The following is a 111,211-nucleotide window of genomic DNA, read 5'->3' on the forward strand; positions in this document are numbered from 1 at the left end:
ACCATACGGCAGCCTGTATTATATTCCGACCCATAATGATGGTATCGTGCCGGTCAAAGTCAAGAAGACTAGAAATGATTTCCTCTGCGGAATGGTCCAAGGGAATTCCGTGGATGATGCCTCTGCACGAATTCAGCGGATCAGCGACGTGCGTGGCAACGTTGTAGGTAGTATTGTTAAACTGGAGGGCTTTAATCTTGTGATAAGCTTCAGTATGATGCATGTTAGGCGTGCTGATAAGAAGGGTGTTATTCACGGGATTAGGTCGAAATATATCAATACTTGATTCAGCAGTTGAGATTTTCGAGGCTTGCAGAACGGCTTGGCGAAGAGCGTGAACAGGAATCTTGGAGCAGTCAAGGCCCCCGCAAAGACGAATAATAACCTTGTAGTCGCTGGCTAATGGCGGTGGGCGAGGCGTGCGCCTGCGAGGGACTTGCGAGGTAGTTTCCTTCATCTCCAACTGGAGGGTGATGGACTTCTTGAGTGAAAGATTTCTTGAGTTTCGGGCGCATCTGTCGTGCACTACACGCCAGCTGCTGTCGGTGGCCTCTTCCGAGGAGATCTCCTCTCCATCGACCATGTATGCGTTGAGCATAGCGGGAGGGTAGGCCTAGGACGCTAGGCCTAGCAAGGGTGTCGGGGCCGAAGTCCCAATATCGGCCTGATTCCAGGGGAACGGCGCACAGTAACCAGATGATGGTGGTCCAGGGTAGTCTTGAGACACTCACGATGATCTCAAAAAATCTGGAAGTGCTTTAGAGAACTTCTGAAGCCACTAATTAGGAAAATCGCCGGAGCCCATCAGAGACGCGTCCATTCGCTCCGGCCCTCTAGCGGAAGTGAGGAATCGATTTCAAGAATTATATCTAGAAGACAGAGAGCCTGAAGAGATGTGGACTGATGTTCGTGATATAATACAAGAAGCTGCTACTAAGGTAGTTCCAAAGCAAAAGAAACGCAAGAAAGCAAACTGGTTATCTGAAGAGGCTTTGCAAATAGCTGAGGAAAGGAGGATGGCAAAAGTTATGGAGGAAAGAGAAATATACAAGGTTCTCAATGCGGATTTTCAGAAAATAGCAAGGAGAGATAAGAATGCCTTCCTGAACATAAAGTGCCAAGCAGTTGAGGACAACAGCCAATTGAGGAACACAAGAGCTCTGTATAAGACAATCAAAGATATCAAAGGAAGCTTCTGTGCTAAGCTAGGCGTGATAAAGGACAAACGAGGCAGGGACCTCACTGAAGCCTCAGAGATAAAGAAGAGGTGGCAGTAATAGACAGAAGAACTGTACAAGAAGGATACATTATGTCAGCAAATTTGGACAACCCTGCTGTGGCCACAGGATTGGAGGAGGTCAGTTTACATCCCCATTCCAAAGAAAGGCAGTGCCAAAGATTGTTCCAACTACCGCACGATCGCGCTTATTTCGCATGCTAGCAAGGTGATGATGAAAATTCTCCTAGGTAGGCTGCAGCAGTATGTGGATCAGCAGCTTCCGGACGTGCAAGCTGGGTTTCGCAAGGGCAGAGGAACTAGAGACCAGATTGCCAACCTTTGCTGGATCATGGAAAAGGCAAGAGAGTTCCAGAAACCAATCTACTTCTGCTTTATTAATTATGCCAAAGCGTTTGACTCCGTAGATCACAGTAGATTGTGGCAAGCTCTCCAAGAGAAGGGAGTTCCAATTCACCTCATCTGTCTCCTCAGGAACCTGTATTAAGAGCAAGAGGTCACAGTCAGAACGGGGCATGGTCTTACTGATTGGTTTCCGATTGAGAAAGGAGTGAGAGAAGGCTGCATACTGTGGCCCTGCCTATTTAACCTATATGCTGAGTGCATCATGAGGAAGGCCGGTCTGGACGAGTCTTCAGCTGAAGTGAAGATTGCTGGAAAACGTATCAACAACCTTAGATATGCGGATGATACCACTTTAATGGCAGAAAGTGAAGTGGAACTCAAGAAACTTCTGATGTGCGTACAAGAAGAGAGTGAGAAGTGTGGGCTTAAACTGAATATTAAAAAATACAAAGATCATGGCGTCTTGCCCTATCAAGTCCTGGAGCATCAATGGGCAAGAAGTGGAAGCTGTGACAGATTTTCTCTTCTTGGGCTCCAAGATTACCTCGGAAGGAGACTGCAGCCATGAAATTACGAGACCTCTGCTTCTGGGAAAGAGAGCCAATGCTAGCCTTGACTGCCTAGCAAAGAGCAGAGAAATTGGTCTGCCAACCAAGATCCGTATAACTCCTGCTATGGTCTTTCCAGTTGTGATGTATGGATGCGAGAGTTGGACTGTGAAGAAGGCTGACCGCCGAAGAATTGACGCGTTTGAATTGTGGTGCTGGCGGAGACTCTTGAGAGTTCCTTGGACTGCCAGAAGATCAAATCAGTCGATATTGTCGACCACAAACCCTGACTGCTCATTGGAGGGTCAAATTTTAAAGTTAAAGCTCAGCTACTTTGGTCATCTGATGAGAAGAGAAGAGTCGCTGGAGAAATATTTGATGTTGGGAAAGGTTGAGGGTCACCGGAGAAGGGGTAGGCAGCGAACGCGATGGTTAGATGGCATCTTCGAGGCACTGCAGATGAAGTTATGTGATATCAGGAAGATAGTTAGAGACCGGAAAGCGTGGCGTGATATGGTCCATAGGGTCAAGAAGAGTCGGACACGACTGAACTGAACTGAACTGATGGAATTGTTTGGAGCACGCAGGCATTAACTGGATGAATGACTGAGCGGCCCCTTTTTTTCACGCGGTTAACCGCGTGAAGAATTGGTTAAGGTTAAACGCGGGCTCATGATTCGCACACTGGTTTCTAGCTCTTTCAGCATTACTCTAACGTCACTTGGTTTTCTACCGCAAAAGTGCACGTCTATTTCTTCCAGCGAATTCTGTTTATAGTTTTAGACAGTAAAGCATTCATGAAAATTGAGGCACATTTCTTTGTATCCAAAAGGCCAAAAAGCCATAGAATCTCTACTTTGTTCATACCGCGCTTCAAATTAAGGCTAGCGCACGACATTTGACACTTTTTAGTCACTGCTAGGTCTCACAATTGAAATAGGGTTTGGAGACCGAAGCGCGAATGTGCACGTAGACCAAGTAAAGAAAGCGACGCAGCAACAAGCGCTAATAGAAACGCCGAAGCATGCCTCTGGTTGCGCCGGACGTTCCTACTGGCAGTTGTTTTACTCAAATAACAGCCAACATAACTATACAAGAGTGAGAGGAAAACCATGTTTGGAGATGCCGCGATTATTTCAGCAAAGAATCGGTTGACCGAGGCAGGTGTAAGGCAGGAACTCCTGGAGGGGTTCGGGATGCAGCTTTTTTAAATATAGGCTCGCTAAATATCGTAATCGTAATGGTATGTAGATGGAGAGTCTGCTGTGGGTCTACTGCGGCACATATACCCATGATATTATGCAAATGACAATTGCTGCAGTGCTAAGCGCATTGGGACCGATATGCTGCTTCCACATGTATCTAATATTTTAAAGCAATGATTACTCATTTATCTCTAAGGAATGCCTGAAATGAGTAGCAGAGTCACTGCCAAAAATGAAACTCCGCTGAGCATTTGTCATGTTTCGAGACATCGCTGACGCTTATGGCAACGTGCAAGGGGACTGCTTTGCCGTTCCTGGAGTATTTGCTAAGTGCACTCGGAAGTGGAGCTCCCCGGTCGGGATGCTTGTCTCATGTAAGCGCTTATGTACACTGTCGTTAGTGGCCTCGTAAACTCGTTTTCTCCGATGGCGTGTATGTCGTGACACTAGCATTATCCGCAGCAAATACGCTCTGTCATAAATTGTTTTCAGTCACGCCCTGCAAGGTATATTTTTTTTTAGGTTAATGTTCAAACCCTTGAAATATGCACCGCAGGCACATATGCTATTCGCCCGTCTCCACATTCGCAGGTAAAATGACCTAGAGCACGCTATTTGATCAAGCTTATCTGTGACAAACCGCCCAATATTTATATCCTGTGCTTTATTACCAAAAATCAAAAATGCTTCGAAAATGGTTGAAGCAATCGTCATGCCGTCACTAATTGTTAACCGCGCACTGCTGCGCGCGTTTTACACGCAATGAGTGAACCAGGGTGGTTACTGCGCAATGCTGGTAGAGTTCACTTGTTTAGTACAGCCCAGCATTAATTTGTGGGTCTGGATTTCTCAAGTTATTTCAACAGTCTTTGCGGATAAAGTACAAGTGGGGCCTATTGGCGTAAAGGGACGGGAAACAATGAATGCAGCACAGGATTCATTGCGCGTGATCATATTATGAGCAAACGCACCGGTTTTTTCGGCTGAGGCACTATGCGTCCGCGTTATACTGGACATGAAGTGACATCAAACACGACACGAGTAGTTCGTCCCTGTATATGTGCATAGCCAAACTTTCGATCCGCTCGCAAAGTGCCGTCGCTTTTCGTACCTTCTGTCCACCGTGGCCCTCGAGACTGGATACCACATCGAAGGTCATCCTATACTGGCGGCAGATGCCGACGACAGCCGTTGGCGATTTGTAGTAACAAGCACTGAAGTGATGCAAAGTTGCTGAAGCAGCAGCTTTTAATAAGGTTTTTTAATAAACGCATGTACACAATGTACATGCGTTTACATAAACTGCGTGCAACGCGGAACACGCAGGCGTTCTCATAAAGTGACTGTTAAAGTGCAGAATTAGGCTTACCGCTGCTGGTGCAAGCGATACCCTTCATCTAGAGTAACTACAGAAATTGTCTGTTAACGAACATCAAACACATCTCAACCTCTCATGCCGTCGCTTTACTGGCACTATTTCATATACGTATATGTGTCGACAGAAAATACAAAGTTTACACATAGAACGAGAGGAAGATGGCTACACGGTATGAAAGAGCCCTGAACAAAGGTAGAAGAGGGGAAGCCTCAGTTCGGAGGTCGAGCCAACGTTTCGACAAGTGGACTTGTCTTCGTCTGGGCAAAGCGATAATCATTGGCAGGGGTTTAAATAAGTTTATGCTTCCGAAGCTGGGGATGGGGAGGGTGGATGAGAAGAAAGTAGGCCGAGGAGTAGAAAAATATATATATATATTTTTTTCAATATGCATTTCTCAGCCTGGAACCCGTGATCCTTTGGCCTGAAAAAGAAATAAAACCGGCAATACCAGGAAAAATTGCAATGCGAGGTGGATGATTAGTCAGCACCTAAAGCAGGTTCGGTGCAAACACCCCTTTCTTGAAAAGAAACAGGCATTGCAAAAGTTGGAATATATCGTCAGGGGAACGATTCTCAAAAGCTTTCCGCAAAGAGAGGAGAAGGGCAAATAAACAGAATAACAGGACCGTGAACCACGCCTGCTTCGACAAAAAAAAAAAAAAAAAAAAAAAAAAAAAGTGGAAGGGCAAAAAACAACGTAAAAAATTACAAGAATGAAACGTGTTTGGAGAAACACGTGCAGCTTATGCTATTGCGGAAGGGAGATAGAGTGTACACGTGCTGTGAATAAACTGCACAATTAACGCTATGTGGGATTGTTTTCCCGACTAATTATGGTGTATAAATGAGTATACATAAACAGACACCTCTCAACCGTTCTCTGTATCAGCTAAAGAAATAAGCAGAGTCTAATCCAAGGTTGCACCTAGCTAGAAAACCGGTAGGTCACACTTGGCCGGATATTTAATTGTCTACTTCAACTAAATTACTCACAACGGCTTCAGCGACGCTACCGCTCTAAAACACTGAAAAACCAAGCTCCGTCTTGAAAAGAATGATGCGATAGCCTTGGTGGTTTCCGTCTTAGGCTATACCCTTGTGGGCCCTCGTTTGCGTACATGTAGTTTTAGAAAAGGAAGGACATATTGACTATTGCCCTTTTTTACAAGCTTTGTATGGGATGATTAATATGACAAGAGGGTTTTGTTAGCCCTAGGGTGGTAATACCAGCTTACGTGGGTGTCAGAGAAGGTTAGCATCAGGTCTAAAAAAGGCAATTTCTTGTCAGCTGGTAGCTCGTGGGTTATCCCAAGTGGATGAAAATGCCGGCTAAAAATGTTTAAAAGGGATGAATGTCCCGTCCAAGGCAAGCTAGGCTATTGTCCATAAGAATTAAAAAATCATCCACATAACGAAAGCCCTTTAAAACCTTAAAATATTGTGGATGGGTGGCAATCAACCTGTCACAGTGGGCTAAAAACAAATCGCTAAGAAGACCCTATGCAGACACCCTGCTTCTGTAAAAACACACCACTGTTCCATTCAGCATAGGTCGAAGTCAGATATACCTTTAACAGTTCCATGAACCGTGCCGCCGATACACCAACAGCATTCTGAAACGCTACAGAGCCAAAACAATCGATGCTGGACTCCACACAAGCAAGCAGTTGGTCATGAGGGGGAGAATAATACAGGTTTTTTATGTCTACAGGCATTGCCGTCACGCGCTTGGCGGAATTATTTGTTAAAAATTCTACTACATTTCAGAATCCTTTGCTATAAACGGATCATTGATTTCCGAGAGATTTAACTTTAAGGCCTCGCTGGACAGCGCCGCATTCCACTTCTCGTGTGTGCATGCTGTATAAGACAAGTTTTATGGTATTGCCGTACATATAATAATACCTTTATTTTCCATCAAGGTGATAGGGGAGGCAGGGAGAAAAAGTCGGCTTGACGAGCTCCCCCCCCCCCCCCCCCCCCGAAGAAAATACAAAGTAAAAATACATAGGCAGAGCAGTGTAGCGTCCACAGAAAACAGTAAAATAAAATAAATAGAAGTATATTTGACGAGACATCGCGTTCAATGATAGCGCATAAAAAATTGACAAGAACCAGCACCTTATTGCACATGAACAGTGAGTCGGTAACAAAGAAAAGAAAAGCGAGATCGCAGTATGATCAGGCGAAGTAAAACAACAGAAAAGGACCAATTTCTTTCCATATAGCAGTAGTAATAATAGCAGTGTCGGCAATGCAGCAGTGACAGTAATAATAATAGCAGTGTCAAACTGTCGTACACAGAAAAGAAGAAGAAAAGACAGCAAGACATTTAAAAATTGAGTTTATACACAAAAGAAAAACAATCGCAATCAATTCCAGTCACAAAGGTAGTACATCAAGATAACAACTTTGAAGGCTTCGAATAGCATATATCAAAGACAAACAGGTTCAGTCGCTGATAAAACTATTCTGACGTCATCTTTCGATGACTGTTCTAGTTAAAAATCATGCTTATGCAGTAAGTTTAACAATTTTGGAAGGCGACATTCAATCATCTGCTCACCATAATTTGTGCGGCATTGAAATTCGTTCCATATGTCTGAGTTACGAGTAGGGTAATGCAGTTCCTTTCTCTGCAGGCAAGCCAGTTCTCTCAAAAAGCTGACATTGTTACCTATTTCCTTTTTATAGGCTAAAGCTAAGTGATAAGCGTACATATCATGTATCGCCATTATGTTATGTTTCTGGAAAAGTGGAAGAGATGGATGGTCATAAGGAACGTTAGATATAATTCTTCACATTTTTTTCTGCAGTCGATGTATTTTATGCATGTTTCTTAGGGTTGTCGTTCCCCACACCAAATGACAATATTTTATGTGCGAGTGAAACAGTGCATTGTATATAAGAACTTTAACTTGAGTAGGGAAGGTGTGTTTGTTGATATTAGTCAAGCTAGCAGCACGTGACAACTTGTGTACAATGTAATGCGGAAAAGAGCTGTAGCAGATGGGGTATATCTTACTCCTGACAGGCAAGATAGGATATGTGTTAGTTCGGATGGGGCGCCTGCGAATATCCTCGGCTGTAGTCAGTTTTCTTTGTGCGTGCGTGCGGGCGTGCGTAGCATATATATATATATATATATATATATATATATATATATATATATATATATATATATATATATATATATATATATATATATATATATATATATATATATATATATATATATATTGTTGTTGTGGTTCAAAGGGCCTCTGAAATGCTACCTGCGGTAATTTTCTACTGCAAGAAAACCTGAGAGGTTGTCTTTGTGAGTATTCGCGTTAAATTTGAAAACTTTGCATGGAGCCTATATCAAGTAATTTTCGAAAAGTGCTTCTGATGATCGCTCGCAAGCAATTTGGGCGACGCATCATAGCGCAAATCTTTCTTATAATGTCAATGGGGCTTGCTACGAATGGACGCTACGAAGTTAAGCAGGTGAGACGGGACATGTTGAGACATCGTCGCGACTTTTCTTCTTTCTCGCGCGCCAGCGTGTATCGTGCTGAGGGTGGAGGGGATGATCATTATTTTTGATTCCCCATATGTTCGGTACTAATTAGGATGGATTAAAAAAATTTTGCGCTGCAGAGATGATCGATAAGATGCCTATTGCTCGTGCACATTTTCTGGTTTTAGTAAATAGCTTACTATTGGCCTATTAAGTTGGCTTTGTGGGAAATGAAGGCTCAGTATCTGTCTTCAGTCAAGGCCATTCGGACCAGTCAAGGTGAAATGCGAAGTTGCGCCTCAAATAGTAGAGTTTATGCTCTAATAAGGAGCACATGAATGTATCTTAGCTAGCATTCTGGGAAAGCAATCCTGATGGCTCAAACCTAAGATGCTAGGCGCTCACCGTGAGGAGCTAGTTACTATCGGCGTTGATAGCAAGCCTTTGTTTTAAGTGTTTGGTCACATCATTTGCTGCTTACTATTACCGGCAGGGTTGAGAGCGATTAAGCGTCGTACGCATGCGTGGTCGAGGGGTTCAAATGTGCCTCTTTTGTTCCAATAAACAGCTGGTGGTGTGCGCATGTGGCGTTTCTAGCGTTGTCGTTTTTGCGCCGACACCAGAGCGGCAGCGCGCCGAATATTCTAGGCACTATAGCGCCGACGAGGTAGCGGAGACAACGGTGGCCGCCTCAAGGTCACGCCACTGATAGGAGCGGCGCGCCCGCATAGCAACAGCGAAAAATATACAATGAATACTCTTCAAGGATACGACCCCTCAGCGATGAAATTCGGCACTGTAAACACATACCAAACGGTGCCCAAAATCTGGATTCAATACGCTGAAAGAGGAGGATCTGGAATGAAGCATACAGCTTCGTAAAACAATCGAAAGTAAACCAAAGGCCACAGTCGACAAAACCGTGTAGACAAAGACGCAACTGGAACAAGGAGCCAGTGACAGCAAAATTCTCAAGAAGCCGACGATGCCACGTTAGCCAAAACTCCCAGATCTGAAGAAAATCGAATAAAAACTCATTTTCCGCCCGAAAGCAGCAGTGGACCTTCAGGCCATGATATTAAGGGCGTTCGACTTAGAAAGAGGGATAACAACTTCTCATCTACCACCGCTTAGTGAGCAGCCTCTGCTGCGGATCGTAAAACAACGAAGGAGATGCATTCCACCTAGCGAGACTGATAAACTTGTCCTGGGAAACCAGCCAAAGCCTACATCGGCATGCCAGAAGACGTAGGAAAGGGCGTGATCCACAACATCTAATCTGAGGTGAGTGATGACTACATCCTCCAAAAACTGTCCTTGGATACCAGTGAAATACTAGTAGACAGAAGAGTGGGAAAGACCAATTCGGCCCGAATCATTTTTCTGGGTGCAAAGTGCCTTATACAGTGCAGTATGGATTGGTCGAACATCGGTGTTACATATATCGAAAAACAAAAGCGGCATGTCCCAATTGTGCAACCTTCAGGCGCAGCACGGAGGTATGCCCGAAACAAAGGGGCTGCATGCGAAAACTATGGACAACCACAGCCAGGAAAGGAGCACGAATGCACCCTTACCTGCGCCATATGCAAATGACCGCCCAGAACCTACGCAAAAGATGCAAAGAAAAAGCCTAAACAACAAGGAACCTGGAACAGAAGAAATCAAAGCAGAAAAAAAAATTAACAGTCGGAAAAAGCTGAGACAGCAGCCGATGCAGAAACGAGACTCGACATCGGAGCAACGATCGACCTCCAGACCTTCGAGCGCGATCAACCACGCCATTGGAGAGGGGCATTCCTTGAAACAAGAGAAAAGCACCCAGCCAAACACGCCAGGCCAATCTGCAGAGCAGAGGAAGCAGGTGTTTTTGGACCTGGTGCAGCAGCAATCAAACTCCAAGGTGAGCTGTACCGAGTGGCCTCCCCTCCTCCAACTCTCAGCATAATGCAGAAGTAGGAGCCTTAAAAGCCAAAATAGAGAGTTTAAGACATCACATAGCAAAAATCCTCTTCCAGCTTAACCAAAAGCAGAAACAGCGAAAATTAACCCTTAATGCCATAGGGCAACACACGGCACAGAACAATCGCCTACAACCACCGAAACCATGGCTTCGAACCCACACGCTATGGGGGAGGTATAACTCAGGAAATCAAAACTCATAAGAAACACAGGGTCAGTTCCAGCAAGTCGCCAACCAACTTCATGCAATGCAGGAGCAAATCAGACGATATACGGGAGCGGCAAACTCCGGCTCTCCCCAAAGAAATAACGGACAGGAGACGCAAAACCAAATACGCCTGCTCCTCTTCGAGACTCACGGACGATCAGTTGGACAGCGATTCAAGAAGTATTTCCGGAATAAAGTAACAGTGTGTTAATGAGGCTGCCGCGTGTTTAAACGGAAACAAGAAGCCTTGAATCTTTTACTCTCGCAGAAAGCGGACTTTCCGGAAGCTTACTCATACAAAAAGTGCTCCAAAACGTAATAACGCGCTGAAAGGATACAACACGTTACCAACGAGATTCACAAACATTCCTACTCGTCCAGAAACAATACATGGCAGTCATGCACGACCCCCTAGATGAGGAGATAGCAAATTGCTATATGATGGTCCTATCTCTCAGGAAAGGCGAGTCAGACACACATGTTCTCAGGATCTACAGCCTCCCGCGGGCTGATATTGCGGCTATGAGGAAAAATGCAGCACTGGGTCCGGACAAGATCACAGACAAGATCCTATACAACCTCAACGACGCAGATATTGTCTCCCTAGTTGAATACTTCAATGAAAAACATTGGAGAACGGGAAGGCTTCCAGAATCATGTAAAACGGCAGAAGTTCGCTTTATCCCGATGCCCAATAGGCCCCCGTCACTAGAAAACCTGAGACCAATACCGCTGATCTCGTACCTGCGAAAGTTGTTTGAAGGAGTGGTCAACATGAGACTGACGCGATATCTGGAACAACATTATATACTAGCTAATAATCAATTCGGGCTTTCGACCTCACCCTTCAACACATGATATCCTTCTTCAACTGTGTAAAGACATCCTAGAAGAGTCGAAGAAAAACCAAACTAGAGCATTCTTGGCATTGGATTTAAAAGGAGCCTTCCGTAACATTCTCCACGAAGGTATCCTAAAAAGATCTTGCAAACACCAATTGTGGAATCAGACTGTGCAACTACGTACGAGACTTCCTCAATGCCAGAAAGGCTATTATTAACCTGGGAGGAATTAAGTCGGACGCAATAACTCTAGGCACACGCGGGTACTCCCAAGGGGTGGCGCTCTCCCCCTCCTATTTAACCTGTTTAACCCCTACTATTTAGCCATCGAAAACAGACAGCTCTCGCTCCCATTCTGCATTGGACAACCCCGAGCGGAGCAGAAAGACTTGATCCACATCTGCCGTTGGAATTCAACATGAATAAAACCTAGGATTTGCGTGGCGAGCATTACAGCCCCATGCAACATGGAAGTTCCTGCACAGTGTTCGCGGCGAGCTGTAAAGTTTCTTGCAATTGATCGACTGACTCCTTGGATGTCCAGTAGAATATATCGTCCGCATATGTGGCGTGGTGAAAGTCATTGGTATGTCCATTAGCTTTTTGGCTGGTGCCACGAGCATGATTCATGATGAAGTTAGCGCAAAAAACGAGGACCAAGGTATACGCAATCGGAACGCTATTTCGGTAATAAATCTTGCATGAATAACACGGAATAATATATTCTGGGTATATATTTTGTGCTTTTTTAATAAAGTTTTAATTGCGAAATAGCGCTCACATTGTGTCTCTCCTACCTCGTTCGTAGTTTTTTTTCCCTAACTTCATCATGAATCATATTCAACTCGCCCAACTTTCCACTTTACTGCAAGCACGATGTTGAACAGGACGTGCGACAGCACTGATCCTTATGTGTACTCCTGCTGGATAAATGAAGTGTGGGCGACAAAAGAGTGTCATTCATTACTTGCGCTGTCAGCTCCGTAATTAACGTTTTTACATAATGCCGGATGCGCGTCCATCATTTGGTGGTTGCTAGCTTAGGAGGTGGGTGAAACGATTTGTGGATACCCAAAGCCAAGACGGCCCTGCAATGTATATACTTCATCTCACAAGATGTTTGCAGCACTGCGAAAGGCAGTGGGGTCCTAGTTCGTTTAGGATCACGCACACTTTAATAGGTTATTGTGCTTCTAAGCGTCTCTCGACCCTGATAACTACGATAACTGTGCTCTTACTGTCACCCCTAAACATTCGGGGGCCAATAGGAGCGTAGGACCGCAATTCCCTTTTGTAGTGTGCATGATCCTGTTTGGACCAGGTCGCCCCAGCCTTTCGCATTGTTGAAAACAGCTAGTGAGACGAAGTATAAGGAAAGAACCGGCTGAAGGGGGGAGTAACGTTCACTTTGGTCCTCTAATCGGGCCGTTACTCCGAAAGAGGAGCAACTGCGGCGAGAAGGGTTCCGTGTGCAAATTTGGAGGATTAATGGTTAGTCCTGGCTCGAAAAAAGACTAGGGAGAGGACGAACTGGAAGCCAAACTGTTCACTTGATCCCCGACCGCTGCCCTGTCGCTCTTCCCGCCTCTCTCGGTGCGCATTTCGGGTGCAGAACACGTCTTTCCGAATCGATGGACAAAACGTGCATCCTATATTTGCAGCACTGCAAAAAGGCAGAGGAACCCTGGCACATTTATGATCGTGCAAGCTACAATAGGTAATGGTGCTGAGACGCACCCCTCGCCCCTCTAATTGGCGGAGGCGACAGTGGGAGCATATCTGCCTATTATTGTGCCCTGAGGCGAGAGAGGTGCGTAGGAGCAACATTACCCATTACAGTGCGCATGATCCTGATTGGCCCAGGGCGCCCCTGCTTTTGACAATGCTTCAAACATTTCGTGAGACGAAGTATGAGCATACAAGGCGATGCAGAACAAAGGCGACGAGGGAGTGCTTTTCACTAGAAAAACCGATTCAGAGGCGAAAGTGGCATATTTTGCCCATCTGGCAATGCCTCTTTCGGCACCGCGGCATGAGCGAGCATGCAATAGACGGTCGGAATAGTCACATGACCTGCCCATTATCTACCGCGATGAGTTGTTCCGTGCTGTGTCGGGATAGGGTACCTCGATGGCCAGCGCCGCAGCCTATACCTCGGGAGAGCTCTGCCGCCTTGCTTGCGAAGCAGTTGCAGGCGCGGCTCCCTGACCACCTTGGCGCCTTTTTTTTTTTTTCACTCGACGGTTCACTTGTTTGTGTCGCCTCGCCATTTTGTTTTGCGCATTGAAGAAACGATCTCGAGACTCGGCGCATTATGGGGGTGCATCGTCTTCAGTCTCGAACTATGTCTACCTGATTGCAGTAAGCACTGCATGTTTGCTATAGTACTTGGTGAGAACTTTCTATGGCTACGTGGTGTGTTATACAAGCGTATGAGTAGTGTATTGCTTCAATCGTACGCTGATTAATGTGCGAGGCATGTATCTGTGAAGTGGCTGTCGTGCAGTCGTAACGTGAACCACATCATAAAGCTTTTTGCTGGCATTTGTCCGCGCAATGGCGTAGGCGCGAGCTTCTGGAACAGAGAATGTGGGCGTTTTCACTTGTATTTCTGAGCCGCGGCCTTCAGCCAACACCACTTGTGCACGTGGCATGAAAACTATGTCAACACCCAGACAACGCGTGTGCATTTTCAGGATGTCCCGAGGATGCCATTTTAAGGACGTTATGTTGTCCTCGGGTTCTGTTAAAAACGGCCCCGGAGTAAACGTCCCCGGAAAGAATGGCCCCGGAAAAACGTCCCCAGAAGAAAAGTTCCCGTTTGCGAAGTAGGCAAAAATGTACCTAAACGGGTCCAATTATACGTACTGTAACGTTATGCTCCGGCTTGCCTGGTGCCCGGTTTATCAGTGATGAATTTCTTTTACCATCACCGGCTTTTGCTGTTTTTATCTTACATCCTCTATGGTTTCAGTTTGACCTAGTTTGTGTTTTGATTCCACCGTAGAATTGTATTTCCACGTTCTATAAGGTGAAGATTGCGTTACCCCGTGGCCTGCTGCGATATTGTACGGTACAGCGCTTTCACCCGTCGAATCTGAAGTGGCCAAAAGGCAAAACATCAAACTGATGCGAAGCGTTCATAACAACAATATTGATGGCAGCAGCAAATTATTGGCAAAGGGCGAGTGCTCTGAATAATTCTGGGCTCAGCGGTCACAACGTTTGTTGTGTAATGTTTCATGACGTGACCAGCGCTGCAACGTCGTCATGTCACATTGTCACCGTTGAAAGGGTCGACGCCCATCACCAGAACATCTGCCAAGGTTTTACAGTGACACTTACTGCCATGGATGATTCTCGAAACTACGAGTTCCACCAGGCGATTGTATACGTTTCCTTATGAGTAATACTGCCCAGCTTAAAAAGCTTTAAATTTTAAAACTTTGTAAAAAGCTTAAAAGTGCTTAAAAAGCTGAGAGACTGGAGAACAAATTCTTTTTTTTTTTAGAAATGAATTCCACAAAAATAATTCTTGAGACAAAGTTTTGGCATGGGAACATTTTTTCCTAGGAGCCGCTTCCTCGGGGACACTTTCGTCCGGGGACGTTTTTACCTACACCCGCGTTCCTCGGGATGAACTCAAATGATCCTTAAGATCACAAAAAGGTCCAGTTGTCCGGCCTCAGCACGTCCCAAGGATATCCTCAAAATGATAACCGATGATGTTTCCAGTGCATTTTGGAGATGTCTCAGGATGTACTCAAAAGATCTTCAAAAATATCTCTCAAAGAAGTCCTCTTGGCCAGCCTCAGCACACTCCGAGAATGCCCTCAAGGCAACCAAGGAAGTTTCTTGTGAATTTTGTGGATAAACTGCTTAGGCCTGGCTGCCCACAAGGGGCGCAAGATGGCATGCTTTAGGTTCAGTAAAGCTAAGCTGAGGTTGTCTGTGATGAAATGCTAAGTGAGACCCTCGCAGCACTTATGACCATCGGCGTTTGCACAGAATGCTAACAAAAACCGAGTAAAATAAGCCACGGGGTTGCAGAGAATTTTGAACTCAAATGCAAACTATAAATAGTTCTACACAGATACAAGCCCAATGTGTTGACAATTTAACGCGATAGCTTTAAGGGCCCCGTGTCGCAGAAAAGTCGGTGTCGTCGTCGGCGGCCTCCGTCCCGCGTCGTCCGGCGTTGGCCGCGAGCGAAAAATCAGAAGTATTAATAAATAAAAACGAGTAAGAAAAATTGCCGACCTGAGGAATCGAACGTGGGCCTCTGGGGGTGCGAGACGAGCACGCTAACCACTCCGCCACGCCAGCTTTTTTTTTCTTTATTACCAATTTTTTAAGCACACAGCATACACTCTGAATACACAACAACAAAGCAAAACAAAAGGAATGCTAAAAGCACTAGGCACGTTCTGCCTAAAAGCGCTAGATTTAAAAGGGCTTTACTGAAGCCAGCATGGTCCAGTACAGGTAGCCACTCCGGAGAATTATCTTGTGCACGCAGAATTTCTCTCAGGTATACCACGCTCTCGATGAAGTAGTGTCGAGCGGAGTGTACAATGATTCGCTCATGCCTGACATCCATACTCGTTTTCCATACGCTATGCATACATAATAGCATCAGCATGTCAATCGGCACTCCTTCAGGGTCGGCGCATGGCAGATATCGGATATCGGATATCGAGTGGTATCCTAGACGGTTTGAAATGGACAAAGGCGCGTCTATTGATTGCGATGTTGTCTCAGAAATGTCCCTTAGAGAAGTGTATTGTGGCGTATAATAATAATTAGGAGCATGTAAATTACAGAATTACAGAACACGCAGTTAAGCGAGTGGCAAATTACTTTTCCGCTGTACTTCCTCTTCGCTTGGCGTGCACGTAGCGCCATCATGCGTGTGGCGCACGGAATAAGATAGACAGGGCATGGCCTCCGAGATCTTCAGCGTGCCGGCTCGGATCGGCAACGATGTTGCCGACGAAGTATACGACTACAACTTGAGGCCCGCGCGTTTCGGCAAGGCGGCTGGCAGCGCTTCTACGTACAGCCTCCCTTCTCAGTGCACGCCTCAGCCACATCGTGAGCGAAGGAACGCTTAGAATCACGTTTCAGTACAAGTAATTACCAAACAGTCATGCTTTGGACATGTTAACGAGTGTTGTATCATGTGAACTACGTCTTTGTGTCACTGAAAAGCATTACAAGCAAATGAGTAGGCGGTGCAAACGGGGCGCGATAACGCTATCGCGTTCCATTGTTAAAGGCGAAGCTTAAGCGTTCTCCAAGTTTTTTATTAATGACATATATGTTTTCCCATTTACATCTCTCCGCAGTGATGTCTTGATGCCTTGGGGAGGACCTAATCAGAATGCTCCGACTGCACGGTGGAGGCTAGAAGAATCAGAATCGATTAGAGGCTAGAAAAATCAGCTGTGACTGCTGCATAAAAAGCAATGTGCACTATTATTCAACTGCATTTGCCTAAATCATCTGTTCCTCTAGCATCACTGACTACAACACAGTTTACTTAATATGTAATGGCGCATATAGAAATATCCGGTACCCTGTAAGACTGGCTGTATACCATGGCTGAATGCATACTTCATGTTCAGTATTTACGATCAATGAGTTCCATGCAACAATATTAACCCCAAAGTTAATAGTGAACATTTATAAAAAAATATGACATACTTTACAAACAATGTATTGAATTACCCATGTTCCTGAGCATATAAGTGGCAAACGTTCTGCCCCCGAAACTAAGCAATTTAACATTCCATATGGGCTGAATTAGCCAACACACACTCCTGACAACTAGTATTGCAGCTCCATACCACAGATTTCGTGCGTGCTTTGCAGCAGCTTTGGTAAAAACTCACACTCACGCTGAACATTTGCCGTTTTCAAATGTAGCTTCTTTAGTTTTTCACCTGAGTTACGAAGCCACACTTTGATAATATTCTCAACGTCACTCTTTGTTGCTGCAGCAAAATCGTACTTTGCTGCACATAGAATATCAAGTTGCAATTGTACACATAGCAAGAAATAAAAAAGGGCACAAGTGATGAACACACACATGCATTAAGCAAGCAAGGTATGTTGAACATGATATTACAGTTGTCCTTGAATTTAACCTTGTGTTTGGCGCATGATAGCCGCCGTTGCTTATGCGACAAAAATTGCATATATCTAACTAAACTGTCCTTGACTGGTTAAATTGAAGTGGAGCAAATATATAAATATTTTAGTTGAACGTTCTGGCAGAGCTATACTGAGGAAGTCCCCGTAACATTTTATTTAATACAAAATAATACAGACCTATGCTTGACATTCACGTCTCGCAGAAAAAAAGAAAAAATCTGACATAGGTATTATTCTAGGGACTAAGGGTTTGGCGTTACGCTTATTCTAGTCAACTATAGGCGGTCAGCATTTTCTGCCCTCGTCCAAACTACGTAGTCACACGAGCTTTTTCCATTCCTCACAGCGGAAGAAAGTTCTTGCGTGGTCAGAGGCCGTGCCCTCGACGGCTCTGGCAGCACCGCTCACGGAGGAATGATGCAGCGATGAACCCGATTAGCGGAAGACTCCTTCCACGCACACTCACGCGAGGCCAGAGTTCGCACTTCTTCCCTGCGAAGTCATGTATACTTCCCGCGCAGAAAAAACTGTGCAGCATAGTGTGCACACTATAGAGTCATTTAACTATACAGCCACTTTTTCTGAGAATTTCATAATTAAATATTTTATAATTTCCTTAGTGGTCGTTTCCACTTGTAATGTCCCGGCTGATAGCGATTGATATGACACGCGGGCTCCGGTAACAAAAGCGTAGCTGGCCAACAAAGTATGATGCTGCATAGTTTATCACATGTTAAGAACGGTTTCTAACTGGCCGGAGTTTTGCCCATGACGTCCTCGGTCATTGTGACTGACCAGAGATGCCAGGAGCGGGCACCGACCAGACAAGAACATTGGAATAGCTGGTCAAATTCGACTCCAGATTGAGTCGCTGATGACAGCTGTACAACTTCCAAAACACTGCTTTGGTTTACGAAGACACTAGCGCGAGCTCGCACAGAGGCGCCCCCCCCCCCCCCCCCCTTCGTGTATATGAATGACTTGAACAGCTTGGTCCCGATACTGCCGTTTCGCCGCGCCCCCCTTTACCCCTTTACGGTGACGCAACCTTTCTTTCGTTCGTCTCGAGAACGGGATCTCGCAGCTGTGATCACAATAGCAAAGCTGTTGAAGCTGCATGTAAGGCAGGCCTTCTGTGCACAAGCGAGAATTTTAGGCGGGTGTTTTGATATGTGCGGTCATAATGTAAAACCTACAAAAAGTGAATGTAGCCTTCTACCACTAGATGCTGCACAAATCTGGGGGAGGAAGCCTGAGGGACCTACGCAAGGAGGGGGTAGAAGAAGGCTGACAGCTGCTGAAAGATGCAGATTATGAGAACATAAAGAAGGTAGGAGTGACGCCCCGCGAGCAAGTAGTAAAACACTGCCCTTCTGGGAATGCATAATGGGACTTGTGACCAATAAATGATTTTAATCGTATATGTCGCGCCAATAAATGTGGCAAGTTCGGAACCAGACGAATGTGTGACAATGCAGTAACTTGTGACGTCCGAATCAAAAAAGGATGACCTGCTGGTACCTTGATGTAAACTGAATTTTAGTGCGACCTCTTCTGTGTCGTGTCAACGCATTTATTTTACTTGCGGAATCGATGGGTGAGGGCGACACCTGTACTTAGTTTCTTGCTCTTTCTTAGCTTGATAAAGTTCCTATTTTGATGACAATCATTTCTGTGTAGTCAAAGTGCCATAATGTGTCTAAAGAGGCCAATTTAAATATGTCCTAAAGCCATTTTAACGACCCATCAATAAGTCTGCCAATGACTACGAATCTTTAAAACTAATGAATGTAGCCAAAGGCACCTCTGTAAAAAGTGGCCGAGAACAGAGACTTGATGCAAATTGTCGACGATATGATTCACAGCGAAGGAATAAAAAACAATTTGATAAAGCAAATGTAGTGCAGTTCTAGCCTCAATCTATATATAAAGTTGATATACACTGAAACACTATATCTTTACTCGGACTTACCGCTTTCCTTAAAATATCTCGGTGGGTTAAGCAAACATGCGCAGAGGTTGAGTTAATTGCGAAATGGGGACAGGCTCGAATATTTATTTCTGGTTATTATCATCAGTTTTCTCTTGTTCCAAAACTTGTTACGTTTAGTGCTGAGATTAATACATTTCTCAACTGCGCATGTTTGCTGTAGACGACTAATAGAGCTTGAGGCTAGGCATTATGGAGAGCGAAAGAACGATTGGCTGGTTTAATATAATTCCTTTTTATTCGAATCTATTCCCCTGCTATCGTCGGCCGCTTCGACTGGCTGATGCCGGCAATAAATAAAGCATGATAGCGCTTCGGCCAACAACAATTGACAGGAAGGCATATAACTGTAATAGAATCATTATGTTGTTCCATTTCTTTTCTTTTTACGGAGCCACCTGCATGTGACTGTCAGAGTTTTGCCTCATCAATCATCGAATCCGTTGCCAATGCCGTAAGCTCAAGCTGATCTCAATTTATTGGACTGCCGCCCTTGTACGCGAACGTAGCTCCCCCTTTGACCCTATAGGCGGCGATGTAATTATCTTGTCGTTGGCACGCACTTCACTGTTTACGCGAGATTCAGAGCTGCGTTTCTGGCACGTATCTTTTTGATGCCCGGCTGGCAACTGGAATGCTGGACAAATATGAGACGGGAAAACATCTGAGATATCTCCTCTTTCAAGATACGTCGAACACTATAAACGGATGCGAGGCTCTAATGCACGGGTGTGGGTAACGTCGTTCGGATAGCGCATAAAACTGCGTAGTGACCACAACTGTATTTTAAGTCAAGTGTAGTGTGTGCGAAATATAATCGTCGTGAATGTACACACGACTTTAATGTATATAATGCACGCTCGACGTTCATCCTCGCTTTCCAGCTCGCACGCATTGCGCATGCGCCAGCTTAGCCTGTCAGGCAACGCTGGTGGCTTTCACGGGAAGGTGCATGAACCGCTCATCACTTGTTCGCACGTCTGCAGGTTCCTAAAAGGAACTTGGAGCTCTGTTCACGCAACATAACCTCCGGATGTTTCTATACCGACTGCCACCCTTTATGGTGAGCTCAGGAAGAAACATATAAGGGGACGAGCTGCGCTTTCATGACATTGCCAACAATAAAATCCGAAGTCTACCAAGACCGCCTCTTCAATCTACGTCAAGTGCACCCAAACGAAGAACGCTTGAGTTACACGCGTGTCTCTGATAGTTCAGAATTTGTTCCTGAGTTTGTCGCCAGCCGCTATCCAAGTAGTCGTTGGCTGTAGCTTTTGGTTGCGCTATAGACCAAGATCCGCACTGCCTTTCCAACACATGCTTTTGTGGTACTTGGCGTGGTATGGGGGGACGGTCCTGGCTCTTGCCTGCTATGTATATCTTCTGTTCTTCGTGTATCTTCGTTTCCACTCCATCTAAATGCAGCTGCCCCGGATTGAACCTGCGACCTTGGACTCAGAAACTCAGCAGCTGCCGGAAAGGGTCAAGTGTAGGCAGCTTACTGGTTGACACCTACTTGTACTCCGGCAATCATAATCGATGGATTCTTGGCTAGTTAAGAAGCTACACACTGCAAAACTGCTCCACAAACTATCGCAAACATATATTCTCCTTCTTACGGGCTTACGCTATAGTGAACTAATGTTGTTTTCCCCTCCTTATCAGTGTCTCAGTAAAGAGCACCCATGGGAGTTGGGTGCGGATGAAAGGCACGAGTTTTTGAGAGGGAAAAAAATGTGCAGGCGGTCATACGTTGTGATACAAAAACTAATTAGCAGCATTAGCTCCATATTTCGCTTTTCGTTTTCGCCTTCACACTGTCGCTTTCTGTCGCAACTGTGATTTTCATTTCGCTATAGCTTTTTCGTTCCGCTGCAGCGCGGGTTTCTATGAATGCTTCTGGTGAATGAGGGCTTGCGAGTGGAATGGTAGGTGGTAGCCCGTAGGTGAATCTCTCACCTATGAGCCTGCTTCTCTGAAACGGGTCTGCAAAATGCTGCTCTCAGGAAAATACATATTTTCTTGTGCATGCGCGGCCGAAAATTCACTGACCGAAGAGCGTTTTAAGAAGGTTAATGAATGCTTCACATATACACGATCACCGAAAGAAAGCTGTACCACAAACGAAGCAAAAATCACGCAATTTAGTCGACGATGCGCAAATCGCGAAAACGAACTGGAGGAAAAAAGAAAGGAGGGGGGGGGGGGGGGGGAATGTGATGCACATCTGGCAAAAATTTGGCACTGACAGTGCGCAATGACCCTCTTGATGGAGGTACGAAAGTTGTGTACTGCGTGTGTTTGGAATGCATGTCCTAGCAGACCTGAACCAAATGGCCAGCGATGGGCGCTCTCAAGAACGTACGAACCGCTGTATAATAATACATATAGGGTGGACTACAAGGGTCATGTGTGGCGGAGAATGGGCGCTCTTCAGCCTGTGCTGTCGCACTAAGATCCTGGTAATTCGGAAACACAAGCCCCACGTGGGCTGATAGCGTGTGCTCTCAAGATTTTTAAAGCGACAATCTTTCTCGGCTCATGGAACGAAATCCCGTGCGCAAGAGTTGTGCGCGAGAGTTGTGCGCGGGATCTATGCATGAGATTTGTGCGCTGATGTGTCAGTTGCTAATAACAGATGCGTGAGGAGGAAAATTATGAAACGATTGATGGTGATTGGTAATAAATAAAAGGTATACGGTAGATATCGCTACAGTTAATGAATAATGATAGTGGTTAATAAAATTATCATAAAAATAGTAAAATTGTGTCAAACGAAGACTTGCAATGACCGCAATTGACTGGAAATTAGTAAAAATGCTTAGCTATGAGTGGTAATGACTACATTGATTCAGCATGACTGCGGAACGACGAATATGTCAAGCGACGACTTGTAATGTCCGCAACTGACTGGAAATGAGTATACAGGCTTAGAGTGCTAAAGAGTATGCAATGACCAGTCACGACTCAAAATGACTCAGCATGAGTGTGGAATGACCAATATGTCAAACGACGACTTGCGATGGCCGTAACTGACTGGAAATGGGTAAACATGCTTAGCTATGAGTGATAATGACTACAATGACTAGGCATGGCTCAGCATAACTGCGGAACGACCAGTATGTCAAACTTGTAATGGCCCCAACTGACAGGAAATGGGTAAACATGCTTAGCTGTGAGCGGTAATGACTACAATGACTAGGCATGGCTCAGCATGACTACGGAAATAATATTTCAAACGATGACTTGTAATGGCCGTAACATACTCGAAATGAGTAAAAGTGCTTAGCTATGAGCGGTAACGACTACAGTGAATAGGCATGATTCATCATGACTGCTAACGACTACGAAACGACCAATATGTCAAACGAGAACTTTTAATGGCCGCAACTGACTGGAAATTTGTAAACATGCTTAGCTTATGAGCGGTAATGACTACTCTGACTAGGCATAGTAGTTTAGAAGTAGTTTACGTGCCCACCTAATTTTTCCCGACCACCATCTACAGCGGCGGCGGTATCTTGGTGGAACGAGTTGCATATGTTGTGTGTGTTGTGTGTTGTGTTGGGTTTTATGGCGCATAAGCAACTAAGTCTATCATGCGCCAAGAGCAAGGTTAATGTTAAATCTATAGTTTATTTAAAAAGTTTCCTTCTTCTAGGAAACTGAGAACGGATGCTATGTTTACAAGTGCTCTTTCTCCTAAAAGCAAGGTGGGATGAAATGGGATGGTATGATTGTAAAATATAGTAAAATGTTTTCTCCGTAGTGCCTCAAGTTTTGAGCATGTAATTAGAATGTGGTTTACAGTGAGTATCTCGTCGCATTCTTCACAGGTCGGTTTGTTATGTTTCATCAGCAGAAATTTATGTGTAACACGTGTATGTCCAATACGAAGACGGCATACTATCACTTCCATAAAACGTTGTTGATGTGTGCTCGATTTCCATTCTCCTAGTACAGGCTTTATGAGACGCAACTTATTATTTTCTTGGTTGTTCCATCTGGACTGCCATTTATTCATCTGTTTATGTTTTATTAATTTCAAGCAATCACTATGTGGTATGTTTACTATCTGAATCAATTTGTTGTGGGCAAGTGCAGCACATTTGTCTGCTCTTTCATTGCCGTCAATGCCTACGTGACTAGGGACCCAACAGAACACTATGTTATGTCCTTGTGTCGTGATCATTTTTACATTATGTATTATGTCACCGATTAGAGGCATGGCAGCATTTCTGTGATTTAAAGCCATCAGTACACTCAACGAATCGGTGTAGATGACACTGTTCCCAATGTCTTCATTCACTATTTTTTCTACAGCTGTCAGGATAGCATAGGATTCAGCTGTAAAAATTGATGCGCCCTGAGGAAGCCTAATTATTTGTTCCCAGTTCTCTTCAACTACGGCACAGCCAACATAAGTAGAAGTTTTTGATCCATCTGTATAAAACTCTGTATAATTACTGTACAATTTTCTTTTATTGTGCGAAATTCTTGTATTATATGCTCTTTAGGAGTTTGGCTTTTGTTGAAGTGTGTTAGAGTGAGATCACAGACATTTGGAAAGTTGTACCAAGGGGGCAGGGGGCTGTTTTTTGGTGCAGTGTCGGGCAAGGTGTCCAGAATTTCTAGCTCATTGCAAATGTCTTCGAAACGCATTATCAGTGGCCTCGTTGCTTGTGGTTTATTTGTGAAAATTACTCGTGAGCGGCATGTTGAGACTATTGGATAGCAGAGGTGTTTTTTCTGTGACCTTATTCTAAGGACATAAGCACATGTGAGTGAAGCCCTTCTATCTTTCAGCGGAGGCTCATTCGTCTCTGCATACAGACTATCAACAGGGGATGTTTTGTAAGCGCCACAAGAAAGGCGTAAACCTAGGTTATGTACCGGGTCCAATTTCCTTAGATATGATGGTCTAGCTGACCCGTAGACTATGGACCCGTAGTCCAAGCTAGACCGCACAACAGATCGATATATATGTAGAAGACACGCCCTATCAGACCCCCAGTGTTTCCGAGAGAGAACCTTCAGTATGTTTAGAGATTTTATGGCTTTCCTCTTTAGGATGTTTATGTGAGGCAGGAATGTTAGTTTTCTGTCGAACGTTACACCCAAAAATTTATGTTCGCTCTTTACTGGCAGCTCAATCCCATTTAGGTGTAGCTTGGAATTGATCTGTATACCTCGTTTCAGCGAGAACATTACTGCCACTGTTTTCTGTGGGGAAATTTTGAACCCATTTTTAAAAGCCCATGAGTCTAGTTTATTTAGTGTTAATTGTACTTGTCTTTCACAAATTGATATGTTTGAGGATGTGCAGGCTATTTGAAGGTCGTCGACATACAGCGAGAACATAATGGATTTTGGGATTACCTTGCTAATAGAATTCATTTTTACAATAAACAAAGTTGTACTTAAAATGCACCCCTGAGGTACCCCATTTTCTTGAATGAAGTTCCTCGAAAAGGTGGTACCGAGACGTACTTGGAATGAACGACCTGATAGAAAGTCCTTCAGAACATTAAGCATCCGGCCTCGGATGCCCAAATCTGCTATATCGCGTAGGATCCCGAACCTCCAAGTCGTGTCGTATGCCTTTTCCATGTCAAAGAAAACGGCCAGGCAATTTTGTTTATGTATGAACGCTTCCCTGACAGTATTTTCAAGACGCACTAAGTGGTCGGTCGTTGCGCACCCTTTTTTAAAACCACACTGATGAACATTAAGAAGTTTATGAGATTCTAAGATGAAAGTTAGTCTGATGTTTAAAACACTTTCAAAACATTTTGCTAAACAGCTGGTCAGAGCTATGGGTCTGTAACTGCCCGCTGAGGTCGGCGGCTTTCCTGGTTTCAGAAACGGAACAATAACGGCTTGTTTCCAAGCCTCTGGGAGTTTACCCAGAGTCCAAATTTTGTTAAAGAATTTCACAAGTGCCTCTACAGAGGATTCGGACAAGTGAGCCAGCATTTCGTAATGAATTTCGTCAGGGCCAGGCGCAGTCTGCTTTCCAGCAGCAAGGACGTTCTTTACTTCTTGGAGTGTAATAAAACTATTATATGATTCATTTCTGCCACCACTTGTTGGGAGTTTTTGTTTCTCAGCTATGTTTTTGTATTTTAAGAATGTTTCTGTGTAGTGTGATGAACTTGAAACGTGTGTGAAATGTTCGCCTAGTATATTGGCCTGTTCTTCTATGCTAGTCTGAACACCAGGGGCTGTGAGGATGGGAATTGTAAACGGGGAAAAGTTTCCACTGAGTTTACGAACTTGTTCCCACACTTTCTTAGATGTCATTGAGCTATTTATTGACGTGACATACTTCTGCCAGGATTCTTTTTCAGAGTTGCGACGAATGTATCGAGCTTTAGCTTTGGCCTTTTTAAAAGCTGTAAGATTTTCGTGTGTAGGGTACCTTCGGAAAACACCCCATGCTTTATTTTGCAGCTTTTTGACCTCCTTACATTCCTGAGACCACCACGTCTTGTGTTTTTGTCGCACCACACCTAAGGACTGTGGAATGGTGAGGTGAGCGGCAGTGATAATGCAAGTTGTGAACAACTCATTTAGTTTGTCGACACTAAGGGCATCTGAGAAAACTGCTCCTAGATTCGCCTCTACTTTAAAAAGCTCCCAATCTGCTAAGTGAAGTTTCCACCGTTTCGGTTTGGTCGGCATGACTGATGGTGAGGATGATAAGCTGATTATTGCTGGCAGGTGGTCGCTACTATACGGGTTGTTCAGAACATCCCCTTTAAAATCATTAAAAAGGGAAGGTGAACTAAAAGCCAAATCTAAAAAACTCACTTTTCCTGATCTTGGTGAACAGTACGTGGGCTTACAGGAGTTCAATAAGCAAATGTCTGAACTAAGAATAAAATCCTCGATAAGCTGTCCACGTGTATCACTTTTTTCACTTCCCCACAAAGGAGAGTGTGCATTAAAATCTCCTACTACTAGGTATGGCTCTGGTAGTTGGCAAAAAAGGTTTTCTAGATCATGGAATGTTATTTTAAGACTTGGTTCAAGATAGACAGAACACACAGTAAGAGTTTTAAAGGCAATTATTGTGGCTGCTACAGCTTCTAAGGGAGTGTTTAATTTCAGTTCTTGAGCTGGAACTCCACTTTGCAATATGATGGCCGCACCACCCGAAAGCCTGCTTGCTTGCTGTCGATCTCGGCGGAAGACTTGACATTTTTTCAGTATATTAGTGTGCGTGCAACCTAAATTTGTTTCCTGTACGCACAGTGCAACTGGCGAGACTGTATCTAGAATGTCTTTTATGTCATTAATATTCTTTAGAAGTCCTCTACAGTTCCACTGTACCAGGAATGCCATCTTATTTTGTTGAAAGCTTGGAAATTAAGTTAGGTTTTTTCCAGGGCCCGTGATTCGGGCCTTGTCTGTTTTGGTTCGTTCCAAGGAGCTCCGCCGTCTCTGTGACGAAGACGGCAAAGAGCTGTCCTGGCCTATGTCCATTACCTCGTCTGAGGTGCTGGACGAACGTGCCAGAGGCACGTGTTCCTTCTTTTTAGACCTTGCCTCGTGGGCGGAGGTCTTGTGGCCCGCCGACCCTGAGGGACGCGTAGCCTGTTTTGGGGGTGGTGGAGGAGCGGGAGCTGCTTCCACCGGGGCAGGGGATGGCACTACCTCAGCCTCGTTTGAGGTCTGGGTAGGTGCCGAAGGCCGTTGTTGTGCCCCGCCCTGTCGCACCACATCGGCGAGATTTGGTTTCGCTGTGAACTGAAATGTGTTCTTGGTTTTGTTGTACTGGGTACGTGCCTCTTTGTATGTGATGTTCTTTGTTGTTTTTAGTGTTATGATCTGCTTTTCTTCTTTCCATTTTTGGCAGGATCGAGAGTATGCGGGGTGATCCCCCTCACAGTTTGCACAGCGTGGGTCTGCGGTGCAGTTATCAGAGTTGTGGTCGTTCGCAGCACATTTTGCACAAGTTCTGCGGCCACGGCAACTTTGCGAGCCATGGCCGTATTTCTGGCAGTTGAAGCATCTCCTCGGATTTGGGATGTATGGTCGGACGTTTATTTTGATGTATCCGACTTCAATTGACTCTGGGAGGGTGCAGCTATTGAAAGTCAGAACCAGATGTTTTGTAGGGATCTCCTTGTTATCCTTTCGGATTTTTATTCTGTGAACCGCGATGACGTTTTGGTCTGCTAGTCCTGCCATTTCATCTTCAGTGAGAGCAATGAAGTCTATCTCAGATATTACTCCTTTTACAATGTTCAAGGATCGGTGGGGGGTGATGACGACGGGGATGTCCCCAAGCGACACAATGTTTTTCAGGTTGGAGGACTGACACTTGGTTTGTACTTCTAGCAAGAGGTCACCATTTGCAAGTTTTGATACTTTGTATCCAGGGCCGAGGTCTTTAGTGAGACACTTTGACACTATGAAAGGGGAGATTTTTCGAGCGGGTTTTTCTAGCTCCTCGCTATGTATGACATGGAACTTTGGGAAAGTCTCTTTTGTTTTCACAAAGAAATGGCTTGTAGCATCGGTCCGCCCTCTTTTGGTTGGAGGGCGATCATTTGTTTGGGAGAAAGAATCCATGAAAGGGTTTGTGTTTTCGGTAGTTGTGCCTGCCACCCACCATGGAGCCCAACGAGGGGACGGGACAGGAACTTGCAAGAAGTCCTGTCCACGCCAGCAGTACACCGCTACTATAACCAAATATAGGCAACTCAGGGTAGCTACTCCACACAAGGTTAACCCTCGCCGCCAAGAAAAAAGGAAAAACAAGAAATGAGGAGGAGACAGGACAGTGCTGAGAAAATAGATAGGAAAGTGAAAGATGAAGTGGAGGACAGGAAAGGGCGACTGCCGATTTCCCCCGGGTGGGTCAGCCCGGGGGTACCGTCTATGGGAAGCGTGGGCCAAAGTGGTGTGTTGCCTCCGCCGAGGGGCCATAAAGGTCCAAACACTCGGCATCGGCTCAACCACCAGGATCCCCTTTTCCCCAGACACGGCGATGCCACGCACGGCTAAGCGTGGGTGCTGCGGTCCGTGGTGTCGCACAGTACACGCAAACACCTGCTTTAACACGAGTTGCATATGATCGCTCATAAAACGTAAATTTTTTCTGTAGATTAAATGCGAAAAAGCATGTACATGCTGAAGTGCTTAATTCTCTTTTAAAAGTAGAAATTGTGTAAAAATTGAATATATATATTTTCTTTGTAAATGGGGAGAATCTGTATAAATGTAGATAGATTACTGATTATTTGAGCGCGATAAAAATAATTTTGCGTCAGTTCAGTAGCGAAGTCATTTTCTACCGGCACCACCATTTCGAAATGGTTAAGCGCCTCGAATTATGACAGCGTTCTGAGTAATAAACATTATTTGTTGTACTTAAAGTCAGCATATAGACCATAACATCATAGTTTCTGTAGAGACAATGCCTTAGGCTAGCATCGATTCATCTTGCTGGAGGAGCTCACAAACCTATTGGGTGTTTGGTAGCTTATTTACGACAAGAATTTGCGAACAGCTTATAAAGGAGACCCATCTCTACTTCATTCCATCGTTCCGTGCGTGTCACATGTAAGCTACCGAATTAGCCAAGAAAATAACCACTCCAGGAATTTATTTTTCACGAATTCATTTTTTGATTTTTGAGGGAGGATGTTTGTGTGTCCTGTCATTTCGTAGTATAGCTTAGTCAGGATGCCAGTCTGTCCATGTGCTCGGCTCGAAAATATGTGCTAAGACGATGTTCATAAACAGTCAGGAGATTCTTCGAGTAATAATGGCGTGTGGTCTCTGTAGGAAATTTTAAAACGCGCCAAGTCTCAAACATGACGATATGGGGCGGGGTAGGGTGGTCGGGGGCTGTAGGGGCCCTCTTCGTTTTGAACAGGGCCCTTATCACTGTTAATCCACCCCTGAATAGGGAACTCAAAAACAAATTTACAAGAGTATACAGAAAGGTCGTTTTGTAGGTTAGATATGAGCTGTTTAATATCCTGGTGCGAAAATGTCATGGTAGAGTCATCTGCGCATAATATACTATTGCAATGCCTAAAACGGGACAGTAAATAGTTAAGTAGAGTGGAAACAATATAGGGCCTAGAAGAGAAACCCGTGGAACCCCATTGTTATTTAGAGTTTTCTTAGGAGTACTGGCATCAATACAGACAATATGATCTCGGTCACGAAGAAAGTTGCAAGAGCATTAGGGGAAGTACAGTGACACCGCATGATTTCAGTTTCAAACGCAAGATAAATTGATCGATGGAACGAAATGGTTTGCAGTAATCAAATGCTTTGCCGTCGCTTAACTAAGATCGTAGTCGGCCCGGACAACAATCCTCACTGAAGCGACAGTAGGACTTGCCTAAATGTACGGGAAAGTTTGAAAGATACGCTTTGCGATGACTGACACTCGCAAGAAGGGAACACACACGCAGGCTATCTTGAGCGTTGGCAGTCTCCAGAGCATGCCATCGTCGTAAAATGATACTTATTAATCCACTTGAGACTTGCGTGTGTGGTCTCCAGCATGTTGTATGGCTATAATTATTATCCTGGTAGGCATGGTCGACAAGCTTAACGCAGGCTTGAGGCAGGGGTCATCAACCAAGTACCGCCTGTCACAAAATAATATTGATAGCTCAGTCCACCACAAAGCCCTCGTAGTGTTGGCGCTCCCCATCATTCAATATCGTAGTAACTATGATCCTGGTCATCTTGTAATGGAAGTCCCACATCACACTGGGAAAGGCGCTCACGAGAATATGCCAACTGTGGCAAATATCATTCTGATTTCTGACAGACGTTAACCATAAGCCTCACGTGCTCCTGGGAGCTGTCGGACGTCTGCTGTCTGTGGTGAATATGACTAGAGTGAGCGTTCACTTGATCAGCCTGGATCGGGAGTGGGAACCGAAGAGTTCACTGCTATCATCACGCGGTTCTGCTGGGCTTCTGAGTGTGCGGTGGCTGGAGTTCGGTATTTCACTCCGCAGGATAACGAAGTCTGCGATTTTTGAAAACCGGTAGGTTATAAATCGCATGAATTCTTACTCCCTCGCTTCAAGTTCATTCATCTCAAAGAAAGACGCCCTTTTCACACTTGTGCATCTCTCAAATAGCAATGTCGGTGCCCTCCATCCGTTGAACGGAAAGAGCTCACTCGAGTAGCGCCCCGACAGCGCACACAATCCCGAGGTCGAAAGTTGTACGCCGCGCCGCGCGTTGACCCGCGCGCTTGATCGCCGAACAACACCGAGTGCGGCCCGCGCGTGCTCTTAGAAACCGTAATAATAACAATAACTCTCAGCTGTCCACTCTATTACTGTCCCCCACACACGCGAGGACCGCCGGTGGTGGTGGTAAAGGGCCAAAATAGCGCCACCCCCTGCCGACACAGAATCAGCGCGCTCGGCACGCGTCGCCGCGAGCTTCCCGCTGGGCGCGTCACGTGGTGCAGGCTCGCCGCGCCTCTCTCTCGGTGCTCTGCCTCTACCCGCTCGCGCTTCGCGCGTCCGCACAGTCGCGCAACAAGGCGCAGCATGGCGCATCGAGCGAGCGAGGGAACCACGGTTTCCATCTGAGGAGCCGCGAGGAACCAGCTGCCTCTGCTCTCTACGCGCTCTATCTCTCTCCCTTCCCCCGTGTGCGCGACGCCACCTCTGCGAGAAACGAGCGTTCTCGCCACGCTGCTTGCCGCCTCCTCGGTAGTCGCTCCTTGTCGACGCCATCGCTCCCCAGCCTCGCCGTTCTCGGTTGCGAGGCGGCGGCAGCCCGTGAGTGCAGCGCGCAGTCACGATGGAGAAGGGCGGCGCCGCGTCGTTGCAACCCGGCAGCAACAGCGACGACGACGCCGCCGCTCAGCAACAACAGCAGGACATTCCCATGTACTTCGTGTCGGTGAACAAGGTGCCGACGCAAGTGATCTGCTTTGGCGACCAGTGCAGCGGCCTCGTCGCGACCGATGACGCCAAGCCTGTGGTGCTGGTCATTCCAGGTGCGCTGATCCTGCATGCTCCATGCCTACTCGGGTAGCAGAAGGGAAGAGAACCGAAACCGCGCGCGAAACTTGGCGCCGCGCGGCTTTGCAGACGCGGCCGGTAGGGGCGCGTGCGGTAACTCTCTTCCTCTCTTTGGCTTCCCGATTTGCGCGCGTTGTTCCTCGTTTGTTTCTGTGAACACCGGCAGCGAGGCATCCCACGTGAGACGGAGAAGGAAGCAGGTGCCGTGCTGCGGGCCGGCAGTGGGTTTCGCACTACCCCGCTTTACGAAAGAGCGCTGACACAATTCAGGACACGTCAAATTCTCATGATGAACGTTTTGTTTTTGGCGGATGTGTATTTGTTGAAAAATGAGTAGACAAAATGCAGAATCAACGCAAGTTGTACACAGCCCGCTTTGGTTTATACTCCACCCGCCCGCTTTCCGTCTAGCTGTAGTCGACACCTCCCTGGCTACGACACCCGCAGACATGAAATGTCGTACACATGTGAGAACTAAAGTCCAAATTTGAATTCTGCAAAAACGGGAGATAAGAGAAGAACCTTTGAAACTTTTCGGTCTTGTTGGTGCGCGGATGCAAGATTTTTAAGTCTCCAAAAACATTTAAAACGTGCACGAATTCTCCGTTAGCGTCCGCAACCATTACAAGCGGTCTTGAATAGTTTCCGCATAATTCCTCAACACCGGTAAATCATCTGCAAATCAGCATATCTTACCCTAATTGTCCGCTTAAAGTTGTTTAGTGCTGCCTGTCATCCGCCGCGCGAAGCGTTATTTTCGTTTGTCAAAAGCTTGATGGTGCGCTGCTCAAAGCAATAAACTCAGCTGGGTAGAAAGAAAAAAAAAGCGTAGTTTTACTCAACAACACCATACAGGTCATTTCACTGGCTGTATTGTTCCCTGCTTTTATAGACGAACACAATGGAGAGCCAGTATTTCGTTATCGAGGCAGATTTTCTCCCTGCATGATGCCAGCATGTGGTTTATATACATCAGTTGTTGCAACGCGTTTGTCTTATTCCAGCCTTGACAGGAGACATTATTGTTATCACAAGAAACCCAGGGCCGCCTGCACACACACACACACACAAATAAAATGTCGAGTACATGAGCACGCGTAAGAGTATCTCCTCTCAACTAAAATGTCATTTGAAGCCCCCCGGCTGTGTGCAGAAGGTAAATGAGGCGGATGAAAGCGCGAAAGTGCAGCCACAGGAAAACCAATTAGCGAGAGTGCATGCCAAGCTTGCGACTAAACATGCACGCGAAATCGAATAACACAGTCCTGGCAGGCACGTCACGACAGCGAAGATTTGCGCTATAATATAGCAGTCATGCCCCTTGCCCTTATTCCTTCCTTTCTTCAGCCGAACGTTCAGCAGGAACTCCGTTTGAGAACTCTATTCATAATCTGGTTGTGCTTGCAATGGGTCTGTGCGTGATGTTTGCATTCGTTAGTTACCGTCACAGAAGTACTTCAGTGAAGCTTAACTGGTTTAATCGGTCAATATAAAAGGGAACAAAACCCTTTTCGTCCGGCGACTTGTCCCCTCCGAACTTGGCTGAATTCTCTTCTCCAGGCCTTCTGTTGTCGCTTCGCTCTTCGGCCCCTCCTCAATCGGGAGCCCTTGAGCAGAACGAGTTCTTGGAAACCCGTGGCTGCCGCTCCGATCTCCCCAACTGCGCATCCCGCTTTCCCCGTTCTGGGACGGCCGCGGGATCAGGTACCCTTCCTCTCGCCGTGTCTCCTCCGCCCGCCGCTTCCTCGCGGCTCCCTCACCAGTTTCAACTAAGTTTCAACAGCTTGGTTGGGCGGCTTCAGCGACACATGTACAGCGCTCGTTCTTCTCGCGTTCGGGACCCTTTTCGGGCGCGAAAATGTCGCCGGCGACAGGCGATTGGCGCGCCCCTTGTGATGTGCATCGCGCTCACTGGCGTTGTTAAGGTTCCGTGGGCGTTAATTACGTCGTGAAGAGATGGAAATATCAACAAACCAAGATCTCAGTGAAAAAAGCACGTATGGTATTCACGATAAGTAGCGGGAAACCTAGTGCAGGTTAAAGTGTGAAGACCTCACCAGACAAGTTTATTTTAAGGTTTCGATACACGGAAAGCCGAACATTTCTCTCAGGTCTGGGATTTTGGGACATCACTTTTAGCTGTGACCTGCAACTGTGGGTTCTTATAAGATACCTTCGTGCGCATGCTAATGGGGATTATTGCACTAAGCTGCCGATGCGGGGCAAAAATGTACTTCTATAGTGTCTCTCTGCACTCCCAACAAGTAGGTAAAGCTGCCATTACAAACCAATGGAGGGCGTTTTTGAATATAGTCGTGAAGAAGCTGAGGAATTATTATAAGATACTTTACGAACATATTGATAAAAACGGTCTAGATAAGTCTCTGATCCGCAACAAAAAATTCGCTTCTTAACATTTCGTTGTGCTCCGTAAAAATAATTCAGACTGGCAAATAAAAAAAAAATTAAGGGAGAGAAGTGGTGAGGAGAGGGCTGAAGTTCTTCAAAATTAATAACAAAAATCTAGAAACCTGCCAATGGAAGATCTGCGGATGCATTGATTGTTATGCCGGTGTTAAGTAATATGTGAAAAAAAAAAAAAAAAAGTTCCGACTCTCTCCGCCCCCCCCCCCCCCCCCTTCCAGAAAAAAAAAGATATGCAAAATTTACATTTCGGTATGTTTGAGTCAAGATTCATATTGCATATGACTGCTCGGGAATTTTCAGCTTACCGCTCGAGCTAGCCAGGTCTCTTGAACGCGTTCGTTTTCTTAATCAATGCAATTTTCGAACGTCCCTCCATGGGTTCCCAACAAAAATTAAAGAGCATAAGATGGAGATACAGCCAGGTCACGTTACCCAGGGGGTGTAAACAAGCAAAAGCACAGTGAACAAGAGTGAAATAGCTTTACGCGCCTTTTCACGTAGCTATGGCCCAAATGACCCAGGCTCACCTAGCTGAAATTAGCATAAATGGCGTGCTTTCGTCGAATAGGTCGCTAACTTTATTAGCGCTTATTTTAAGGAGTGATGACTAATAGGGACAGCGAAATCTGAGTTGTGCGCTCATATCGCATCTTCGCAATTCGTACAGAGCCTCTCTCAGATGCCTGTTGATGCAATTAATCAATGCACCATGCGAAAGAGAAATCAACTACAAAAAATCAGCCGACCTTTCAGCAAAATGAGAATAATGCCCTGTGGATTATTAATTGAAAGCGGTGCTGGAAGATAACGTATAGTAAAATCTTCAATCAAAGGTAACGTGCAGGCGCTGTCCGTATCCGTTCCCTTACATTTTAGCGCTCTCTGCTCCGTGGATTGTAACAGTAAACGAACGCGACTCGGACAGGAGCGTGAACGTATGAGACCACTACAGAGAGACGAAAATTCCTGCGCTATAAGGAATGCACTCTGTCGACATGTGCACGCATGTTGCAACCCCACTGTTGAGAGCAAAAAAAAAAAAAAAAATGTGTGTCAGCTCACATAATGCTCGTATCAGCACAAACAGAGGTACTTCACTTGTGAGATATGTGGAGCGAGGTACTTTCGTTTCTTTATTCCGTTTTTATATGCCGTGCACTAAACCCCGAGTTCACGGTTGCTACAAACCGTATGTGCCTGTCCACGCGTGGGTTCCAACAGCTGCTCCGTCGATAAAAAGATCGGCGAAAATTGCTGCACTGACAGGTGCAAATGCGCGCTGTATATCATTTTGTGGTTAGGTCTTAGCTTTTGCGCGCTGGAACAGCTGTTCTTTGCTTCAATGACGCCGGTAGCCTAGCCTAATCACAGGAAAACAAAGGAGCTAACAGCGTGGATTTATAGTAATCTTCTTTGTTTTTTTTTTTTTTTTAAATCACGCCGTTGCTTAGCGGTATAGACGCTACTGGTTATACTCGTTTTATTCAACGCAGGTGATCTTCGTTTTCACTTTCTCGTTAACTAATGCAATTCTACTTTGATAACCAGAAATGCGTCTCAGTATCTCCACCACCTGTGCAATGGAGAAGCGGTGATGAGAATGGATGATACAACGATGAGCACAGTGATGAGAACAATGGTGACATTGTTGAAAAAAAGAAAGGTGGAGGCCTTTTCGCATGCTAACTTATTCTCTCATTATAACTAAATATAGGTCATGCTGTTAAACTTTACTCAGCAGCAGCTGACATCAGCGATATGACCGACACGACATATTGCATGACAGATACCTTTGAACAGATAACATATCTTCACAGATACGAACTCGATTGAAAGAATGCATCTAGCGATCAGTTTTGGATGCTGAGAAGCCACCGTTCGCCGCACTCTAAATTATTCGCTGCTGCACTTTTTCTTTGTAGCAGCTTGTTAGATTAAAAAACATAGCTCGAGTGAGATACGTCCTTGTGGAAATCAGGAGAAATTGACTCGTGCAAGGCACGCTACTTTGGAGATGAGGCAGCCAATGCTCCGTTCTGATGACAGAGTGTATACCAAGGGGAGGGTAAAACAGCCGGGGCTGAAAGATCAGGCAACCATCAGAGATAGCGCGGTGTCGAAGCTGGCTAGTGAAGGTCGAGGCGTATTGGACTGTGGACCGGTGACGTGGATGATAAGGATTATGATGATAATAGTTACCTGTGGGTATCCTGTCCGCACGTGGTATACCCGTATCAGGCGGAACCTCGAAGCGTATCCGTGTACATGTGGTCCTCATTACGTCCCTTCGCTTTCATGAGCTCGCTTGACTTTCTGGGAGATTGCCAAGACGTCATTACAGCCTCCAGAGTCGCACTTCATTTTAAAGGACGCGTTCATATAGTATGCGCGCTCATCTTTTACACTGACCCCGCCCATGCTTTTCTATATGAAGGTGGACGTCTTTACAGCATTCGTCTTTCCTGTCTCTCATGTCCTTGGTTTGCGATGCTTGGCCTAGTGCGAACTGGCTGCGGGAGATTCAATGAGGAAGACAACAAAAGCTCGCTGTATATGTCCCGCGATGTTCCTTATTGTGATGCGTGCATAACACCCGCTAGACAACAACGCAATATGAGAGCAAGGAAGCATTTTTACGCTTTGGCGTTTTTGTCAGGAACTGACGGCAGTTACAGAGTGGCATCTAAACAAAGAGCGTCTGCTTGTAGTCGGCGCTCATTAATTTCATATTAACTACAACTCGGGTATATATTTCAGGACCTGTTTTTCGCCTGTCGCATTGTCATCGAATTCAAGAGACTTCCTAATTTCTTAATGTGGGCATTATGATTCAAGTGGGCTCAACTTTTGTCTACTCTTGCCATCAGAAGATAAACGCAATAAACACATCTACTCGATAATGTCGTAGATAAAATCAGCCTAATGCCTTCAAATATTGCTTGTATCAGGTACTTATGAGTTTTGTAAACATACGTTGACCTGCGGGACGACGGAATAGTGCCCGCGCGGCAGGCATTTCTGTGACGTTCGCAACATTCACATCTTTTCGGTAGATGCGGGCTCGAGGCGCAGCACAAAGTGACACCGCCTTGAAATCCTGTAATGACGCACTACACCTCTTACAGAAGAACGACTCATTTGCAGTTTCATTCCAAACAATAAGCATTTCGTTTTAGCCTATTTTGAGAAAGGAGAAAACCAGCTTTAAGCATGAAAGCTCTGGAGAAAAATACGCGTCCAGTGCACGAGTCACGGCTTTAATTGCCCCATGCAGATATCTTCTGTACAGCTCTTCGTTTTTTTTTTTTTGCAACAGACATTTCGCACCGTGTTATATGTTTCAACTGCGCCGTCATCTCAGAATTGTTAGTCCCGGCTGCCTCAATAAGCTTCATTCGACGCATGTCCGGCCTACTCACGGGAAGCCCCCTAGTTCTCGTTGGCGTGTACGTACGCTATCGTCTAGAGAGAGTTGAATCAATGTCCACGCATGTTGTATGTATAATAAATGTGCGAGCTTTGGCGTCACGCTTATAAGCAGCTCGGTTACTCGTGCGTAACGACGTCCGATCCTCTGACGTAGGTCGTAAAAAGTGTACATATACTTACTCGTCTGACTACATTTAGGAGTTGGCCAACTATCCTGCTATTTTTATATGCAGCTTACGTCATTGTAATCTGCCTGTCGTAGAGCACCTAAGTTAACCGTTACGTGGCGCACAGGCATCCTTCATTGCGACTACATACCAAACGCAACGCGCGGTATTTTTTTTTTTTTTAAGGCTAAACTAAAGGCTGAACTATTATTCGTTTTCTGTAAATTCCGAAAAGTGTGCATTGTATGCACATCACCTCACTGTTTGCAGTGTGGGAGCTAATTGCTCTTGTGCGCCTATTCAATACGAGTGTATGCATTGGCTCATGCCTATTCGGTGTCCTGCGCATTTGAAGCGTCATTGCTTTATTAATGGCGCAGTGTATTTCAGCTCACACTTGCACAGATGGAGAAATGAGTCGTATGAACGGCTTTGTGGATCATCATTTTGTTACGTACACCCGGAAATGTTTTTTTATGATTGCACCTAGTAGCATGATCTATAGTATTATAGTATTTTAGTCATGTCCAGTAAGGTCGGGATCGATATATTGAATTACTGTGTATATCGAATAGTCAGAACGTCTTTTGGAAATCTTATGCAAAGAACATAGCCCAGTCATCGCCGTTTATCGTCCTTACAAGCGGTGCTTCTCCCAATGGTGCCCTTCGATCACTTTCCGTTCTCCCCTTGGGCGAACTCATATTCTCGGTTCAGCATGCAGTGCTCTAGGAAACTCTTCCCTTGCCGCTCGAGACAGGAAGGCTGCGCGTCCTTGGGCACATGCTTAAAGCACTAAAGCGCTCTGAAACCTCGTCACAAAGGGAGCGTGAGATGTACTTGAGGGTGACCTTCAGTCTCTTGCGCTCACTTGTACCACAACACAAAGCTTTCTACTGCCTCTTGAGGTGTACTGGCTATCATATGGGGAAGCCAATCTCTAATTAAACCCCTTAGGCAGCGCCTGGCGTGCTTCGCTGCTGAAGGCGTCGAGGTAAACAACTGCACCTTAATTTTGTTGCGGAAGCAACATTGCGACAGCCAAAACGAGACCTCGGATTGCCGCAGCTACTCCGTGAAGAGGTGTGAAGAGGCGTAGCTACGGTCTCCTCATAAAACAAATAGTTCTGGGTTAGCTCTGGTTAACCTTAGTTGGATTGCGAAAGCAACGGCGTAAGCTTCTTTCACTGCTGCATTATTCCCTTATCAGTGTAAGGTGCTACATTATTGGGGCAACTTAAGCTCATCCTTTAAGGTTATGACGCGAGAACGTAAGCTACCAGCCCACATATAAAGTCACGCTTCAACCAAGCCGTATGGACGTGCCTGCGTGTCGTATGGGTAACGAGAATGCAAACGGTTGTGACAACCTGATTCTGATATCACCCTCCCATACGAAAGGAGCGACCCGAGTTGGCAGCTCCTGCCCGTGGCACAGGGGTAACTGAATTCAAATGCCATGGCAGGCTGATTTTTTTTATGAGGAAACCTCTTCACGGCGTAGTTGTGGCCACCCGAGGTCTCGTTTTGGCTGTCGTAGTATTGTCGCAATACCACGTTTTACTACGGTCAACCCATGCCTGTTAGTTTCGTGGCTACCTGCGGAAGCTAGTTTCGGCATTTTCTTGATATATTCGCCAGACACATAGCCGACTAGATCAACATATATCTTTCGCTTCTGAGGAGGCCGCATGATATCGGCACTTAAACGCAGCGCTCAATGAGTGCACATAGTAGCACTAAGGATATCTTCACTCTTCAGGCTTCACTGCACTCTCTATCGTGTATCAGATAGATTTACCCACTGGATAAAGATAGCGTGGAGAGCAGGGCAAGCGTATGCAACTCCGAACCACGACATGGTTTTCGAAACACGGTTTGGATGACTCTCCGTTCCATTCCAACGTCACGTTTTCTTTTCTTTCCTTACTTCTCCTCCTCGTCAGCAGAACAGAATGAGCTGGGAGACAAAACTGTACTGAGTGGCCACACATGATATTTCTGTGGTGCAAAGCTTCGAAGGGTTTCAGGCCTTGGAGCGCATTCATAGAATTGCACTTATCTGAAAACTAAATCCTAATTGGCCAGCGCTCACGAGCTGATCACTGGCGCTGTGCTCTTACGCAATTGAAGTTATTATATGTACTGGTGAGCACGAAGATTTAAAATGATAATCTATAGAAACAAATTTAACGAAAGCACTGGAAAACTTCCTCACTTATGAGCTAGCCTGCCAGGACGTGTCACTGCAGTGTGGCGGCTAGGAGCTTTTATGAAAAACAGATTTCAGCTGCAGGCATTTGACCCGCCGAGGTGTTTCCGTGGTCAAGACGATCTACTACTGAACCGGAGTACCGCAGGCGGCTGAGTTTTGATGGAGGCTCTATGAACTCACAATTAAGGAACACTACCGCCAATTCAAAACGCCGTACGCGTACCCCACCCCCATCAACATCTCAACGTTACTCAAGCACATATACTTCGTAGGATTCAAACAAACACTCTTATTAAGCCTTCCCGACAAATCCATTTTCGTCTTCGTCCAGACAGACCCTTCCTGTTCCAACTGTCCTGTATGCCAACCCTGTATGCCAATATCTAGAACACGTACTGTCCAGTCGCCCACTCCAGTCACTACATCCCCTTCCCATCAGCCCTTTCCTGGAGTGCCTGGCTGTCGTCGGCACAGATGGAAGACCAGCTTGCCTTGGTTGACCAGACGAAGGATATGTTGAATGCTTAACTTGCACTCTTAAATAAAGTCTCTCTCTCTCTCGATGGAGGCGAAACGGAGAGGCGTCCGTTTGCTGTGCGAAGTCAGTGCATAAAAATTCTGGGGTGGTGGAAATTGTTTGGTAGCTCGCCACTACGCATGACACCTCTTTCCACTTTACCTCCCATCTTCCATCTTCACTTACGGCGCGGTTCAGGTGTCAACTGAGAAAGTGGGATATATATGCACGCTTCATTTCCTCAAAATCAATTTACATTTACTGCAGACATTTAAAATACCCTATAGCTAAGGTGACGAGGGCGTGTGGCAGGGCCATTTCCCGGGAGACGAGCCAGATGTGTCACGGAAGTAACTGGTGTGAATGATTAAGTTTCCAGCACGCTTCACTACTACTCCTGTGATAAGTTCTTCAAGCCGACATTTCACATGCGGAAGTTGCTTCATCTTAGTGACACTGACATATGCATCCCAAACTGCTCCTGAAATCACGTTAAGTAGTGTCAGCTTAAACCATAACGAAAACAAGATCTGTCATTACTCATGCTTACTAATAACTAAACTTCGTCGCCGTCTATGACCCATCGCGTGCCTCCAATGTGCCTTTTGTGGGAAACGCCGTGCTTCTAGATTGCATAGCTAAATGAAAACAATTGCAGAACATTAAGAGAAGCTCATTAATCATGAAATGACTGTTCAAAACAGTTTCCGTTTCGATTTTTTTTTTCTGCCAAACTAACGGGGAGCTGTCGTGAGCGATAGCGTAATTGCGATTGGGTACAGAAAAAAAAAGTGTATTACACGTCATTCTCCGAAATGCACAATAGTGACCAATAGAACGCAACTGTATTTGGGGCATGTTTATGCAGAATCGCAAAACACAGCGTAAATATAGCTTGCTCCGCAGATATTTCCTATCTGCCGAGTAGACGCACGTAAGATAGCCGCCAAGATAAACAGATGCATTCGATGTCGCAAAGCGTGACAGCTCACACCGTTATCTAGACTTTATCTCGAAGTTACGACCGCCATCAACACGCGCTACATTGCGGTTCAAAGCTCCCTAAACGAACTCTCGCGTACTTGTCTCGCAACCTGCGCCTTGCTGTGCACACGTGGGAGAAGGGAGGTGGTGAATGGTGGCCGATCCTGGCCATGATGGGGCTGGGACAGGAAGGTCACCGCCGCTTGCAGCGGGGGCTAGCTTGTCACCGAATTTTTATCTGTTGTATGCCGTCATTGCACCCGCCACCGCTTCGGTGGTGGACGACGGCTGGTGCGGCGCGCGTCTTTCGCTTCTCTTATTTTTCTTTCTTCTATACTTTCTCTCTTCCGTACGCACGAGGCAGCGGAGGTGGCTCAGCTAGAGCCAGTAGCAAGTCCGTGCATTTTCTTTTCCTTCTTCCAACAGCCACTACAACAACAACAAAGCTGTGCACACGTGTTTATGACAAGGTTGACAGCAACACCTTAGGCAGGCTCTAATTTCTTTGAGAATGGCATTCCTAATTAGTCTTTCTTTCAATTTACGCTTATGCAATTAGAACTTCCATAATTAATAACGGTTTCATTGTCGCTGCATGACATGGAAGTTCTCTTAATTGTCTTCGTTACACAGACTCTTTGTTCGCTTCGGTATGCTTTATTCGCACGCAGTAACTCTGGCAGAGCTATAAGGGATGCCGGAGACATGGGTTCTATCCCGACCACCGGCGGCTGCGTTTCGATGGAGGCGAAACGAAGAGGCGCCCGTGTGCTACGCAATGTCAGTTGTTGTGGCTGTAGGAAGGAGGAAATGCACGGGCCTGCTACAGGCTCTGTACCTGAGCCACCTCCGCTGCCTCGTGTGGACAGAAGGGCAAATAGAGAAGAAAGAAAGAAAAAGAAGAGGGAGAGAAAGACGCGTACCGCAACAACAGCCGTCGTCCACCACCAAAGCGCTGGCGGGTGCAATGACGGCCTACAACAGATAAAAATTCGGCGGCTGGCTAGCCCCCGCCGCAAGCGGCGTGGACCTACCGCACCAGTCCCGTAGGGCCAGGAACAGCCACCCTTCTCTCCCGCAATGTCAGTGCACGTTAAATACCTCAGGTGGTCAAAATGACTCCGGGGCCATCCACTACGTCACCCCTTTCCCTCTTTCTGCTTTCACTCCCACCTTCCTCCCTTCCCTTACGGTGCGGTTCAGGTGTCCACAGAAACAAGTGTGACAGATACTGCGCCAATTTCCTCTTCTATGAACCAATTATTATCACTATTATTAAAAGTGATACAAAGACTTAATCTCGTTGCGTTCGCACAACCAATTAGCGTCCGTTCCCGCTAAGAGTTTTGTATATTTGGTTTTGACACAAAGCTAATCGGCCTTATTGGTTAAAGGGGCATTAGTTACCGAGTTAACATTGTGGAACGTGCGTCCGGGCTAGTTGGTTAGATTAATTTGATGACTTCCAGCGCTGCATTGTCCATCACACACACACACACACACACACACACACACACACACACACACACACACACACACACACACACACACACACACACACACACACACACACACACACACACACACACACACACACACACACACACACACACACACACACACACACACACACACACACACACACACACACACACACACACACACACACACACACACACACACACACACACACACACACACACACACACACACACACACACACACACACACACACACACACACACACACACACACACACACACACACACACACACACACACACACACACACACACACACACACACACACACACACACACACACACACACACACACACACACACACACACACACACACACACACACACACACACACACACACACACACACACACACACACACACACACACACACACACACACACACACACACACACACACACACACACACACACACACACGCGCGCGCGCGCGATATTACAACACTGTGGGCTCTGAAGCTTGTATAGTGCAAGGCATTGGTTTAAATCTATTGACTGAGCACCAAATTAATGCTCACCATGCGCGCCTCTTTGCTATTCCCCCCATCTCCAACACAACCCGGTAGGACTGGGAGGCGATCCTGCTCGGCTGCCACGACTTACAGGCCCAACAAGCCTTAGCCGGGCACGCCCGGGTGGCTACTACCGCCAGTGGGGTCCCAAACTAGTGACCTATAATGCTTGTGAGGACCGGCCCCTTACGGGCTTATCCAAGCATACCTCCTGTTCATCGTATGGACCAATAAACGTTTTCACCGCCATCCGCGGCAGAGATGAAACTGCATTCACTTTGCAGTTGGAATAGCTAAAATAAAGACGTGCAAGTGCTGAATTGATTACACTGATATGTTACACTGCAGAAAGTAGTGTAACATACTGCTCTTTGTTAATAACTTCTCCCTGTTTCTGCACCCAACCAAAAAGCAAACAAAGAAACGAGACGTCTGAACACGTTGCCAACAGAACCGGTAGAGAAAGTTTGGTCGTAAAGGAAGGGGGGAAAGTGTTGTTAACGCCTCCTGACATTTTGCAGTAAGGTGCAGGGGAACTGATGTAAAGCGATCGTTAGCTCCGCAAGAACAGCAGCTCTTACGTTTCCAGCTCATACAGGCGTACGCAAAGCAGCTCACATCACGTGCCCTTGGGAAATAGCTGCGCCCGCTCAAAGGCTCTTCCACCGCTACCTTGTAACACTAGAGCGAAGCGGCGCAGGGGGAAACTCGATCGCGCCTTTTGGAGCATGAATAGTCTACTTCTACGCGAGGAGAGGAATCCTGCGGCGCATTCAGCAGAGTGCACGGGCGAGCCGTTATGTGATGTGTCTGTATTAGCACGGACTAAAAACGAAAAAAAAAAAAACACACACACACACAACGATGCGAGACAGTGAATGTGTTATTGCACACTGACAACCATTGTTGTATTCTCTTATGCGTGATCGTAGGTGCCAAACTGCGCGCGTTAGTGCGTTGAACAGCACACCTGCTCCCTCAGGCCTCCACAGCTTCGAAGCAATAAGTGGATTCAAGCGGCGTAGCGGTATAGCCTTCCAGCATGGCTGCGGTAATTTCTTTTAGCCCCTCCAATGTCGACTTATTGGCCGGTATGGATACACGGTGAACGGGAAGCGGGAGTTTGTTTGATTGATTGATTGATTGATTGATTGATTGATTGATTGATTGATTGATTGATTGATTGATTGATTGATTGATTGATCACGCAGGCCTGCGGAACGGGGGCTGGAACCTTCGTGACTAAGGACAGGCGAATGTGCATTGGTTATTGGCGGCCTCAGCCGCCAGGCGGACGGCTTTTTGCTGGTCAGCGGGGACGTCGCGTCGCAGCAGGGTTACCCAGGCTTCTCTACTTTTAATGTTGTCCCTAGTGCCCGGAGACTTAGGGCATTCCCAAAGTATATGGTCGAGGGCCTCCCTCGCTTCGCAGGCTTTACATTTATCTTTCTTTTTTTTTTCATCTATCTGAGTGTGAAACAACCAGACAGGATTTGGGAAATTTTCGGCTTGCAATCGCCGCCAGGCTATGGCCTCTTTATTATTTAAGCTAGAATCCGGTGACGGCATCAGACGTTTTCCTAATATATAATTTCGATCCTTTCTTTATAGGTTTGCATACGTTCGTCCATCTCCTGGAAAGGCTCGTGCGATAGGGATTGGTTTTAACCCGTTCAATGGGGTGGTTTGAGTGCGATCCTTCATGTTGTGCCAGAAAGCGGTTTGGCGGTCTCTAGAGTGCTCTTCCAGTGGCCAAGTGATCCAAGTCGTCTACTCGCAGACCGTAGCAACCAGGGAGGGTGCTTTGTTGGTATACAGGGCTACCAAGGTTGATGAGGTGGGACTACCGTAGGAGAGAGCGGGAGCTGTGAAGAATGGGCTATATTACTGTCACTGTCGTCTACATCAGAAGTTTGAAATGAGGTGCTGTTGCGGTCTTAAATCGCGAGCTGTGACTCATTCTCCAAGTTCCGTAAACTGGAGGTTTAGGTTGACATCTTTTATAACTAGGCTCATATCATTCATTCAGCGAAAGATGCCCACTGTAGCACATCGTGCAGGCGTATGTCAAGTCGTGACTACGCTGTCCCTTGGCACGAGTGGCTTGGACACACCCACTTAAGCATGTTCTATACTTTACGTGCTAGATAAAGACACGCGGCGAACACGTGTCAGCCACTGCTCAGCTGAGCAGGATCGTACGATGCTGATAGCGAGATGCGGTGTGTTCCTGCATTCTTTTAATCCGGAATCAAGTAAGCCCCGTTTTAGAAAGCCCTTCGAGCATGGCCGTTCAGTAAACCTCGACGCTGCATCAGCATCGCGATAAGCATGCGGAGAACGCATCTACACTGGTCACTGCTGTACTGTGTTACTCTGAGTGAGCGAAAGGACTGAGATGCGCACACTCAGTTGGTTTTCGTACAGTCGGCAAGTTTAAATGTGGGACACGTCCTTGATATACCAAGATAACAACAATAAAAAGTGGGGGGGGGGGGGGGGGGGGATAAACTGTGCGAGCAGCAAAAAAATTATTTGAGTGACGCTTAGCGGTAGGCCATTTTTTATATTTCTTGCTTGTCTGCGAACAGAGATTTTGTATATTCAGAGCTTTTTTGAACAGCTCCCTGTAACGTGCTTCTTTGATCGTGCATGAAGGATAAGGCCGATATAAAAAGCACTCGACTACTCTCTTTCTCTCGAACAGCGCTTATTCCGAACTTCGGCGATGCTTGTGGCAATTGATCTTGCTTGTATTCTTTTTATTATTATTATTATTATTATTATTATTATTATTATTATTATTATTATTATTATTATTATTATTATTATTATTATTATTATTATTATTATTATTATTATTATTATTATTATTATTATTATTAAGAGGCATATAACTTGGATTGAGCGTACACCACAGAAAATCGCTTGGGAGCCCTTTCTTTTTTTTTTTTTTCGTGCAGAAGCAGCGCCGCCACGCTTTGCACGCTGTAATGTGACAGACGCAAGCGCTGTTGAGCCAGCGTAGAAAGATGAATTCGGAAAAAAAAAAAAAGAGAAAAGAAAGACGAAGCCTTAATGCGCGTCCCAGCTGCATTCAATAAAGCCGTCACATAAAAGTCTCTGAGCTGTGAAAGAGGCGCGTTCTGAATCGTTTTCCTGCCAGTCGTCAAAACGTCAGACTTCCGTCGGGGGTCGGACTGGCATTGTACAAAGTGTGCCTGTAATTCGACAATAGGAATACTTAGTAAAAGGCACCTTGTTGGAAAATAAATACCGCGTTGTTATTTAATATCATAAATGCAAAGCTGCTCTTATGATTTAGCTTTGAAGGGCCCGCTTCGAAGCGAGGTTAGCATGACGTAAAAAAAGAATGGAAGCCCACAAGGTAGGACTGTAAATACGCGTGTGCTCAGCTGCTACTTTTTAATCCGTTAGTCGTTTTACTACGTGTATAGAGCCACGTGATTTAGAACAAAATACATGTTTTTCTTATTACGGCCATAACATATAATGGAACACCATCCCAAGTCTTACTAAAGGAACCACGTTGTAGCTATTATATTTCACTAGTTGCATTTAGTTGCAGTTATAGTTCTTGCTTGGCTTAGTTGGCTGTTGCTTAATTGGTGCCTGATCCGGCCTGTGCAAATCATCTAAGACAAAAGCTATACCAAGAGCCGAGAGAGAGAGAGAGAGAGAGAGAGGGGAAAGAAGATGAAGAAGAAAAAGTAGGCAGATGTAGAACACGCGAGGAAGAAAGGATGGAAGCATGGAGAGGCGCCGTCTCGGAGAGAGAAAAAGACATGTCGGCTCTGGCCTAGTGTTTTAACTATGTCGTAACCGTAACGTATGCATCAGTCATTTTCTGGTTCCCTTCACATCTGTTGATTTTTTTTTTCTAGGTCTTGTCGTGTACGCTACGCTAGATCATGTGTAGATCGACGCTAAGCTTGAAGAAATAACGAAATAGCGATGCTGTAATTCAACTATATTATATATATATAATAATTCCACATCTCCACCTTTCCTACTACCCGCCAGTCAAAAAGGTTATACAAGGGTTCCACTGAGTAGCCGCGCTCAAGACAGCCACGGTCTTTCCTCACGTCGGCGCTATGTAAAGTGAACCTGCCGTGAAACCCTCCACGGTATCCGTGAATCGACCTCTTTTTGGAGACCAGCATTATCAGGATGAAGAGAGATACTCCGTTCCATCTCCCTATAGGAGTACAGCGGCGTAACGCCTGCGGACCTTCCTCTTATCAGCTGCTCGGGACGTGTATGTGATCGAGTCAGAGCCGCATGCCGATGGTGTGCGCTGGGCGGCAACGACTACATAGCGTCTCGTTGTCGGCCAAGGCCACGCCGCATCGCCCACGCGGGACGGCGGCGCCGGCGACTGCCGACACAAGTGGCGCACTAACGCATATACATCACGAAGCAGCCTGCGACATCTACACGGCGCTGTGTCAGACGGCGTGCACGTGCGGCCGCGGAAATCGACGCCGGCCCTCCGTCCGATACGAATCGCGAGCGTTTCCCGTTTGGCGCGCTGACGATTTCCGCCTACTTGTATAGAGCTTTACGAGCCGATCGCACACTTGGAAAACAAGTGAGGGATATATTAAAGCCTAATATGCGATGCCGGTTCGTTGGTTCAAGGACTGCGTTGACGTCGTTTTGACTGCAACAGAAGCGGCACGATTTCTATAATGCAAGCGATTGGGGTCTCTTGTGGTGGTGTCTTAGTCCCAGCAACTGACGCCTGTCTTAAAAACGCTATGGTTACGGAGTATGTTTTAGGCCTGACGTAGAGGGTTTTGTTGGAGTGAAGACGTACCAGACGTACATCAGAGCAGCCGGATGGCTACGGCGCATGGTCAGTGCAAAGGGCCGGAATAAAAAAAAAAATGGGGCCCTGGGCTGACGCTCATGCAGCCCATTCCCCGGTTTCCTTTTCTTGGTGTCCCCGGCCCACCTCCGTACTACATTATTGGAATACTTTCCAGGTTCATCTTGTGTACACCAAATTTAAAAAATAACGACATGCGATCAATGGGAATCAAGCGGCAGTAAGACTTTACAGAATACAAACGCAACCACCAACGCTCAGACACATTATCAGGTTGGAGAGATATTTCATTCCATGTCACTAGGAAAGCGGGACAAAGAGTGAGATGGAACTAGTTGTGAAATGTATACAGGGCAATGGTGGCAGCGGGGAAAAAAGAAAGGGTTTCTCCTTAATTTTCTATATTGTACCGAACGCATTTTTCGCATGTTGCCTCCGTGCCCCGCCACGGTGTCTCAGTTGTTAGCACGCTCGACTACTGAATCGGTGTACCCTGGTTCGAACCTGACAGCCGGCGGCTGCGTTTAAATGGAGGCGAAACGCAGAGGTGTGCGTATGGTGTGCGCAGTTCAGACGTTTTTTATTGCTTGTAGCGTAGCGTCATCCCTGCCCCTTAATATGGTGATGGAGTGAGCAGGGACAAAATATTTTGCCTGCTACTGCTCATGCGCTGCATGGCACCCTGTGGGTTTGTTAGAAGCATAGTGTCCCCCTCGGAGTCGCGAAAACTTATCGATTGTATACCGTCGCGCTTACTGTAAAACGCAACGTTCGCCCAAAGGTGAACACGCTGTTCACAAAGTAGGGCGAGCGCCGTCAGCATATTTGCAAGCGCGTGCAGCTAACTATGCACTTCATCATTTCATGCTGTAACATTACTCGCTGGTGCACCTCAGAACGTATTGAATGGCCGCATGTCATCGTCTCCCCTTCTTTAATTATTTATTTATTTTCCTCACCGTTGTTCTCTCTCTCTCTATAACTTACTTTCCCACGTAGGTTAGCATGCCAAAAATTTCTAAACCTGGGTAAAGTATCTTTTTTTTCCCTAAAACGTTCTCCTTCTCACTCTCTCGCCGTGTGTGTGTGTGTGTGTGTGTGTGTGTGTGTGTGTGTGTGTGTGTGTGTGTGTGTGTGTGTGTGTGTGTGTGTGTGTGTGTGTGTGTGTGTGTGTGTGTGTGTGTGTGTGTGTGTGTGTGTGTGTGTGTGTGTGTGTGTGTGTGTGTGTGCGTGCGTGCGTGCGTGCGCGGAAGCGAGCGCTCATTACTTGCTGCAGGATTTGTCATATTCAAGAAACTTTGCGCAGAATGCGACATGACACAGCAGGAGAAACACGCGCACACACATGCACTCTCCTTGTGTCTTGTCGCATTCTGCGCAAACTTCTAACTTTTCTTGAATATGTCGATCCACCAACTGACCCAGCAACCTGCACTACTAAGCAGGATTTGTGTTCGTCATTCAGTTTGCACATTGAAAGGAGCCTCAAGCGTTCTTTCGCAGTATACCGTCTTCATACATATTTACGCACACAACGCGTCTGCACGATATCAATACGGGTATCCATGTAGACTGCCGGGATTTCGCGGTGATAGAAAGCACGGAGGTGGAGGAGGAGGAGGAGGAGGAGGTAAACTTTATTTAAAGAAGAGGTCGTAGGCGCGGGGTGGGTTGACGTTCCCGTCCCCGCGGTGGGCTCCTCTTCTAGGCCGGACGCCAGGTGGCCGACCGACGATGTCGTTCGGCGACCTCTTCGGCCCGCTCCGTGACTCGGAGTTGAACCTCCGGGTCGGAGCTGAGCAGCGCGGCCTCCCACTGAGATTGGGGAGAGAGCTGCAGACTCTGTGGCAGGCATGACAGAAGTGTTCTTTCGTATCTCGCGCTTGTTGTTGTTGTGGCTGTAGGAAGAAGGAAAAGAAAATGCACGGGCCTGCTACTGGCTCTGTAGCTGAGCCACCTCCGCTGCCTCGTGCGGACAGAAGAGAAAAAAGAAGAAATAAAGAAAAAGAAGAGGGAGAGAAAGACGCGCCGCAACAACAGCCGTCGTCCACCACCAAAGCGGTGGCGGGTGCAATGACAGCCTACAACAGATAAAACTTCGTTGGCTGGCTAGCCCTCGCCGCAAGCGGCGTTGACCTACCTGCCCCAGCCCCACCAGGGGAGCACGCGAAGCGAGCGCAGTGTTGGTAAACGCGCTTAATTGCACTGCCCTGGTGCAAGGGCGGGTCTATGCAGGAAGCAACAAAGAGCGTCGTAACTGTGCGCAGCAAGTACGCGTCTTGCCATGAGCAGAAAATTTTTATCGGCTTGGTATACACGAGCTCGACGCCTACTCGTTGCACGACTGGATAATGAGAGATATACACGCATACTCCTCCGCGTGTCAGTGAGTGGGTCTCTCGCCAGAAGCGTAAACTTGCCGCTATTTTCTTGCTGACTGCAACAATCGGAAAACTTCTGGATTCTCAATCCCTCTCAGATACGTATCTGCCGTTATCTTTCTTACCTCTGCCGCTGCAACTCTCAGAGTGGTAATGCTAATCACGTGGCCCACACCTACGCGTGCGCGATAACACGAGTGGTAGGCAAACAAACAAGACAGTGGTTTAGCACAGCACGTTCCGCAAATGGTGTTACCATTATGCGGCGCTATGTTATGCTGTTTTCTTGTGTTATTTCTTTTTCCGAAACCGATATACAAGGGATATGTTGTGACTTCCGGTGTCCGCTATGCCGCGATAGAGAGAGAGGGAGAAATAACAATTAATAGAATGCGAATTATTTATCTTTGCTGCTGAATCGAGCACTAATATTGCAGTTAAGTACCGAATCCGGTAGTACAGGAGGGCGGTGAATCGAATATTGATGCGATTGTTCGCTGCTCGCGCTTGCAAATGTATCATTTCGTTTCATTTATTATTCTTTTGAATGCCCAAGGGAATTCGCGCAAAACGAATGCAGCCACGCAGAAAGAGAGAGAGGGGGAAAGAGTAAAGTTCAATGGAAGGCGAAGTAGAAGAACAAAGCGCTTGCGGTGATAGTACATATTTAAACTTGCAGATGTCGAGAGACAGTTCTGGTGCCAACTTCGATGATAACACGCAACACGAAGCCAGTATACTAATTCTATGACCATCGCGTAAAACGCGCAGCAAACTTTTCTTTCGCTACTGATGACGACAGACTGCGAACTAACGCCAAATCCTGCTTGATGAGAGCAACGCGAATTTGAGCATGTGGCTTCGGGGACCGCGAGCACGTCGTCACGGCTTCCTAAACATTGCTGAACCCTGTTGCGTCGCCCAGTCTTGAACAGTGCTGCACGCCGTGGTGCTCATCCCTCATTTTTGTTCAGATCTGTCTCAGGAGCATGCCATGCGTCGTGTCTTATTCGAGTTTTGTGCCAGTTCCTCGAAAAATATCCGAAAACCTACATGAATCTAATAGTGTATAGTTGAAGGTACAGTATTAGATTCATTAAGAAAATGAAACAAGGATATTCGATTCAACTATTGGAAAATATAAAATATTCGCACACACTTAGGTACCATATTTCAGCGTTTTAGTCTCTGCCAGATAAAATCAGCCCCCAGCTCGCATCCGCCGTTGGCGGCTGGTGGCGTGTACTCGGAATGCTAAAGCTCTCTGATATTTCTGGATTCGTCGGCGTTCTTTTCCGATTTCGACTGTCTGTATATAAAAGCAGTTGCGACGCCAAAAAAAAAAAAAAAAGAAAAGAAACCTGTGCGGTGACCACGTCGCCGTTGTAGCCGCAGCGTCTCAACAAGCATTGTTTTGTCTGACGGTGACGCTTCGGCCGCGCAGGTGCGTTGGGGGGTCTGCGTGCGGCTACCGAGAGCATTTCGTTATGGAACATCGATATTGTGCGGTTCGCTTCCCGAGCTGAATGTTCTCACCTAGCCGAGCAGAGTTACCTAAGTATCGCTGATTTGCTGCTATCAGCGTTGCTGCGGGAATTGTTAAACTGAGCCACATTTCGCGCCGCGTATTTACGGCATGAGATAAATAAATAATTGGTTCACAGGAATGGAAAGGCGCAGTATCTGTCACACTTGTTTCTGTGGACACCTGAACCGAGCCGTAAGGGAAGGGAGGAAGATGGGAGTGAAAGTGGATAGAGTTCTATGTACTTCGATGGAGGCGAAACGAAGTGGCGTCAATGTGCTGTGCGATGTCAACACACGTTAAAGATCCCCAGGTGGTCAAAATTACTCCGAAGCCCTCCACTACGGCATGAGATTGTCGAACACCAGTTTTCGTTAGCTCCGGTGTTCAGCGTTGTTGCAAGATGCACTAGGACTGCAGTGGCTAGAATGAAACCAGCCAAGGGCGTTTTGTTTTTGTTTTGCTTCGTTTGCATGCTCTGTTCTTGTTCTTTTTTTTCGTTGGCATATATGATATTTCCACTTGTCAATAGAATACCGCGTTTCTTTCACTGTCTTCTAAAACACTTGAAACAGCGCATGGGGTGAAATAAACAGTGAAAGCGTAGTGCGCGCTAGCTATATGTTCTTTCTTCCTCTCTTTCGCCCTCTGCCCTGGTTTAAACACGATGCATCACAACGGACTCGCCCATCTTTCTATACGTGTGTCAACGTCCTTGTTCAACATACTACATTAAATGATATGCATAATTTCGCATTTGTCCTCTTCGATACATGGCACCTCGTCGGCAAGGTAAACGCCCTCCTAAAAGGCACTTACCGTATCAATTTATAATTTCCTTCATTTTACACTAAAGGGCGAAGGTCATCGTTCCGATATCTAGGCACTGCCATGATCGCCTGACTCAAGCTTTAAGTTTTTATTTTATTTTATTTTATTTGCCGACAACACGTATATGTCAAGATACAGTAGCGAAAAAAATGAATGTAATTAATTTGTTTATTTATACCCTGCCCATTTTTACTTGCAAGCTCTTCTCTCTCTCTCTCTCTTTTTTTTTTTTTTTTTTTTTTTTTTTTTTTTGCTGCTGAGACGAAAAGCTTTTATTGGCAGCTGGGCCAGCATTATGCACAGCTGACAATCAATTAAAAGTCGAGTTCTCCACGTCCGAGCTTTCCAAACGTCGGCGACCTAATTTGCAGTGTGAATTTGTTTCTGTAGCTGCTGGCTTGGTTTTGTTTACGAGGTTTAACATCCCAAAGCGACTCAAGCTATGTGAGACGCTGTAGTGGAGGGCTCCGGAAATTTCGACCACCCGGGGTTTCTTTAATGTGCACTGACATCGCACAGCACACGGGCGCCTGGATTTTCGCCTCCGTCGAAAAGCGGCCGCCGCAGTCGGGATCTGCAATTATCAACTCTCTTTTTTGTTCCTCAATGCGTGCACGGCATCCACTTCTGTTCTTCACCACCGTAGCACATTTACTTAGCTCGGAAAATCGTTCACGAGATCTCTTGCTTTGGATAGCCCTCTGCTCTCTATTTGCTCCAGTGTTCCAATACTAGCCGTCTACCCGAATAGCCTCCGGATGTATGCCGACCGTCTTCCCGGGTCGCTCCGACGTAAAGCCCCCCTCCGCTCCACTTATAAAGGGGCCGGCCGATTCTTTTTCTTTTTAATTAACGAACACTCGTGACAAGTGGTTTCGAGGTCAAGGCGATGTGACGTAACAACGCGGCCGCCCCACGTGACCCTACCCGCCATGCTTTCGCTTCCACAGCAAGGCCACGCCTAGCGGCAGACGTGGAAACGTCTGTGCGGTGCCACGGCCGGTTCTTTCGCGCGTACCTACTAGTGCGGTGAATGGATATAGGTGCCTCGGAGAACAGCAACCTTACAGATGGAGTAAAGAAACTATAAATGCCGCTGCACAAACGTAAAGCACAGAGAAGCGTACGCCATGTAGGAAAGAAACAGGTCCTCTGGCTACTTCCTCAGTATTGGCTGTGTGGTTCGCTTTCTCCCGCTCTGTCTCGGCAACGCTTGCGCGCCGGGTCAAGGCCGCGCATTTAGCGGCTGAAGGGACAAGCAACCAGAGAGAACGTACAAGAAACGCGCCGCACTATCGGCTGCATGTGGTTGTTTTTCTTCTATTCTCTAATAATTTATATTTCTGTCGAAATATGGCTGCACTATTGCTTCCCGTTAATCAGCCCCTCAAATTGAAAAAAAAAAAAAAAAAAAAACCTTACCCTGTGATTTCATTAGTGTCAGTGGTTTCACATGTATGCCATAACAAGCCTCTCATTTCGCTATCCTGGTATGTTCGGTGGCTTCTTTAACATGTTTCATGATCTGTTAAGAGAACCGTGGAAGGACGTATGTCTTTCGAGCACACTCTCGGAGTGAGTGGTTACTCATCAAATGCTACGTTTATGCAATGAAAGCCAGAAGGTATATCAATATGGTCTGAAGAAATTTAATGCTCCTTAATGTTTCAAAGCTTTAGAACCCCCCTCTCCTATAGAAAGGGAAGAAGGAATGAGAATTAAAGCTGGCTAAATAGAATCAATCTTACAATCTTACTTGAAATAGAAAATATTCAATGCCGGTAGGATGGAGAAGCCTTAAATTTTACTTTAATACGCTTGACCGACGGGTGCTTTACTTGAAATGGCACACCGCAAGGAAGGCAGCGGTATCCATAATATTCCACGAGAATCTAAAGGAGCCATAGCAAGACCTTTTTCTTTTTTATTTTTTCATAAAGACATATAAACTGCGATAAATGTTCTAAGAGCAGGAGTAAATTTTCAAGGAAGGCTCGTGGAAATACTGACACTGGTTAGTTTTGTTCAACATTCAAAAATAAGCCGCGCGAGTAGTCTGCGCGTAAACCTTTCAAACCTGCACGTTGGTAAGCAGTAGCAATGGCCGACGGTCGTTTTTTCGGCCGCTGCACAAAAAACGTGCACCACCAATCATGGGACAGGCAGGATATGGTTATGGCACTGTAGCCCGCTAAGGCGTTCTCTGCACCAGAGTAAAGAATAATTAAGCATTTAATGTCTTCAGTATATACACTTCAGGGTGACGATACAAATGAGGAACTTTAGCTGGATCGCAGCTTCAAGATTGTTCATAACGGTGACAACCATACGCGGAATTAGAGCTGCAGATCGTTGGACACGGCACCGTTTTAGGGGCGGATAATCCTCATCGCGTTATTCTGGAACAGCTCATTCAATTGGCGAGTTGTTCTCTTGCCAAGCATTCGAATTAATTCTTCGTACGGACTGTAAAACGGGCCACAAAACCATAAATGCGAAAACCTGAGATGCATTGCACGGCAAGAGAGCGACGCATGTGATACATCGTCACGCGGGAAATGGCGAGAGATGGCGACACTGTAGCGCCCAACAATAATGGCGACATTGTTCAGGAAAAAACAAAAAACAAACAAACAAAAACAAAAGAGAAATAACGAAAGTAAGATTAAGGCAAATATTTCAAGAGGCAGTGAGCTGCATTTGCCGAAGCCTGCATCAATCACTTTTCTTTGTTCCGCTCCTGAAGCGGAGAGGCAGTAAATATTAATCTGAAGCCGCCTACAGCTGTATATAACGTACGGCTCACAATTATTTTTTAATTCAGTGAATGTGTACAAAAAATGAAGTATTATGGATAACATGTTCATATATCGCGAAAAATCGCTGAAATTTTGCGATAGCCGTGGGCGCGTGTAGTGTGTGTAAACGTTCTCCGGACGCCGTCGGGTGTATGCACGCGTTAGCGTCGCAGCCACTTCGGCGTGGTGCAAGCGACCGGACGTGCGTTTCTCGTAAACAGATATTGTTTTGCTGCGTCTTCGTCCGTGCAGCTCACACACATTGCTCCATCGCCCATTTGTTTCCCCTTCCTGCATGCCTGCCGCTCAAGAGAAAATCTGAATAGCAAATACCCGCACTGCCATGCGTGCGGGTTTAACGGTGGTCATAGCTCGCTCTATTGCTCTGCCGTATGTTAATATTTTTTTAGGGGAAAGGAGGGGGGGTAACCTTATTTAACGCTGTTTGATTGTGTCATACCACTTCCTACCCATTTTCCTTAGCGCATTTTGCCTTTTCTTTTGTTGAGTTATTTCAGGGCAGCAAACAAGATTTAAAAGGATGCAACCAGGATCTGCCCCTGAATTTCCTCTTTGAGCCGCATAATGGAGTCTGCCCTTGTGTGCCTTCCCCTCTACTTTTTCTCTCTCCCTCAGTGTATTATACACGGTAGCGGAAAGACACAAGGACGACGGGGCATCCTTCCGTATCACACGCAATGCTCGCGCTTAACAAAGGACGCTTGCGAAACTGCGTCTAAAAAAGCTTTTCACATCACTCTTTTCACATGCTCCTTGGAGTAGAACAAAGGGAAGAAGCATTGGAGTGGAATTGCTTTGTTGGCCCGAATTTAGCTTTTCCTATAGTATGCAAAGACATTCAGCTCCTGTCGACATGAAACTGTTGCCAAGCCTTAACTTTTTTGTGCTTCTTCAAAGCTGCGAATTGTTAAAAAAAAAAAAAAAATAAGCGAAGTGCCGCTCAGACTCGATGACAATGAATTATTTGTTTCTATTCCGTTTATTATAACATTTGTAAAACGTAAGTAATTATTGGATGCGAGGTACAATATTTCGCTGTACGCCAGGTAGGTATTTGGTAGCTAGATTTAAACTTCCGCGCAATCTGAGTTTCAGCGGTTTAACGTTGACCTTAATGCCACAAGTAAATTTAAGGTAATTTAAGGCAAATAAATACTCCAATGTAATCCCTGCTTCATCGTAGCTTAATTCACCTCAACTCTTAACCGAAATTACAGCCTGCATTGCAGCGACTGAATAAACAGTTTTGATGTCTGAAGCGATCTCAAATCTGTTTGTGACGTCACAGCTGCCTTTACACTCCTGAAATCGAAACCTCGCGGAAGAAATTCGATTTTAAATTATTTACCGCGCGTATGAGAATTCCGCGTTGTGCCACTTGTTTAGCATATTCCATATAAAAGAAAAATCTCGCAACGAAAGATCTGCTGTTTCATGCCCTTTTATATAGTTTTAAAGGTGCTCTTGCACCTCCTACTGAAGCAGCAATTTTTTGCTGTATTTACTACTGCTCGAAAGCTGGGAGTTAGACCGCAATTAAGCGTCAGAGATGAGCTCCCAAAACAGCAGGAAAGCTGCTTAAGCTAGCCACTACACAGGCTCCAAGGTCAGGCCACTTTGCAGTCGTAAAGACTGCTTGCATAATACGTCCTAAAGTTAATTGCAAGCAATAGAGACGAGATGAAAGATAATACACCACAATAAGCGTATATGCACCGAAACACGCACGAGGAATATTAAATAAATAAATAGCACGTAGCGAGATTATTGTTCTCTTGTTCAGATATATTATGACTTTTTTGTCAAATGTAGGTAAACAAGCATTGCGCGTATGTGCGTGTAGAACAAAGAAAGTAGGCAGTTTTAAGGCGAACGCCTTTATAGCCTTTACAGGTGTGCGCAGAAAGTGTCCCTCCGCAGAGGGTGTCACACCGTTCCTTTCGAAGAATGACGTTATTTATGAGTACAAAAATGGGTGTATGAGGTAGAGGGCAAAAAAAAAAAAAATCTCTATGTGCAAATTTTCGTTGATGCAGAGTAATTGATGTGGAGCAATTAATTAGAGCTACATAAGTCAGTTGGACGTCGATATAGTGTGCAGGCGTTAAAACAGCCACATACGTCGGAAGTAGTCTTCTCATTAAAACTTAGTCTTCTCAATTTCAATACTTTTGTTTTGTCGTCGCAAGTATTTCATCACGCACTCAGGCATCCTGCCATTGTGTATTAGAAAACTTTAACTATCACAGCGGCCATTCTGGACTCCCAACAGCCTTTTGTTAAAAGGGAATGACAATATATTTTCATTCCGCTTGGGTAGAGGAAAACAGACCGCCTTCCGATCTGCACCTTCTTCGGCTATGGGCGGCTCGTCGCATGGCGGAATTGGCGTTTATTAGAGAACTAACATTTCAACGCCGAGTCACACTATACAGGCTAACAGCAGCGGCACGCCGACGTGAGAAGCGCCTTTCTCGTCAGCGATGGCAGGACTGGTGCACATCTCTAAACGCAACGCCTACTACTCGATCAATATGGCGCTCATTTCGGTCTATAGAAATCGGCAGACGTTCAAATGACCTCGCAGGCAATGCCTGTCTAGCATCTGGACAGACTCCACGCCAGTTTGCATCAGTGGTGGTCAGGAATTTATTTCCGGATTTCGACCACATTCCACCTCCGTTCATCAGCCCGAATAATCTCCCGTCAGAAGCGGGCTCACCTCCAAGCAAAGAAGACCTTCAAGGTATTGAAAAACATTTCACAATGGCCGAAGTTATTGCAGCTATTGACCAAACGAAACCGCGCAAAGCTCCGGGGCCGGATTGCCTGACATACGAAGTGTGTTTAAAAATATTGAACAACCAGCTCTAGAGTGGCTGATTGAGGTCTTGAATACAATTTGGACCTCTGGAGATGTCCCGACCCCTTGGAAACATGCTGAGGTGGTGCGAATTCCTAAGCCCGGGAAGCCTCCCACTAAGTTAAGCAACATTCGCCCAATAGCGCTTTCGTCCACACTTTGCAAGCTATCTAGAAGGCATGTTAGCTATGCGCCTGTCATGGTGGCTTGAAAGATACAACTGGTACCATCCAGCTCAGGTTGGCTTTCGCCCTCATTTGGGCACTGAAGATGGGTTGGAACACCTTTCAAGTATAGTACTATTAGGAGTAAGATCCCGCAAAATCCGGGCCATTTTAACAATGGAAATCCACTAGCCACTCAGCGATTCTAGCCATTTTACGCTAGCTACGTTTCCCACCCAGAGTATGTAACTTTGTAAGATCATTCTTAGAAGACCGTTCTATTTCCATACGGATCGGTAAAGAACGTGTTGGACACTTCAGCGTAAAGAGGGGTGTGCCTCAAGGATCCATGCTGGCACCAATACTATTTAACATGGCGCTCCTACCTTTGGTCTGGCAACTAGCAACCATTCCGGACATATTTTATCTTATGTATGCAGACGACATCAGAGCATGGTCACTACACACGGATCTAAGCCGCCAAGATTTATGCCTTCAGACAGCTCTTGACAAGACTACTGAGTGGTGCACGAAAATTGCACTAGCCCTCCCAGTAGAAAAGACAAACTTTATGTCTATCACACACCGATGGGAGAAGACGCAGGCTTTTACAAGCACCATTACGGCTGTCATTGAACGGGCATCTGCTCATTACCACTTCGTTGATGCGAGTCCTTGGTGTCGAACTGGACATTCTTGGTTCAGCAGCGCCATGGGTTCGATCTGCACGACAGAAGGCCGCTAGTACACTGCACCTATTTCGGCGCATTGCCCAAAAAACAGGCGGCGCTTGCAGCTACATGGCTCGAACGTTAGTATTACAGCCTCGGCTTGTCTATCATGCCCAATTTCAACGTCTCATATTAAGAGATTGCGACCGCTTGGAAGCAGTCAATAGAGAGGCAATGCGAGCCATCACTGGCCTCCCTCGCCTGACATCCATTCCCACCCTCCAAGCGGAGGCCCAGCTGAACACCATTGATGAGCGCGTCGAGCAGCGTCGTGCAGCGCGCTACCTGAAGCGTGAAGCTATTCCTGCAGCGTCTGCATTAGCGCATTATTTTGATTCTTCTTGTACGCTGCTTGAAACAACGCCTTCGGAACCTCCATGGAATCGGCCACAGATGACAAACAACCGTCCACTACGAGAAAAGCGCCGAGTTGAACATTCGGTGCAAGAAGCGGAGCACGATCATTACACAGACACTACCGGGGCACTTCAAGCTTATGTAAACGCAAGCACTGACTATGAGATTTTGCATACTACCCTCATTTGTCCATTGCTTCCTGAAATATGCCAAACATGTTCATATAGAACAGAAGCAACGCACCTTCCTTCTCTAATAGCAGAGCTCGTTGCCATTCGCGACGGTTTGTCTGCATTAGCAGACAGCGTATATGCTGCACCCCCGACCATTTTGATCTTACATACATAATCCAGCCAAGTAGTCCGACCATTACAGAGTATAGCTAATACCTTCGACATCGTCAACGATATCTGCAATATTGTGCAAACATTTCCTTGCCCTGTGCGTGTGGTGTGGGCTCCCCACACTACGCTCAGTCTCACAGGAACTGATGATGCGTCCTGCTCCCAGTAAGTGACATATCCTCATGCCTACGTTAAAGTTATCCGCAGGAGATGCCGTAGCGCCTGCGAAAGAATGTCTTCGTCGCTCTACGCGTGCTTTAATTCCACCGTGTGGATCAAACCTTCCCGGCGGTTTAACTCGCCGTGAGGAGGTGGCGCTGAGAAGAATCCGCGTGGGTGCTGCGTTAACGCCTGCTATAAAATCTTCCTGGACCATCCAGACTGCTCCCCTGAACTGCACTTTCTGCTCAGCCCCTGCTACGAAGGCCACACTGGACCACTTCCTGACAACTTGTCCTAGTCTTCGCGTGACCCGCAAGGCACACCTTAGAAGCCACTCTTACCACCAGACCGCCTGACACATGGGTATGGACACATGGCCCACGCCACCGAGAGCTGTTGGCATTCATTGGGGCCACAGGCTTGTATCAATATATTTAAACCCTTATGCCGAAGGACAAACTTGCGCAATAAAAAAAAAGAATGACAATATATCAAGAAAGCATATCATCGGAGCCCGTGCTCTGGCTTTTCGCTTTTCGTATTCATACACGTAATAAAATATGCTGCGGATGACAAGTATTAGGAATTTTAAAATCATCACCTAACTGAAAGAGCCGCTTTAGAAAACGTTCAATGCAGATCCGGCTCGCACTGCATCATATTTGAACGCGGACGGACTATAAACACATTTTTCAGTAAAATTCGTCTTACACCCTATGCTGAAGTGCTCAGGTCCAAATGTCTGATTTCAACCGAAAACGAAGGGCAACTTGTGCCTGCTCCAGAATGGCGATCAATGATCGCGGCAGGACCTTTTGCGCCTCCTAGAAGTTGGGCGCCTTCGAAAGCGCCTCGCTTCCGCGAGCGACCAGCTATACTGGTGCCTGCCTTTCGAAACGAACATCGAGGAAAGAGAGAAAGCTAGAGCCTGACAAACTTTATCCTTTAATATGGCATCCGCCACGACGCTTCTTGACAACTCGCACATATCGCACGGCAGACCGAAGTGGATGACGCTACGAGTGTATATATGGCTGTGCACGCTCTCTCCACGCTGCTTCCATCGTTATGTACACTGAACGAGGAAAGGATTGGAAGGGCTATTGAAAGAGACCGGTTCAGTCCAGCTCTCTTCATTCACTCATGCTGTTCAATGCCGCGCTTCAGAGGGCCTGTTGCAGTAAGTGATGACACTCTCGGTCAAAAGGTTGTCAGCTAATGTGAGGACGGTTGAGGCTAATGCATTAGTCGCGGAAGAAAACATACTGGATATGGTGTATTCGCTATAACGTGCCGTACGCGTGACACTAGATGCTGGTTGAGAGAGAGAGAGAGAGAGAGAGAGAGAGAGAGAGAGAGAGAGAGAGAGAGAGAGAGAGAGAGAGAGGGGGGGGGGGGGGTGCAAAAGGTCCTGAGGCTCTAAAGAGAGAGTAGGTGCACCCGTTTCGCCTAGAATAAACGCCTTCTACAAGCCGTGACGGAAGGAATGCAGGATTTAGCTATTATCATGTAGAAGAACTGCAGTTTCGGCTAGTTGGTGTTGCTTCATAATGGTGGTTTAACAGCGCAAAACTGACGCAGACCAAGAAAGAGACGGGACACACGAACCATTCGTGTGTCTCGTCTCTTTCATGGCCTGTGTCAGTTCTGCGCTGTTAAACTCCCATTATGAAGCTATTATCCGTAAACACCACTAAAAGCCACTTAGCGATCGTTTTCGAAAGTGCGTCTGCAGAGTTGCCACAGCTCTTTCGTTGCTGCAAGGATACCCGACGTCCGCGGCTGCGATTCTTTGTTTCTAGACCAAATGCAGTGCAAAATTCTATCTCTTTTTCAGTGTTTCGGATAGCAATTTCATGCACAGCAACACCGCTGTGATTCCATCACCGCAGCACAGCGAGGAAGACGAGGATGTAGATGTGATGTGGGCGATTTCGCGGCGGAGCGTAATACCGCTCTCACACGGGCACTTCAGATCGTGATCTAGAAGATTGAAATTGAGCTCGATGCTCATCCGACATTGCTACACTGCGAATTTAATCGCGATCACCCAAGATCCTGCGCTACCGCCTCAGCCGCGGTCGAGCTGTCGTTTCCATCCTCGTTCGCAGACATTAAGCAACTGTACCAAGTTACCAACTAAATGTAAGGATTACTCAAGAGACTTATTTTAAAACATACAATTTAAAAATAATCAACGTTTTCTTTATATTTGTGTGATTTGAACTGCAAAGCTATTATGTTCAAACTCTCAACACCACGTGCGTGGTTTGGCAGTAGTAAACAAAGTAAAAAAAAACGTGCGGGCTCGACTACGTTTGCCACGTTTGCCCCTTTTCAAGCTTCTGCCGAATATTCTGCTGTGGTGCGCAGACTGAAAGGTGCCCTTTCTGTGTTGACGAGAAAACATTGATGACGCCTGCAGCCATCTGGAAGAAAATAATGCACACGCGTGCCACATGCCTCCTACAAACAAACGCTAAATAGCCAGCTGCAATGCTGAGCCAAGCCTCACTGTGGGTATGCTTCATCCGCTGATCAATTACTTGAGCAGCGGAACGTTTTCAATTCTTTTTTTTTCTTTTTCATTTAAGCATGCCTCTGCATTACGCAGCTGCCTCGACTCATATGCTACCTTTCGCGCCGCTCGCCGCTACCCATCGCGCCAGCACCGCGCCAGATCGCTTCACCGGCGTCGCTAAGGGTCCCGTGTCGCACAAAATCTGCCGTCGTAGTGGCCGTGAGTGAAAAATCCCGGTGGAACAATAAAATTCAGGAACAGGTCAAAATGGCCATCTCTATTCATCTTGACCTAACCGATCCACTTTCGTGGTCTATGCAAGGGCCCTGCGTCCCTCTTGAAATCCGGAAGTTTAGGGTATAACTGCATGAATTGAATCATGAACTTCCGGATTTCAAGAGGGACGCAGGGCCCTTGCATAGACCACGAAAGTCGATCGGTTAGATCAAGATGAATAGAGATGGCCCTGTACAGAGAATGCGCAATGCGAATGGGACGCGACAGCGTTTTTGTAGCGTAATTAGGCGTGTCCCATGTTTTCTCTTCAAATTCGCGGCTGTACCAAACAGTGATGGTGGTGAGCGCGGAATTATAGCCGTTTCAACATACAAGATCGTGTTCCGGTGACCCGTTTCACAGCCTGCACAGTCGTAAATAGCTGAAACGCGATAAAACGAACGCTTATTGTCTTCGGCAAATTCTGCGCCTCGTAAAGCATAAGCGCTTCGTTACACGATCAAAATATTGACAGTGTACTCGCAGCAATTAAGCACCCTGAACGCCATTAAATGCATGTACCACTCGCTTCATCTAGTGTCATTAAGTATTGTATCTCACGCTTGAAACATTAAGCGCCGTAAAGTATGCGGAACTGCACAACAGAAGCTAGATATTACAGGGTTACTGAGTAACCAACGCATTTCGCTGCCGAAACGCGAATGGTAGAGAAGGCAAACCCATGACGAGGCGCCGATCGTTCTTCAAATACTTTAAATATAGCTACATGCTGCGGATGCGCGCAGTTTTTTCTCCTACTGTCTAATCATTTATACCTACAGTTACATTATTATTTAATATTGGTCAACAAAAAAATCTCTTATGCTCTCATTTGTGCTGTGTCTCTTGGCTCACTTAGTATGTATGACTAACACGCGTTTAGCCATGACTGCCAGCAAACGCCGATTTTTTTCATGATATCTTTCGCACAATCTGCATTACATGAACACTAAAGTAATTATAACCACGAGCTTCGCTGCGTGCCGATCCTATAGGGACTCTCAATGCCCTACGGCGAGATACATATGCAGCCATGAGGCGAGTGAGTCATCGCGTGCGTATGCCTTTCGTGAAGGACGAAGGACAATGCAGCGACCGAACGCTCATTGTTCAAGACGATATCAGTATTTCGAAAGGACGTAAAAAAAAAAAAAAGGACACCAGCCGGCGCCTGAAAAATGATCAACGTGAAAACTGATCTACTCAACCGGCTCTCCTCTTGAGCCGCATTTAGAGGCGCGACTGCAAGCCCCCTAGCGGCCACTCTGTGGAGCACATGCGGGAGAGCACGGCCGGTCTAGGGGAGGTGGCGGCGCCTTTCGAGTCCGGCCGTGGAAAAAAGCTTTCTAGCCGCTTATCATGACACGGCACCTGGTCTGTCGATCATTTATCTGAGGTCCCTGGCTACGATTATATATATATATATATATATATATATATATATATATATATATATATATATATATATATATATATACGGCGCGTTCACGCGTGACGTGCGTGCTGCAGAGGAGTGTGGCGGCTCGCAGCTGCGAAATACAGGTGATTGCCCCGCGACACTTCGTTTGTTTTATTATTATTGTACAGAACTTTTATTTCTTTACTTCCTAATGCTGCTGCCTGATGCTTCCGACCTAACTGGGGTGGACGAAAGCATACGAAAAAATACTAACGTAACACCAACGAGACGCTAAAAAAAATTACTGTTTATAGCTCTCACGGATAGCCATGAAGGTTGCTTCATACACCAGATAAAGAGACCGTAGAAAAATTGCGAGAAAACGTTGAAGGGATTTCCGCTTAGCCCGTTTGGCTGGTAAGCTACAAACGCTTGCGCGGGCTGTTGCGTGAAAGCAGTTAGCAATATTTCGAAATCGGTGTTGTGAATTTTCCTTTGTTAGGCATGTAAATATCGCCGCCAGCAGACACCGGGGAAAAAAATAAAGCAAGGAAGGCTAGCTGGCAAGCTGACGCAAACAGTATTGGCACTTTAACTGTCTTTGTAAAGTATCATAAAAAAATAACCTAAAATCTAATAGTTGGCTTTAGAACTGTCAGGTGCCACACTAATTCCTCGTTAGAGGTTTGTAGCTTGCCGTTAAGGATATATGCAGAACAGTTTTTAAAATGCAGAAAATACGACACTCTCTGTTCTTCGTGTGCAGAAAATAAGGACCAACAGTCCGAAGCTCGCATGCGGAAGCATACGTCACTTGGAAGCGTCCATGCAGTAAAGGAAAAAGCTTTTCTTTGATTTTCTTTAATCTGATGATTTGAACTTTCTTATACAAAAGCAAATTTGAAGTGCTGACGACACAGTCATTTTATTTATAAGCACAAAGGACAGGACAAACAGAATGAATATCACCTAATCTTGCGTCAAGCACGGTTCGGGTCAAAAATAATTGCAGTACAAATATCTCATTGGTCAATACCATAAAGAAAGTGGTATTCCCCTATGCTTTCCTTGGTTTCAAGTGAGTGTTGGATTCTTTCATATATGTACGTTATATACCGAGCCCCTCATTTCCGCCCCCTTGTCTGCGTAACAGTAAAGAGTACATCACACTTTGGCACCGGCCTTGACGTGACTTTTCTTCGGTTATTTGGAGGTAAAGGCATCTTGCCCTCTTCGAAATAACTTCATCAAAGCCCATAATCATACCTGCAATCCGCTACCTGGAAACATGCAGCGTCTCAGCCACCAAGGCAGAACAACGCGGGTCAAGGCGTCCCCGCGAGCCATTTCACCACCGGGAGCACGTTTGGCTCCCGCAGAGAGCACAACTTACGCGCAGCCTTGGTCGCTTTAATAAGCGAGAGCGCGCGTTGTGCCAGTGAGTTTCTTAGCCCGAAGGCGCTGCGTTGAACCGCCAATCGCGGAGCTGTTAAGTAACGTAATGGTCAACAAAACAGAGGAGACACCGCATTGGTTTACGACTCCCTTTTTACGATCACCCGCGCGCTGACTGGGACATCCGGGACTGTATATCTAAGCCTCATTTCGCCATTCTGAAGGGTATGGACCACGGATGATAAGCTGAAAGTGAGAAGCCAAGAGCCACTGGTCCAGGCGCGGATTTGCATTGTGTGCACCTCGACCAGCTGCTTGCACAACAGCCGAAGCAATGGCCATTGGGCTGAAATGAAGGAAAAGCCTGAAGTGGAGGGACGGATACTACTGAACTGGCAGGGGATATCTTTATGGCGGTGGCAATAAAAGGGTATAAAGACGTTATCCGGTGCACTGGAGAGTATAACGTACAGGTCATAAGCTCGCTGTGTTCTTTTTGATTCCAGTTTATTAGGGAATACGCAGACTCCCTTACGTGATTCGCCAGATTCATCGAGTTTGATGAAAGTTGATGGACCTACTGGGCCACTTTTGTTACACAGTGTGTTATCAGAGATTAGTAAGGTATACGGTATTGCCCAAGTGGTGAAGTCAAATCAATCAATTTAATCGGTAGGACAATCAATCAACACAAGGTGTGCCACATCACATACGTGAGCCTAGAACTCTTGACAGATGGCACTATATGTCGCCTAATCGATCCACCGATAAAAGAAAACTGCATGACGCACGAAAACCTAGACTTTTTTTTTTCTTACTTCATGCTGGTATATTTGCCAACAAAAAAAGGCGGTCAACTTTCGAGCTTGAGGGGTTTTCAGTGAAAGCATGTTTACTCGGAAGAATTTGAAAACCGACAATCAACAAAAAACAGGAAATTTTTAAATCAAAAAGAAAACTTTTTGAGCTATATTTCAAATCCAGTGGGCCTCTCTATTTGAGGGCCTACATTTAAGTGCTTGTGGATGTTGCAAATGGCCGCGGCGATGCTGAATGTTTGCTCAGTGTATACAAACGGATGTCTATGCGTGTGATGAACTAGTTGCGATAACAACAAATATCGTGGAATTGAGAATATTTGCTTCAACGAGCTGCCATTTCTTGGCAGGTTATGAAAGTAATGAGCGCAAATAGAGGATTTCACACCTTTTAATTATAGAACTCCCAAGACATAAAAAGAAACTAAACTATATGAAAGCCCCACTGAAGAACAACGTGCGCTACTTTGGAAAGCAGCCCGAAAACACCAGTTATTGCTGGGATCGTTGTTCAACAACCCGCTTTCATTCTTTCGCTGTCAAGCAAAAGACATGCCCTTGCACGACTAAAGCTTTTATGGAAAAATAGCGAAAGGGCAGTTCGGTCTTTATAGCTGCTGTTTATTCTTTAGGCAGAGGCAAAGTTTCTTGTAATCTATATACAGCCCAGTTCCGGTGAAAAACCAGCAAAGCTGTTTAAAACAGCGCCGTATTGAAATATTGGAACTATTTGTGCAATCCGCCCTGCAGAGTGATTTTGATGCTAGAAAAAAAGAAAAAAGAAGGGGGCGGGAGAGGGGGGACTAGGCAAACGTGGCTTTCGAGAGTAAAATGTCCTGTAAAGGCCAGTGTGGCGGAGATAGCCCTTACGCGGAACTTATTTTCGAGTCAGGAGTGTGCGCCCGTATGTTTGCTATTCATATGAAACGCGAGATGTCCATTGTTCCGTGCGAGCGTAGTTCGGCATACGGGCTAGACGAAACAATCGGTTGGCCTTGAAACGCTTGCACAACATTTCCGCATCACAACAGACAACATCGCCGATACAGATGCGCTTCCTGTCCATTGTTTCACCTGCATGCGAATAGCGAGCCAAGTGGAGTTTTCGCTTTCTTTCGAAATCATCGCTCGAGTGTGTGTTTTGCATATGTTAATCAATCACTGTAGGTTTATCGATATGCATAGACGTGGACGTATCGTGTCTTCTACGGAGAAGAGCATACACACTTCGCATGGCTTTCATTGTACTCTCTGATAACACATTGTCAGATGGGAAAGGAATATAGGGAACAGTTTTGGCAGTTGCCAGTAGGGCAAAGGATGTATAGGACCTCGTGTTTAATGGGTACGACGCGAGAATTAATACTGCACCTAAAATCAATATAAAAGCTGAGGAGATAGTGTTCGCGCATTTGTCGCGGATTCTGCCTGTCACTAAAAATGTAGAATAAAAATGTGCAGGGCTATTGAGCATTGCAGTTATGCTATCACAGTTGAGCTCCTTCCCATTATTTTCTTACTGTGTCATGGGTTCAGAAGCTGTCAAAATGGGAGAGCTTTAAATGGCTTCCGGTCTTGCGTGGATTTACTTGCGGATTCATCGTTCGTGTATGCTGCCATCTTTTCTCTCTTAATCAATAATGCCTTAATGTGTGTCGCTCTTGTCTCGCACGTACTCTTTAGCACGTACAGTTATAAGCGAACTACCAAATTATGATACAATACCACCGGACATAGATATAAAGCTCCGCTTTATAACAAAGCAATACAGGTGCACATGCGTAGCCAAGGAGTATAGATTGCCTGCATTGCGATGCAATGGTTGCGAATTCGATTTCCATCCCACACTGCCATCTGAAAGGAGCTGCCCGATCTGACAGCCCCTGCCAACTCGGTCAACTAATATGGTCGAGTGACGTCCCGCAACCTGCCGACCAATGAGTGCCTGTCAACTGCTAACTATATAAGCCCTGCCAAAGCAGTGACAGTGGTTCTTCGCTCGCAACGATTACAACGACGGATTTTGTGGCGAACTTGATTGTGGTCAGGGGAAAAGAAGAAATACATTACGTTGCTCGGTGTTTTTCAGATTAGTACTATATTCGCAGCAAGGGCCTGTATACTTAATGCTAGAGGAGATCAATGAGCCGATTGACGTTGCTATACGTTTCATATATGAAACGTAGCAACGATGCCTAAATCTATAGATTCTGGCGTCGACAGAATTTTCCGCTTGGGGTGTTTCCTACTTCGTTCGTTTACCGCACAGTAGATCAATGGATCCGTTGATTGATAAAATATAAGGCTGGCCGCGTATAATAACCGTCACCCGGTGGCTGGGCAACGGCACTAGATATTAACTAACGTAACAAACGTCAATGATAATTTAAGTTGGTGGTTGATTTCTAGCGTCGTTTCTAGTGACTTGTGGCATAGTTGTGAGATGCCGGTTGCAAGAGTTCTTCTTTTTCTCTGAAAAGTGGCCACGTCATGCACGTAGCCAGACTTTTTTTTTTTTTTCATTTAGGGAGGACCCCAAGGTAATTTCCTGTACTGAGCACAACAGTGGCAGATGGCCATCAAAGACTTGCGGCTAATACGATTAAGCCGCGCTGAAACCCTTTTACCTGCCACCTGCTAGTATGTAGGTTGAGAGGATTACCTACGACGTCATGAGAATCGGTCTAGGCCATTGGCTGCAGGAGGAGAGAGGAGGGGGGGAGGTCTTAGAGGAAAGAAAATGCCGTAATCTTGAGTTGAAAACCTCTTCAAGGGAGGGTGCGGGGGGGCTCGGTGCCTCCCTTGGGTGCTTACTTGGGTCACGTGTTCAAATCTGCGCAGGTTCCTTGCTTTTGAACCAACATGCGCAGGGACGAAAGTCCGCGAAGACTGCGACAATTAAAGCACAGTGCGGTTTAACATTCAGATAATTATGCTGCGGCGATGACGTAGTGATGGAGCGGCCAGAAATGCAACGGCCAGTGAAAACCCGCTCACGGTTATTAAGTGTTCAATTTATTATGTGCTGGTCGTGGTACGTAATTTCGCGCTCCATGCCAATCAATGAGGATTTTCTTGTACGCCAAACCGCCGGACAACGCCGCTGTGTTTCTGCTGCAGGCGCGGCATAACAGAATCATGACACTCTATAGTCAACATCTATACACCTGTCTAGTAGTAATCTGGCGAATAATGACATCTATAGTCGAAATAAAGAAGTAATGACCATGAGCAAGACATAGTGCAAAAAAAAAGGGTATCCGGTAGTCGCTAAAGGGTATACCAAATTGGATACCAGGGGAAGGAAAGCAAAGCAGGCGGCGTCAAAAAGTTAGTTGGGTGGAAGAGGTTAAGAAGACTACGGGGGTCATGTGGATGCAGCTAGCACCGGAGCGGGTAAATTGGAGGAACATAGAAGAGGCCCTGCAGTGGGTTTAGCCCAACTGATGATAATGATGAATATTCTTCCAACGCCGACGCAATTTCTCTCCCGTGTTGAGTTCGAGACTAACGCAAATAAAGTGCCATGTCGGCATCCCTTCAGGACAATCACTGTAGTCTCGGCACTTAAAAAACGCTGTGCGCGATATTCGCGAAGCCACTCGAAAGCGCCTCTTGTTCGCGATAAACGTGAATTCTGGGCTCTCTCAGAGTGAAGTGAAAAGAGAGTCCAAATATCACGCACTGATACTGAAACAATGTTATCTTCACGTCGGTGGCGACTGCCGGGAAGCCTGCAGCCCGGCGCTATCTCAGTAAACTAAAGCCATTGTTGCGTGGTAGGGGATGGCAACACACCTTGAAGGGGCCCTTAAAACACACCATCAACGTGCTACGTAGATCCACTCACCACGTAGGTCATACGATGATGACCATATGGGATATTTATAGCTGCTCTCTACTCACGAGAAAGAACCTGCAATCTCGTCACGAGGATATATAGATCGCTTTTTCCTCCAATCGCGCTTTGAATTCCAGTCATATATCTTCGTGATTACACTTTAGCTTCGTTTAATTCCTAACTGCCATGAAAGACAGGTGATTTCTGTATAAGACGCATACCGCATCGTCCTGGGCACCAGGTGAAGGGGCCCAAGCCAGTGTGGAGACTAAATATTAGAGTAGTAATGAAAGACTCATCTCGGCCACGTGTATCTATAGTCATTAAAAATTAAAAAGCTAAACGAGAAGCTAAAAAATTGTTTAGTCAAACTACACAGCATGCTATGTGAAAGTGTTTTTGCCATGTACTGTTTTGTATGATGTACCTTTAGTTTATTATTGTTTATTTTGGCGTGGAGCACGCGCCCGTCGATTGCCGTGGCCCGCCTACAAGCGCTCCTGCGCTTTTGCGGGCACGAAAATGTACTCTGTATTGATGAATGGTAATAAAATTATGTATGTACTCTGTATTGATGAATGGTAATAAAATTATGCATGCATGCATGTATGTATGTATGTATGTATGTATGTATGTATGTATGTATGTATGTATGTATGTATGTATGTATGTATGTATGTATGTATGTATGTATGTATGTATGTATGTATGTATGTATGTATGTATGTATGTATGTATGTATGTATGTATGTATGTATGTATGTATGTATGTATGTATGTATGTATGTATGTATGTATGTATGTATGTATGTATGTATGTATGTATGTATGTATGTATGCATGTATGCATGCATGCATGCATGCATGCATGCATGTATGTATGTATGTATGTATGTATGCATGCATGCATGCATGTATGCATGCATGCATGTATGCATGCATGTATGTATGTATGTATGTATGTATGTATGTATGTATGTATGTATGTACGTATGCATGCATGTATGTTTGGTCTGTGGGGTTTAACGTCCCAAAGCAACTCAGGCTATGAGAGACGCCGTAGTGAAGGACTCCGGAAATTTCGACCACCTGAGGTTCTTTAACGTGCACTGACATCGCACAGCATACGGGCGCCTTGCTTTTCGCCTCCAACGAAAAGCGGCCGCCGAGGCCGGGATTCGATCCCGCATCCTTGGGAACAGTACTCGAGCACCGTAACCACTGCGCCACCCCGGCGGGGTAATGTATGTATGTATGTATGTATGTATGTATGTATGTATGTATGTATGTATGTATGTATGTATGTATCTATGTATGTATGTATGTATGTATGTATGTATGTATGTATGTATGTATGTATGTATGTATGTATGTATGTATGTATGTATGTATGTATGTATGTATGTATGTATGTATGTATGTTGGTTGGTTTGGTTGGTTTGTGGGGTTTAACGTCCCAAAGCAACTCAGGCTATGAGAGACGCCGTAGTGGAGGACTCCGGAAATTTCGACCACCTGGGGTTCTTTAACGTGCACTGACATCGCACAGCACACGGGCGCCTTGCTTTTCGCCTCCATCGAAAAGTGGCCGCCGAGGCCGGGATTCGATCCCGCGTCCTTGGGAACAGTAGTCGAGCGCCGTAACCACTGCGCCACCCCGGCGGGTTGTATGTATGTATGTATGTATGTATGTATGTATGCATGTATGCATGTATGCATGTATGCATGTATGCATGTATGCATGTATGCATGTATGCATGTATGCATGTATGCATGTATGCATGTATGCATGTATGCATGCATGCATGTATGCATGCATGTATGCATGCATGTATGCATGCATGTATGCATGCATGTATGCATGTATGCATGCATGCATGTATGTATGTATGTATGTATGTATGTATGTATGTATGTATGTATGTATGTATGTATGTATGTATGTATGTATGTATGTATGTATGTACGTACGTACGTACGTACGTACGTATGTATGTATGTATGCGCCACTATAGCGTTAGATAGAGCTGGCATAGTCGCAGAAAGAATAAGCTAAGGAGAGAATGCACGCGGCCGACACGGGGCAAAGCTAGACCGCTATACAGGCGATGCCAAGATGGCGCCAATATATCCCAAGTACTTGCAGTAATTTTTTGCTGATAATATTCCATAAGAGATGTACTTTAAATAAATTACGTAGCCTGAGACTGGTATAGCAGTTTGTCAACTCAGACAGCAATGGAATTAAGCGAAGGCGAACACTTGATAGCAACTGCAGACCTTGACCGCTAAGTATAGTCGTCAGCACGCGTGTGTCTAGACCACCACTCTAACGGCGTGTATTGAAGTGCGCGCACGGCGCCTGCGATAATGCTTGGTTTTGAGCTGCGTATATGCAAAGCCTGCAACTCAGCACGCGCCGCCGCACCGATAGTAAAAACCGGCGCAGAAAGAGAGGGACATGGACTAAGCAAACACTAACTCTCCTTTAAGGGCCGGACGTGGCTTTACGAACTTTGCTACGGCTAAATCATAACCAAATGTGGCTATGAATTACCAACTAGATCGATCAGTCACCCCTTATATGCTGATAGGACTACCTTCAGAAAAAGCTTTACTGGTCTGCAAGGTGCAACTGGACTTTTACTTCAAAATAATTTCTTGACTCATCGGTGGCGTGGGTCAACGGTAATCACATGACGTCATCAGATTCGATAGATAGTTACTGATAAGATATTGATAGTTGATGAGGGTATTGTGGCAGTGATAGGTAATGATATGGTGATGATAATGAAATAAGATGTATGGGACTGACAAATGTAAAGTAAAATAAGTGAAGCAAGTGAGTAAGAAAAGGAAAGATAAGATTTAAAAATGAAAAGATAACAAAATATAGCTGATAAGTAAGTAAAGTAAGCAAGCAAGCAAGTAAAGTAACAGCAAAGTTGAAGACGTCGGAAAAGCGACGAAATGCAGAACGAGCGCTTAACGGCATCAGGCACGGAACTCGCAATGATTTCGCATTTCCGCATGTAAAGAACCTCAAGCGCACCCCTGTAACTTTTTTTTTTTCGTGCAGGAGCCTGGATGCGCTGCATTCGCTTCACCATTCTGCCAGCGTATTATGAGGGAAGACATTCATATAACGCAGTTTAAATAAAGTTCCAGAGGTGTACGTCGTTGAATACTTGTAATTCGATGCACGTTTGAGTGATTTTGTAATATAATCGATTACTTTTTTCAAACAAACGTTTCGAGTAATTCAATTATTTCTTTTTTGGTAATTCATTACCAGTTATCAATTACTTCGGTGCAGAAACGGTTGCAGGTGCGAAGCGTCTGTGACGATAGCTTCTGCTGGTATCGGTTCCAATTCTTCGATTTAATGCCAAATGGTCGTCTAGTAAAGAATGACGTCAGGATTCAGGACCTCCAGTATCGTTTGACCGAAGAGTTCAACCTGCCTTTCTATGCTTCCGCACGAGAAGACACCTTTGATGTTACAAACAAAACACGCCTTCACCATTTTTTTTTTTTCAGGTTTCTGGCGACTCTACCTACAGTGCCTTTTCACAGCACTTCCGTTTTTAGGGCTTAGCTTTTCAAAGCAACTTAGGCTACGAAAGACGTTGAAGTGAAGGGCTCCAAAAATTTCGTCCGCCTTGGATTTGTTAATGTGCACTGATATCGCAAATTACACAGCCACAGGTACCTGCTTTTTGCCTCCATCGAAAAAGTGGCCGCCGTGACCGAGAATCGATCTCGCGCCCTTGGGATCAGTAGTCGAGCACCTATACCCACATAGCCACTGCTGTGGGCCATATCGGACGTAGAAACTGTCATGCAAACACTGCGGAACTACGAGCAAATGTGCACGGTGTTCGCACGGTATAATAGCGCCCTGCACTCTAGGGCTTATTTGTTGGTGAGTGTACAGTGTAGTGGACGATGTCTTCGCGATGAAAGATTGAAAAATCAGTGACAGCTTTGAAAAACAACTTCTGTTGAAAATTTGTGTAAAAAATACAACAACGCTGCACCAGTTCAGTGCAATTTGAATGAGACTGCGTTTTGTGGGACTAAAGGTCGGCGGAATATTGTGATTGATTACTGTTTTGTAAATATTAGGTACTTTCCAGTTTCAGTACAGTGTACAGGTTTGAAATAAGCCAATACATATGTCCACGTGTTCTGTGAGCTATTTTGTTTCTTTTCTGAACAAGAAAATTCATCGCAGTGATCCCGCTTACATCCAATCCCTCACGCTGTTCAGCTTATTCAATGACGTCAACACATCGTGAGACAACGTTCCTATGGTTCAGCTCTCATTGACGATATCGGCCTGTCGACCTCTCTTCCGGGAGCAAACGCGGTGCATTTAGAACAATAACAGGCTAGCAGAACGGCGACGAATGCTTGGGGGACACCTTGGACTTCGAGAAAAACCATGAAAAGACTTCGCTATGGTCATATTCCTAAGCAATAAATTTGCAGGTGTAGTCTTTGGGAGTACTTAAACTTTCTGATTGGACTATAATTTACAAATAACTTCGTAAAGTGACGTAATTTGACGTAAAGTCGGCAATCTGAACGAGCCTTCTCGTTGAGCACCTCCAAGTTGTCGGGCGACGGGATGAATTCGCGACCTGTTTACTTTGTTTTCTTGCGCTTTGGCTTGAGTTGAGGGGGAAAAGAGGAGGGTCATTTTTGATCGCGGACAGCTTGGGGAACACTTATTAATAACGCATTAATGACGCTAGCTTGATTTCTTTCCTTTTTTTTTTCTTTTTTGCTGAGCGGTGTCGAGTGATTGCTCTTCCCCTTGTATGGCCTTGCTTTTTGACATTGTACGACATTGTTGCTCTTTGTATGACCTTAAAAAATATCCTTTCATAGTTCATTTAAAAGCAGGGCGCAATGCTTTAAAGGGTCACTGCGGAATTGCTTGGGGCTCCTTTGACGCACCAGGTGTGAGGCTCGATTCCGCCACTCGAATACCCGTTTTTGTTATTTTAAGCGACCTCACTACGAGTCACGTAATGACCACGTCACGACCCCTCTCGTCCAATCAGCGTTTTTCAGTCACGCCGACGTCAGGTTTTCCGCTGAACATGACCTTTAACGCTAACGCGTAAAAAGTTACTTCTGGTTCAGATTTGGTGCACTCAAAAACGTTATCTTTGCATTCAGACAAGTTATCTCCGCTTTTGTTCCGCGGCCAAGCGCTACTTTCTCCGATGATGGCAGCTTAGAAGCGGCAGGTCGGAAAGGTCGGTGGCACTCGCATCAGTGTGGACAAGCTTGTCCAGATGCAAATGGTCTCAAACCAGACGTTATCGGCAATGTCGAGCGTGTTGCCCAATGAGCACCATTCGAACGCTCTTGCAGGCGTGTTGACGATCTGTACTTCAAGGATGCGCCTGTGTGGTGGTCTGTAGAAACACTGGCGGACTAGACGTAGGAGAAAAAAGTCAATTGCTTTTGGAAGACCGGATAGCTTGGTAAAGAAGAAAAACGAACACTCACGAAAATAATAAAAAGAAAAAGGTAAAATATTGGCGTATCTGGGCCCGTACGGGTCCCTTTGTTCACAATGAAAGCGGATGGACGAAGAACTGACTAGTAGCCTAAAGTTCTTGAGTACTCAGCTGAGTTGCTTTCGAGCTAGAGGAATGCAGCTTAGCGCGAAAATAAAATGAGGTCCGAAAATCATGAACTTTGGGAGGAGGAAGAGGAGAAAGGCATGAGGGTTGATTGGATCAACCCTTCAGGGGCTGGTCCTCACAAGTACTAGGTGGAGTCCCTATAGTATTGTACCCCAGTGGCGTCGGCCGCTGCCCGGGCGCGCTTTACAAAAGCCTTTTGGGCCTGTAGGCCAGAGCAGCCAAGCAGGGTAGCCTCCCAGTCGTCCCGGGTGAGGTTGGGGTTAGGGGAGATAGGATTGCATGGGCGGGCCCTCACCATGTGGTAGATGTCTGAAGACTTCTCCGCACAGTGCGGACAGCTGCCCGAGAAAGAAGGGTCAAAGTGTTTTATAGCTGCCGGGCACATAAGTATTAGTGTGAAGATAGAGCAGAAGCCGCTCCTCCGCCTTTGAGAGGCTTTTACATGGACGATGATAAAGACTATGGCCATAATGGTAGTGAAGAACGATATCTTTGAAAGAGTAGGCAGGAGTGAATTGTAATTCTTGATTGTCGGGGTCGAAAGGGAGCGTTTTCCGGAGTTCGTGCCTGTTACATCTTGATGACGTCACTTGTTGCAATACTTGCTTTGCCTACCAGTGCGTTCCCAACTAATACACTAACACAACGGATAACAACTAATACAGCAGACAACAGCAATAGTAGCACAACTGAGTAAGATACAAAATAGTGTATCCGCCTCGCCACATACAGCGAAGACATGCACAAGCGTTGAAGAGTGACCGACGAAATGAACTTTTCAGGCAATCCTGGATCCATCGAGTTCTACACGGAGTTCATGCGGGAGATCTACGAAGGTCTCAAGGGCAAGGTCATCGTGTGGGGTGTGTCACACGCCGGCCACGTCGCTCCGCCGAAACCTATGCAGATCCCCAACGTTGAAGGTCGGTGTGGCTTCTAGTAAAATGTAGTGATGAACAACTGCCTGGCAATCCTTCTACTGGTTATCATACGAGTATATATGAGACAATAACGGCTCATGCAAACGATGCCTTTAAGTCCTGGTGTAACGTATAGGTGTACAGTGCAGGTCATTTCGTTTCAGTGATTTCTGCATGCATGGTTTGTGAGCATACTTGAACCGTGCTCAGTAGACGAGTATATCCAGAGAGAGATCACGCTGGCCAGTGCAGACCTATGAGGATGTTCCGAAGCGTCTCAGGCTGTGAGAGACGCAGTATAGTACCGGGCTCTCGATTAATTTAGATCACCTGGAGATCTATAACATGCCGTGACATCGCACAGCACACGGGTGCATCTCGCGTTTCGCCTCCATCGAAACGCAGTCGCTACGGCCGGGATTGAACCCGGGTCCTCCGCTCACTAGCCGAGTGCTCTAACTATTGAGCAACCACCGCAGAGGGTGCCACTGCAGGCGTTCTGACACGTCGTTATCTTGTACCTTTAGTTTGTAGCACGAATAGGACATCATACAGACGAAAACGGTACGCAATGTTCTAGGCGTCAATGAGCCAGCGCTGTATACGCTTTTTGTGTACCCACGTTTTCTGCCTGGTGTCCCCTTTTACTCTGTAATCTGTAGTTAAGGAAATTACGCACTCAGTGCGCTATTATAGATAAGACGGTGAAACTGGCATGTAGGATTTACGATTGTCGGATGTTTCTACTGCAGCATCGCAGTCGAATAGCCGAGCGGCCTGCGCACAGTGACGATTCTTGAGGTATTCCAATAATTTCAGAGATATCAAGGACATTGCATTTTGCTGATGAATCGTACAATGGAGGTCAAGTATTATCCATTAATCGAACTTTTGTAAAATTATTGTATACATGATAACTATCCAAGTTTCGAATTGGAGTTTGTAGTGGAGTTTGATTAAACAATGCACTTGCGAGGTTTTCAATGGCATTATTGGGCCAGGCCATATTAGTAAGGTGATCAGTGAACGCTCAGTGTGCGGCCTGTCTGATTTAAAATTGTCCCGGCAGTTATCACATTCACCTAGATCTAGATCCCTAAAAACTTCGTGCATATAACCTCCACCTGTCTGACTGTGATCCCCGTAAGATTGAGACGTGTAAGTTCCGGGATGCAAGAAATTTGTAAGCACCACACTTTCGAGTTCAGACACTGGAACCATGCATAGTGGTCTCTGTTCATGTCAGCTTACGGCATACAGAACGGTTCTGTGACAGCTTATTTCGTCTCCGTTTTCCACGCAGATCACCCGACGCTGTACTCATGCGAGGGCCAGATCGGCCACAAGCTCTCCTTCATCAAACAATACATTCCAAGCGGTGCTCCCCTTATCCTGGTGGGCCACTCCATCGGGTGCCACATGGTGCTGGAGATCCTCAAGAGGGCACCCGAACTTAACGTTAGTATCGAAAAGAGTACATATTGAGACATATGTACTGTTTGATGAGATAATCACACTATGATCATTCCTCAGCTCATGCACATACTTGGCTTAAATCCCACTGGTGTCATCACGAAACCGGGATTTTAACCACTATAGTTTCCAGTGCTGCCAAACGTTTTAAGTTTCATCAGGCAAGCCTTCGTGTTATAGATGCTAAGACCAGTTAAATAATTTATGGACTTTTTTGGCCAACTTAGTGGTACACCCGAAAGTCATTGCCATGTCACCAAGCATATATGTGATAAAACATGCTTCCTAGTACGATTCCCCCAGTTTCACCTAGGGCTAACCACGAAGCCTAAATGCAAGGAGCAGGCGATGCTTAGACAACGTTGTATATGTCATTGCAAAGTTTATTCTTGCGGTTGCCAGACTGTGTTATGGGGCTGCATTTAAGTGCGGAATGCCCCAGGTGAAGTCGCGTATAGAGGAGCTCCAGCAGCATGACGGGTGTGTACACTGAGTTCTCCATTCGCAGGTGCGGAAGGCGTTCCTGCTGTTCCCAGCTATCCAGAGCTTGGGCGCATGTCCGCGCGTCAGCATCATCAACCCGCTGGTGACGTACCTGAGGCCACTCACTGTGGCCACACTGTCCGCGCTACGGCTGCTGCCACGCGGCGTGCAGAACCTGCTCATCCGCTTGTACATCTTTCTGGCCACAGCGTGTACCACACCGCACAGGTCATCGCTGCGGGGCGCCGTCAACTACTTCCGGCCCGAGTGCCTCATGGCCTGCTTCGTCTTCACCCGCGACATCATACAGAACGTGCGCGAGAGAGACAACGAGACCATCGCGCGGCACGCGGACAAGCTGACCGTGTACTACGGCCAGAACGACCATTGGAGCCCGGTCGAGTACTACGACGACATGCGCAGGACGTTTCCCGAGGCTGACGTGCGCCTCTGCGAACGGGGCTTCCGGCACGCCTTCGTTCTCGACCGCGGCGTCGACGTCGGGTCCATGGTCCGGGGGTGGATCGAGACGCTGCTCAGATAGCCGAGGCCGATGTCCTGGATGCAGTGGCTTTGTTTGTTTGTTCTCACACGCTTTGGGGAGTGTGACAGGCTGTACCGTGACTATAGCACCGTATATTTTGAAAAGGGCTTGTTATACAACAGTGGTACAGGCAAAGGCGTTTTTTTTTTTTTTTTTTGTTCTTTTGAGCCTCGCTATAAGCAATCTTTGAGAGAGCTTCTGGTGAATGAATGGGGTGTTTCTGGGGAAATCGAATGAGAGGTGCCGTGTTTCGTTCGCGCAGGTGTATCGGGAACTTAACTCTTTCACGCGCGACTGAAGGGCTGTCGGCTTGAATCCTGGGATTTTCTGCCTCTTCGATCAAACATCTGCGCGCCGACATGCAATCTCCAATTGAATCGTTAAGGGAATGCAGACTCTGAATGTTAAACTCAGAGGTAGGGGTCGTTAACTCATCTAAGGTGGCAAACATGTCGGAGAAAGAAGACAAGAAAGGTAAGAAGAAGAGAGATGGGTGAGGCCTTCTTAACTTGTAACATTATGAGCAGTGCTCAGGAAGTTGTGGTCGTCCTATAACCACTGAGGCATGTTGCCTGTGACAGAAACTGTCCTTGGCCATAGCGGTATTCAACTTAGACCACGAACGATTCACCAGAAAATACTATACCTAACATATAGGGGACGTTAGAGGTTATCTTGGCAGCTTAGCCGTTTGAATGTTTCCAATAACCTTAAACTCTGGCCGCTTGTACGCTAGTTTCCTACAACGTTCTGACTAGTACACAAGTATTGTGATACAGACTCGGGTGCCTAGCATGGAACCCCGCGCAAGTCGCAGATTCATGTTCCCATACAGTGCCAACCTCTGAGGTAATGCATGTACGCTTAGAGGAGTATTTCTCTGTTTTGAACTTGCCATTATTGTTAAGTTGGCTGAGGTAAGGGTGCTGACGACACGGGAGACATCATGTCACACTGTTCAGAGTGTTCAAACTATTACGTTACATGGCGCTAACCAACATACTCATTGTTCTATTTGTTTATGTGCGATAATTTCGGAAGGCGCGGACCACAAAAGAAGCCAGCGATTATATTGTTGTAGGCACGCTTCATCTGCGCATTATACGCATTCTAGTCCCGCCTCAGCGGTTTGTTGTGCGCGCGCATTCAGTTCCTTGATGAGCAGCATCTTGTTAAAGTCTATAGGCATGCTACGTTGCGAGTTGGCGGAGCACCATTCCATCTATGATACATTCTCTTTGCGTCGATGAGTTCGCGACGATATAAAGGAGAAAGTGACAAGGGTTCCCGACGGCGATTTGAAGCAATGCCGTTCTGTAAACGGATTTTAATTTGTGCAATGTTAAGAAACCAAAGCGGTCAGTCGCTTCAAAAACAGTCCCTTCGTGACTTTCCAGAGCCCATGACGTTGCATAAACGCGTGAAATGTCGCTTTTATGACAAATGGGACTCTCACTTTCATTTTAGCTCTCGTGGGTAAGACCGAAAAGCTGGGTCAATGAAAAAAAAAGAACAAGCAAAGCAGCATGTCGCGGCTCGTAGCTTAGGTGAGTGTTAGGCAGAGTGTGCCTGCTCAGTTGTTTTTTATGGCAGTGTGATGTAAAACGATTGCAAATTACGAGCGCTGCGACGGAGAACAACAACGAGAGAGTAATGACAAGGACAGGCGCTACTATCAACTGAACGTTTATTCGAAGAACACAGATTAAATACTCGCAGAAGACAACCAAAGGCACATGCGCTTCCCAGATTTTTCCTAGGTATCCAGATATAAAATCTCACAATCTTGGATGCTTACAGATGGTGAGCTCACGCACGTGTCACTGTTCTTATGGATGTGATATGACTCTGACAGTTCTCTAGTCATTTGATCTTTGTGTCTAAACTTAATCTTGGTTTTGTTAAAAAGCGGTAGGCATTTTTTCCTACTAGGCACATTTGACCCACTCGGGTTATTCAAATGACAGTCTCTATAATGAAGGGCCAAAACCAAGATTAAGTTTAGACACAAAGATCAAATGACTAGAGAACTGTCAGAGTCATATCACATCCATAAGAACAGTGACACGTGCGTGAGCTCACCATCTGTAAGCATCCAAGATTGTGAGATTTTATATCTGGATACCTAGGAAAAATCTGTGAAGCGCATGTGCCTTTGGTTGTCTTCTGCGAGTATTTATTCTGTGTTCTTCGAATAAACGTTCAGTTGATAGTAGCGCCTGTCCTTGTCATTACTCTCTCGTTGTTGTTCTCCGTCGCAGCGCTCGTAATTTGCAATCATGTACCAACTAGCTCAACTTTCCGTATTACTGCGATGTAAAACGAGTGGCGCAGTTCGCTGCAGGAACTTTCAGCGGCTGGAACCGCATTATGCAAATTATGTCGCGTTTTCGAAAGGTTCGCCAAACGCAGCGAGCTATTACATATCGCGAGTTAACGATGCTCCGAGAAAACAGTGTTGATCGTGCTGCGGTGACATCACAGAACGCAGAGGTAATTTCTCTTGGACGAAGTTCAAGAAGAGGTGAGAAAACGTCGCCGTCATTGCTAACATCGAGAGTCGGCGTCAAAAGCAAATGCCCGCAATTGATAGCCTGCAAGCGTGCAATGCTGCATAATTAAATGAGAACTGACGTGAAAGTGTAGTGCTTTATTTTATGCTTAGTAAGATCAGCTTTCATATTTGCTAACACAGCCAGGAGAAAATTTTAAATTAAAAGAGTTCGGGAAAATTGAGGCACATCGTGACAAGGGCACCAGAGGGAAGTGCGCAACGTCGTGTCTGTGAGTTGAACAGCGCTTATCTTGAGAGCTCGGCGTGTACATCGGTGGCCCGTCATTATCACGCCACAGATCTGTACGTGTATTTTCCTCAACGCCTGGTGATGACGTCACGACGAACTCTTCTCAGTTGAAACTGGCTGTTACAATAAAGGCATTTTTATTTTTTGCATCATGTTTGATTTTGAAAATTTCGTAAAATATTTTAACACTTGCTACCTGTTAGCACTGAAAAAGGAAATCCATTTCGGTAACGTGCCAGTGCTCATTTCAATTGATGATGTGAACAGGTCACGTCCATTAAGAACGAAATATGACTGGCTGCGAGGGTCGTTATGAGGGCGGAAACTGGACCGAAAATTGTACGTAGACGTCGATCAGTATTGAATCGGGACCAATATTGCAGCACGTTTTGTCTATACCGCTTACTCTGGAGTCACTACTGTTTCAGGGAGACGCTCTTGGTGAAAAAAAAAAGAAAGAAAAAAAAAAACCTGCTTCTGTGATAGCCTATGCATTCACCATGTCTCCTGCAGTGTGGATTACTTTGTACATAGCAAATAAAATTACCATGGCAGCTTGTTACTTCGTGTGCATCTTCTTGCCTACCACCGCTGTACCGACACCACGGTGCACTTTGGAGCAATACGTTTCTTGCCTTACTTACCCAAAAATTCCCTCCATTAGGGTCCCTTTCCTGCAACGCTTTGAAAGCTCTATCGACTTGCGCCGAAAAAGCCAGGCATTTTCTAGTCTCAAACTTTTTGAAACTCCGTAAAGACTGCTACTGCGTCAAGGTTTACTCTAAACATGTTCCTCGAACGGATCGTCACTGTTTTGGAGACAGCTGAGAGCGATGTATTGTAAAAGGGTACTGATAGAAATTTCAAGTTGGCCTGCACAGCAACTACATGGATTATGAAGACAAGAATTAACGCTTCTTGAAAACGGGTTATTTATAATCTAAAACGGCCAGAAAAATGTAAAGGAAGTGTCGCCGTCCCCGGCCAATTCCGCAAGTAAAAATTGGAGAGGGAAGGGTGGGACAATGTTCAGTTTATGGCGCGACAGAGTGCATTGCACTTCGCTACTCGCTTAGTCAGTGACTCCCTTAATTTGTTTGTGCTTCTATTATCTAGTACATACTCATTAATGTCATGTCACAACCTACCACATTATATGAATGGCTGTTGACATTGATGTAAATCTCGGCTTAACCAAGTCGTATATACACAATAAACACGAACAAGTCTATAAGGGAGTAAAAAAAGGAGTAGCTTGTTCTCTAGCGCGCTCCCTATTAAATCCAAGACATGGTTCTCGAGCACCGGTACAGATTTTTATCACTTGAAATGCGGAAGCCAATTCTCATTTCAACATATGCGAAGTTGTAGCAATTAGAAAGATGATAAATTATTTTTCTATGCCCTCTATAAAAGCATCTTCTGATGGGGCAGTTAAAGTCGGATTTCATTGCTAATTATATAAAACAAACGTTATTCAGGAATATGTATGCTTCTGCTGTGAAAGGGAAAGCTGAAAATCTACCTCAGGGCTTGGAGAAAATGCCGTGCTGCTACAAGGGAGTGCTCTAGAGAACGTGCTGCTCCCTCTTTACTCCTTTATAGGCTTATGTGTGTTTAGAATGGTATACAAGCGTGTCTAAGTTGTCCAGTAGTAGCTTGTCTGACTCGAGATCCAAGGACCCCGGAGGGTTCGACTCCCTTTACAAATCATTTATCCTTTTGGCAGGTCCTGCCACTTTGTCATATCATGCTGTCTTATGAGGTCACGCAACCTGCCGACCAGGGCCCGGCCATGCCACCTGTCAGAGGCATGATTCTTCATTCTGAAAGCGCACAAAAAAAAAAAAAACGAATATGAAATGTATATGAAAAGGTAGGCCACCTCTTGTCATCTTATGTACAGATATGCAACCTCACTGTCGGTTAGATATATGTTCGGTTTGCTGATGCACGTGTCCCGATGTTTTGTGATGTAAAAGGATTCAACCACCTCTCGCGTTGTCTTATCGAAGTGGTGATACAGTATTTTTTGTTGATCCGAACGAAGGTGAGCACCCCTTGCACGTGAGGCAGTGGGCCGCGACGGGTGAATCCATGTCTCTGTTACGGGCGTTGTTGCTGTACTCTTGAAGGCGTGTGTTGAGACATCGTCCTGTTTGTCCTATGTAGCTGGCACCGCGTGAGAGTTCAAACTGATACAAGACGTTTTTGGTGCATTCAACATGGGCTTCTTCATGACCGCCCCTGTTCGGAGCTTCGAGATTGCGATGCACGGATGGGCCTATGCGCGCTAATTTTATCGGAACAGATATAAACACAGCTACCTGATATCGCTTCGCCACATTCTTCAGAACATGCGAGAAGCGGTACAATGGCGAATAAAATTTTAGTTGAGGCAGCGTTCGTCCTATGTTGTCCTTCCTTAGTCCCCGTATACCCCGCCGGGGTGGCGCAGTGGTTACGGCGCTCGACTACTGTTCCTAAGGACGCGGGATCGAATCCCGGCCTCGGCGGTAGCTCTTCGATCGAGGCGAAAAGCAAGGCGTCCGGGTGCTGTGCGATGTCAGTGCACGTTAAAGAACCCCAGGTGGTAGAAATTTCCGGAGTCCTCCACTACGGCGTCTCTCATAGCATGAGTTGTTTTGGGAAGTTAAACCCCACAAACCAAACTTAGTCCCCGTATTTTTCGCGCTATTTTCATATGAAAAGGCGCAGTATCTGTCAAGGTCCCTGGAAGGTGAAACCGGCGCTATGGGGGTGCTTTGCACCTTCCGGGAGTTGCAGGAGGCCCATACACGCTTGGCGTAGACGGGGCCAGGACAACGTCTGCTTCAGCGCCTCAAAATCGCACCACCTTGTGTTCTGGAGAACGAAACTCTCTGTATCCCCGATGGCTGTCGACACAACCTGTGGGTGGACTCTGTTACCACGCAATATGAATCCGGACTTCCACAAAGGCCGTCACTTAGCTCGAGCGCAGGCGCTGCACTCTAAACACGGCTCCAAACCATGGATCTACTACGTCGACGTGGCTGGTGCGGCCCGTTCGGGCCACTACACGGAGGCAGTGGTGCACCGATACGCACATGTCAATGGGCTCTCCTTTCGAGTCGAGAGCGCTCATCCGGCCGAGGAAATCGCAGGTGATCTCGCGGTTTCTGACCCTCAATGCCGAACTGTCATCATCGACTTAAGGTTGCCTGTGAAAGTTAATACGCGGTGAGGTGGGCACACTGGCTTACCGTTTGCTTTACAATGCGGTCCGCGACGTGGAACCCCAGCCTAGGCGCATCGTGTGGGCCAGCCCATCTGGGACTCTCCTTGGAGGGCTTTTGTTTTGTAATAACGTGACAAATCGATGGCAACAGTCTCCTCGGGATGATTTCGGAAATGGCCCCAAATATACATTGCGACACATCGAAACGTATCTTTTGGCGAATCGACAGTTTGGAGGAAACTAGCAGGCTTCATTGTTTCTGCGTTGGCAGACACGACAGGACTTCCCGTACTGTCGCCGCAAGCTTGACGGGTAGTACTTCTGGAGAAATGGTAGGGGTAACATTAAGAGATAGAAAGCGTGCAGAGTGGGGTCAGGAAAAATAACTCAAGTTGCTGACATTCTAGTGGAAATCAAGAAGAAGAAATGGGCATGGGCAGGACATGTAGTGCGAAGAGAGGATAACCGATGGTCGCTTAGGGTAACAAACTGGATTCCAAGGGAAGAAAAGCGTAGCAGGGGCGGCAGAATGTTAGGTGGGAGGATGAGGTTAAGAAGTTCGCAGGGGTCAAGTGGATGCAGCTAGCACAGAACCGGGTTAATTGGAGAAATATGAGAGAGGTCTTCGCCCTGCAGTGGGTATAGTAATGCTGATGATGATGATGATGACGACTTCTGGAGAATTCTGGCCAGTGTGTGAATGAAGCTGAGGTAACCAGACGATAGCCCGTCGTGACAGGCGCTCAGCAATTCGGTGCGAAGAGCGATACGTACGAATAATACGTAAACGGGCTCGGAGTCTGCGAAGGTTTGTTTGCGCAGGAGACCGTTGCGCAGGAAAAACGAGGTCAGGGCACGCGAGGTACAAAGAGGTAGTCAGGATGTGCGGTCTTCAATGTTGTCTATGAGCAGGCAAAGCAGGATCTTCTCGTTGCAGGTTACAGCTCTAAGGAATGCGCAATCGTCCAGTCCAGCATCAGCCTTGTCGGATGGGAGTTGAGCATGCGATGGACAGACAGCGTCGGTGTGTTTTTTTATACTTGTTCAGGACAGCAACGTCGAACTTTCAAGCTCCACTGGGCAAGGCGTCCAGAAGGGTCATTGAGGTTCGCCAACCAACATAGTGAGTAATCGTCACTGATAATTCTTAACGGTCTTCCGTAAAGGTACGGTCGAAATTTGATGAGCGCCCAAACCGCCGTCAGACACTTCGTTTTCGCGATGCAATAGTTCTTTTCAAAGCAAGAAAAGGCACGGCATGCGTAGGCGATTAAACGCTCAGTGCCGTCTGACCACTGCACTAAGACGATTCCAAGTCCTACGCTGCTCGCGTCTGCGCGGAGTTCCGTGACCGCATCCTCGTCAGTTTCCCAAAATCTGACGACTGGAGACGTAATTAGAGGTCAGTGAAAGTATCTTGTCCCAGGCCCCAGCCAAAAGAGATGTCTTCCTTGGTGAGACGAGTGAAGGAATCAGCGATCTTAGAAACGCCGATAGTATGCGCAATCGGCGCAGGGAGCGCTCCTCGGTGGGAGCCAGAAATGGGAAATGTCGCCACTGCGGGGGTTTTCTCAAGGTCATAATGGATGCCATTGGAACTGAGAAGGTGGACTAGAAATTTCGGCTCGTCAAAAGCAAAGCGACATTTCTCCGGCTTGAGGAACAATCCGGCATGAAGGCGGTTCAAGACGGAAGAAGGCGGTGAATGAAGGCATGAACGACATCGTGTATGCAAATCAGGGAAGGCTGTCGTATTTTTGACAAATTGTCTTTTTTAGACGAGGCAGACAAGTGAAAAACTATTTTTTTTTTTCAATAGCTCTACGGGAGATGCCCGAAGACTTGAGCAAAGCTGTATGATAGTGTTGTCAAGCATCTGTTGAACCTGACGCCGAATTGCATCTCTTCGCTGATTATCGACTTGCTGAGTTTTGACGACAGAATGAAGCAGTCCGCGAAAGAATGCGGGAGGGCCAGAACACTCGACTTCTCTGACGTCAACAAGTTTGTGTTAACGCTGAGCGGACCAGTGAGAGCAGATACACGATGCTGAGCGTCGGCGGAAATCTCACGACAGCGGGGCACATGGGATCGTTAACGTCTTCAGGATAAGCAATCGCATTGTGTCGAGGCAGGTCCCACCATAATCGTCAAAAGTACCTTAGGCTGAAGACATTTTGCCACCAACAGAAAAATTTTGCAAGAACATGCTTTCTTCAGCAGGGGACTGAGTAGTACGATTGTATCCACAAACAATTATCTCTAACAATTGCTAACTCGAGGAGGTAGGTGACCGTCATCATAGATAAGTAAACTCATAAGGAATTTTGAATTTGGTTGGCCGGGAGCGCTCCAGCAGTAAAAAAGCAGCCTAGTAGACGCTCCATGTTTGAAAACGAAGTCTATCACAAGGATTCTGAGAGCACTCACCCAAAACAACTAAGCATACCGGAAAGGTAGTCTTGCGAATACCAACTCTTGCAGTGCCCCTCCCAATCAGTGGAAATGAATGACCACCTGCCGTACGAATGTCCCATATTTCACATAGTCATCCCCCCCCCCCCTTTTTTTTTTCAGTTCAGTGGTCAGCCTGCGACTGATAACTGAGTATAATTTCACCATTGTTTCCAAGAGCACTCGCGTATGACCGTCAATATTCCTTAGCAGATCAGAACGAAGAATATCGGCAGAGTGGAAGCTACAGTACTTTGTGTTGATGAAGGACTTTCGCGATCAACAGCTGTCGCACCCCTGGATGTCTCTGATCTTGGTTTCCCGATACGGACTAGGACACCTGAGCCTGGCTGGCTCTGAGGCCACAGGTAGGCTTCGTGAAAAATTTCAAGGGAGCGATAGTTGCTATAATAGCCGGCTACCAGTCAGGGGTTCGTAGAAGTGAGGGACACAGATGTCACATGAATGTACGTGTGGAATGGATAAAGCCATTCTTGGGCTTGACGCTCTAACTGTCAAAAGACCAGCTTCTTTACGCGAGGCCCAGCAGTCTGAGAAGGGCACTGCAGAAAGAAAATACGAAAAGCAGAGGAACGAGAGGAATCCGCACGTAACACGATGACAAGCCTTAAGCTTCCGCAACGCTTCAACTTCAAAAAATCCAGTGATTGACTGACAGTTATAGAACAACTCGGGGACTCCAGCTGTACTTCAGGACTTTGGGAGAAGGACCGAAAAGTAAGAGCAGTGCTCTACACCATGGATCGAAAAGCACGAGAAATCGCGGTCCCGACCGCCACAGATGCAGAACTTGAGAACTTGGAAGTTCTAAAAGCAAAGCTCATGAGTACCAAATGCACACAAGGGACGTAATATATGAAAACGCTCGTTTAAAGTGCTGCAAACAAGAGATGGGAGAAAGAGTCGACGATCTTCTTACGGCGTTGCACGAACTGGAAAGGTGGTGTGAATTCGGTGACTTGGAAAAACAGTTGATGCATCATCAATTTCTTTCTGGCCTGCCCAACCAGTCACTTTTCCAGACCAGACTATGAAAGAATAATTCGCACAGTAAAAAATCCAACCAACTGGCGCGCTCCAAAATAGCTGTCCAGAAGTCATCAAGCGATGTACATTTGTGTGTCGACTTGACACATGGGAATAAGTTTATGACTAGCGTCCCAAAGCGACTCGGGCTATGCCGTAGGGGAGGGCTCTCGCGCAGCACACGGGTGCCTGGCTCCTCGCCAACATAAAAAAGCGGCCGCCGCTGCCGGAATGCGATCCCTCATTCGTGGGCACACCACACACACTGCACAGCCACGGCGGGACTGCTACCTGCCTCGATTGAAGCGGCAGGTCTGCCAGGGCCGTCCGCGCTCCCCCACACCGTTCGAACGCATGTATCCCCAGGAACAAATGTGAGCAGAGGATGCAGCATTCAGAACCCCGAAGAAAACCACGAATACGCCGGCAGGAACTGCGCACTCTGCGAAAGAGTCCACTTCACCGGCGGCAAAGAACACGAAGATAAAAAAGGCGAAGTGCCAAACAGTACAACGGCTACATGATGCAGAGGATGACCAAGAACAAAACAAGAAGCCAACACCAGGAAAAGATCGCCTAACCCTGAAGGAGACCCTGAAGGATGCACCGTTAGCCGAACCGACGACAGATCGAGAACGAGAACTGGATCCCAGTCAGCGGTTTTATTAGGTTAGGACGCGAAAAAAAAAAATCCAAAGGCAGGCGACCACCCGAGTTTGCAGACAGGTGGAGAAGGCAAGGCGGGAAGAAGAGAACACAAGAATAAGAAAAGAACAAGGTGAGCGGGCATAGCCATGGATATATGCTAACTTTGCGTCGCACTCGCACTGAGGTATGAATTGAAAGCCTAGAGAAAATCATACACGAGCTAAGAAGCACTCCGAGCGCGCAAAAAAAAAAAAAAAAGCAAACTAGACGTAAACAAAGAAAACAAGACCCTTAAAGAAGGAGCCCTAAAAATTACATGCAGACAAGGTCGAAGGACCGGAAGCCTGCCGAAGAGAAGGCAGGCAAATGCCCGCTAGGAGCGGAGGCAATGCGAACAAGGCAGGAAGGAACTCCAGAAACTTGCAGGCACAATTCTAACAGTTTCAAACGTAATTTCTACAGATCCAGTCGCCGATGCAGTTCCAACAGATAGAAGCACGATAAGCAAGGCGTAAGACAAAGTTTATACCAGCCAGGAAAAAAAAAAAGAAACTGACACCGTGCGAGAAATGTCAAGGTACTGACCAGACATACAGGATATTTGCAGACTGAACCGACACAAGGGTAGCACCATAATGGCTAATAGAGACAAAGAACTCTGTAAATACGGCAGTAGGATTGCTGAAGCTTTCTAGAAACAAAAAAAAAAAGGCCACTGATGTACCACTTATACAATCAAGCAATACCACCAGATGTAATTGCCCTGCAGAAATACGGGCCAAAATGCATCGTGGGATACGAGAGCTACGAAGCATGGGAAACAAGCAAAGCAGTCCCATTGTAAATAAGATAGTGACCGCGACCAAGAATTTTAGTGTCAAAGACACGGACTTCATACATATAACTGTAGGAATCGTACCTAAAAACCGAAAGAAAGGCACAGGCCGCATATTCCAGTCAATGAGTACAGCCCTCCAAGACACAAAAAAGAAAAACCGATTACAGAAACCATCAGACGAGTTAGCAACATGGCGGAGTAACCCGCTCATAGTTCTAGACGGCTTCGATAATGGACCCTAGGTGGAGCTAGTGGAAGCAAGAAATGAAAAGACGACTCGTTGAAATGTTTGATCCGGACTTCATCAACCCTGCCAACCCAACAAGAATCGGCAATAGCGCAAGCAGTGGACACGACGTCAGACCTCGCCTTTGTAAGAGGCTGCATGGAAGCGCAAAGGGAGACAACATCGAAAACTTGGGAAGCGATCGCCACAAAGTCGCGGCGGGCAAGGTCAGAAGAGACACAAGCAAAGAGCAAAACGCACGAAAGCGAACGTCAACGGGACCTATCGAGAACATCTTGGAATATAGGCAAGAGCTGGTGGAGGCGAAAGAGCATCGCACTAAGACTATTAGCTGCACGACTCGGCATCCGAAGGTACATAAGCACCTACTGCATCTGCGGGAAGCACGGCGAAGCCTGACAAGAAGTTGCAGAGGACAGAAAAAAATACCCCGAGTTACAAGAAACGTGGTCGAATATGCGGACAAGACAGCAAAGCTAAACTGGAGCAAATTCGCCGAGTCCCTCAGGGGAAAGCACGGCGTGAACATGGAGGATCCTAAGAACCATGATAAACGCAACAAAGACTAAACTAAGAAGTAGCAACACAATAGAGAAGCTGGTGCATACTCCCCTGGGAAATGATAATCAACTGGTACAAGCACTCAAGGTAAAGTGCTTTGGTTTCGCACGAACGTCCAGATGCGACCAAGCGTCCAGTGGAAAAGATCACCCTGAGATAAACGAACCTATTACAGGAGAAGTATGAGCAGCCATAGCAGAAGCAGATACAAATCTGCCGGGAACGACAAATTTAACGCCACCATGTGGGACCACTATATTGGAGACGAGGCAATAGAAGAATTTACTAACTTCGTAATCAATTACTGGACAGAAGGCACGGCCCCGGAGGAATGGGAGCTTTCGGAGGTGATCATGATACTCAAGCCAAAGGAAAGGTTACAAACAGAAAATTTGCGACCAATTTCCCACAACTAGTCACTGTGAGAAATCTATGAACCTCAGGAACCGGACTTCAAGACTATGTAGAAGAAAATGAACTATAGCCAGGTATGATGTTTGGAGTTGCTCGATTTTGGTCTTATATGCCGTTCTGAAAGTCCTTGGGGTTCCCAGTCTTGCTCGTGACAAAGAAAGATCCCTCTTGGCGCTTGAGCGTGAACTGAAGAGCAATGCGGACCGGACGGGCGAAGAAAGCGGACGCATCCACGAAGCCAGGCGGACTGATCAGGTGAACCCTGCCATTGCACGATCGCGCGCGCGGCCGAGATAGACCGACGGAGAGCCTCTCCAATAAACGGTTAACCCTTTGGTCCTCGGTGTTCGTTCGTGTTCACTGGGGCCACCAGTTGTGGTCTGAGCTATCGGAGCGGCGTTTGGCTCTGAGATCGGAGCCGCAGCCCCGTAGAGAATCCCACGTTTTGGCGCACAAACATGGGTCCCTGCTGGCGTTCCAACGGGGAAGGCATACAACATTACCGGCTCTGTTCCCCACATATTGCGCGCTCACCATCCATCTGATGTGATGCGCGTGCCGCTGTTGCAGACGTTGTCAAATCGGGGCCAATGGGCCCTCCCGACTGAATTCCGGGGAATAAAGCCTTCGCCAACGGGCGGTAGCTTGTGATGCAGCTCGGGTCCTCCCGATGCTGGGTGCGCTGCATGCCTCTCCATCAAAGGGCGGGGAGCGCTCGCCGCATTTGCGGGTGTAGACACAGAGTAGCCACAGAGCCAGCTTGAGTGCGCAGCGGTTGAAAGGAGCGAAGAGCAGCCGCCACCGACTGGCGATGGCTGTACGAGTAATTCAGGTTTGCCTGTATTACGATTCGTTTGGCGAACCGCATTGGCGGTCGCACCTGTTACATGGCGGAGTGACTGAGCCTGGAAGCCACTGCGTTTGGGTACGAGCTTCGGTTGCTGGCCGGGAGTTCCCAGCGCGAATATACTAGCGCGAGCCGCATCGGCGGATGCGCCAGGGCACATGTTCAAAAGAACGGAGGTTTTGTAGCCACAGCCTTCGGACTGTTCCGGCTCGAAGTGTTTACCGGGAATGCCCGGCGCTACGTTTCGGACGGTAGCCGCGCCTACGGCATCATGCAGCACCGCGCGTCAGTGGCATCATGAGCTGTGGCATCATGAGCCAGTGGCATCATGAGTGGCATCATGAGGCGAGCCACAGCCGTGAGAAGGCCAGGGCAAGCCAGGAGGCAAACTACGGTCCAGCCCACAGGGACCTGGATGTCCCTGTAGAGCAAAGGAAATGGTGTGCCAGTGCACATTCCGGTAGTTATGCGATTTCGCATATTCACCCAAGAGCGGCTTTATATTCTGATCTCGGCGCTCGCTCACGTTGTACTGGGGACGATAGCAAGTGCTGTCGTACGCCCATTGCCGCGCACGTATCACGAAACACCTTGGACGTGAAATACGTGGCATGTCTGTTATCAGCCGCTCGGGAAAGCCAAAACGACCAAACACCATGAGACAAAACGACAGAGCCAAGCGCCGCTCCGCTGGTTCAGACCACACTAGTGGCCCCAGTGAACAATACGAACCCGAAGACCAAAGGGTTAACAGTTATTGTAGAGGCTATCCGTCGGTCTTCCTCAGCCGCGCGAGCGATCATGCAACGGCAGGGTTCACCTGATCAGTCCGTCTGGCTTCGTGGACGCATCCGCTTTCTTCGCCCGTCCGGTCCTCAAATGCCACACCCAGCTATAGTGAACAATTTGGGACATGCCACGATCAAGAAATGTCTGAGCAATTTTGAATGCCGAAATAGGACCTTCGAATACATAATGGGTTTCCAAACCGCAAGAACGGCGATAATAGGACTTGGAAACACAAGATCAGAGAACCTTAAAATACCAAACAATCGAACCCCTCATGGCTCAATGGTATCACCCCTGGTATTCAATAAAGCAGCAGTGGAACTGAAGAAAGAACTCGACAATATCGAGCAGGACAAGTACGCCACAGATATCACGTTAAGGACAACAGAAGGATCGTTAGGCGAGAAACGCTGAATTTATGGGCAAAAACGCTGAACGAGGAAATCGACAAACAGCTACTCTTCTCCCAATGGGTTGCGTCAGTGAACTCCAGAGCGCAACAAAATAGCGAAAGCATGACCGACATCTGCGCGCTTCTCAGACGCATCAAACGTACGTGCCTCGTACGTCCTTTCCAACGACGATGCGCTGGACTGACTCATTCAAGGAGTACGATCAGATATACTGCAAAACCCAGGCTCGCAGCTATTTCCGACGCGGCACCATCAGTGAGTTCCTGTACTGCGTTTAGGAGATTGACCATCGAGATTTTCAACTATTCCTCGACCATACGAAACTCCAACCACCTATCAAGAGTATTGTTTTCTCTAAAAGGTACACGACCAATAGCACGAGCGCAACACATTGCAGACGTCTACCGGCAGATATATCTCCGCACTCTATACATGGAGACCACTGCACCAAAGATTGATCCTGAAGATATGGTACCAAAAAGGAGCAAGAGATGCCAGACTATGAGCGCTCTACGACGGACCGTGCAGAATTGTTCATGTAAAAGTCCACAAAATCATGTTTACCATCTCAAGAGGAAAAACGGATACGAAGATGCTCGACTTGCCACAGAAGACTTCAGTACGGAGACACCGTCATTCAAGTTCGAAGGATCATTCGTGGACGAACCTCCGCGCGCAGCAGAGCCTGAAGAGTTCTCACGCGGCACCGGTGATTATAAAATCAGTTAAAGGGAAGCATCCAAGTGGCTCGAAGATTACATCCCGGTGTAGACGACGAGATCGACGCCAGCTACGGAATTGCTAGAGCGAAAATTCGGGAGCTGAGAGGAAAGAAGGGAAGAAAAAAAATCACGAAATGAACTGGATTCCGAGCTCGGTCTCTCAACTTGACCACGAAGTGTTTCAAAAGGGGTGAAATTCCAGCAGGCCGAGTAGGAGAAAACGCTGCTCCGCCAATCATGCCAGAATCCATTTGATGACCAGAAGTGAGCAGTGCATTTGTAGAGCTGGTGAAGATGTGCAGTTTGTGCATGTTCCAAACACTGTTTTCAGAACCAATGACATCTTCAATCACGCCAAAACTCCCAGGCAGAAACTTGCAGTAGACCTTTCAATGGCAAAAACACATACTTAATTATTCACTGTTTCTCGAGGTATATTGAGCTCTTCCTCTTGGACACATGTGCAAGTGTAGCAAGAATAATTACTGGACATTGTGTGCCAGCCAGAGTGGTCAGCGACGGTGGTCCACAGTGCTCCGAGTTGTGTCGTTTTGCAACTTCCTGTCAGTTCAGACACAAATTCTACAGTTCTCGTTATGCGGCCCTGCTTAACATAGCACAAGATTCGCACTTGAAGTTTCTGAACTACAGAAACACACCTGGGCCGACGGGTTACAACCCTGCACAAACCCTAATGGATAGACGGTTCCCGTCCTGTACACCTTGCATTCTAAACCTGCTTGAGCCAGAAACATTAAAACTGTAGGAATAGCACTCATGAAGTGTTGAGACCACGTAAAGGCAGAAACAGGACTATGACAACCATCATGCTGTTCAGAAACTCCAGAAACTGGTCGTGTCAAGTCTGGATCCAGAGATCGAATCCAACGCAACATTCATCACCACTGTGCCTGAATGAACGTCATATCAGGTTTAGACACACAGCAAGGTCTTTAAGCGAAATACCCCTAATAGGCACAAGTTCACGCTTCCACAAAAAACTCGATTGAACCTCAAGAGATCTTGGTTGCACCCACAGTCATCAGAAACTCGGCCCCTGTGTTCAACTGCATGCACTAAGAAACAAGTAGCAACAAACGACCAAGTCTAGCCGAGTTATCAGAATGCCAGACTGAGTGCTCGTGGGTGTGCTGGGAGACAAGACAGTTAAACAGTTAACAATTTCTTTTGCTGCAACGAGAACTTTGCGAATGCCCGTTTCGATATGAGATGTAATAGTAGGCTACCCGCCAGGGGTTCTTATGAGGTGGAATGACTTGGAAGTGACTTTACGCGTGGAATATGGAATGAAGTCGTTCTTGGTTCTGATGATCAGCCTGACTGAAGTTCGAAAATGCGATCAGCAATGACTATGTCTCGGGAGGTCGCTATTCTTAATTTCATGATGCGAACTGGGAGACCTGTTCCTGGCTGGTTTTGAGGACAGGACAAATTGGTGAGAACTATCGAAGAGAAGGCGACCTGGACTGCCGTCTTGTTGAACCGAGGGAAGAGAAACGACCGGTGACATACTCAATTTCTTGCGGTCGTTCTCCATAATGAGGACGAGGAGCGTCAGTCATGATTTTTACAGGGCCATCCAACGGTAAGAGCAGTTACAATATAGATGCCACGGCTCGCGGTATTAAAAAAAATGGGGGCGTTTGTGAGAAGCCCACCAAATGGCCGCCTTCCGTGCAGTCTGACATGTCTGGTCGAGGGTTTCCAAGGCTCAGAACCACTACTGAGGTGTTTCGGGCTTTAGAGAAAAGTGGGTCGGAGTAGCCACAGGAAAGCGCAGTGCTTCAGTGTATGAAAGGCCTGGAATTGGGAAGCAGCAGTGGCTCCCCTATTTGCCGTAGTTCATCACGAATAACTATGATAACAGTGGTAGAAGGGGCTAGAGGCACTCTCAGCATTCGTAGCATTATTCTCTCGTAGCAGGCCAGGGTAATCGATGATTAAGGGTTCCAGCACGCGGCATACTAGGTGGCTCAGTGCCCGTTTCATGGCGATAGCTTCGCGGACATTTATATCCACTATGGTGGGTGGACTGCATAAGAAATCGGCAATCAGCTGTTCCTTCAGACCGTGTATTAAGAAGCGCGCTCTTCTTGGCTTCGGCCACTGCCGGGCCACTGCGCCGAAAAAGTCTGTCATATCCTGCACGAAGATCTCGAGGCTCTTGTTCGACCTCTGTATCAAACACCGAAGAGCTTATTCAGCTTTTTCTTTCCACTCGGGGCTATCATCGTCATGCAGGAGATAACTTAGAAATTCCGGTCAGGTCACATGGGCCAACTCATGGTTCTCAAACCAGGTGTTAATGATTGAGTCCTCAAAAGTGAGATGCTTATGCTGCAACTTACGGTAGCCGTTACACTCATCTACGGTCACACGATAACAGTGATCGAGCCACTCTTTGGCATATACTCAAAGGGGTCGCCGTGGTCACATCTTGGAGTGCGTGGCAAGTGGACGACGAATAGGAAACTTGCAGTCTGATAAGTCACAATTTTCTTGGACGTTGTGAGTGGCATTCCGTCTGAGGGAAGGCTCATTTGCGAAGCACATTTCGATAGAAAGCCTTGCAGGCGGCGGCTGGTACGACGGGCAGTAGGCGCTGTTGACTGTTCACTCTCGCACTGCTCTCTTTCGTCCACGGCATAGGGCCTAGGTCTACCTGTCAGCTGCATCAATTTCTTATGCGTGAAATAGCACACCAACATTCATTTCTGCAGCCTACATGAACACATGCGCTTTACAATACATCTTTCCACGCGGGAGCAACAACCGATCCCAACTAGCATGTCACTTATACAAGTCGCGCAATGTATGCGGTAATATGCGGGGTCATTGAGGTTGACACCGCAGGTGCCTTGAATGCAGGGTAGATAATCTGTCCCGAAAATGGACACCATGCCGAATTCGCACGTGTTGAAAGCCCCAAGGATGTCGACAGTATGGAGAAGCCACAATTCGCTCACCTGCAAAGGTAGAAACAGAGTTGTAACAGCGAGAGGTGCATGAAATTCGAAGTGCTTACAATGACAGCGTCTTGCAGTACAGCCTTTCTGCAGGAGCACACCGTGAATATGCTGCAGGAAGCGTGTCTGTGCCGACCGGCCCAAGGTATGGCAGCACAGCCCTCCCTGCCAACAGCACTGAAGACTATGAAGAAAGGAAACCTGCAGGGAAAGCGTGGAGGATTGCACAAGTCTTGAAGCGCCCAACGACACTAATCCGGTTGCCGCAGCGACTGGTGAAAGCTCCCTTTCATGTCAGCTCTTTTCCTGGAGTTCATGAAAGTGCTTGACTGGAGAACCCATGCAAGCGCGCAAAAATAAAGGCTGCTTGCAATCGAGACTTAAAAACAGACCTGCAGTAAATTTGATGCCGAATGCCTAGCTTGAAGATAATTCCGCCTGGTAAAAAGCGCAATGCCTTCCAGGCGCCTCTGGAGCATGGCAACGAAAGGCAGGTCCACGTGTCGTGCAGTACGGTAGAACCAAAGCCCGCACATCTGCAATAGCGAAGGCAGAGTTGGCAAGCAAATATAATCTGAGGGCTTACTCTGGTAGCGTCCAACTGACGTGTTGCAGCACTCCAGAGGAATCTAGCAGCAGGGCAGAAATATTGTGCACGACGCGCAGCTGGAATGCATGGGCCTCGAATCCACGCATGGTTTGAAGACAGGAAGAAAGCCTGCGACAAAATATAAAAGAAAGCATGCAAGTTGTACACGGTGTAAAAACTTACAACGGCTGTAAACCTGTCGGCGGCAGTGATGTCAAATGATAGTAGGACCACGCAGAGACAAGAGCGCAGATGTCTGAATAGGCCATAGCAGAGCTCCAGGAACGACACGGGAGTGCTTCTTGCTCAGTATCGTTTGGTATAACGCGTAACTCTGAAAAAAAAAAAAAAAAAAGACAGCTTGCACCACAAAAACGATCGGATATCCCTCGCTGACGTGTAGCGAAAGTCGCACCCGTTTCTCGATGTCGAAGAGGAGCGGCCCATGACCCAGCCGGAAAACAAATAGACTGCTGCACTTACCTTGGCTGCAGCGGAAACACGATGTGCCGCAGACCGCAGGCATCGTCCGTTCTTCAGAGTTGCTCGACGAAGATGGCGAGATCTTTCCGAAAGCCATGTGCGGCTAGAAACCACATGTCGCGCAATGGCACGTGCTCGTCCCAGGCAGCACAAGTAATTGGACCAATATTGGTAATGTGCTGGAAATGACCGGCCCAACATAAGACCAGTGCACTGCCAACACAATACCAATATTTCGTCGTGCAACGGCACTTTGTGCCCGTTCGTTTCTTGACGCGCCATGATGGCCGGACCACTGAGGCTTTCGGAACGGGCACTTATTCCGTGACGCAAACAGCAGCGGGCTAGCACTTTTTGGCTAGAATTAATTGAGGCAGCGAGGAATAGCAGGCAAGCCACGGCGATTCCTCGCTGACTCAATGCCTGCACCAGCTACCCTGCCTAGTGTCATCTAAACCAGCGGACGCCCTGATTCCTATTTCCCGCCGTGCTTCCGTCACGAAAAAGACCCGATGGCGACGGTCCGTGAGACCACTATACAAGTGCGCGTTAATTTCATTTTACTGTTTTGATGGCTAAAATGCCAGTAATCCATATGAGCAGCTAAAGTAATGGTTACACGGACACAAGCCGCCCTCGCCCCGCGCTCACCTTCGACGCCGTAGGCCTGGCTCGAAGATAGTCTTTCGTGGCCGGCCAGGAGCGCAATTGACCTCCCAGGGTTGCGTGAGGATGGCGAAGATCGCGGCAAACAGTCCACAACGGAGAGAAAGTCACAAGTTGCACGTGCCGTGTCCAGTATGGCTGAAGTATATCTGCTGGTCATATCCCTGCCGACCGTACTGGTCTGCCAATGTGCATTCGTCCCTTTGGAACAGGGGAACCTGCAGGGAAAGTATGGGACGTCATGCACGCACTCTAAAAGCTTCAAACCGGTCGCTGCAACGACCTGTGTAAGAGGCAGCGAGCATGGAAAGAATGCACAAACACGTAGTAGCAGGGCAGGAAAATTACACGAGAAACGCACGCGAGCAATATTTATCCCATCAAACCTCTGCAACCTAATTATCTGCTGTGAAATAGCTCGTTATTGACGTTCCGATTGTCGTTCTCTTCTGCACATGTCCCATTGTGACACATATTATCCCTGACAACTATGATACAAAAACAAATGCTTTCGCATTAATATTGCGCACGATGTGCAACAGGAAAGCATGGGGTCACTGAAAACAAGCACGGAAAACGGGAGGGCCAAAATCCACGGATGCTATGGAGACAGAACGAAAAATTACAGGATTGCGCTTAAGTCAGCTCAAGAGCGCAAATTTAGATTCCTTTCTTTCCTTTCAAACCCACAACGTTAATACTATCACGATCATCATCACCATTATCACTGTGATCATGGCACTGTCACTACTATCGTCATTGCCACGCTTTATTCATTGCTATCACCATCATCATCACGTCACTATCACTAACTACTGTCGTTATCGTCATCGGCACTTTACATAAGCCAATAGCAACACATGTGAGCTCAACTTAAGAACTACGGCCACATTTCATTTCTTTTCACTAACGCCAGAAGCTCCTTATCAGCTCATCTAACGCAAACTTATTTGTACTCACAGAAACCTGGTTGAACACATCTATTAATGACTCCGACGTTAAATCCTGCTTTCCTGATTTCGACATTTTTAGCTGCGACCGCTTCAACCGGAGAAGCGGTGGCGTCTGCATTGGTGCTCATCCCACTCTGAAGAGCATTCGTGTCCTAATAAATTCTCCGCTAGAATTTCTTGTCGTCAGATGTAATACCGCGCATCCACATTTAATCATCGATGCTTGCTACCGCACCCCAGACACCACTAATACTTTTGTTTCAGAGTTTCACGATAATTGCTGTAACTTATCAGTTTAAAAAAATAAAATGCAATACCTGTATCTTGTACACTATACTTGGTGCAAATTCAATTCAATTCAAAAAGTATATCCTTGCGAAGAAAGTTCGACCGTCTTTTATCACCATGGTTTACGTCATCTCTTAAACGATAAAAAAAAAAAAAAAAAAAAAAAAAAACTGAACTTCAGAGCGGCAAAATCTACTAACACCTCGCGTGCATGGCAAAAGTATTCTACATCACAACATTCCCGCTCGTTCCTGGTGAAATCTAAACGGTTATTCTTTTCATCAATACTACCATTATTAATCCGCAACAACCCTAAACAGTCCTAGAGGGTTATTAACCCAGAACGGTCAAATACACGCGTGCCCTTAACTAACGAATCAGGCATTCCTATATCCGATTGAGACATTGCTGAGGCCCTCATCATCATACATCAAATTTTTCCATCCTAATTAGCACGGTTTTCAGAAATACCTTTCATGTGACACCCAACGACATTAGACCTAAATATTCATATTGATGCACTCTTTTTAAATTTCGAAAAATATTCCCCACAAGCGACTACTACTAAATCAAGCACGAATAAACTTAAATGTGTCTGTATTTAATTGGATAAAAAATTTTCTTAGTAACGGATTCCAGTTTGTTTTCGCTAACAATTACGACTTCCAGCTTTATTTCTTTTCTCTCCGGTGTACCCCAAGGTAACGACTTGGCCCTCTTCTTTTCCTTACATATATTAATGACCTATACAGCTGTATCTTCTCTAATGTCTGTCTTTTTGCCGACGATTGTGTTATTTACCGTTCCATACACAACCCTACTGATACCATGCCGATCTGGCAAAAGTCGACGCATTGTGTCGAATTTGGCTGATGCATGACCTTTGATGTTAACAAAACGGCCCTAATTACTTTCCACAAACACCAGCATTATTGTTCGCACAACTGCTTACTAAACGGAACTACTATCTCTATAAGTATTTTCTTTAAAATATTTGCGTGTTACCATTTCCAGTGTTCCTACATGGCTTTCTCACATTACATCCGTTACTAACAATGCTAACCGCACACTTGTCTTCCTTCGACGTAGCCGATCTCAGGCACCTTCTTCCGTAAAACATCTAGCTTATATAAGCCTTGTAAGGTCCAAATTAGAGTACGCCTGAGCTCCGTGGGGCCCATACCTGTAGCGCCTAATATCAACCATTGCAGCAACCCAAAACCATGCAGCTATATTTATCTTTTGTGGCTACCCTCACGGTACTATAGCGCCACTAATATAAAAGCTAATGCCGGTCTCTCAAGCTTACAAGCCCGCCTTCAAATATCTAGGCTGTTTATCTCGTAAATTTAATCATGCCTTATCACCTAACACAGCAGCCATCACGTCGATTGACCGGACATTCAATCGCATCCGCCACACTTTGGCCGTTTATCCGTCACATGCCCGAACAGCAACGCACCTAAATACATTTTTTTTTTTTGTAAGGACAGCCATCGACTTGAACGATCTTCCCACTGACACCATCGTTAATTCTAATCGAATTAAGCCACTTCAAAACCGCCATTGAACAAGTGTTCCGTTAATCGCAATAATCCTGTCAAGCGCACACCATGTAAAACCCCGTACTCCTGAAGTCCTTGAGGTGTTGCAAATAAATAACTAAATAAACAATCACTGCCATCATCTCTACCAGTAACTATCACTAACAACTATCGTTATCGGTAATTTCATCAAGGCTATCACTCACAGCAACCCTCACCACTACAATCACGAAATGCGGTATCATCATGTGCTGTCAGAGCTGTTTGTAACTACCACTGTGATTACTTTGCTGTCACTATCACTAAGCTGTCAATGTTTATGTCCTTTTATTGCTATGCCTACATCACAACACGATGATTCACAGTTCGAGCGTACACTTGCGGACACAATTCCATCCTCGCCACCCACTACTGTCCAAGGAAACCCTTTCGCCTTAAAATCTGAACACGAAAAGAACGTGGAAGACACAATAAGGGTCTTACAGTATATATAAAACCGCACAACGGGTATTTCACATTGTGACTTGTATTGCCTCTTTATTCCCCTTTCTCCTTGTCTTTTGTGTCTCTCCATATTTTTCTCCAGTCATCATCATCAAAACGACAATCCACTGCAGGAAGAAGGCCTCTCCCATATTCCTCCAATTAACCCTGTCCTGTGCCAGCTGCATCCACTTAACCCCTACGAATTTCTTAGCCTCATCCGCCCACCTAACTTTCTGCCGCCCCCTGCTACGCTTTCCTTCCCTTGGAATCCAGTTTGTTCTCAGCCCCATATGCGAGTACAGGTAAGATGCAACTATTCTATATTTTCCTCTTGAGCGATACCGGTAAGCTATGGCACGTTTAACTGTCTTTGAGCCGACGCATAAGGCAGTCCTGTGCCCGCGGTGCATATTGGCAACACACATGGTTATCGCCCAATATAAAATTCACGTCTAAAAACTGCAAAGAGGCCCGCAATGGAAGTTCATGAGTGAATGAATAAATTACACTTTAAATTTTCTTAATTAGCATCAAGCATTGGCTTTCCATTCTGATCATTTGAAATCTTTCAACTCCGCTTTTTTTAATTCATTTTTTTCATCAATTAAGAAATCAGTTGTAGTGATTTCATTAATTCACCACTGCCTATCACACACAACTCAATCACTTGAACCACAAATTATCGTGATATGATTTTTTGTAAAGCCGGCCTCGATTATTTCCGACACGTGGTGCCGACTATATTATTACTACGCAGACTGCTTTTCAACCGAACGAGCTGTGTAAGCTATCGCTAAAAAAACGTACAGATAAGCCGATTGCGCTCAGTGCTTTAACGCGCTGCGCAACCACAACCCATACCTCACTGCGCACTGATAGGGGAAAAAAAAGAAAGGGCGCGTGCTTTTTTCGCAGGATAGCTAGACAGCCCCCCCCCTCCCCCTTCACAACCTTATAATCACTACCATTTTTATTTTGCTATCTCCGTCATAACTATCACTTTGTAATCTTTACTTAACACGCCGTATTTTCTCACACTCCATTGTGCTTACCAATTTCATGGCTTAAATATATTAATTTTCGATCATTAATCAGCACACATGTGACCGTGACTCTCACTCAAACATTTTTAGCCAACATTTCCGGCACTCATTCTACAGCACTCAGGAACAACAACAACAAAAAGGTTTCGCCTTAAAAGCCCTCGGCAAAACATGAAAGCATGCACGTCGTGCACAGAGTAAAAACAAAGGCACACTCACACTAGCGGGTATACGCGCAACGTTACGCTTTCCGCGCACGCCGCTTCCCGCAGAAACCGTTTTATTATTTTTCTTTTCCAGCAGACTGACTGACGGGAACCTATTTTTCCAGTTTCGCAGAAGGGATTAACGAATCGGAGCTGGCCGCGGACCTTGATGTCATATCTAGTTCAATTACTCGCAGGCGAAGGTTGCGAGACCGACAAGACACCAAGATGACGACGCAGGGCTCAAGTTCAATGGCCCGCAGGGGGCGGCTGCGCGGGCGACAGGGGAGCAAGATGGCGACGCAGGAGAAGCTTGCGCTTTCCCGTTTTCGCCTGCGTTATGTGACTGCCCTTTTTCCACTCTTCTCGCTAACGTCCTCTTTCAGCGCCTTCTATCTACATTTCACGACAGACGCAGCGGGTAAACGCGAGTAATGAGAGCGTCATTCCAAGGAGCTGGAACGCTACGGCGCCGACAATGCTACGCCGGAGAAGGAATTTTCCCTCTATGAGCAAGGCCTGGAGAGTGCAGCAGAAGAGGCTTAGCAGCATCACGCAGAGCCATGAGCATATGACAAATGGCGGAACGCGTTGATATCGAGCAGTAACGCGAGAATGCTTCCCGATCAGGACTGTCGTCTGGTTAAACACACGCAAATCCTTGCTTGAAAGTTTTGTTTTTAACGTATGACTGGCCACGAAGGCTTTCGGAACGGGTACTTATTCCGTAACGCAAACGGCGGCGGATTGGCTTCGCTAAAGGCAGCGATAGGCAAGTCACGTCAATTCCTCACTGACTCAATGCCTGCCCCTGCCCGCATCTAACCAGAAGGCGCCCTGATTCTGATGTCCCGCCGTGCTTCTATCACGTAAAAAAAAAACTCATGGCGACTGTCCACGAGGTCACTATACAAGCGCTGAGGTAATTTCATGCTACAGTATTGATGGCAAAAATGCCCGTTATCTAACGTGGGAAGTAAAGAGTATGGATTCACAGAAACAAGCCGTCCTCGCCACGAGGCTTAACCCAACACTCACCGTAGAAGCCGAAGGCCGGGCTCGAAGATATTCCCGCTCCTCGGATAGTCAGGAGCGTAACCGCCTTTCCAACTGTCCGTGCGGACGGAGAAGATGGCGGCAACCAGCCGGCAGCGTCCAGAAAGTCACAAGAAGCACACAGGCCAATATCGTTAAACTGAATCTGGCGCGTCGAGCAACACCAGCGATGAAGACGATATGCCTGCTCGCGAGCGGGTCTGTCACGAAACTCAACAGGAGCGCACGCCAGTCGCTGGTAAAATGTTGTCGAATGTGCGGTGATTGGATAATTTTCTCGCGACCCCTACCGCTTATGTGTCCGTTCGGCTGAGCACTTTTTGACCACGTGCATAGGCCGAAGCCATGACGAAGCACTTTAGTTTATCTTTTTTTACTTCGCGGCACGAACATGCACGAAGACGAAGCACTACGGCGTCGCTCTCTGACTTTTTCGTTTTTATTTTGCGTTCGTCTGCGTCTGGCCCGATGCAAATGCTCCCGATGAAGTAACGATGCTTTTTGAGACGAGGAAGTTTTTCCGTGTCTGGGCAGCTTGCGGACATTTGCTCCGGTGACGTATTTTCGCTTCCGTCATCAGTACTTAAATGAAACTGAGTGAAAGCTTTTTAATCGCACTTTCTCGTAAACGGGTTATTACATGCCAGATACACCACATTTTGCGCTCGATCCTCACCGATCTTGTCGATAAAAGTTTCTTTTTTGAACCGGTTAAAGTAATTGCCTTTAACTTCGACAAAAATAATTTCCTGGACATGCGACAGCCCTTAAATTTCTCAGAGGATTGCAATAGTTGATTTCACTAAAACATTTGCAAAAATCAACTATTTTATTTTTGAGCAGAGAGAATTTTTGACGTATTAGATACGCATTGCAGTTTTTAACCGCACAGGAAACAAATTTGCAAAGGAAAAACATTTTTGTTTCATTTCCTTCATTATTTTCTAAAAAAATACTCTTTCTGCAAATTTCCTTTAAATTCTCTTTCGGGACATTGGCGAGCAACAACTACGTGTTTCATCGCTTCTCTGTAATATGCGGTATCTCATTGAATAGTTTGAACTATACTATATTTCAGAAACAAATGTCAAGGTCAGAAAAACAGAACGGTTTGAACTAAGCTATAAACCGAGCTAGACGTCCGAAAGTACGGTTTTATTCGGTTTAGCTATTGGTCGTTATCAGTTTTCTTTTTTTTTTTTTTCTAAGTTTCGATTTGGTTACGGTGTAGGATACGTGGCGGAAGTAGAGTGGTGACGAAGGCTGGGCCCAAAAACGGTTCAATGGTACCGCAGCATAACCACAGGTTACGGTGTAGGATACGGTGTAGCCCAATCACTCAGATTAAGAAATTATACTAAAATCAAAAAGTATCAATCAACATAAAAAGAATAGACATTTTAATAATTTTGCTTGTGAATGAGGTATTTTATTAAGACATTCTTAATTTTTTTTTTTTTTTTTTTAATGTTGCAACACTTACCGCGTCCCTTTGATGTTGCATCGGTCTTGACGAAACTTTTCAGGCCTTGTTAGGTTCTTGCGAAGTGGGCAACCAGAGGTAACCAAGGCAACGGAGATGACGAAGCACGAAACGGTTTCTTATCGCTGTCTGCTGCTCGTCTGCTGTGGTGCGGGCCTTGGTGCGCCCGGGAAAGCGTATAAATTTAATTCGCAAGTCCGAAAATGTCCCTTTTGAGAAGATTTCGATGTCCTTGCTGGTCGCTGCTCTGTCGCCGTTTGGTGAGATTTAATAAATATCCCCCTGCAGCCGTGTTTTTTTTTTTTTTTGTCGTCCCATTCGTCGTGCGGGCAGTGCGAAGTGTTTTTGCAGCATTGTATTGCGCTTAGCGTTTTATCGCAAGATGAGCCTGCGCAAAGTGAGGAAGCGATGCTCTGTGGTACATTGCGACAGCGTAGACTCAACCGTCGGTGTCTTATTACACCGCTTCCCGGCTGGCTTTCACCGGTGAGCAGATCTGGTGGTTGCACACTGACTTAATATATATGCTCCAATGCTCGTGTGTTAAGCACGTTTGTTAATGCTAAAGCTGTCTGCACTGGTGCAACCTTGAAGTTGCCTTGAAAACTGCTGTATATACTTTCTGCCGAAGAATTTAAATGTGAAAAGTAATCCCAGTTCTCTATGCTCCACGTGCGTCTTGGTTCACCTATTTTCATGACATTTTTATTTCAATTGCAGCTGTCATAGCTTTGTTTTCTATACGTGCATGTTTTTTATCTGGTGATGTTTTGTAGCAGGCCTTTTCCATGCCTCGGCTATGATAATTGAGATGATTAGCCCGCTTAAACAGCGCTACTGTTTGTGCTGTCTGCGACATGCATTTTTTATTGTTGTGCTTTATTGCTGTATTGTTTGGTTGATGCAATAAATCATGAACATGAAAACTATAATTGTTCACTTCGTTCTTGGTACACTCTGTTGCGAACTGGGCACGACTGCCCGGTTGCACCAGTGTTTCTGGACCACACCTTACTGTGCTGAAGGGCAAAGTACATGGTCAAAGTACTTGCATGACTGGCAGCAGTATTTGCACTATGAATTTGTATGCTTGATCTATGTTTGGAAGCGTTGCTGCCTGTCTATGCCGCCACCTTTGCCAACCACTTTCATTGTGCTGGAGCAACTGCTTATATGCAAGGGCGTAAACAACATAAGCTCGAGTTCTTTTAGATGACTATGGTAGGCGCGCGCTGAAAGGCAACAACCTTCAAAAGGTGCAGGCTCGTCAATGCAACGCAGCGGTTTAAAAAAAAAAAAGAAAAAAAAAACTTGGTAATTCGCGCCAAAGTGAACGTATGCGTGACGTCATTCGACGTCATGGCCCCCAATTTTCATTGGTCGCTGGAGCCCTTCCTCCATGCTGGAGCCCATCAGCCGCCATGTTTTGTAGCCCTGCGGACAAAAGTAAACGGAGCACTTTTTTCTTCTATTGTTTTTCAAGCGTTGAATAATTGAAATTTGCAATCGTGGTATGTGTGATCCGCTACTAGACGCCAGGGCCTTTTCACTGGGACAAATATTTTCTTAGCTCCAATGTAGAAGGCGTGATTTTAATTTGAACGAAAAAGCATGCTCCGTTTATTTCTGTCCGCACCTGTACGTATGGGCGTCTATGGAGCCTTCGCTACCATAATACATATACCTTGTAGGATATACACACATTAGGCAACGTATTAAAGCTTTCTCGCGCATTGGGTGAAATTGCTGATGTGGAGCACACCATATACGCAGACGATGCTACCATCTGGAACACCGGTGGCAGCGATGCGGAATTGGAAGCGCGCATGCAAGAAGCCATCACGGTTACCGAGGCCCATCTTGCCCCAATGGGACTTCGCTGCTCTTCTAGAAAATCCGAGCTACTCATCCACCACCCCCCCAGACCAGGGCATCCGTTCAACGACTGGCGCCGACACCACACACCATGCATAGAGTTACACGACAGGGATGGAAATCGCATACCCACGGTCGATAAAATACGAATTCTAGGATTAATCATCCAAAGCAACGGGTCCAACTGGGCGATGCTTGACAGCATCACGATCAAGATTGCAAACGCGATCCGGATGTTTCGGCGCATCATGAATAGGCACAGGGGACTGAGCGAGGACAACGCTATTCAAATGGTCCATGCTTTTGTACTCTGTCACATCACATAAGTGGCTGCAATGCTCAACTGGAAAAAGGAACATCAGAGAAGGCTTGAAGTACACATACGCCGAGCTTTCAAGACAGCGTTGGGGCTCCCCGATAATGCCTCCACTGAACTGCTCTTACAGCTAGGAGTACACAATACCCTTGCCGAAATCATCGAGGCACAGCACACGGCACAGATTGCACGCCTATCAAGCACCAAAGCGGGCAGAGAGATTCTCGTTAAGCTCGGCCTGAACACCATAGTAGAAAAGAACAACGTCCTGCAGTTACCTAAAGTCGTGCGAGAAGCAGTCAAAGTGTCCCTTCCCAAGAAACGTACACCCGATCCACAATCAAGGAAGAAGGCTCGCCCGCGCCAAAGCCCTCGCTGCGGACGCGGCACAGTTCCCCGACCAGACAGCTTTCGTGGATGCAGCGTACATACCGGGAAAGCATGCCTACTCGGTAGCAGTAGTCGACGGACACGGGCGTACGCGCAACTCACTCACACTTTACACCAAGAAGCCAGAGGTAGCTGAACAAGCAGCGATAGCACTAGCTCTAAAAGACTCAGACTCCACAACTGTATACAGCGATTCTAGAGCAGCCACTCGAGCTTTCGCCAAGGGCGGGATAGACAAGACGACGCTACGGATCTTAGGCGGAAGTAACATCACCGACCACTCCATCGTATGGTTCCCGGCACACATGGGCAGCTTAGGGGGCGGCCTGCGGAATCTCAATGACATCGCACACGAGGCGGCGCGAGGACTCATCGACCGCGTCCCTCCGGTTTCCCCTGCTACTCCACATATCGAGTACAGAGATCAATTATTCACGTACAACGAGCTCACTAAGCACTTTTATCTAGGCAGACGAGCATTTCCCCTCCCGGATAAGAAATTAACCTGCAGCCAATCAGTCACGTTACGCTTGCTCCAAACGAACTCATACCCCAACCCCTGGCGCATGAAGCACATCGACCCAGACTACGACGGACAACATGTGTGTGAACGGTGCAGTGACCGTGTAGACTTAAACCATACGCTGTGTGGTTGTGCATCCAGCGACGCCTACGCCAAGAACAAGGAACGTTGGGACAAAGTTTTAAAAAGTGCTTCATTACATGATCAGCTTCGGGCTGTCCAGGAGGCCCGCGCGGCGGCGGAGAGCTTCGGGCTCTCTGTGCCGACGTGGGAGCTGCCCTCTACACCTGGCGCCTAGCCGAGTGTCCTCCAGGACCCCTATCTGTGGGAAATAAAGTTTTACCAAACCAAACCAATTAAAACAAAGATCAGGATTGGCGAGCCGTTCTCGTTGTGCTTCAACTCGCTACAAATATATACTGCAAGCCAGAGTTGGCTCAAGCAGGAGAGGCATACAGCTAAATATAAACCTATAAAAGCATCAGCCACAACAGCCACAAGTCAATAACAGAACACAAAACCAGCAGGCACCAAAAAAGAATACTAGGAAACATACAATAAATTCTGCAGCTCATTTACAAAACGCTTGGATGTGCATATACCCGAAGGAAGACTATTCCATTCCGCGACAGTATTCGGGAAAAAAACTGTGTTTAAATCCACTAGGTCTTGCGAAAATTGGTGCTAATGAACGCTCATGTACATGTCGTGTTCTCCAAGTGCTCGCCAATTTCACACAATCGGGAAGATCTGCCTTCAGATTTCCAGTCAACTAATTATGGAGCAATACTAAACGGGTAACTTTTCTTCGTATTGATAAGAACTGTAAATTACTCTTGCGAATTAATGCAGTTGTAGATCTGTCCTTCTATATTTGGCGTAAATAAAACGAACTGCTTTTCGCTGCACACGTTCCAGGTGAGCAATGTCTTTCTTATTATGCGAGTCCCACACTGCTGCCGAATATTCAAGCCGGGACCTAACACATGTCTTGTATGCTGTGATTCTGGTAATTACGGGAGAGTTTCTAAGTTTTCTTTTTACGAACAGTTCTTTGTTCTGGTGTTTCACCCGTTAGCATGGCCTGTCGTTTCTGCGGTTTATTCGTAAGAGTAAGCTCTTCCTTGCGTTGAGCAACGTCTTCGGGATCGATTCGCGTTTACGGCGCCTTCTCTCCTGTTCCAGCTCAGCCCGCCCGACATGGCAGCGCTTCTTCGGCCGAGGCAATATATGTACTTCGGTTCTCACGCCATGCTTGGAATTGTTCTTTGCGAGAATATGAGCTAAACGCTGTGTTCAGTACCGATGGCGCCAAATTCACAGCAGGCATCACCATTCCATGAAAAATGAGCTTTTCTTTCGAGAATATACCTTTGCAAAACTGGAACTTAGGCTCACTTCAAAACGAAGCTGCTATGACCATCATGCAAATTATTACACAGTAAACTGATGCCCCGCAGTAGGGCGATGTAGCCAATGTTTCTACGCCTTCGCTCGCGAGTTGGAAAACCATTCTTGCTGTATAATGTCGCGATTCGCAAAATCAATGGGTCAATTCTGAACCCACAAGAAATTCTTTCCTGCGAGCAACAATTCTTTAATTGAATGGGCAGCTTTCACTTTTTGAATAAACCGTTAGCATGTTCACCTCTCTTTTCATCATAACAAGCAAGAAGATCCGTATTTTTAAACGGAAGCATGCTGAATCAAATCTTCTTAGCTTTTCCTACAAAGGCATTGCACTGCAAGAGCGCGCGGCCTGCGC

General features: G+C 46.3%; 2 protein-coding genes across 4 annotated transcripts; one reads left to right on the top strand and one right to left on the bottom strand.

Moving 5' to 3' along the window:
* Window positions 1–30,898: 30,898 nt before the first annotated feature.
* LOC146186497 (lipid droplet-associated hydrolase-like) lies at window positions 30,899–82,920 on the top strand. The gene is made up of 4 exons (XM_084607229.1): window positions 30,899–31,371; window positions 76,917–77,057; window positions 78,358–78,512; window positions 79,036–82,920. The coding sequence occupies exons 1-4, from the start codon at window positions 31,173–31,175 to the stop codon at window positions 79,552–79,554; spliced, it is 1,014 nt and encodes a 337-aa protein (XP_084463355.1). The 5' UTR covers window positions 30,899–31,172; the 3' UTR covers window positions 79,555–82,920.
* A 12,677-nt stretch (window positions 82,921–95,597) lies between these two features.
* LOC146186498 (uncharacterized) lies at window positions 95,598–105,059 on the bottom strand. Of its 3 annotated transcripts, XM_084607230.1 has the most exons (6): window positions 104,842–105,059; window positions 99,269–99,501; window positions 98,132–98,263; window positions 97,938–98,081; window positions 97,605–97,746; window positions 95,598–97,545 (listed from the first exon to the last, which is right to left on the bottom strand). In XM_084607230.1, exons 3-6 carry the CDS (start codon window positions 98,239–98,241, stop codon window positions 97,288–97,290), a joined length of 654 nt encoding a protein of 217 aa, XP_084463356.1. In that variant the 5' UTR covers window positions 98,242–98,263; window positions 99,269–99,501; window positions 104,842–105,059; the 3' UTR covers window positions 95,598–97,287. The 3 variants fall into 3 exon arrangements, 2 of the variants coding, with proteins under 2 accessions (XP_084463356.1, XP_084463357.1); XR_014708125.1 differs by lacking the exon at window positions 97,938–98,081; XM_084607231.1 differs by lacking the exons at window positions 99,269–99,501; window positions 104,842–105,059 and adding an exon at window positions 98,331–98,448.
* Window positions 105,060–111,211: the final 6,152 nt, after the last annotated feature.

This window comes from Amblyomma maculatum, chromosome 6 (assembly GCF_055883805.1).
Source record: "Amblyomma maculatum isolate TAMU_Amacu chromosome 6, ASM5588380v1, whole genome shotgun sequence".
Lineage (NCBI taxonomy): Eukaryota > Metazoa > Arthropoda > Arachnida > Ixodida > Ixodidae > Amblyomma > Amblyomma maculatum.

Bases quoted from the DNA above. Each gene is read 5' to 3' on its own strand.
- LOC146186497 (XM_084607229.1), top strand. From the start codon at position 31,173: ATGGAGAAGGGCGGCGCCGCGTCGTTGCAACCCGGCAGCAACAGCGAC. The intron at 31,372-76,916 runs GTGCGCTGATCC...TGAACTTTTCAG, and splicing joins TGTGGTGCTGGTCATTCCAG to GCAATCCTGGATCCATCGAG. The intron at 77,058-78,357 runs GTCGGTGTGGCT...TTTTCCACGCAG, and splicing joins GCAGATCCCCAACGTTGAAG to ATCACCCGACGCTGTACTCA.
- LOC146186498 (XM_084607230.1), bottom strand. From the start codon at position 98,241: ATGCGTGGATTCGAGGCCCATGCATTCCAGCTGCGCGTCGTGCACAAT. The intron at 98,082-98,131 runs GTAAGCCCTCAG...TCGCTATTGCAG, and splicing joins GTCAGTTGGACGCTACCAGA to ATGTGCGGGCTTTGGTTCTA. The intron at 97,546-97,604 runs GTAAGCACTTCG...CTACCTTTGCAG, and splicing joins TACTGCAAGACGCTGTCATT to GTGAGCGAATTGTGGCTTCT.